We start from the raw sequence: 120,932 nt of genomic DNA on the forward strand, positions 1-120,932 counted from the left end.
AGTTGTAGCTGTATTGCAAAGTACACTATCATTTCAGTCTTCATGGTTCTTTATATACAGCTGTATATTCTTTCTTATCCTCTTCCAGGGTGATCTTTAAATAAAAAAAACCTAGTTGTGAAGCAAAGGAAGTGGTGGTGACATCATTTCAGATTAATGAGTGGTTATAATTTTTTAAGTCTCAGCATGATCCAAAACATTTCTTATAGGCAAGGAGGTTGGAAAGAGCTTGTAGGCTGACTTAATTTACTCCCTCTAAGCAAAGTCAAAGGGAGCTGATATCCTTTGGCTTGCAACCTGCAGTAGCAACTTAGAATGAGGATCTACCCAGGATGCTTGTTTTCTTTGTTGTCTTGTTTACTTAAATTAATGTGTTTAATCTGTTTTGGAAATTTCTATAAGCCCTTTTAGGTCAAAAAACACCATAGAAATGCCCTGATAACATTCAAGAAGGCCAAGCAGGAAGAAAAGTAAACCAAACCAAAGTAATGTGGTTCTTGTTGAAGAATTTGCAGCATTGGGAACTGTTATCAGAAGTAATGTTGGTCCTTCTTTTACAGTAAAAAAGAGTATTTAAAAACCAAGACGTTTTTACTGTAGCATATGCTGTTTTGTAAAATAGATTTTTATTGTTAGCACATATTACAAAAAAGAAAGAAAAAACACTACAGAATAAACACGACCTTATAAGATTACATTCTTATTACTGTTATTGCAGTACAAGTTTTTGTAGACCAGAGTCCAGTTCTTCAGATACAAGACAGGAGGAAGGGAGCAGCTGGCTTCTTAAGGCTGCAGCTTTAAGCAACAAAAGAAGAAAAGATAGCAAACACTTAAAGCCAGTAGTAATGCTTCTTCGTAAGACAGTATCTTTGATATACGGATCTGCATTAATAGTTTGCTATGAACATTTTATAAGAAGCTATAAGGCCTATTAAACTGTTATCTGCAAATAAGAACTATTCAATTTACTTGTGAGTAAACATACAAAGGATTAGAAATGCACAACTGACAGCCTAGCTGCCTTAGCTCCTCCTTCCTCCACTGTCAGTGTCACCTAATAAATCCCAAAACCTTTCTATTATGCATATCATCTCTGTGTTATTTCCTGAGTCAAACAGGTTTTCCAGGATAAACAGTGACATATACGGCTTCCAGAAATCAAAGTAGCAACAACTTCCAAACTAAAACTTCCAAGATCTAATGAGCCCCTTCCTCAGATTTGAAAGATACTTGGCACCCCTGGAAATCTACGCCCTGAAGTGTTGAGAGAGTGGAGGTTGGGGGTGGGAGTGGGGGGGGGGGGGGATGCAGGATGATTGATTTTTTTTGCTTCCAGAGTTGCTATCTTGTAATGTTAATGTTTTTATTTGATGTGGAGTTTTATTCTGTAACCGGCCACAAGACATTTTAAGAGAAAGATAGGTAATAAATCCATCAAATAAATAATAATAGGAAATTTCAGTGGTTGCTATAGCTTTCCCAGTCTTTCCGAATCAATTTGTCTCCCTTAGAAAATGGTCTATTCTACAGCAATGGTCCCCAACCTTTTTATCACAACGATTGACGATTTTACTGAGGCCTGGGGAGGGTAGTCTTTTGCCAAGGGACATTGCCGCCACCTGAGCCCCTGCTGCTCCCGCCTGCACCCCTGATATCTGCTCTGCATTTAGAAGCCTTCCCACCTCCTTTCTCTAGTAAACTGATGCATTGAAACATAGGGAGAGATATTTTGGCATAATTCTTCTCTGACAAAGACTTGAGGTATAATTAGGATTGCCAGTCTCCAGGTGGTGGCTGGAGATCCCCTGGGATTATAGCTGATCTCCATGGGATGGAGATCTTTCACCTGGAGGAAATGGCCACTTTGAAAGGTCAGCTCTATGACTTTATACCCCATTGAAATCCTTTCCCTCGCCATGCCCTACCCTCCTCAGGCTGCACTATCAAAATTTCCAGATATTTCTCAACCCAGAGCTCGCAACCCTACATTATGCCCTACCAAGATCCTTCCCCTCCCTAAAATAGCCTGGTAGTTCCAAACCCCAAATTGACTACCAATCATGTGTTCTGCCCCTGGACCTGTTTGCACTGCTATAGTCTGTTACCTCTGTTATAGTTATTAAAGTTTATATTATTGTTATAGTTTACATATTATGGAAAAACTAAGTTCCATGTATTGTTTCTTACATTCTGTGTAAACTGCCCTGAACCTCAGGTGACGTAAAGGTATCCACTGTGCAAGCACTGGGTCATGTCTGACCCTTGGGGTGACGCCCTCCAGCGTTTTCATGGCAGACTCAATACGGGGTGGTTTGCCAGTGCCTTCCCCAGTCATTACCGTTTACCCCCCAGCAAGCTGGGTACTCATTTTACTGACCTCGGAAGGATGGAAGGCTGAGTCAACCTTGAGCCGGCTGCTGGGATCGAACTCCCAGCCTCATGGGCAGAGCTTTCAGACTGCATGTCTGCTGCCTTACCACTCTGCGCCACAAGAGGCTCTCCTCAGGGGAGAGTGGTATATAAATACAATTAATAAAATAAATTAAATTAAATAAATACTGGGAGCAACTGGCTGTTTACATGAGCTTCTAGTATTGGGTGCTATTATTGAATGCTTGAAACTAATTTGGTAGCTTGAGTTTGTTTGTTTCACATTCCAGATATTTGTACTGTTCTTCTTAATAAACAACTATTTCTGTTTGCATTGTCTCCAGATCTCAGCATGCCTTTGAAACTTACAGTGATGCTCCACTACTGTCAAAGGTTTCTTGCTGGGCATTGTGGGCCACAGTCTGGAGCACACAGCATCTTTAATTTTGTGTGGAATCTAAGCCAGAAGTTCTTTTAGCTGAAGTGATAGGCTACGGAGGAAAGTTTTCTTCCTTATGCTTCAGCTATTTTAGTGTGGAGTTGGAAGTCAACTGGAAAGTGAGTCACACTGACACATATTTCTAATTATACATTTCTACCCATAGTGCCATTTTAATCCACTTCTTTTCCCAGCTACTTTTCTCTCAATACATTCTGAAAGAAATCTTATGTTCTCCACCCCTGTGAATGGCAATTTCCCACCCTCACCCCCAGTTTATAATGTGTGAGCATTCTCACTGGAGGAATAGGGATAAAAGCAGAAAGCTTTGCCTAGGTTTGCTAGCTCCTGGTTGGGAAATACCTGGAGATTTTGGGGTCGAGACCAAGGAGGATGGAATTTGTATAATGTCACAGTCTACCTTCAAAGCAGCCATATTCTCCAGAAGTGGAATAAATTATTTTAATAAATAAAAAGCTGCTCTATGTAGTCAGTTGTAATTTCTGGAGATCTCCACACCTTGGAGACTTGCAACCCTTCTGGAGAGGAGGCTCACTTTCTAATGAAAGTTTTTATAACTTCAGGCTTGCAAATGCGCGATTTTATCTATTTCCCCCACCCTCAGAATCGGTTCCACCATTTAGTTTACCACATGTTGGAAGGCCGCAATTTGCCAGTTTCTTAATGCCCCAAAAGGGTTTCCTGTGCTACCTGTTAAGCGGAGAGCTATGGCAGTCCGCCACACCTCTAGGGGCCGATGCAGAAAGCTCCCTTCATTAGAAGCACGCGAACTCGACGTCATGCTAAACTCCGCATCCGGGTCCCCCCTACGTGCGCGCGCGCCTTCCTAACGACGACTTCCCTCTTTCCCGGGAACTGCTCGCCGAAGAGCGTCTGTCTAGTGGAGTGGGCGTGGCCAGAGCCGAGTAGGGGAGACGTACAGAAACTTTATTCGAACACCCTCGCGCATGTACACATTCCCTTTCCATTCGCGCATATACACCCGCGCGCTCAGCCACGCCCCCTTCTTCCTGGCCCGTCGCGTTTCCTCTGCTTCCCCTCCTAACAACTCGCGGGCAAGCGGGCGAGCTCCGTGAGATCAACAAGCAGCAGCCCAGGCGGCGCGCTCCAAAAGGCGCGCGTCTGGGCGCGTGCGTGCGCTGCAGTGGGCCAGTCGAGCCGCTACCGGCGCGAGGCGGCGGCGGCTCCGGGCGCGCTCCCTGGCTTTCCTCCCCTCGTCCTCCACCGCCCCACTTGGTCTGGGGATCGATTCCCGGGTCGGGTAAAATGGAGGGTCTGACGCTGAGCGAGGCGGAGCAGCGTTATTACTGCGACCTCTTCTCCTACTGCGACACCGAGAGCACTAAGAAAGTGGCGTCCAACGGGCGGGTGCTCGAGCTCTTCCGCGCCGCACAGCTTCCCAGCGAGGTGGTCATGCAGGTAGCCCGCCTATTCCTCCCGTCGCCCCTTTCCGTTTCTCCTCCCTTTGCCCTCCTGTGAGGGCATGACACGGGGCGAGACCAGCTCCCCTCCCCTGACAGGCCAGCGTCTGCCCACCCGCGGACCCACAAGTTCGTGTGTGTGTGAGGGGAGAGCTGCTCGCCTCTCAAAGCAAGGCGCGGTGGCCTAGCAGTTACAGTCAGAGGGCCGAGCGGGGCTGGTTGGTTTGGTCTCTTCAAAAGGTGGGTGTTAACTTAGAAGCCGCTTTAGCCGAGTGTAAGTTCCCTGTTGCTTTGGCACTTGGACACACACAGTGTTTCCTTCTTTCAAAAGCCCATCACTTGATATACAACATTAAACCTGGATTTTGTGGTCTACCTTTTTCAATAATAACTTGTTAAAAGAACAACATGACTAAGTAGATGATAACTTACTTTTGTCCCAGAAGTGTAGAGGTAGTTTCGGCACCGGAAAGGAAACATTTTAAAACCTTGTCAGGAAACATTGCCCAGACCATTGCTCGAATTAAGCATGGATATTTCTCCCAACTTTTGTCATTATGTTCCAGTTACAAATGTATTGCAAACAGTTTGACTACTGTTATTACAATTGTTTTGGGTAAAAGATTAAAGCAGGCTTTCTCAATTAGGGTTTCATAAGACATTGGGGTTTCTTGATAGCCCTAGAAAGGTTTCCTGAATGGGTGGGAGTTAATTAATATATTTTTTTTAATTTGTTAATCATTTATTGGGTGTTTTGACCATATATGGTCATGTCGACCCATTTCCCCCTCCCAAAATTGCCAGTGATGGGCCTGGAGGGTGTTGGAAGTGGAGGGGCTCCGCTGGGGTTCCCAACCATATTATGCATGATCCCACCGTGTCTGTGGTTTTTCTGAAGAATGCTTCAGGGGTTTCTCAGTGGTAAAAAAATTGAGAAAGGCTGGATTAGAGACTGACTCCTCAATTTGTGAGAAGTTACCTGAAGTGGAGCAGTTGATTAGTAAAAGTTAAGGATTCTGTGATCCTTAAATCCTTGTCAGAGATCTTCTAGGTAATATAATTGTGAATGGGTCATTGTCATCTTCTAGTCCCGCTATGGCTGAATTAATAGGTATTTGTTTAATTTTTATTTATAAAATGTATGTTCTTCTTTTCTGTCCTTGCATGAGCTGCCAGTGTGACCGACAAAACATGAATTTTTAAGGTGAAGGTTTCTCTTTCTATGTCAGTAGTTAGCTTTAGTGGTAGTTTTGTGTCCTGCTGCACAAGAACCCTGAGGAACTGCAGTTCCTTGATTTCTGCAAGTGTGCAGACATGAATGTGGAACTTGGTCACAGTGCTGATATTGGATCTCATACAGAAGCAGCATATTCCATAAAGGTTGTGACTTCATGTAGTTCTATATAAATTTGTAACATTCATTTTCACATATTTTGTAAAAGTTACAATAAAGTTAAGGGATCTAGTATGCAGTGGTAGTGTTCACATGAACAGAATAGCAACCTCAAATAGATGAGTAAGGGTGGGAAGTCACCAACTATATTACATATTGGTCTTCAAGGTACCACTGGACTGAAACTTAGTTCTGCTGCTTCTGCTTCAGACCAATACAACTACCCCAGCCTTTCTCATTTTTTTAAAGTTGAGAAACCCCTGAAACATTCTTCAGACTTTGTGCCACTTCTGGAGTTCCTCAATCATGCAGAATATGGTTGGGAAGCATAGCTGTCTACGTGCCCATCAGGGGCCCTTTCCATCCCCTCCTGACCCATCTGTTGGCCATATTGGGAAGGATATGTCATTGGCATGGCCCTATATGATCATATCACCCAATAACACTTTAACAAATTTAGAAAATGTACAAACTATAATAAACTCCCACCTATTCGGGATGCCTTTCAGGATTTTCAAGAACCCCCAGGGTTTCATGAAACCCAGGATTACCCACTTGATTGTATTACATTTTTTTAGTGTATGGTAGGTTGTTGTTTAAATTACAAGTACAGAGGAACAGCACTGTACTAGTGTAATATGGAATGGCCTTGAAGCTTGACGTAACCGGCTTCATCTAAAACAGTGGTCCCCAACCTTTTTATCACTGGGGACTGGTCAGTGCTTGACAATTTTACTGAGACCCGGGGGTGGAGGGGGTAGTTTTTTGCCAAGGGACGTCGCCACCGCCGCTTGAGCCCCTGCTCCGCTTGCTTTCTCGACAGCACCCCTGACTTCCTGCTGCCTGCTGGGAGGCACTGCTAGGAGCAGCTGCACAGTGCCATGCCGAGGGGGAACCCCAGCCATGGCTGCCACAGGAGAGCACCAAAGGTGAGCCAGTGGCAGAGTGGCAGGGTAGCCCCTGAGGCAGCAGCCAGGGAGGAGGACAAGGAGGAGCCGTGGCCCGGTATTGACTGATCCACGGACTGGTCCTGGTCCCCGGACCAGGGGTTGGGGACCACTGATCTAAAAGATAAACTCTCTGGCACTTTAGACCAGTGGTCCCCAACCACCGGCCGCGGCCCGGCCCCAGCACCAGGCCGCGGCTCCCTCCACCCCCCCGCAGTGAGAAACTTCCCAGGCTACAAGCAAATTGGCGGCCAAAGCAGCCGATTAGCTTGCGGCCCGACAAGCTTCTTTTTGCCGGGGGGGGGGGAGTGCGACCGCCAGCGCAAGCACGCATGCGCGGCAGGTCCGAACATGCCTGTTTGCGCCATGTGCAGCAGTTCCGTGCATGCGTGGAAGTGCCACGCATGCGTGTTTGCGGCCGCGCATGGTGCAGGTGTGCATGCATGGACCCGCCATGCATGCATGTTTGCGCATGAGCTGCTGCACATGCGTGGTGCCCGATCGTGTTCCTCCTCCGCAGCCTAAAGAAGGTCCGCAGCCTAAAGAAGGTTGTGGACTACTGCCTTAGACTGTCTGTGAAAAAGATCTTCTACAAAGCAGACCAGCCTTCAGTTGCAATAGTATAAGACTTAAAATATTTAAGCATAAAATTGGTCCATAGTGTGATTGGAAATTTTAAAGCAGAGACTGGATAACCATCTGATGGAGAGGCTAATTCTGTGAAGGTTGGAAGGGGGTGGTAGGTTACAGTGGATGAGTGATAGGGTTGTGAGTGTCTTACATAGTGCTGGGGGTTGGACTAGATGACCCAGGACGTCCCTTCCAACTCTATTAGTCTATGTTTCTAATCTGAGTGGCTGTGTGTTGTGTTCAATAGAAGTAATTAATTGGGTGGGCAGGAAGAGTTGTGTGAGTGCTTGTCTCTTGTGGCCCTTTCTTGAATGCCCAGGGAAATGCCGATCAGTACTTTTGGGTCAGGAGGTGAATTTCCCAGGCCAGACTGGATAGGGATTCTGGTTTTATTGTGGGAGGGGTATCATCTGGGCATAAAATTGGGGTCATTGTAGGTGGGCAGGTAGTTGTGAGTTTCCTGCATTGTGCAGAACTTTGGACAAGATGACCCTGGGGGCCCCGTCCAACTCTATGATTCTTTGATTCTAGTTGAAAGCAAAAATAGCATTTAAATGACTTCAGTTATGAAAACAAATAGTTTTTTCTTGCCATCAGTTTTTTAAAACTTTGCTTTCTCAGTATTTGGGGTAGTAATCGTCTAAAATGTTAATAGAATTTCAGACAGTTCTTTTTCCCCAAAGCAATTTTAGCCAGCAACCAAGAACTAGGCCCATTCCGCACGAGGACCAATGTTGCCAATTGGTTTCACAAAGCAATAACGGTATTTTAACTAGTGGAATCTCGGCATTCCGCATACCTTCATTTGTAGTGGAATCCAGTAGCGTTTCATTCGTTCCCCACAGGTTTCCGATCTCCCAGGAATCGCTAGAAAGGAAGCGATTTTTTCTGTGCTTGTTCCTGCCCCTGTCCGTCAATCAAAAGAACAGCCAACGGGCGGTTGTTATCATGCTCCCGAAAAGCCCCTTTCCCTTTAAGTACAGTTAAAAACACACACACGTTTCAACTAATATGCCTTGATTCTTCCTAACATAGAGACCCTTCTAGCCGGTGTGTGAGCTGGCGAGTCATCGTTACCACGCTCCCCCAAGTGGAAAAAAAAATCCCCCCCCCCCCGCACGGGCGTGATTTTTGGCCAAAAATAAAGGGAACTGGCAAATGGGGCTGTGTTGTGCTTGGGGACTTAGGGGAGCTTTAAAGCACTTCTGTGGAGGGACTGTAGCCGGAGAAGCCTCACTTGGTGAATGAAGCCTCGCTGGTTTGTTGCTTTCCCCGCTCGCTCCAAGGGGAAAAAATGGTGATCGCTTCGCCGGAAGTTTGGAGGAGAGAGCCAGGGGGAGGGACTTTGTTGAAACTGCTACAATGAGAACGCACAGGTCTTTTTCGCAAGTGTTGCAGGTTGTTGGCAGGAGTCTAGCGATTCACTACAACTAAGCGATTTTCGCGCTAGTGTTGCAAGAGTGTTGCAGATTTCTCACGACGTCATGCGGAACATAGTTTTAGTGGCGAAAACAAAATGCAAGACTAGTGCTATATTAAAGTCGTGGACCCTAGTCAATTCCACTTGAATGTGGTGTTGGATAACTGTAAACCTGCTCATCAAAAGAATTTCAGTCTGGTTTATCTTTTTTTTTTAAGTACTATAAAATAGAAAACTTGAACATTTTTCATTAGCAGCTCCTTGGTGGCTGTGGAAAGAAAGTGTGGCAGAAAGAGTTCCAAGATAAGATTTCCTATAAGATTTCTTTCTAGTTCTAATGGTTGTCTGTAGCTTATGGTCTTAAGCACCATGCTTCCTTTTCTGTATGTGTATTCATAGCTCTCTCTCTCTCTCTGTAAGCTGATATAACCCTGTAATGTATGTCTTAAAGCTACCTTTTTATTATGTCGGATGGATGAAACCCAGAATCTAGTGTGGTACGCTGTCTACTATCCTTTCTCCAACTGTAACAAATTTTGCAAAATAAGACCTCAGATGCTCAGAATTCAAAACAGTAACTTGTTGGAGTACTCAAGAGATCTTTGGCTTTGAGCCTGCAGTTGATCAGCCATGCTTCAGAAAAAAATGCATAACTAAGCTAAAATAAGTAGTTGTATGTTTCGTTCACTTCAGACTTTTCTGCCAAAGGAGTTGGTCTTTTTATACCTCCTGCACATGCCTGTGATTCTGGGCTGGTTTACAAAGCGTCTAACCACATTATTTATTTATTTGTTATATATCTATACTGCCCTCCCTTATGGCTCAGGGTGGTTTACAATAAATGTTTGTAGCTTGCAAGTTATAGCTTGCAGCTCATAGTACATAGAACACAGAACACAATAACAGTTGAATTTGTAACACTTTGAACATAATTTTAATATTGTAAATATTAAAGTATCTATTTACTGTATAAATAACACAATATATAATATATATTAACAATATATAAATAACAAAATATATAGAAGTTTAGCAGTGCCAAGATCTGCTATAAGATACAATGCATGTAGTAATACTTATGCACACACATCTGATTTTCTTTAGATTTTCAACCTGCCCTCTCTACCAGAGGCAGACTCATTGTGAGGATGGGTGTCTTTGAGTAAGAAATGCATATTGCAACATGTCAGAAATAGCTGGTGCCATTTAGATGCAGCTGTGCTAGCCATATCTATAGCTAGATAAATAAGTGTAGTTATAGAAATAGCACCAAATCTAGGGTTATAGAAAAATAGCCCCAAATCTAGTGTTCATTTCTCTAGATAAGAGCCTCTTGTGGCGCAGGGTGGTAAGGCAGCCGACATGCTGTCTGAAGCTCTGACCATGAGGCTGGGAGTTCGACCCCAGCAGCCGACTCAAGGTTGACTCAGCCTTCCATCCTTCCAAGGTCGGTAAAATGAGTACCCAGCTTGCTGGGGGGTAAACGGTAATGACTGGGGAAGGCACTGGCAAACCACCCGTATTGAGTCTGCCATGAAAACGCTAGAGGGTGTCACCTGAAGGGTCAGACATGACTCGGTGCTTGCACAGGGGATACCTTTACCTTTACCTTACTGTATAAAAGCCACTGGATTATTTAATTTATAAAAGCCTGGATTATTTAATTTATACACAGTGCTCTGTGTGTGTGTATGTATACATGCACACATATATATTCTCTCTCTCTCTCTCTCTCTCTCTCTCTCTCTCTCTGTATATATATATATATATATATATATATATATATATATATATATATATATATATATATGTATGTATGTATATATATATATATATATATATATATATATATATATATATATATATATATATATATATATATATATATATATATATATATATACAATTTGATGCTTTTTCATAGTGGTTCAACAAAAAAAGGTAAATGTGAAATAGGCTTTAGACATTGTAAGACATATGAGGAATGTCATGGTGAGCCATATATGAGAAGTCTCAGGATGCAAAGTAGCTGTTCTCTTCTGTCCACTTTATATTTTGTCTCAGAAAGATGGACTGTAAATTAAGTGGAGACAATTGTAGATTTCATGAGAGGTTTGTGTTCAGGGCATTCACACAAACACACATACACGGGATTCTCCTTTTGAGTATAATTTTGAACCAACTTTGGTAGGGTCCCTGGGAGTAGATAGATTTGTTCTGTGGACCATCTCTTGATTGCTAGTTGTTTTAGCCTAGAACCCAAGCATCCCTTTTGATCTGCATGTTATGTTAAAGGCCATAAGCCACCAGAGTTGTAATGGGGGAGGGCAATGACTTACAAATGAACCAGAAATGAAAGAGCAAAAAAATTGTAAGGAAAAACATGTAGATTTGATAGTATTAAGAATTTTTAAAAAAACAATAAAATTAAGGAGAAATTACAATACAGTATGGGATTCTTTCCCACCATACATTGTAAGGGGAGTAGTACAAATGTAGAATGATTAAATATAAAAATGTGCATGATTCTCACACTTCATGATTACTGTTGGCAATGAGGAAAATTTTCATATACACTCCTGTGCAGAAGTACATGTAGAATACAATAAGTGGAGTGCTTAAATCTTATATTGTGTTATTTTGGTTTGTCTTAATAAAATGTAGATATCTTTTTAAAATATATGGCTTGATAATGAATTAAAAGTTCCTTTTTGTCATACTTTTTACAAGAAAACTACTAACAGTGGGATCAAGTACTACATTGTCTTTGAAACACTAGACTTTGCATTTAGAACTGCTGATTTTCTATCTTGTACAGAAAGGCATTAATACGCTGTTTATATAGAGGAGCAGAGAAACTCTGCAGTAATGGAAGAAAATTTTGCAGCTGTTTTTATTGCAAAAAATATCAGTGGTGTTGTAAAGTTGTTGATTTTAGTGAAGGAGCTTGAGTTAATACCAGTCTCCATGCAAAAATGTAAATATTTTTGTTTTCATCAGATCATGGAACTTTGTGGTGCGACAAGACTTGGATACTTTGGAAGGAGCCAGTTCTACATTGCTCTGAAACTTGTTGCAGTAGCTCAGTCTGGGCTTCCACTGCGAATGGAAAGTTTAAACACAGGTAAGTTTTGGAATTGTACTGAAACATAGTTTCTGTGTTATTCCAATATGACTGTTTAGTAATTTTGTCCAATACATTCCATCTGTTTTTGTATCTAACAACTTTTCCTCAATACTTCTCTTATAAGGAGAACCTGTGAGGAAAAAAGCTTTTCATAATGCAATGGATTCTAAAATAATAGAAGCTGTCCTAGGCCTGCTTCTAGTTTGTTACTTACTAACTTCATTTATAACCCTGCCGCATTCCCCAATGGGGTCCCAAAGCAACTTAACATCATTCTCCCCCATAACTCTTACATGGCACTGATATAGAAAATATTATTATTACTAATTTTAATTACATTACAGCAGTCTTTAAATATGATTTTCACTACCAGTTTGGTGTAGTGGTTAGGAGTGTGGACTTCTGGCCTGCCGGGTTCGATTCTGCCTTCCCCCACATGCAGCCAGCTGGGTGACCTTGGGCTCGCCACGGCACTGATAAAACTCTTCTGACCGAGCAGTGATATCAGGGCTCTCTCAGCCTCACCCACCCCACAGGGTGTCTGTTGTGGGGACAGGAATGGGAAGGTGACTGTAAGCCACTTTGAGCCTACTTCGGGTAGGGAAAAGTGGCAAATAAGAACCAACTCTTCTTCTTCTACCATAATATAAAAGTTTATTTGCCTTAACATCAACTCTGAATAAAATCATATTTCATGAATTTATCTAAGTATTTTGTAATTTTATACATATAATATTTTTTTATCATTATTTTAACAGTCAAGGACCTTCCCCTGCCCAGATTTGTCATGTCAAAGAATGAACAGGAACTGAGGCATTCGTCCTTGTATTCTTCAGATGCTGATAATTCCTCCTCCTATTCAGGTGCAATTCCTCCTCCTCCCCCAGGCAGAGTACAAGTGAAAAAAGGCTCTGTGAGCCATGATGTAGTCCAACAACGTCCATCAACAGATCAACAGGTAAGCTCTAGAGGTTTTTGTGTTATATTGTTCTGTATGGTAAAATACAAAGACATAAACTGAAAGCTGGGCAGTGTCTCTTGCTTTATAGCATTCCAGAAATTTATGCTGAACAGAGCAAAGTCATTGGATATTACCTTGGCCTTTAAAATAATTACATTAATTTACTTCTTGTTGAACATCCCTGATGACCACAGTGGGGTAGTTACTGACCTGGAGCCAGACATCCTGGAATGTGAAGTCAAATGGGCCTTAGGAAGTCTGAACAACAATGAAGCTAGTGGTGGTGACAGCATTCCAGTTGAACTATTCAAAATCTTAAAGGACGATGCAGTAAAAGTGCTACACTCAATATGCCAGCAAATTTGGAAAACTCAACAATGGCCACAGGATTGGAAAAGGTCAGTTTACATTCCAATCCCAAAGAAGGGCAATGCCAAAGAATGTTCAAACTACCGCACCATTGCACTCATTTCTCATGCTAGCAAAGTTATGCTCAAAATCCTACAAGCTAGGCTCCAGCAATATGTGGACCGAGAACTTCCAGAAGTACAGGCAGGATTTCGAAGTGGCAGAGGAACTAGAGATCAAATTGCCAACATACGCTGGATCATGGAGAAAGCTAGGGAGTACCAGAAGAACGTCTACTTCTGCTTCATTGACTATGCTAAAGCCTTTGATTGTGTGGAGCACAACAAATTGTGGCAAGTTCTTAAAGAGATGGGAATACCAGAGCATCTTATTTGTCTCTTGAGAAATTTATATGCAGGTCAAGAAGCAACAGTGAGAACTGAACATGGAATCACTGACTGGTTCAAAATTGAGAAAGGAGTTCGGCAAGGCTGTATACTGTCGCCTTGCCTATTTAACTTGTATGCAGAGCACATCATGAGAAATGCGGGATTAGAGGAGTCACAAATAGGGATCAAGATTGCAGGGAGAAATAACAACCTCAGATATGCAGATGATACCACTCTAATGGCAGAAAGTGAAGAGGAACTAAAGAGGCTGTTGATGCGGGTGAAGGAGGAGAGTGCAAAAGTTGGCTTGAAACTCAACATCAAGAAAACAAAGATCATGGCATCCGGCCCTCTCAATTCCTGGCAAATAGATGGGGAAGAAATGGAGATAGTGACAGATTTTATTTTCCTGGGCTCCAAGATCACTGCAGATGGGGACTGCAGCAAAGAAATTAAAAGACGCTTGCTCCTGGGGAGGAAAGCTATGGCAAATCTAGACAGCATCCTAAAAAGCAGAGACATCACCTTGCCAACAAAAGTGCGTTTAGTCAAGGCTATGGTCTTCCCAGTTGCAATGTATGGCTGCGAAAGTTGGACCATAAGGAAGGCCGAGCGTCAAAGAATTGAGGCTTTTGAACTCTGGTGCTGGAGAAGACTCTTGCGAATCACTTGGACTGCAAGGCGAACAAACCGGTCAGTCCTAGAGGAGATCAGCCCTGACTGCTCTTTAGAAGGCCAGATCCTGAAGATGAAACTCAAATACTTTGGCCACCTCATGAGAAGGAAGGACTCCCTGGAGAAGAGCCTAATGCTGGGAGCGATCGAGGGCAAAAGAAGAAGGGGACGACAGAGATTGAGGTGGTTGGATGGAGTCACTGAAGCAGTAGGTGCAAACTTAAATGGACTCCAGGGAATGGTAGAGGACAGGAAGGCCTGGAGGATCATTGTCCATGGGGTCGTGATGGGTCGGACACGACTTCGCACATAACAACAACAACTTCTTGTTGATTATTATTCTAGGCTTAAAGTTGTAATTGCTTTAGTATTTCTGATATACTTAATCTTCCTGTTTTTTTTAAGTTGGCCTGGGTCATTGCGCAATTGTGAAAGTTGAAAATATGTATTGTTTTTTGTTGTTGTTGCAGGAAATGTACTTTTAGTACATTTCTTTCAGACAATTGCAGCTAGATTGCCAACAAACTTCCTCGCAACATCTTGCTTAGTATTTTAGAGCTTCATCTATTTTTCTTAATGTGATGTACTGTATATTTGAAGAATTGAAGTATTTCTTATGTCGGGCAAATAAAGAATTGTGTTCTTTGCATATGTGTTTAGCTTTTTGTATTAAAATATGACAGTTTGAAAGGTTTGTTTGGGAAGCAGAGAAAAATGGAATAATTGCAGATGCTTTTGGCTTTGAGTATGTGACAATCTAGCATAATTTTCCTATTGCTGCTGTGGCTCGTAGAACAGCACTGTGGCAATGGGGACTTGTACACAGCAGGTTTCTTTACACCATTTTACCGATATATATGTATCAGGTTCTCAGAATTCTCAGTTTTTTAATAAGAAAAAACCCTCTCGCTTCTTTTGTTGCAAAAATATTTCTGCAACAGATACTTTTAAATGAAAGCTTGAGAATTCAGAGAATCTGCTATACAGATGACTGTTGTTTCGGTAGGGCTGGGAAAATCTGTACACGTCATCCAGGCTTTGCTGCAATCTTTCCCAAAATTTTGAAACAGAGCAGGTTCATGAAAGATCAGATGGAAGCTGGAAAAATTCTGGAAGTGCAGGAATACACCACAGTGCTGTGGGGATGCAGGGGACCCCCCTCCCCACTTCTTATAGGTTGCATGTCTGTGACACAGGAAGTAGCTTTTGAGCAGTGATGTAGTTGGGAGGCAGTGGTCAGGCTCCCAGATGTGAGAGGCAAAAATTTACAAAACCTTATAAAATTGATCTCCTTAGCTGCCATCAATGTGATGGCTGCAGATACATTACTTTCAGGAACTTTACCAAACCTCAGGGCCAAGGTGCTTCTTCAGCTCTGCTACTGTCCTTTATATTGGAATAGAATTGAGAGCTAATCTGGAGTTTTTCTTTCCTCTTACGATGAGCCCATTCCATCACACATACCGGTGTTGAATGTATTGAAATTGCGCTGAATAAACTTGAATCAGGGAAGAACCACTACTTCTCTAACTCCTTCATTGTAAAATCAGAGTCCAGTGGCACCTTTAAGACCAGCAAAGACTTATTCAAGGCGTGAGCTTCTGAGTGCAAGCACTCTTCCTCAGACTTCATTGTGTGACTTGCTGCTCTTTAAGTTCTGCTGTTAATGCAACTGGGTCTTTTTACCTTTGCAATCTTTCCCCAGTTTAGCCTCAGTCAGCTATTCAGATGCTTATTGTGTAGTTCTGTGTGAAGAGTATTACTGTTACTCTCAGCAGAGAACATATCCAGGTGCCCGGAGATGGTTATGAGATAGTTAAACTGAAGCTCAGCCCAGATTGGACTGATGTACTGCTGGTCAGTGAGGAAGTTGCTTGAGGATTGAGGAGTCCTCCTGTCCTGCAGCAAAGGATTGGACTTCTCTGTAATAATGTTGGGTTGATACTGCTGGATACTGTCTAGTCCTGGAGACCCAGATTTTCTGTGTGGCCCGTTGTGCATTTTATCAGCATTGACTGATACACCGGCTATGATAGTTCCTTAGAAACATGAACTGGCGATAGTGATCCATGCTGTTGTAACATTCAGATTAGAATACTATAACATGCTTTATTTTCTACCTTTGAAAATGTTCGGGAGAATTCAGTTTGTCCAAAATACAGTAGCCAGACTACTCTCAGGGGCAGGATATCATGCCCATGGGTGCCTATTTGTTTCTGGGCACAATTCAAAACCAAAGCAAGGTTGGGCCCATCCAAATTTTCTTCTAAACTGGTCTTCCGACAGCCCAGGTACCTGCCTGGCAAGTCTCTTACAGAAACAATAGTCTCTAGCCACAGCTAGTAAGATTCCTAATAACTCCGCTAACTCATCATGCACCTGGGCTTTGAGGATCGTCATGCACTCTTACTCTGGTACTCTGTTGTCTTCATAGGTCTGCTTGAAGAGGTTGTAATAAGAGATAACATCCTGGCCAGCTTGAAAGGAAGGAAACTTTCAATGTTCACAGCTCTTGACCTGCTCTTTCAGCTTTTAAGTTCACAATAAAGCCATACTTTTTATCTGATGATCCATGAAAGTTACAAGCATAGCCTGCCATTCTCTAGACTATTGCTATTTAGCTGACATTCCTGGCTTCTCTTGCCTCTGCCTGGCTACCTTTTCCATCTTCTTTTCTCCTCTTTCCATGTTACTGCACAGCTGTTGAGCTCTGAGCCAAGCTGAGCTGGCCCCCGAACTTGGCACTCTACCAGCCATCCACTGGCTCTCTTGAGTTTGTAAAACTGGAGAAGCTGCTCTGGATTCACAGAGGTCAAATCCTGCTAGTCCCTCTGTGCTGTCATCCTTAGCCTTGGGCCCAAGGGACGTATCTGAAAACCTAGGCTTCCCAGTTACTGCTGATTGAAATCCCCAGTGAAGTCTCTCCTCACTCTTCAAGGTGTTTTTCATCATTGAAACACCTATCCCTTTTAGGATACTAGCCTGTATATCTGAATCTTGGCCTACCTCCACTTCAGTCTCATGGCCAGTTGCTGTTGTGGTAGTTAGAAACTCTGCTTCTGCTCTCTTTCCCTGTTTGTCTTTGACTACCCAAAATAACAAACCATATTACCAGACCTCAAAGAATGTATCACAAGTATTTTATTTATGTATTTATTTATTTATTTACTTGTTTATTTTTATGTTTCTACATTGCTGCTCTCCAAAAGTCTTGTGGCAGCTTGCAACAATAATAAAATACAGTAAAACTCATAAACACCCCATTAACAATTACAAATTAATTACTATTAATCAGATGGTGATTTAAATCCTAAGAGCCCTGACCCTCACTCCTCTCCGTTCAGTCCAAGGGTCAGTTCTCTTGTGCTAGGAGCGAGGCCAGATCTAATCAGCATTGGGGGGAGGGGGAGGTTACTTGTAAATTTACTTACGAGCAAGAGACCTCAGTCCCCTTAAGCTGTTTAGTCAAGGCTATGGTCTTCCCATGTCACTAATGAACTCACCCTACAGGAATGTAGTTCCCAGTCCCAACCCTTGGAACCCCAAGCAAGCTCTTCATAAGCACTTTACTATGAGTTCCAAGGTGATTCCTGTTCACATGGTATTATTATTATTATTTTTTTATGATAATTTTATTGTTTATTATTATATAAAGCATTTACAGAGAAGTTGTAAAGAAAAGCGACCAGTTGATATGGTTTGCCATCTCTTTTAACATAGATATTTAGTTCTCATCACATATTATTCCTAGTCTAAAAGTTTTTACCATTTTTCTTAGCCAAGTGATTGTTAATACATATGAGATCTATTATAGGAATACATTCTGTTATTATCTTAAATGATATTAGGTCAGTCTCCTTCATAAGTTGGCCCTAACCCAAGGATTACTACTGTTGTCTTGTTAATGCCTATAAAATATGGTTTGTCATCCTCTTTTGGCATACATATTAACATACATATTCAATTCCCATCGCATATTAATCCTGATCTAGGAGTTATTACCATCTTTTTTAACAAAGTAGTTGTTGATACATAGGAAGGTATAATCTATTATAAGGATATATTCTATTATTGTCTTAAGTGATATAAAGTCAGTTCCCTTCATATATTAGACCTGTCCTAAAGGTTGCTACTGCTTTTTTTTTTTTCTCACAAGAAGCCAGGAGAGTACTCCATTGTTCAGCTCATCTTTCAGGTGGTCGCAGAAAATGAAATTGTATTTTTTTCCATAGTAGAGTGTTTCTGATTGTCCTTCTGTCAGGGCCAGAGAAATCTCTTGCTTGATTCTTGCTTGTAATCGCCTTTGAGGGGGCTCTGAATCCTTTGTCAATCTGGATCTCTTCCTCTGGTCGCACAGAAATATCTCCTGATAGCTTCCTAGTTGCTGTCGCTTTTGAATAGACTCTTTTTATTTTGCTGATCCAAGTCATTTCCTGCTCTGAATAGACTTCCAGGTTTTTGGTACTTTCCTTCCATGAATCTGTTTTCCCAGGTTCTTTAAAGATACTTTGGGTTTTTACATCTCTGGCACTCTCTCCCTCCAGTTGATTAACTTCCAGACATTGAAGTTTCACTTGATTTACTGTTAGCTGAGCTGCGTCATCAGCTGGTCTCTCCGGATCTTGGGCTCCATCCAAAAGCTCCCCCTTAGTCCCACGAATTTCCTTTTCCAGCTTATTGACTGCTTTCAGTATCTCTGAGTTTCCTTTGCATAACAAATGGAAAAGCTGTGCCTTTGTTAATTCTTCCATAGTTCTAGGCAGTCACAAACTATAAACAGAAAGTCTCGTGAGGTCTCGCGGGAGCACGAGCGATCCCAAATTATCAGTTTGTCGATCTCCGTATCAAGTCAAATTCTCCCACTGAACGTTCACCCATAAATCTTCAAAGCACTCTCTTTGTTTGGTTAATGGGTGTAATTAGCTGGGAGTCTCTCACTCGGGGAAAGAAGGAATTCGCTTGTAAATTGGTTGAGGGGGGGGAGGGAAGAGCTTGTGAGAGGAGAGAGAGAAAAGCCAGAAAGCTTTCAATTCTTACTGTTGTAGGTTCCAGCTTCTGTCAGCTTCTGCTCCTATCGATCTGGTAAATGATGGTCTGGGAAGAATGTGAGGTCGGCTGGTCGTTTCAAGCTTGTAAAGTTGTTTGCGACAAAGACGCCATCGTGACCTTGAGCTCAAGCCGCTATTAATCCAGGGAGGTCTTGCTTCTCCCTACGGATCTGTAGGACCCTCAGGTCACCGTTCCCGGTTCCTGGGGCGACCGGTGAGCAGATTTGCGTATCTGTTCAGGTCAGCCAGGTGCATAAGCCCCTGACCCTCGGCATGGCTTAAGAGCTGAACTGAAGTCCAGCTTTCTTTATGGCGCCATCTTGAGGTCTCCAAGGCCCAGGGTTTCTTCATTATTATTATTATTATTATTATTTAGATTTATAGCTCGCCACTCCCCTAAGGCTCGTGGCGGGTAACAGCATATAAAACCCCCTAATACATAAAAACCATCCTAATACATAATGCTTCAACCAACCCAACACGGCGACATTACTCGAGGAGGAGACCAGGGATAGCCTGAAAGACTGCAGAAGAGGGGGATCCGATCACACCAAGTGGCGCCGGCCTCAGCCATAAGCCTGGTGGAAGAGCTCCATTTTGCAGGCCCTGCGGAAAGCTGGTAAATCCTGCAGAGCCCGCAGCTCTTCCAGGAACTCATTCTACCAGGTAGGGGCCAGGGCCAGACGCGCCTCCTGGGGGCCGGGATTCACCAACAAGTTAGTCCCCACGGAGCATAAGGCCCTGCGGGGGGCATAGGGCGTCAGATGGTCCCTCAAGTATGTGGGTCCCAGACCGCAGAGGGCCTTAAACCTTGAACCTGATCCGGCTAGCAACTGGTAACCAGTGCAGCTGCCTCAGCACCGGCTGGATGTGCATCCTCCAAGATGTTCCTGTAAGGACCCTAGCGTCTGCATTTTGCACCAGCTGCAATTTCCAGATCAAGCTCAAGGGTAGGCCCGCGTAGAGAGAGTTACAGAAATCTATTCTGGAGGTGACCGTCACATGGATCACTGTGACCAGGTGGTCAGGAGACAGGTAGGGTGCTAGTAGCCGGGCCTGGCGAAGATGGAAGAAAGCCTTCTTGACCTGGGCCTCCAATGTTAACGAGGCATCCAAGGTCACACCCAAATTCCTGGCTTGGGACGTGATGGTGAGTTGCGTCCCGGCCAAGGTAGTCGAGCTTCCTGATCTGCTCCCTTCCCCCCAAACCACAGGACCTCTGTCTTGGCAAGGTTGAGTTTCAGGCAGCTCTGCTTGAACCATCCAGCCACGGCTTACAAACATCTGGCAAATGGATCCAGGGAGGAATCCGGGCGGCCGTCCATCAGGAGATATAGCTGGGTGTCATCAGCGTACTGATTGGCAGCCCAAGCCATAGCCCCGGACCAGCTGGGCCAAAGGGCGTATAAAGATGTTAAAAAGCATGGGGGAAAGCACCGGGCCCTGCGGAACTCCACAAGGGAGCCCAAATGGGCTCGATAACTCACCCCCCAACGCCACCCTCTGGGTCCGGTCCACAGTAACTGGACAAGATGTAAATAAAGATGTTTTGCTTTCTTTAAGGTTTAGAAATTCCCATGCATTTTCTCTTAGGTTCAAGAGCAGCAAAATCAAACTGTCTTACTAAATAACAGAATACCTGTAGTGCAGTTGGTATATATTCTGTGATAATAACATTTTTAGCTTCTAGAGTAAATTCAGGCTTGAAAGGTTTTAATGTTTTTAGTTTTTTAATTTGTAAGCCACCTTGGGTAGGTTCTTGGAGACGTGGCATAAAAATGTTCTAAATAGATGGTGACAGATTCTACTGGGGGACGTTAGCTCTTTGCTTCTAAGCATTATTTTAGTTTACAATTAAGTAATTTGTATTGTCCATGGGGTCGCAATGGGTTGGACTTTGCACCTAACAACAACAACAACAATAACAATTTATAGTGCAATCATTGAAATGAGTTTAATCTTGTATAAAACTGCATGAGTTTACATTATTAATTTGCTGTTAATATGGATCTTTTCTTCGATTAACATAGAGACCATATAAAGATATGGTCTATGTTGAAAGCCAAGAACTGTCTAAAATATTGCATTTGTCATGTTTTGGATGTGGTGAGGCAAGGGTACATGAAACTCTCATATTTGTTGAAAAGAATGTCTACCTGTGAAGAGCTGATAAGCTTGTATGTTCCACAAATGAAAATGTGTAGAATAATTCCTCTGACAAAAAGTATATGCTCATGCTATACCTCTTGATTTAATACAAATGGATGAAAAATTCTGATCTTTGCATGTTATTGCAATTACTTCATTGTTAGCAGAATTATACATGTTCAAACAAAAGTTTACATTCTAAGTACAATAAATCTTAATATTATATTTGTTATGGTAGATATTGTATGGTTATTTTTTTAAAGTTCATTTGTTTTTTTAGGAGTCTACATCTCCAGTTGTTTCACCACAGCAATCCCCACCAGCATCTCCACATTCATGGAGGAAGCACAGCCGCCATCCTAGTGGAGGGAATAATGAGCGACCTCTTCCTGGACCGGGTCCTTTTTGGGCTCCATTTAGTGAAGCACAATCATCAGGTATAAATAAATGTATTTATACTTCCAACTGTTGTCTTAAAAGTGTAGACTTATAACAAGGAGAGAGAAAATGAAGACCAGGGATTATGAAGACGAAGGATTTGGTCTTGGTGAAGACCAGAGATTTGGTGGTTGAATGGGCTGCTGCGGCCATCTCCTGGCTTTCTTGGTAGAAACTTCGGCTCTCAATCCATACCAGTCTGGTTTTCGTCCTGGCCACGGGGTGGAGTCAGTGTTGGTCGCCCTATTGGATGATCTCCGGAGCCAGCTGGATTGAGGCAGTTCAGCCATACTTGTTTTGTTAAACCTGTCGGCCGCATTTGATGTGGTTGACCATGAGTTGTTGGTCCACCGCCTTGCTGGTGGCACAGCCTTGCGCTGGATACGCTCCTTTCTCCAAGACTGGACACAGAGGGTGGCAGTGGAAGATGAGTTATCGCACTCCTGCTCACTCCCATGCGGAGTTTCACAGGACGCGGTTCTCTCCCCCACTCTTTTTAACATCTTTATGCACCCTTTGGCCCAGCAGGTCTGGAATTATGGACTGGGTTGTCATCAGTATGCTGATGATACCCAGCTCTAGCTCCTTATGGACGGTTGCCCTGATCTCCCCCCCGCCCCCGGAATCATTTGCCAGATGTTTGGAAGCTGTGACTGGGTGGCTTGAGCAGAGCTGCCTGAAGCTCAACCCCTCCAAGACAGAGGTCCTATGGCTGGGAAGGAAGGGGCCAGATCAGGCAGCATGTTTGCCCCTCCTGGTGGGGACACAACTGTCTATTGCATCACAAGCCAGGAATTTGGGGGTGACCTTGGATCCCTCGCTAACTATTGAGGCAGAGGTCAAAAAGGTAGCTAGCCAGGCATTTTTCATCTTCGCCAGGCATGACTACTAGCACCTATTTTCCCCCTGAACACCTAGCTATGGTGATCCATGCAATGGTCACCTCCATAATTGATTTCTATAACTCGCTCTATGCGAGCCTGCCTTTGAACCTCACCCAGAAAATACAGCTGGTGGAAAATGTGGCTGCTAGGGTCCTCACTGGAACGTCTTGGAGGGCCCATATCCAGCCTGTGCTGAGGCAGCAGCATTTGTTGCCAGTTGTAGCCCAGATCAGATTCAAGGTCTTGGTGTTGACCTTTAAAGCCCTTTGTGGCCTGGGACTCACATATCTGAGGGGCGGTCTTTCACCCTATTTCCCTTGCAGGGCTCTGCACTCAGCTGGTACCAGTCTGCTGGTTATTCCTGGCCCCAAGGATGCTCGCTACAGGCCTTTTTGGTCTTGGCCCCTACCTGGTGGAATGAGTTCCAGGAGGAGCTGCAGGCCCTCAGAGAGCTTTTGGCTTTCCGTAGGGCCTATAAAATGAAGCTTGGGGCCAGTGCTAGAGCAGATTGTATGGGTCCCCCTTGACATTGACACCAGAGATCTTGATGCAGTTTGGCCTCCCCCTATGCTGTCCTCATAAGGTTCTTCCATAGGAAGATTTTGCCATCTGTTGTGGCTCTGCAATATTGTTAATTGAGGATTTTAATGGGTATTTTATTGGGTTTTTATTGTTTGGATTGTTTGTTGTGACCCGCCATAAGCCGGTTTCAGATAGCAGCAGGCTATAAATCCAATTATAAATAAACAAACAAATAAATAAATAAATACTGCTAGGTATGGTAATGAATTTACATACTTTTACCAAGTGAAGTACAGTCATAATCCATAACACCTTCACCTTCATCCTATCAGTGCAAAGTCAATTTCAGGTATTCCGGTTCTTTCCTCACATTTCTCTTGGCCCAGACTGGTGCCCCATTTGTTTGCTGCATTGACCTTTGTTTTTGGGATCTTTGGTAAAGTCCTTGATTACTGATGGTGATTCCCTTCCATAGAATTTTTCCCTCTGGCACCATATTGCTCTGACTTTTCATTCTTTTTCTTAATTCTGTGTGGCCAGTACGAAGTCGTGTCCGACCCATCGCGACCCCATGGACAATGATCCTCCAGGCCTTTCTGTCCTCTACCATTCCCCGGAGTCCATTTAAGTTTGCACCTACTGCTTCCGTGACTCCATCCAGCCCCCTCATTCTCTGTCGTCCCCTTCTTCTTTTGCCCTCAGTCGCTCCCAGCATTAGGCTCTTCTCCAGGGAGTCCTTCCTCCTCATGAGGTGGCCAAAGTATTTGAGTTTCATCTTCAGGATCTGGCCTGCTAAGGAGCAGTCAAGGCTGATCTCCTCTAGGACTGACCGATTTGTTTGCCTTGCAGTCCAAGGGACTCACAAGAGTCTTCTCCAGCGCCGGAGTTCAAAAGCCTCAATTCTTTGACGCTCGGCCTTCCTTATGGTCCAACTTTCGCATCCATACATTGCAACTGGGAATATCATAGCCTTGACTAGACACACCTTTGTTGGCAGGGTGATGTCTCTGCTTTTTAGGATGCTGTCTAGATTTGCCATAGCTTTCCTCCCCAGGAGCAAGCGTCTTTTAATTTATTTGCTGCAGTCCCCATCTGCAGTGATCTTGGAGCCCAGGAAAATAAAATATGTCACTACCTCCATTTCTTCCCCATCTATTTGCCAGGAATTGAGAGAGCCGGATGCCATGATCTTTGTTTTCTTTGTTGAGTTTCAAGCCAACTTTTGCACTCTCCTCCTTCACCCGCATCAACCGGCTCTTTAGTTCCTCTTCACTTTCTGCCATTAGAGTGGTATCATCTGCATATCTGAGGTTGTTGATATTTCTCCCTGCAATCTTGATCCCAATTTGTGACTCATCTAACCCCGCCTTTCTCATAGAGTTTTCATGATGAAGATGGCCAGTACCTTAACCTGTTGTAAAACTGAATCATCCGTCTTCTTGGTCATGTTTGCATTTGACAAAGTCCAGACTTCATTTTCATTGTTTAGGGAGGCTCTGAAATGACATAGGGTGATGAGGGCTATTTACTTGAAAATCATGCTCTTGAAGGCTCGTTGAAAAAAAGGAAAATCTTGAGCTTCATATAGGTTATTGCATGCTAACACTTTTAAGTTGGTACTGATTTTCGTCATGTTCAGTAACTTCTATTGCATTCAATGTGAACACAATTTAGCTTTTCAGAGGCTAAACAATGAGAGAAAAGTATGAAAAATATGGTAAAACATGGCTGTAACCTTCCCAACATTTTAAAGAAACAAAACATTATTGGGGGGGGGGGGTTCACTTGGTTTCAGGAGTTCAGTTCAGGAATGCGCTGAACCAGAATTTTCCAGTTCATGCTCAAACACCAGTCTGCATCCATTGATAGTGGTGGTCACTGAAAGTTCAGTTTTGTGTGATGTTGGTCTTTTTTCCCACTTCTGTTGGGGGCTCTAAAAGCTTTTCAAGGCCCTTTCCCACTGGTGTTCATCTGGTCTCTGCTTATAAGTTCTGTTGAGTTTCTTGCTGTCTTGCTGTCTGTGGTGCAAACTTCCTTCCGTTCAAGTGGTGATACTGATTAGAATGGAGCCAGTGACTTCTGCGTTGTAGTCCTGTGGAACCAGTTTGAGATAGGACCCGACTGCCAGGCAACGTACAAATATAAAAATTTCACTTTAAAAGCAAGTTTAAGTGTAGTTAATGTGATTGTCATTGTATTATTCTGAGCTCTCTAGAACAGTGGTCTCCAACCTTTTTATCACCGGGGACCACTCAACGCTTGACAATTTTACTGAGGCCCGGTGGGGGGGGGGTAGTTTACTCCTCTACTCTCAACCACTGCCCTAATGCTCTCTGATCGCTATGGTAATGTTTAAACATCCCTTCAAAGTAAGATACAGACATGCCACAACAATGAACATACGGAACATTTTATTTTCATGGAAATTTTAACTCATGACAATGACAAATCAATGGGAATCCTGAGCTTGTTTCTCTGCAACGAGATAGTCCCATCTGGGAGTGATGGGAGACAATGACACCCAAAGTGTGTTGTAAAGGGCTGGGGGGGATGAAGTAAAGGGGGCCGGGTGGGGGAGGCGTCCTTTGCGGCCCACCTCCAGTTAACCGACCGACCACATGTGGTCCGCAGCCCACAGGTTGGGGATCGCTACTCTAGAAGAACAAGACTTTGGTGGTATGTACATGGATGTTTAAAAGGAAGCCATCTGACATATAGTGAACATTGGATAGGAGTGGGCTTGGAAGATCAACAAAAAATGAAGAACAAAACAGTGTAGCTAAAGTTTGAGAATCACTGTCCTAAGGACTGCTGTGGTAATATTTATTTTCTCCAGTTTTATCCTCAGGGTGGCATACAGGGTTTCTCCTTTCATCCATTTTGTTCTCACCAATAGTATTTTTGACACCTAACCACTGGTGGTGATGTGATTGCCATCAAGTCACAACCAATGTATGACAACTGCATAGAGTTTTCAAGGCAAGAGATGAACAGAGCTGGTTTGCCATGGCGGGCCTCTGCATAGCAATCCTGGACTTCCTTAATAGTCTCCCATCCACATGCTAACAAAACCTGATGGAATCAGGCTGAACTTGGCCATCCAGGTCAGGGTATGCTAACTGCAGTGCAGGACATTATCTGGTAATATGGAGTCAAGGCCCTCTTGCTGATTGGCATCAAGCCTAATGACATTCATTCAGAGTCCTCTTAAGGCCTAGCAGGAAATAGGAGCTCCTAATGAAGCAAGTGTTAAACAGGACAATGTGTGTTCTACATTTTTAAGAGTAAAATTCTGTACTTAATTAAACTCTGTTTGAAGAAGAGCTATGCAGCCTTTAGAAATTGTACACTGATTTGTGTGATTTGTCTTATTATCCATTATTCTACAGTTTTTGATCTTAAGTGATATATTTTGACTTGGCCATTTGGGACCATGGTAATCCCGTCCTGCAAGTGCTAATGTTTAGATTTATTCACTTAACTATTTGAGATTTCAGCAGCTATTGTTCATGTTATTAAAATCTATCCTTGCAGTTTTTAGAGGAAGAAACCTACATCATTTGAAAAGGATAACTTACTGTTTGAAAGCTGAGGATTCTGCATGTAATACTACATTTCAAAGGTTTCTGTGTGCTCTTGTGGATTCATATGGGTTCACAACACTGGAATCAGGCATCTGGATTAGCAGAGTAGTAGAAATCTGATCTCCATCCTTCTCTGGTTCCTGCTTGGGACTCTTAACTTCCCTGCTTAATTTCTATCCTCTTCCTTCTCCATTCTTCCCCCTTCAGCTGTTGCTGTGTTTCTGTCTCTGCATGGTTCCAGTACTACCTATACCCCTCCTTGCCACCAGAATGAACCTTAGAGAGGCCATGTAGAGCTCATACTTGGTCTTGACAGAGTACAGATCTTATTAGCCTTTGATTGTGCATGTTGTAGGATATAAAAACACTTACCTAAATCTCTGCTTAACTCAGAAAATGTTCTCATAGCTTCTAGTTTCAGTGGTCAGCAACTAGGCTTCACTAGGACCCATTATGCACGGGGGTTTTAGCGCACATTCGGGGTGGAATGGCGGCGACTAAAATCACGGATAACGCACGGAGCCGGCTGCAACCGGCTGCAGCTTCGGTGCATGCCGCCGAAAAAGCCACGTCAGTGAAACGCGGAAGAAAGCGCAGCTTCCGGGTGAGCGGGGCGCAACCAGAAGCGGCGCCCGGATCGGCGCGTGCATAATCGGTTACTCTGGGTTTTGCCGCCGTCGCGCCCCGCCCCGTGTATAACCGGTATGCGTCGCGTCTTCCCCCTCCGCGTTTTCCATGTGACCCGAAATCGCCGTTTCGGCGGCCGTGCATAATGGGCCTAGGAGGCACAAAGAAGTATTAAAGAAAATCCATAGCTTGCTTACTTTCCCATTGAAAGACAGTGTCGTGTAGTAGTTAAAGAGCAATGGACTCTATTCTGGAGAACCAGGTTTGATTTTCCAGTCCTCCACATGCAACCAGCTGAGTGATCTTGGGCTCATCACAGTTCTCTTAGAGCTGTTCTTGCAGAGCAGTTCTCTCAGAGTTCTCTCAGCCCCACCTAGCTCACAGGGTATCTATTGTGCAGAGAGGAAGGGAAAGATGTTTATAAAACACTTTTGGGACTCATTCAAGTAGTGAAAAGTAGGGTATAAAGCAGCTCTTTTTCATTTTAGTTTTATGTTGTGTTTGTTTGGTATAGTGGTTAGGAGTACAGATGTCTAATCTAGTGAGCTGGGTTTGATTCCTTGCTCCTCCACATGGAACCAGCTGTTCTGACCAAGTAGTAATATCAGGGCTTTCTCAGCCTCACCTCCCTCACAGGGAGAGGAAAGGGAAAGGGGATTGTAAGCTGCTTCAAGACTCCTCCTGGTAGAGAACCAACTCTGCTTCTTCTTAAACAGTTTGATACAATCACATCCTCCTGACAGGATAGCCCGTCTTCCCTCAGTAGGCCCTCAAAGTCTGCTGAGTTTTGAACAACAGTCATAATTAAGGGGGCAAAATGGATGGGAGGAAAGGATAGGGAAGCAACAGGAAGGAAGAGGGATGTGAGGCTGGTAGCAGGTCACATAGGTCTACTGTACCTTCCTGCCTCTTAAGTACAGTTTAAACAGAGGTTGTTCTGTATTATAAAAATCTAGAGATTCATAAGGAAGTACAGGAAGAGAACAATTTGGAAAACGCTCAAGGATTTTTAAAGTTTGCAAGGATGTGAGCAGGCTAATTTCCCCTTCCCCCACCCTCTTTCATAGACACTTAGCTTTTCTCAGCATTCTTTGATCCAGGAACAAACTCAGTCCCCATTAGTCTGATCTTTTTCAAAAGAGGTCTTTTTTCCCTATTGGTTTCTGTAACCGTAACCGTAGTTACTAAACTATTTCACCTGTAACATAAACATTAAAAACCTGAATTACTGGGCTTCCTGGCAGATGTGCCACAAGTTCAAAGTACTGGGTAGTGCCACTGTAATGTTGTGAAAATAGCTTGCCACTCCATTGCTTTGGTATAGTTTGCTCAGCCTATTAGAAAGAAGACGATGGACACAGAGGTAAACCACACTGGAGGGCCTTGTCAGATCCGTGGGCCTTACTATCCAAAACTGCAGCATTTTCAGTAGTTAGATGTTCATAGCATTTTTGCTGTAACCTAGTGGGATTTTTCATGTTTTCACTTGGAATATGCTTCATTCTATTTCAAATGTTTTGAGTGGGAATACTACTTGGGGATATACAAGTCTAAAGATGCTGTGAATCCTTAAGACCAGTTTAATTTTTTGTTGTTTTTGATCCTGACCGAGAAAAGTCTTTATGTTGCAATTGCATGTCCCTAGATCAGTGGTAGTCAAACTGCGGCCCTCCAGATGTCCATGGACCACAATTCCCATGAGCCCCTGCCAGCGAATGCTGGCAGGGGCTCATGGGAATTGTAGTCCATGGACATCTGGAGGGCCGTAGTTTGACTACCCTTGCCCTAGATGGTTTACTTCTTTGTGGTCTCTGTGCATCCCATTAGTGGGTTTTGTGCATGCACAGAACACAGTCTCAGAAATTTTTAGAGTTACAAATTAAGTACTTGGGATGGGAGGATGTTGTGATAGACCATGCATGCTTAAGGTTGAGTTGTGCCTTTCTTGCTTGTGGAACTGCTTTAACATTGTGTGAGTTTTTGCTTGATTGAGGTCCCCTGGCCTTTTTCCATTACTCTTCTCTATTGCTTAGTTAAAAATTACCTCCATTAAAAACTCCAGTGATTTGGGGAGAAACCTCCACTAGTGGATGGTCATGAGCTTGCTATACCTTGGAGAAGCTTGTAATACTTAGACTTCTAGACATTGTCTCAAATTCACCAAAGAGGCAAGGCAATCTTGCCTCCATTTTCTGCTTGGGGACCAAGTACTGTTGCCTGCCAGGTCAGTGCCCAATCCCAACTTGATGTTACACTTACCGTCCAAATTGAAGGGCCCCTTCAATCAGCTGACATCTCAGTGCCAATTTCATGTACCCCTGCAACAGCACCTTCTCCAGTACAAGGCACTTCCATGCTGAGGTCATGTCTTTGCACCTGGAGAGGAAGAAAATAAGCCAGTGCTCTGTCTATTCCTTTGGCTGCTGTTGTCCCCTCTTATGTTACCCACATTGAATCTCACAGATCAGCCTCTGGATATCCTTCTGGAACCTGAACATATTATATAAGACATCCAAGGCAAGGTTTCTCTTCCATCAGAAGGTTTGCTCTTCTACTGTTCTTTCTTTGAGAGTCAGCTGGATGATTCATCAGAAGATACTAAGGCAGCCAGGTATCCCCAGGAAGATGCTATCACTCAGTACACTACCCGTTACTGGATCTTCCCATCCAGGGCACAGCCTTGGAATTCTTATTGCCAAGGCCCTTCAGCTAACTGAGCATGTTTGAACCATCACTATTGGGCTGACATTCAGCATTACTCGGCTAGATGGGTCGGCAGTTAATAAAGTACTGCTGTCCTCCCTACCACTCATCTAGTTATCAGCCTCCATAGTGATAGGGTCCTGAGTCATGATCAAGATTGATAGTGCCCAAAAACCCATACTAATGCTGCTATGTGTTACAAACCTGGAATGTTCTTCCCAGGGGCACAAAATGAGCGAAGACATTTATTTGCAAAAAGGACTAAAGCTGTTTATTAAATTCCACAGAGAGCACAACAGTCACTTAATGATAGCTAGGCATTGTTAAGAATGAGTTGCTGAGAGAAACCTATGGTTCATATAGACAAGCAGTGCTCCTCTGATCAACCATAACCCTCTGGAGAGGACCAAGGCATAGACTATCACTTTTGGAGGAGTATGTGAATGAAGCGTCTGCTTCACCCTCGGGGATTGACCTTTCTGACCATGGTATCCTCAGAAGTTGGTCTTTTTTTAATGTAACCATTTCTATGCCTGGAGACTGGCCATGAATTCAAGGTAGAAAAATAGCTTTCCACCATACCTGACCCCCTCCTTGGGAGTTTTGGACTCTGATTTTCACACCCCAATAGTTCTTCCCCCCAGTCGAGTCCTGGAACTGTCCGAGAATTCCTGGGAGAAACTCTTACAACCCACAAACTTTTTGGAAGATGGAAAACCTTTATAAACTTCAGACTGGTGACTGTGTCTTCCTTTCTGTGCATCTGCCTATTTATTGATGGTGAAAGCTGCATTGGGAAAGACTCGTTCCCCATCCACAAATGCAGGCAAGTGGCTGGATGATTTCAGCTGTTATGTATATATCTGGTGCCATGGTTTTTAAGATAACCAATGATTAGACAGGCATCTCGTGATAATAGTTCTTCGCCTTCCTTAGAACACCTTCCTGAATCACTTTTCATGTTGAGGCCCTAAGGATGACTAAGCCACAAATGTGCGTGGTTAAGCATGTTGCAGAGACAAATGCAAAGCAAATGGCTACAGCTATTACAGATTGCAACCATGCCTGGTTGTACTGTTCAAACACCTGATGCTAGGGCAAGAATTAGAAGATCTTCCTTCTGATTATTGGTTTTAGTACTAACATGGATTATAGCATAATTAGAGAACTCTTTTCCTTTGTCCAAGTACTAAAACTCAAGGTTATCCTATGAAATTATTTGGCAAATAGATTCAGTATAGACAAAAATAAGTGCTTTGTTACTTGTGGAATTCACATTGTCTTTCAACAATAATTGGTTGACCATTGAGAGACAGCATGCTTGAATAGATGGATAGATTCAAATGAGTAGCCGTGTTGGTCTGAAGTAGCACAATCAGAGTCCAGTAGCACCTTTAAGACCAACAAAGATTTATTAAAGGCATGAGCTTTCAAGTGCAAACACTCTTCCTCAGACGGTGAACTGACCATCATGACAGTCGTGATGGTTCATAGTCTGAGGAAGAGTGGCCTTAAAGGTGAAACTGGATTCTGATTTTATTGAATAGATGGAGTAATAGTCATATCCACCAGGGCTCTTTATGTCTTTATGGTACCCTAAACTGTATCCCAGACCTCTACATTGCTGCCAAATCCATGGGCCATATTTCTCCATTATCCAGGCAGCAATCTTCAAAATACTGGAACTCTCCCTTGAAGAATGTTCAGTAATTCAGGCCATTCTTACAAGTAGGAAAGATTTATTTATTTATTTTATTTAAAACATTTAAAACATTTGTTAGCTGCCTATCTTCCTTGCAGCACTCAGGCAGCTTACAACATATATAAAACATAAAATACATTAAAACATTAAAACCTAGATTTAAAATCGCAATTCAGGACTAAGGATAAACTTAACCAAATAAAGTCCTAAATAAAACCATCTGGTTCCAAGTTGGGGCACAGGTACTCCTTTCCATCTGCAAATCACAGTAATCTACCCACAAGAAATAGTTCTCTAGCCACTCCCCCAGGAGGTTCCTCTCCACCTTCTCTCTCCAGTGTGGCAGCACACCTACAAGCTAAGGAAGACATCAGGTTGGAACAGTGGGCACTCATAATAGATTAGGGCATGCTGTAGAGTTAAGTTTTCTTCCGTATTCAAGTTTTCTTCCATATTAAGTTTTCTTCCATATTCAATCTTCTGATCCTCCTCCCATCCTGTCAAGACCTCCTCCTGGTAGAGAACCAACTCTGCTTCTTCTTAAACAGTTTGATACAATCACATCCTCCTGACAGGATAGCCCGTCTTCCCTCAGTAGGCCCTCAAAGTCTGCTGAGTTTTGAACAACAGTCATAATTAAGGGGGCAAAATGGATGGGAGGAAAGGATAGGGAAGCAACAGGAAGGAAGAGGGATGTGAGGCTGGTAGCAGGTCACATAGGTCTACTGTACCTTCCTGCCTCTTAAGTACAGTTTAAACAGAGGTTGTTCTGTATTATAAAAATCTAGAGATTCATAAGGAAGTACAGGAAGAGAACAATTTGGAAAACGCTCAAGGATTTTTAAAGTTTGCAAGGATGTGAGCAGGCTAATTTCCCCTTCCCCCACCCTCTTTCATAGACACTTAGCTTTTCTCAGCATTCTTTGATCCAGGAACAAACTCAGTCCCCATTAGTCTGATCTTTTTCAAAAGAGGTCTTTTTTCCCTATTGGTTTCTGTAACCGTAACCGTAGTTACTAAACTATTTCACCTGTAACATAAACATTAAAAACCTGAATTACTGGGCTTCCTGGCAGATGTGCCACAAGTTCAAAGTACTGGGTAGTGCCACTGTAATGTTGTGAAAATAGCTTGCCACTCCATTGCTTTGGTATAGTTTGCTCAGCCTATTAGAAAGAAGACGATGGACACAGAGGTAAACCACACTGGAGGGCCTTGTCAGATCCGTGGGCCTTACTATCCAAAACTGCAGCATTTTCAGTAGTTAGATGTTCATAGCATTTTTGCTGTAACCTAGTGGGATTTTTCATGTTTTCACTTGGAATATGCTTCATTCTATTTCAAATGTTTTGAGTGGGAATACTACTTGGGGATATACAAGTCTAAAGATGCTGTGAATCCTTAAGACCAGTTTAATTTTTTGTTGTTTTTGATCCTGACCGAGAAAAGTCTTTATGTTGCAATTGCATGTCCCTAGATCAGTGGTAGTCAAACTGCGGCCCTCCAGATGTCCATGGACCACAATTCCCATGAGCCCCTGCCAGCGAATGCTGGCAGGGGCTCATGGGAATTGTAGTCCATGGACATCTGGAGGGCCGTAGTTTGACTACCCTTGCCCTAGATGGTTTACTTCTTTGTGGTCTCTGTGCATCCCATTAGTGGGTTTTGTGCATGCACAGAACACAGTCTCAGAAATTTTTAGAGTTACAAATTAAGTACTTGGGATGGGAGGATGTTGTGATAGACCATGCATGCTTAAGGTTGAGTTGTGCCTTTCTTGCTTGTGGAACTGCTTTAACATTGTGTGAGTTTTTGCTTGATTGAGGTCCCCTGGCCTTTTTCCATTACTCTTCTCTATTGCTTAGTTAAAAATTACCTCCATTAAAAACTCCAGTGATTTGGGGAGAAACCTCCACTAGTGGATGGTCATGAGCTTGCTATACCTTGGAGAAGCTTGTAATACTTAGACTTCTAGACATTGTCTCAAATTCACCAAAGAGGCAAGGCAATCTTGCCTCCATTTTCTGCTTGGGGACCAAGTACTGTTGCCTGCCAGGTCAGTGCCCAATCCCAACTTGATGTTACACTTACCGTCCAAATTGAAGGGCCCCTTCAATCAGCTGACATCTCAGTGCCAATTTCATGTACCCCTGCAACAGCACCTTCTCCAGTACAAGGCACTTCCATGCTGAGGTCATGTCTTTGCACCTGGAGAGGAAGAAAATAAGCCAGTGCTCTGTCTATTCCTTTGGCTGCTGTTGTCCCCTCTTATGTTACCCACATTGAATCTCACAGATCAGCCTCTGGATATCCTTCTGGAACCTGAACATATTATATAAGACATCCAAGGCAAGGTTTCTCTTCCATCAGAAGGTTTGCTCTTCTACTGTTCTTTCTTTGAGAGTCAGCTGGATGATTCATCAGAAGATACTAAGGCAGCCAGGTATCCCCAGGAAGATGCTATCACTCAGTACACTACCCGTTACTGGATCTTCCCATCCAGGGCACAGCCTTGGAATTCTTATTGCCAAGGCCCTTCAGCTAACTGAGCATGTTTGAACCATCACTATTGGGCTGACATTCAGCATTACTCGGCTAGATGGGTCGGCAGTTAATAAAGTACTGCTGTCCTCCCTACCACTCATCTAGTTATCAGCCTCCATAGTGATAGGGTCCTGAGTCATGATCAAGATTGATAGTGCCCAAAAACCCATACTAATGCTGCTATGTGTTACAAACCTGGAATGTTCTTCCCAGGGGCACAAAATGAGCGAAGACATTTATTTGCAAAAAGGACTAAAGCTGTTTATTAAATTCCACAGAGAGCACAACAGTCACTTAATGATAGCTAGGCATTGTTAAGAATGAGTTGCTGAGAGAAACCTATGGTTCATATAGACAAGCAGTGCTCCTCTGATCAACCATAACCCTCTGGAGAGGACCAAGGCATAGACTATCACTTTTGGAGGAGTATGTGAATGAAGCGTCTGCTTCACCCTCGGGGATTGACCTTTCTGACCATGGTATCCTCAGAAGTTGGTCTTTTTTTAATGTAACCATTTCTATGCCTGGAGACTGGCCATGAATTCAAGGTAGAAAAATAGCTTTCCACCATACCTGACCCCCTCCTTGGGAGTTTTGGACTCTGATTTTCACACCCCAATAGTTCTTCCCCCCAGTCGAGTCCTGGAACTGTCCGAGAATTCCTGGGAGAAACTCTTACAACCCACAAACTTTTTGGAAGATGGAAAACCTTTATAAACTTCAGACTGGTGACTGTGTCTTCCTTTCTGTGCATCTGCCTATTTATTGATGGTGAAAGCTGCATTGGGAAAGACTCGTTCCCCATCCACAAATGCAGGCAAGTGGCTGGATGATTTCAGCTGTTATGTATATATCTGGTGCCATGGTTTTTAAGATAACCAATGATTAGACAGGCATCTCGTGATAATAGTTCTTCGCCTTCCTTAGAACACCTTCCTGAATCACTTTTCATGTTGAGGCCCTAAGGATGACTAAGCCACAAATGTGCGTGGTTAAGCATGTTGCAGAGACAAATGCAAAGCAAATGGCTACAGCTATTACAGATTGCAACCATGCCTGGTTGTACTGTTCAAACACCTGATGCTAGGGCAAGAATTAGAAGATCTTCCTTCTGATTATTGGTTTTAGTACTAACATGGATTATAGCATAATTAGAGAACTCTTTTCCTTTGTCCAAGTACTAAAACTCAAGGTTATCCTATGAAATTATTTGGCAAATAGATTCAGTATAGACAAAAATAAGTGCTTTGTTACTTGTGGAATTCACATTGTCTTTCAACAATAATTGGTTGACCATTGAGAGACAGCATGCTTGAATAGATGGATAGATTCAAATGAGTAGCCGTGTTGGTCTGAAGTAGCACAATCAGAGTCCAGTAGCACCTTTAAGACCAACAAAGATTTATTAAAGGCATGAGCTTTCAAGTGCAAACACTCTTCCTCAGACGGTGAACTGACCATCATGACAGTCGTGATGGTTCATAGTCTGAGGAAGAGTGGCCTTAAAGGTGAAACTGGATTCTGATTTTATTGAATAGATGGAGTAATAGTCATATCCACCAGGGCTCTTTATGTCTTTATGGTACCCTAAACTGTATCCCAGACCTCTACATTGCTGCCAAATCCATGGGCCATATTTCTCCATTATCCAGGCAGCAATCTTCAAAATACTGGAACTCTCCCTTGAAGAATGTTCAGTAATTCAGGCCATTCTTACAAGTAGGAAAGATTTATTTATTTATTTTATTTAAAACATTTAAAACATTTGTTAGCTGCCTATCTTCCTTGCAGCACTCAGGCAGCTTACAACATATATAAAACATAAAATACATTAAAACATTAAAACCTAGATTTAAAATCGCAATTCAGGACTAAGGATAAACTTAACCAAATAAAGTCCTAAATAAAACCATCTGGTTCCAAGTTGGGGCACAGGTACTCCTTTCCATCTGCAAATCACAGTAATCTACCCACAAGAAATAGTTCTCTAGCCACTCCCCCAGGAGGTTCCTCTCCACCTTCTCTCTCCAGTGTGGCAGCACACCTACAAGCTAAGGAAGACATCAGGTTGGAACAGTGGGCACTCATAATAGATTAGGGCATGCTGTAGAGTTAAGTTTTCTTCCGTATTCAAGTTTTCTTCCATATTAAGTTTTCTTCCATATTCAATCTTCTGATCCTCCTCCCATCCTGTCAAGACCTTTTACCAGATCACAGAGAGGCAGAGACTTTTTACTGTATCCCAAACAGACGGAGGACTTGACCTGTCACAGACTTCAGTAGTGTCAATTATTTCATTACACCACTAACTACCATTCTGCCTCTATTCTCTTGGGAAGAATAGTTTGCATCCATACACTTCAAAAGTGTGTGTTAAATGACCCTGTGAATTGATTAATGGTGACCTTGTAAATTAATTTCCTTCCAAACATCCTGTCAGTAACAACCTTGCTCTGGTCTTGCAGACTGGGGCTCTGGCTCCCTTTATCAAGTCAATCCTTTTCATGCTGAGCCTTCCTCTTTTCCTGATGCCTTTAACTTTTCATAGCTTTTATTTTCTTTCCCAGTGAGTCATTTTAGCATCCAGGGAGTGTTCAGGCTTGGTTTTATCTAGCATCCACTTATTTGTCTTATTAGTGGTCCACATTTTCCATAAAACTCTCCTCTGGAGAGTTGTAAATGAATCGACTTTCTTGCAGTCCGCTTTGTTCATTGTCCAACTTTCACACCTATTCATAGTAATAGAAAATATTATGACATAATTAACTTGATCATGTTTGCAAGTGACACATTCTTACACTTAAGGATTTTTTCTAGTTCTTTCATAGCTACTCTTCCAACTCTGTCTCCTTCTGATTTCTTGATTGCAGTTTCCCTTTTGGTTGACAATGGAGCCAAGGACCAGAAAATATTGAACAATTTCAATTTCTTCATTGTCAACCTTAAAGTTGGGTAATTCCCCAGTAGTCATTGTTTTTTGTCTTCTTGATGCTGTGATTTGCTTCATTCTGCTTTGACCTGCAGCACTATTTATTTTGTTTCAAGTCTTCATTATTTTCTGCCAGTTATCTGCATATTTCAAATTGTTAATGTTCCTTCCACCAGTTTTCACTGCACCTTCATCTAAATCTAATCTTGTTTTCCTTATGATATGTTCTTTATATAGATTGAAGAGGCAGGGGGATAAGATCCATCCTTGTCTGATATTTTTGCCAATGAGAAACCATTCTATTTCTCCATGTTATGTCCTAACAGTAGCCTCATGTCTATAGTACAAAACAGTCAGATGCTCTGGCACATCCATTAAAAAAAACAAACTAACATTAACTTTTAATGATCCATGCAGTCAAAAGCTGTGCTCTAATCTGTTACACTACCTCATTTTCTTCTGAAATTCTCATATACTCCAGTAAACCAGTGTAATTTTTCAATATTATTTGTGAAGCCTCTTCCTTTCCAAATCCAGCTAGAACATCTGGCATTTCTCATTACATATATTGTAACATATATCTTTGTTGTGAGATTTTGAGCATAACTTTACTCACATGAGAAATTAGTGCAGTGGTCTTATATTTGCTGCAATCATTATCTTTTTTCAGAATTGAAATATGAATTAGGTGTTTCCATTCCAGGGCCATTGTTTTCTTTATGTGTTGGCATATTGTTAAGATTTTGATGGATTCCATTTCTGTGGCTGAGAATAGCTCTCAGTATCCCATCTACTCCTGGTAGTTTGCTTCTCTAAGTTGCTATTAGTGCATCTTTCATTCCATTTTCTAAGTTCATCAAAAGATTATTCTTGGAAGGAAACTGTCGACTTTTCATCTCCTGTCAGTGTATTTGTTCCCACCTTTTCTTTATTTTGTCCTGTTCAGTTGATGTATTTCCAATTTAATCCTGTAGCTTACCTAACAGTTATTTAAATTTTCCTTTGGTTTCTTGGATCCCATGGAACATATCTCTTATTCTTCCTTTTTATTGTTATCTTCTGTTTCTTTTCTCTAGTTATTGTAATAGTTCTCTTTGTCTTTACATGCAAGTCACTGGAACTTCTGGCTTATGATTCTGTTTCTCTCACTTCTGTCAGTCAGTCATAGAGGCTTTTCATTTATTTTGGTTACAGAAATAGTCTTTGATAATATCTCTGGTTTCTACCCATGGTTCCTCAGTTTCATGTCCAAAATTATAAATCTGTTCTTTGTGGTCTTTAAACTCTTCAGGATAGTTGCTTAGATTGTATTTGGGAGCTATTAATGTGTTTTTCTTTAGATTTATTCTAATTTGCACTATTAACAATTCACAGTCTGTACCACAGTCAGCTCCTGGTCTTGTTTTGGAACTTCTCAATTTTCTGTTTCCTGTTATACTATTTGATGATTTCTCTATTGGCTGTCTGGTGATGTCCAATATACAGTTTTCTGCTGGGCTGCCTGAAATGCATGTTTGCAAGGAACAAATCATTCATTTGTCAAGAATACCTACTTCTGTCAGAAACAGTCAGGTTCTTGTTTCTCCAGTTTCTGTCAGCCCTTTTTTTCCAAGGGTCATCGCCTAGTCTAGTGCATAGCCTCGGGTACAGCTTGCTTGAGAATAACTGCTTTCCTGTACATTGATGACTGGCTGATTGCATCAGCCTTGGCTCACAGAAATTCTCAAGATGGCCAGGGGTATTTACATTTGCCTTTTGACTGATTCTGTCACAGCAGTGTCATAGGGGTCTACACCCAGATTTGTTAGACTTGGTAGCCTGAAGGATCCAGACATGGAAACCTTACTATACATTTTAGTGAATGTCCTTCTGGATCCCAGAAATCCTTTTACCGGAACTCCAGTGACTACAAACGGAAGAGAATCTACATGTTCGTAATTCAGCACAAAGGTGAATCCTTGCTGTACTCTACTAAGGATACCTGTTTCACCTACAATTCTATGGGCTGGTGCAGTTACGTTTTTACTGTTCCTCTCAGTGAATCTGTTCTTAGGGAGCTGATGTAACTCACACACACACAGCCACCTGTGCGTCAGTGGGATCTCCATTTCATCTTTACTCAACTCATGTCAAAACATGTCAACTCATGTCAAAACTGCTTCAATCTCTAGTGACATGCAATCTCAGTCTGCTCTAGTTTGAAACCTCTGTGCTCATAGTTGTTTGCTCTTCTAAAAGAGCCTCCGAAATGGGTGTCCTTGGGGCCAGCCCACCCTTTTTCCTGTTTCATTGAGATAAAGTTACTCCATGTCCAGATATAAAGGTATCCCTTGTGCAAGCACCAGGTCATGTCTGACCCTTGGGGTGACGTCCTCTAGCGTTTTCATGGCAGACTCAATATGGGATGGTTTGCCAGTCCAGATATAAATTTCTGGTTTCAGATTTTTGTGTAAATGTAATCCTTGTTGACTCAGTTTTCTAATCCCACTGATGATGCACAGAGACCACTCCATTCACCTGCTGTCACGTGAGCTTCAGCATTATATGTTAAATACACATCTTTCATGTCCCATGCTTTTCTAGTCTTATGCAGCCTATGTATTTGGACCTTACATACTATTGAACTGTGTTATGACATGGCATTACAACTTCAGTAGGAGCAATCTCAGTCAAATTTGTGGCAGTATCCCAGGCATTTGTTAAAATAATTTTGCTCTTTGACTTCTATTGAATGGCTACATGAGTGCAACCCCCTGTGTTTGTAGTGTTATGCGCTCAACACAACTGTGTGGAGATGCTTCCTTTGGACAGGCTGTTCTTTAGTTCATTTTTCCATTAACAGTACTTGTACCCATTTCCAGGTAGGCCAGCTTAAACCCATCAGTGTGATGCACAGAGACCATGAAGAAGTAAACACAAGCTGCTTACCTGTTGTACTTTGAGTGGCTATCTGTGCATTTACACAATCTGTCCTCCTTCCCCACTGCAGGCATTCTGGTTAACAGCAGTGTCCTCAAAAGTTTGGAAGGAACTTAGTGGGAAAGGTGCAACTCCTCCTCAAGCATATGCAGTCTAGTCAATCTCTGTTGGGGAGGGGGGGAGGAGTGTTTCATGCCTAGTTGTAGAACTTTCCAAGATTGTGTTCTGCCAAGGCATAAAACCCATTAGTGAGAATGCATAGATGGCCACCTGAAGTATTGCTACAGGTAAGCATCCTGTCTTTTCAAGTCATACTTTCCTTGAAGAGATTGTGTGGCAATCTTGATACTGGACTGCTTTCTGATTTCAGGCTCCTGTAATACTGGTGATCCAATGTGGTCTGGCCATTCTCCGCCACCCCATCAAGAAAACTGGGTCAGTTTTGCAGATAACACCCCAACCAGTACTATTTTACCCATGCATCCTGCTTCTGTCCAGGTGTGACATTTTATTGGTATTGTTTTGATTTGCTTCATTGCAGCTGCCAGTCATTTTTGTTATCACCAAACACTCATGCTATGAATGTGAATATGCTAAATTCAGACTCCAATCCATTTTCTTAATTTAAAGATATGATTTCTTTTAGTGAGATTCAAGATGAAGGACATTTACTTTCAGCTTTTCATTTTGCTTAGATTTTTTAAAATTATTATTTGCATAACTTTGTGTTGCATACATGAATGTTGTCATTTCTGTCCCTTAAATGTTCAGGTTATATTTTTCATTTCTTTACCTAACTACATCTTTCAGAAATTTTTAAAAACTGCTTCAGTAAACAGCTGTCTTTCCCTGTTTATAGACAAATAGTATAGAAAGTGTAGGGCATCTGGTAAATTAGATAATGCTGAAGAACAATATTTTATTACAGGACCAGACAACTGTACGAACTGTAGCATCAGCTACAACAGCTAATGAAATTCGTAGGCAATCGAGTAGTTATGATGATCCCTGGAAAATCACTGATGAACAAAGGCAGTATTATGTGAATCAATTTAAAACCATTCAACCTGATCTAAATGGATATATTCCAGGTGAGTTGTTTCAACAGACAAGTTAACAAAATTGCAACAGGTATTCATTTCAATTTTCTGCTTGTGAAGACAGTACTATGATGATCTTTTTGAACTAAGTTTTACTCCCATTTGCTGCTACCTCTGTAGAAATGCAACATTGTTTAAGTATTTTGCAGTGTATTTAAAGATGCATATGAATATATTTTAGGAAGCTCCTTTTAAACTCTACTTTTAATATTTCAGGGTCTGCGGCTAAAGAATTTTTTACAAAATCAAAGCTCCCTATTCTTGAGCTGTCACACATCTGGTAAGTGTGAAGTATGTCTAAATAATCCCTTCTTAAGAATTACAGTTCTTTAACATAAATTAAAATGTTCAGCAGGTAGATACAGATTACAAATTACATATACAGTTACTTATAGGCTTAGTCTTGGATCCAAACAGTTTTTCAGCCAGTGAAAAAAGGATGGGATCCCCCTTGAACATCCATGCATCATGGATCTGGATTTACAATGAGGGCTATGACAATGAAGGGAATTAGGCAAGATTGCATGAAAAAGCTGGCTGGATCCAACTTTTAATTCTGTTTCCATTTAGGTCAAGCAATAAACTTCTATTGGACCTTATTTTGAGCAAAAACTGTGTAGAAAGCTAGATCCAGAAGAAGTATTTAGCACTATCATGGTTTAAAATTTCATGAAGTAGGAAGATTTGCATAATGGAAGGATTAATTTTAGTCATCCATGCTACAGAGATACGTAGGATAAAGCCCAACAACTCTCTATTCCTCTATCCTACAGAGGAGGACAATGACAAAAAGGAATATGAGGCAGGAAGGAATAATCAAGCCAGAGAGGGCAAGCTTCGAAACTCAACCCTTCTAAGACTGAGGTCCAGTGGCTGGGTAGGAAGAGACAAAGCAAGAAAGCATGCCTACCCAACCTGGACGGAGTGCAACTGTCAGTAGCTCACTCTGCCAGAAGCCTGGGTATGACCCTTGGAGGCACAGGTCATGAGAGTAGTGCGAAAGGCTTTCTACCACCTACTTGGCCCCAGAACACCTAGCCACAGTAATCCATGCGATGGTCACCTCTAGACTAGACTTCTGCAGCTCACTCTACACAGGCCTGCCCTTAACCTTGATCCAGAAACTGCAACTGGTCCTAAATGCTGCAGCCAGGATACTCACAAATACACCTTGGAAGTCCCACATCCGACCTGTATTTCAACAACTCCTCTGGCTCCTGGTTGAGTTCCAGATCAGGCTAAAGGTTTTGGTAATCACCTTCAACGCTGTACACAGTCTCGGCCCAGTGTCTCTGAGAGACCAGCTGTCTGCCTATACCCCCCAAAGAGCCCTACACTCTGCCACCACCAACTGGCTGGTGATCCCTGGCTCCAAAGAAGCACGCTGGACCTCAACCAGGGCCAGAACCTTCTTGGTCCTGGCCCCCACCTGGTGGAACGAGCTCTGCAAAGAGATCAGGGCCATTCCTGAACTACCATAATTCCAAAGGGCCTGTAAAAGGGAGCTCCTCCACCAGGCATTTGGTTGAGGCCAGCCCACTCAACAACATCTGTTGTTCCCCCAAACACCCTCCTCCATGATCTGAGCCATGCTGACCTCCTACAGGTTCATGTTAAAAATTGAGAATTATGAATTTTAAAGTGTTTTCTTATAATCAAGTTTAATTTTTGGAACCCCTGTTATGTTACTGTTATTATATTTCAATGTATACTCATGACGTTTTATGTAAACCACCTTGAGCCTTATGGGAGGGCAGTATAGAAATTCAATAAATAATAAAATATTAAAGAAGATGTCTGTCACAGGCTGCCCAAGCTCCCATGACTTGAAGAAGGAATTTAGCTAAAAGAAGTATTTGCTAGTCTAGAATCCATTAAAAGTTTAGTAACTGAAGTATCTAGGGGAAGATCCATTTCTCTCTAGCCCTTATACTACATTTAAATAGAACATACACCTGTGATCCCTAAACCACAACCTCATTATGTCTCTGACAGTGGTATGGCATTCAAAGACCATTGGCAGTAGCATAATTGTTCACCTGCCACCTCTGTGGAGGAATAGTATTGACTAAATTCTACTGAAACTGGAAAGCATATAAAATAGTAAATACACATCTTGGTTCTCTTAAGTTAAAAGGAACTAGGTCATGTTTTGAAGGCAGAATGAATGAACAGCAGCTTCTAACAGCAAATTGGCAAACCTTATTTATTTATAGTTATGCAGATGACACCCAACTCTTCTTCTTGATGGATGGCCACCCAGACTCACCCCCAGAATCTTTAGCCAGATGTCTGGAAGCGGCGACAGAATGACTCAAGCAGTTTTGTCTGAAATGCAACCCTTCAAAGATGGAGGTCCTATGGCTAGGCAGGAAAGTCCCAAGTGAGGAAGCATAATTACCCAACCTGGACAGAGTACAGCTGTCAATGGCTCAGGAACCTAGGTATGGTCCTAGATGCCTCCCTCGCTGTGGAGCCACAGATCACAAGAGTAGCATGACTGGTGTTTTACTATCTGTGCCAAGCTACTATTATCTTACTTGGCCACGGAATACTTAGCCACAGTGATCCATGTGACAGTCATCTCTAGGCTAAATTTCTGCAACTCGCTCTATGCAGGCCTACCTTTATCCCTGATCCGGAAGCTACAACTGGTTCGGATTGCAGTGGCCAGTGTCCTCACAAGTTGAGCTGAACAATAAAAATAATGTAAAACTTGTTAATTATTTATTATAGTGCACAATTAAAAACAGAATAAAAACTTCTTAAAAACTGTACCGAACTAACAGCACATTGAATCAATGCCACCTTTTGGACCCCCAGAACCCTTCCTCCCATACAGATATGTACTTAAACTACATCGAAACCAATCCTGCATTGACTAATCTATGGAGTCACAATTAATATATTAATGTTTCAATTATTAGTTATGTCATTATTGAATGTTATTGTTATTATTGTCGCTATTTCCTATATTTTACCTGTCCTATAGCTTCCATGTACTTTGTAAATGGCCCTGAGTCTCATTTATAAATGTCATAAATAAATACATTTTAATGAGGACTCCTGCGGCAGACCAGTTGTAATCTCTGGATTAGGGTCAAGGGCAGGTCTGCATAGAATAATTTACAGTAGCCTAGTCTTGAGGTGACTATCATGTGGATCACTGTGGACAGATGTTCTGGAACCAGATAGTGTCTCTCACATTAAATATTACATTTGGGATATTTCTGTGCTGCCTGCTTGAGGTATCTTACAATTAAGAAATAATGTTAAAAAGTCATTAAAAACAAGCCATTAGACACAAATAGCATAAAATATTAATAAAAACTATCCATAAAACAGAAGTAAACCATGGAAAAGCTGCTAAGATAAAACCTCTCATTAAATGTCAGGGTTAAAAGATGTGTTTGGCTTGACGCCTAGAAGAAGTATCAGGTAAGGATAGAGAGAGGAGAGCATTCCAAAGATAAGGTGCCACCACAGAAAATGCCCCATCTCTAGTTACTGCCTACCTCACCCCTGAAAGTTGGGCTCAGAGACGAGGGCTTGAGAGACTGTTAAAGTATTCCTTAATTAAATAACTAATATATCAGATACCCAGAGTTTACCCTCCTTTGCTAGTTTGTGTTGTGCAGAGAGATTTTTTTTTTTTTTTTTTGCATTTATATACTGCCCTCCCTTGTGGCTAAGGGCAATTCACAGAGAACATAATATGAGTGACAAAGTACAGAATAGGTTTGGTAGCTGTATCAACAATCTTAACATAATCAACAATCATAACATGTTCAGGTAACATTTAAGCTGCAATCCCATAGAGTGAGCTTATCTGGATGGGAGGGGGTTCAGGGGGGCCCGATAGATGTTATCGCTGACCTCAATCAAATGCCTGGCAGAAGAGCTCTGTTTTGTAGACTCTGTGGAACTGTGATAGCTCGAATAGGGCTCAGACCTCTTCTGGGACTTCGTTCCGCTAGGTGGGTCCAGGTTAGACAATGACCTGGCCCTGGTTGAGGCCAAATATGTTTTCTTGGGACCAGGGATCACCAGCCAGTTGGAATTTGTTGAGCATAGCACTCTTTGGGGACGTAGGCAGAGAGACGGTCTCTCATGTACGCTGGACCCAAATCACATATTACCAAGACCTTAAGCCTGATCTGGGAACTGGTAACCATTGCAGCTGTTGGAGTATTGGCCAAATGTTGGTTCTCCAAGGTGTTCTCGTGAGGATCCTGTCCGCTGCATTCTGGACCAGTTGTAGTTTTCAGATGAGAGATAAGAGCAAGTTGCAGAAATCCAGTGTAGAGGTGACTATCACATATGAAACACTGTGCTCTAGGGCCAAGTAGGGCACTAGTAGTTTGTCTTGGCACAGGTGGGGGAATGCCAGCCATGCTTCTTTTGTGATCTGTTCCTCCATAGAGAGGGAGGCATCAAGGATCATACCCAGATTTCTGGTGGAGTGAGCCACTGACAGCTGCACCCTGTCCAGGTTGGGCAATTGTACTTTCTCACATGGACCCTTCCTGCCCAGCCTTAGGACCTCTGTCTTTGAAGGGTTGAGCTTCAGATTACTCTGTTTGAGCCTTCCCATCACTGCATCCAGACATCTGGCTAAACTTTCTGGGGGTGAATCCAGGCAGCCATCCATCAGGAGGAATAGCTGGGTCTCATCTGCATATTGATGGCACCCAAGCCCGAACCTTCACACCAGCTGGGCAAGAGGGTGCATAAAGATATTAAATAAGATTGGAGAGAGGACCTCTCCTTCTGGAACTCCACAAGTCGTTTGATTGTCTCTCCAGTTGCTACCCTCTGCCCATGACCCCGGAGGAAGGAGATCAGCCATTGGAAGGCTGTCCCCATCTCCCAGCATCGATGGTTGACTAGGCCAAATGCCGCCACAAGATCTAGTAATATGAGAAGTGCTGACCCACTCCAGTCCAGCTGGTGGCAGACGTCCATCAGGGCAACTAGCACTGTTTCCATCCCAGGACCAGAACAGAAATCTGACTGGGATGGATCTAGGATGGAAGCTTAGTCCAGGAATGCTGATATTTGGTTCACAGCAGCTCTACTTTCCGTTTACCTTCCGAAAGTGACACATTCCATCAGAAAATTCATCATGTGGGGAACTGCTTGCTTGTTTTGCCTTTCAGCTTTTACTGGTATGAATGTATGTTTAGAACCAGGGTACCAGACTATGCAACAGTAGTGCCTTAACATTTTCATAGTAAAACCTGGTTTGCCTAGAAATTTTCAAAATATTCAACATATTCAAAGGATATAATAAAGTAAACATTATTTTTCCAAAGTTCAGAAATAATGTTTTTCCCCCCCTTAGGGAATTATCAGATTTTGACAAAGATGGTGCATTAACACTGGATGAGTTCTGTGCTGCTTTTCATCTAGTAGTTGCAAGAAAGAATGGCTATGATTTGCCTGAAAAACTGCCTGAAAGTTTAATGCCTAAACTGATTGATTTGGAGGACTCAGCAGGTATTTTCTTCCAAAAATGTTTGTTCCTCTTTGCAAACATTGCTAGTAGCAAGATGTTAACGTATACTTAACGAACTGAAATATTAGTACTACTTGCTCGTTTATTAGAAGAGTCACTTCTACGTCTGTATTTTTTTTTAAACAGGAATGCCTCCGTTTTCATGGACAAACCTATTAGTTAACATTACTGTAGGCTTGACCTGATGGCAAGTACAGGTATAGGGCCCACGTGAAGAGAATTCCCAAAGGGTTCAACTTTTTCCTGTCCTCCTTTTCCACTCCCTCCACCCAACCCCTACAGCATAAGGGCCTTTGCTGCCCATTTGCACTTCAGTATCCTCATCCATTCCTGCTCTGGAGTGAATAGCATGTCCAGTAAGGGTCAAGTTGTTCTCCAATGGCTATTTGTATGGACTGCATGGAAAGGGGGCAAGGAATTCTATATGTGTGCATTCTACAGCTCTATGCTTATGCATGGACTAAATTGATTACTGGAAATCTGCTGTTACATGAAGACTTTTCAAAGCATTCAAAAACTTGATGTACTCATGAGTTCAAGTAAAGGGTGGACATCTCTTGGTAGTTTAGTGTGTTGTCATTTTCTGCTGGTTACAAAGTCAATATAGTGAGAAGACTCAGGTGGGGGAGTGCAAGTAAATATGTGGATTCAATGCCTTTAAGATAGCAGTTCTCTTTTATATCCAAGAACACGTCTGCTATTCTACAATACTATAAATGAGCTGATTTGAGTGGCGTTATGTGAAATGTTGTGCCTCACAAAAAGACATATTAAAAGTTTATTGTGAGATTTGCATAATAAGCAGGTGCCAAAAGACTGTTCTGGAAGACAGGACAGAAGAGAGAACTGTTTTCCCTCCCACACAAGAAGTGCTCTGCAGCTGCATGCAGACGCACCTCTTTGGATCCCTGCCAACTCCATCACCTTGTTCATGAGTTGTGGCTGGGTAGCCATCAAGTGAAACTAAAAGAGGAAGCATCTGGGTTTTTTACAGTCCCCAGTATTTTCCATGTTTAGCAATACTGATTTTTTTCAACGTCTTTGAAACATGAAATTGCAATAATGCAAACTGCTAGAAAAATGTTTGGCAACAGTACAGTGATATTATCTTCCTTTTATCATGTAATTACAAAACAACTACACAATATTGTGTCTTAAAAAACAAAACAAAAAAACTTCCATAATGGTTAAATGAGGTTCATCTCACACAGGACTAATGGCGAGTAAATTACATCTATAATGAAAAGTGGTAAGACAATTCCGACAACATTGTGTTTTGCCTTTCTAGTGGTTCCTGTTTCAGAAGTGGGAGATCAGTCTGGTGAGGTAGGTTATGCAAGTTCACCAGCAGAAGCTCCTCCAAGCAAATCGCCATCTATGCCATCGTTAAATCAGACCTGGCCAGAACTAAATCAAAGCAGTGAGGTTAGCAATCACTTTTCACTTCCTCATTTTAAGATATAATGTGTGGTGTACTGTGGTCTACGTCTGTGGACTTGGTCTCATTTAGAGATGCCCTGCAGCAAATAATGCCTATAGCCTCATTCCTAGGCTATAACATTTAAGACAATGTTTTGACATAGTCAGCAAATGCTCTGTCATGTTTCTTTCCTAAATAATTATTGAGATGTCTTTGCTTTGACAAAATGGCTTGTTTTTATCAGTCAAGGAACAATTACCATGTTTTCCATTGTATTTAGCAGCTGGCCTGTTGCTAGATGTCCAGTAGTATGATTTTTAGATGTGACTTGACAGATGCAAATGAAAATCAGAAAGGCATTGCCTGTGCCTATTCATTCCAGAAGTTTACTTGGACTTAACTGTGTCTCTCCCTACCTCCCTCTGTGTGTGTTTGTGCGTGCGAGAGAGAAAGAGATGCTGTTAAGGTCCAAAAGATCCTATGATTAACAGCCTTGCAAACTGAGGGCCATGGTTTTCTTGTTTGAGTCAATCCAACTCATGTATATTACTTAACAGTAGGCTATCCCTTTTGGTTTGCTTGCCCCAGAAAATATATAGAAGTTTAGCAGTGCCAAGATCTGCTATAAGATACAATGCATGTAGTAATACTTATGCACACACATCTGATTTTCTTTAGATTTTCAACCTGCCCTCTCTACCAGAGGCAGACTCATTGTGAGGATGGGTGTCTTTGAGTAAGAAATGCATATTGCAACATGTCAGAAATAGCTGGTGCCATTTAGATGCAGCTGTGCTAGCCATATCTATAGCTAGATAAGTAAGTGTAGTTATAGGAATAGCCCCAAATCTAGGGCTATAGAAAAATAGCCCCAAATCTAGTGTTCATTTCTCTAGATAAGAGCCTCTTGTGGCGCAGGGTGGTAAGGCAGCCGACATGCTGTCTGAAGCTCTGACCATGAGGCTGGGAGTTCAATCCCAGCAGCCGGCTCAAGGTTGACTCAGCCTTCCATCCTTCCGAGGTCGGTAAAATGAGTACCCAGCTTGCTGGGGGGTAAACAGTAATGACTGGGGAAGGCACTGGCAAGCCACCCCCTATTGAGTCTGCCATGAAAACGCTAGAGGGCGTCACCCCAAGGGTCAGACATGACTCGGTGCTTGCACAGGGGATGCCTTTACCTTTACCTTTTAAGATGTGACATCAGTTTGGCCTGTTGGGCTTGCAAGTACTGCTGTCACATTGGCACTGGAACTGGGATCGTGCAGCTTGGTGTAGTGGTTAGAAGTGCAGACTTCTAATCTGGCGAGCCTTTACCTTTACCTTTTCTCTAGATATGTACAGTTTGCTGCAAGAAATGGTAATGGACATCTTGGATGACATTTAAATTTTAGACAAATTCAGTGGCTGATAACCCTAATGAATTCGATTCAGCATGTTGCATTGCAGGAAGGGAACCTAATTCCACTCACAGCTGTTTTCCTGCTTGAAATCACTTCCAAAGCTGTTTTTAGCTGCACTTTATGGTGAAAAAGCAGGTATCTGTATTAGATCTGTCTTTCTGCCTTGCAACCATTAAATAGCGGCTGAGGTGAGGGGCCCATTTTGTTTAGGAAAACAAAATGTATTGACTGTATTGACTGCATTAGCTCAGTAGTATTCTTTCTTCAAATGGCACCCCCACCCAATATTCCATGCTGCTTTCAGTGTTCTTCTCAGTTCCACAAAAAGTTTAATGTGTGGGCAGCTATTGAAGGAACACAAGTCTATAAAACTTGTTCCATAGTTCTTAGGATCCTGACCATTAATCAAATGAGCCTTTTCTAAATCTCTAAAATGTCTTTCTGTATTTGTCTTTCTACTTCCTTCTCTCTATCTGTAAATACTTACTGTCGGGTTGCAAGTACCTGTTTGTATAGCTGTTACCAGCAAAAAATTATTGTGAATTATTCCTGTCTTTTGTGTGAACTCCCAACCAGGGGGGATTAGCTGTTCATGTAGAGAAGACCTACATGTTAGGGGTCACTTGCACCATTTCCAAGCTAGTCACAAAGAAGCAATTTACAAATGGCTGGGAGAGCATAGAGGGGAGAGGCTGTGGCTCAGTGGCAGAGCCTCTGCTTTGCCTGCAGAAAGACCCAGGTTCAATCCCTAGCTTTGCCAGTTAAGGGGCAGGTAGTGGGTGATTTGAAAGACCTCCACCAGAGACTCTAGAGAGCTGCTGCCAGTCTGAGTAGACTGTACTGGCTTTGATGGGCCAATGGTTTGATTCAATATAAGGCAGTTTCATGTATGTTCATGTGAAAGGCATCTCAGAGTTGACTCTAAAAGTTACTTACTATTCCACTAACTGAGAAATATTAACATTCCTTGTCTGAGAAGTAATCTAACTTTCAAAAATTATACCAGATTCTTACTTGCTTTGATGCTTGAATATTGCTGTTGCGTCTGAATTTTGTTTTGTTTTCTGAGCATGAGAAACTCATTTTGCAGTTATGACAAAGCATGTCCTGTATCTTGTTGAAATGATCGCGAAAGCAGAATTTCCTGTTGATTTACAGAGTTTGTACTTCTGATCTGTTACCTCGATTCAATTATAAATTAAATATTCTACACCCGTACAAAATGGGATCCAACTAGTAACATTCAGATGTTGCACTGGCATTTAATTTTATCCCATTTGTAGCTTTTGTAATCCAAAATATTTGTTAATTATACTTTATAATAATGAAAACCTCACTTTTTAAATAATGTATCGAGATGCACATTTCCCCCCAAATGCCAGAAAAATAAGGAAACGTGTTTATTTACACTGATGATAGCAGCAGAATTTTTAAAAGCTGTCTTTCTGTTAGCTTTATTCTACTCGTAAACTTGAACTATCATTCACATATAGAAACTCTTTAAATTTTCTTCTGCTGGTTTCTTAGACCATTTAGTTCTTGAGGCAATTTAATATATCTGGCTGCGCTGGAAAATTGCAAAACCCTTAAGCTTTCATTACAAAAGGAGCTTTGACTCCTGGAGGCTTATTTCTTGTTGGTCTCTAAGGTGATACTAGACTTGAACCTACTTTAAGATTTCAGTATGCTTTAAAAATACATATTGTCAATTTTCAGAAAACATCTGCCAGTGCAACCCCTGAACTCTGCTAAATCTTCTCCAGGAAAAAAAACAACAACAACTTTTATTCCATCTCTTGTTCTGACTTGTCTCTCCTCTGTCTATTCAGCAGTGGGAGACATTTAGTGAACGCTCCTCAAGCTCACAAACTCTGACCCAATTTGATTCTAACATTGCACCAGCTGATCCTGTAAGTCAATCACTTAGCTTGCTTGTTTGAAATTAATTTTATTAACTCTGATTTTTCTTTTGTTAATTGTGTTTTGCCTGTTAATGCATGATCCTACTATGCTTGGTGGGGAGTGGTAGCAAGCTGGATAATTCTTACCCGCTTTTAAGTTGACAGAAATGTTGTCAGTGGGCAAAAAATAAAAGGAGCTTTGAATATTTATGAATTCAATTTTGATATGGCATTCATTTCAGTACTTTCAATATAACACAGTGTATTATGATTCTCATATATTGCTTATATTGCTTTAAGAATAAATATTTTTAACAATCATTGTTAACTGCCTGGGGCCAAAAAAACCCATAAATGAAACCATAAAGCCTCTTTGTGTATGCCAGGGATATCTGGGTTTCCCCCCTCCAGCCCTCTTTCCGTTGCATCCCACTGACACAGAAACATTGCTCTTTCCCTCTGCGTGTAACATCACATGGAAATAAGTGCCTGTGTACTTGTGGTGGCATAAGTGCCTGCAGCCCTTAATCTGAAAGTGGTGGCATTAGGAGGGATCATGTAAGCAAAGGGATGGATGGCTTACATGTGATAGCTTGTCTTAAGAGTCAATAGTTTTATCATATTTATATATCTTCCATTTCCTTCTAGAGAAGAATTTCTCAAACTTTTTTATTTCAGGCATGCTTACAAACTTTCTTTTTTTCTCTAACTCACTAGCAGTCCTCACTTTGTCATGTTACCACACTGAATCGTTGCATACAGCTTTATGTATGGAGAGCCATTGTGGTATAGTAGTTAAGAGCAGTGGACTCTGATCTGGATAACCAGGTTTGATTCCCTTCCACATGCAGTTTGTGCTGGGTGACCTTGGGCCAGTCACAGTTGTCCATGGACTCTCTCAGCCCCACCTTCTTCACAAAGTGCCTGTTGTACAGAGAGGAAAGGAAGGGGATTGTAAGCTGCTTTGAGATGCCTTATGGTAGAGGAAAGCAGAGTATAAAACCCTACTCTTCTTTATCATGTATCTACTAGGTCACTACTAGATGTGATAAGCTAGGAACTCATATTAAAACATAAGACAAAAACTAGAAGAAGTCTTCTCCTTTGTAAACCAGCTAGCTGGGAAAGGAGATGTTGTGGCCAAAAGAAAGGTACGGGTGACTGAAGACGACCTGTGGTACAAAGGTACTGTTAAAATCATTTAGAAAGTGTAATACTTAAGCTTACCTTATGAGTGTTCTTGTAAATGAATAGCTGTTGGCTCACTGACAATGCCACATTCACTGTAGGGTTGAAGATTCTTCCACTATGTAGAGAGGTGACTATGAAGTATGATAATATAACTTCACAGCACTCCCGTTTGCCAATACAACCCAGTACACCCAAATCTCCTCCTGGCGACTCTGTATATGGTAGCAAGGAGGTAAAGAAAGAGGTTTCCTTGCATGGTAGAAGTACCACACAGTCAAAAAGAAAATGATGAGTAAACCTCACCTTAGAGTAATGCTATTCTTCTCTGTTTTAGGATACTGCTATTGTTCACCCTGTTCCAATTCGAATGACTCCAAGCAAAATTCACATGCAGGAAATGGAGCTTAAAAGAACGGGTAATGGTGAGTTTAGTTGATAGGAATTATTACTGTGCAAGGGTCTTGTGGCACCTTAAATACATTTTATTCCAGCATAAATTTTTGTTGATTAGAACTAATTCTGTAGATATATTCAGTGGGTACTCACTATGATATCACTTCGAGTCTAGGGTCCCCAAACATTTTGGACATGTAGGCACTATTAGAAATCTGACACAGCATGGTGGGTGCAACCACAAAATGGATGAGGCAGGAGATGGAACCAAGCTAGTGTGTGGCTGCCACATTTCACCTTCAGTCACATTATTCATATCCTTGAACTGTGGAGACAGCTGCTGCCAAAGCAACATTTATAGAAATCTGCACAGCCAGTCAAATCTTCAGTGGTCAGTCAGAAACCTTGCGAGGCAAACTTCCCTTAAAAAAAAACACTTGGTAGGTACCAGCAAAAGGTGTTCTTGGGCGCCATTGTGCCCATATCAAAAAAGTGAACAGTATTTATTTATTTTATTTCTATACCCGCCCTCCCATAAGGCTCAGGGCGGTTTACATAAAACATTGGAGTATACATTGTATCCATAATAACAGTAATAATAACAGTAACAATGACAGTAAGAACCAGTATTGAGTAACATTAACATGACGATTAATAGCACAATAGAACTTGTTGAACAGAATCCATAGGGGGTCAGTTGGGTTCAGGAAGTGGAAGGATGTCTGGAGGTCCAGCTGAATGGCATTAAGTCTGTCAGCCTCAACTGAATGGCAGAGGATCTTTCTTTTTACAAGGCCTGCGGAATTGTGGGAGGTCAGGCAGCGCCTGATCTCTTCAGGAAGCTCGTTCCACCAAGTGGGGTCAAGACAAAGAAAGCTCTGGCCCTGGTTGAGGTCCGATGCGCTTCTTTGAGGCCAGGGATCACCAACCAGTTGGCGGTGGCAGAGCGTAGGGCTCTTTGTGGGGGGGTATAGGCAGAGAGATGGTCTCTCAGATATACTGGGCTGAGACTGCGTGTGGCCTTGAATGTGATTACCAGAACCTTAAGCCTGATGTAGAATTCATCTGGGAGCTAACAAAGTTGTTGAAGGGCAGGCAGGATGCGGGACCTCCACAGTGTATTTGTGAGGATCCTGGCTGTGGCATTCTGGACCAGTTTGCAATTTCCTGGTCAAGGTTAAGGGAAGGCCTGCATAGAGCAAGTTACAGAAGTCCACTTTAGATGTGACCATTGTATGGATCACTGTGGCTAGATGTTCTTGGGCCAAGTAGGGTGCTAGTAGCTTGGCCTGGTGCAGATGGTAGAAGGCCTGCCATGCTACTCTTGTGACCTGTGCCTCCATGGAATGGAAGGCATCAAAAATCACACCCAGGTTCCTGGCAGAGTGAGCTACTGATAGTTGCACTCCATCCAGGTTGGGTAGGCGTGCTTCCTCGCTTGGACTCTTCCTGCCCAGCAACAGGCCCTCCATCTTTGAAAGGTTGAGCTTGAGCCACCTTCTAGGCATCTGGCTAAGGATTCAGGGGGAGAATCAGGGCTGTCATCCATCAGGAGGAAGATCTGGATGTCATCTGTATATTGGTAACAACCCAGCCCAAACGTCCGCATCAGCTGAGCAAGAGGGTGCATGAAGATGTTAGAGAACTTCTTCCTGTGGGACTCCACATGTGAGCTGATAGCATTTAGATACTCTCTCTCCTATAGATACCCTCTGTTCACAACCCTGGAGAAAGGAGATCAGCCATTTGAGGGCTGTCCCCCAGATCCCAGCATCAGCAAGGCAGTCCGCTAAGAGCTCATGGCTGACTGTGTCAAATGCTAGTAATACCAACAGCATTCAGCTGCCTCAGTCTAGCTGGCGGCAAAGGACGTCCATCAGGGTGACTAGCGCTGTTTCTACCCCATGGCCAGGAATTGGAATTGGTCAAGGGCTGAAGATTCCTCCAGGAATGTTGATATTTGATCCGCAGCAGCCCTTTCAACCAGCTTACCCAGAAGTGTGAGACGGGGCAGTAGTTGTTGGGCTCCTGCAGGTCCATGGTTTTTTCAGCAACAGGCACACCACTGCCTCTTTTAATCCCTCTAGGAATTCTCCCATTGAGAGGGGGAGGTTATTTCCCAGAAGGAGCCCCTATTCTTATGTTGGTTGTTTTTAGGAGCAATGACAGGCAGGGCAAGTGGTTGCCCTCATTGCTGTTAGCATCCTGTCCCCTTCAGCTAATGAGAGTCATCTGAAGTAACTCAGTGTTCTCTCTAGAGATGGCCAAGGGGACTCTAGTTCACTTTCTGAGTCTAAGCTTTGGGGGGAGGTCGCTGCGGAGAGTGAGATTTTGTCTGCGAAATGACTCTTGAATGCCTCACAGCTAATGCCTAATTGGCTATTGTTTTGGTGCCCTTCATCAAGGGCAGTAAGAGATCAAATTATTATCCTAAATAATTGTGCTGGGCGTGAGTGCACAGATGCAATAACAGTCAAGTAAAAGTTGCATTTTACTGACTTCACCGCCATCTCACAGGTTTTCATCTGCATTCTTTAAGACATTTTCGATTCTTCATCATGAGTTTTCTCCAAACTCGCTCTAGTCATCTCAGTTCCCGTTCAAAGGGCCATGAAATCCATGAAGTACAGGATAAAGGTTATGCAAAATTAATATCTAATAAAGAAAAATACAAAGGCTAATATAGTTAGCATCTGTAATGACTGAAGGAGTTGCAAATTTTACTTAAATTCTTACAAATCCCTGTTCAACCCAAGGAGAGAAGTAGGGTGCATGCAGGTTTCTTCCCATTCCCAGGAATAGTTGCATCTGCCTCCATTGTATTGCATAGATTCAGTTGAAAAAGATTTTCTTGGTTTACTTCCAAAATCAGAGATGTGGTGAGGCAGGTCTGACAGGAGTGTCAATCTTGCACAGCCTTTTGGGAGCTGTCTCACTGCCACTAAGGTGGGACAGACTCTCCCAGCCTCTGGTTATTTTTGTCTATGAAGCATGCTTCTCTTGCACCTGTGTTGTTATTACCTGGCTGGGCTTGAAGATTGGCTGTAGAGGTGTGGGTTCTGCAGTGCAAGTTGAGAAAGTAATCTGTTGACACAGCAAAACTTTCCCACAGTGGGCCACAGCAGTGCAGTTTGAGATAGCAACCATGAGAGCTAGAAACCTGTGAAACCAAGATTTCTCAGTGCAAGATAGTACCGAGGGCTACACGAGTCAAATTCTGTTTGGTTAAAAAAAACCAAAATTTTTCATCATATTTGAACTGAATTAAAGTATCAAATTTCCATCACTAACTAAGACAATCAGAAAAGAAGTAGGAAGGTGTGCTTATTTATTTATTTGATACTTATATTTCTATACCACCCTCCCTTGAGACTCAGGGTGCTTTACATAAAACGTAGCGATATTACAGTGTAAATTTGTAATATAACATCAGAACAACAATAACAATGGATACCAGGACTTGAAGGCAACAGGATTTACAACATTTCATAATAACAGCATTAGCCACATCAACTTCTAACCCTGATCCCTTATGTGGTCAATTTGAATTCAGATTGTGGGGAGGGGTTTCTGGGGGGCCCAGTGGATGCTGTTGTTTCAGTCGGCCTCAATCAGATTCCTGGCAGAGGAGCTCCCTTTTGCAGTCCCTGCAGAACTGTGGGAGTTCAGGCAGGGCCCTGATCTCTTCAGTGAGTTTATTCCACCAGGTGGGGGCCAGGACAGAGAAAGCTCTGGCCCTAGTTGAGGTCCGACATATTCCCATGCTCAAAATGTATTTCCGTCTTTTTTAGATCACACAAATCCCACAAGTCCTTTACTGGTGAAATCACCTGATCTTGCAGAAGAAAATAAAATCAGTTCATCTGTAAAATTTGTAGGGGGAAATACAGTTGGTAAGGACTCATCTTGATTTTTCTACTAATTCAGTGATAATTGAAAATAATGGTTGTTTTACCTTTCAACTTATCAGAGCCTGAAAATTTCCAAAGCAGTTGTTTATAATGTTAGATGCCATGTGTGTGGCTTTATCCATTATATATATGTACAAGATTTGAGAAGTTAGTACTTGCAGCAGCTTCTCAATAATGAATATCCAATAGGAAAAAATGCTTTCTACTATTTCAGACATTACACATCAGTTCTCACAGATTAATGTTTATGCTGGGGGAAAATGTGTGAAGTAGCCCTCCAAGCATATTCAAGATCACCGCAATCTGCCTTGCTTGTCCATTCTTGGACTTAATTATAACCCCAGGCTACATTCACTCCAGTGTCTTCTATCCATGTAGCTGAACTTATACCAAGAACTTATACCATGAAGCTGGCTTATACCAAGTCAAATCAGGGTTTATCAAGGTCAGTATAGTGTGTAGTGATTGGATGTGGCTCTCCAGGATCATATGCACAGGTCTAGCACACTGCCTGCTACATTATATTTTTAACAAGATATGCCAGGGATTGAACTTGGGACCTTCTGTGTCTAAATCAGTTGCTTTATCACTAAGCCATGGCCCTTCCTGAGGGTTACTTACGCTAAATAATTACTGAAGCATATCACACAAGAGAGATCCATCCCATTGGGAGTGCATCTCACGCACAGTATGCTAAATTGACTTTTAGAAAAGCCATGCACGTAGCAATCTTTGCATAGAACTGTGGGAGTAGGGATGGAGGAGACAACAGCCAGGTCCCCTGTCAGCCTGGTGAAAGCAGTTAACATGTATGTTTGACTTATCCAATAGTGATCGAGTTCATAGTAAGAAAGTGACTGCATAGAGATTGTTTTGTTAATAAGGTTGATCAGCTGTGTCAGTTATGTCCAGTATACTTTTATGGTTTGAATTTGTAAGTTTTATCTTGGAGGAATAATCCAAGTCTGTTGAATTGTGAAGTGTTGTGGCTAATTTTTTTTCCCCCTGTTGGCAGATGGTTACAGCAGCTCAGATTCCTTTACTTCAGATCCAGAACATATTGGAAGCACTGTAACTAGGCAACGGTAATTCATTGATAAATATTAACGATGTTGAAATAGTATGCTGTGACCCCACTGCACAGACAGTACCACCCATCACCACCTCTGTCACACAGGTTTAGGGATACCAGGTACGTCAGGCAGTCACAGTTTGCCACCTGTCTTGTTTCTTTTTAGTATACAGAGAGCCCTTGACCTTTGTACACCCCCAGTCCCCTCTCTCATTCAGCATTTCTTATCATTTGAACTTTTGAATTCTAACTCTAAGCATTCTTCCTAGCATCTTTCTTACAAGTTACCTTTCCATTAGCCCATGTCAGTCTACTGTTCTGCCCCCTCCTGGCTTATGCTGTTCTCTCTTCTCCCCAGCTGTAACACTGTCTTCAACTACCTCAACAGCTCTAACTGCCAGCTCTCCTCCCAATTTTCCATTAGCTCACATTGGTCACTCTTAGAGAGAGGCAGAACTGGATCTGTCCATCACATGTGCCCTTTCCTCAACATCCACCTAACACAGAACATGCATTGGAGCTCTTCAAACATTATATGACTTTCTCTCAAATTTGACTCTTGAATAAACTAGTCTGATAGTATTTATTATTTATCAGTTTAAGTTTATAAAATGCTGCTTCTACAGAGAACAGCTTAAAGCAGCTCATATCTTCACATATACTCTGAGATTAATTCAAGGGAATGTATCGTTTTCGAAAGAGACTGTTGCTAGCAGTCTGGTTGTTAAATGCAATGTATGAAATGGGTTCAATTGGTTGAGCCACAGTTTTTTAGATTTCTTTTTTTTCAAGATGTACATGCAGAGATAGGAAAGAGGGATGATCACATGCAAAAGGAGACCAAGTTCTATTATCACCAGTTATTGTGTCCTAAGTATTTTTGAAGGTCCGTGTTTTTTGATTTTCACTATACTTACAGTGTGGGGTTGACACAGTAACTGCTACACTGATTGACCAGTGTTGCATTTCATAGGATTGGAGATCAGGCAAGATGTTGAAATGATTTTGCAAGTTCCATTTAAGTAATTTGGCCATTGGGTTCCAAGAGAAGCTAATTGGAAAGAGCAGGTCCAGTGACAGGCAAATCTCAATTATGATAAATTGATTTCATAAAAATGTTAATATCATGACTTTTCTTGTGGCTCAAATCACAGTTTTAAATATACAGAAGAAATAAAACCCAGACCCCTCCACAATTAAAATGGCCTTGCAGCATCTTCTGAAAACTGCTGGAGATGATAACGTCCACATTCATACTTCTTGAGGGATCCCGTACTGCAGAGTGGGAGCTACAATAGAAAAGACATTACACTTTGTTGTTGCCAGGTGGGGTGCATTAAGTGAGTGGTAGCCCGAGGATCATAGTTGCTGGAAGTATTGGAAGAGGTGGTCCTTCAGATATGCAGATCCTAGACCTTGAAGAGCTTTCAAGGTCATAGCCAGCATTAATGGACATGTTTTCCCCCTAGTTCTGAGAATTATACTCACTAAGTTTAAGTGTTTTTGGCAACCTGTACAACACTTAGCAACATTGTTCAATGTTCATAGAATAAAATTTCCTTTTGTCCAGATGGACAATATGAAGCATTTGGGTGTGAACAAGGGTGGCTCTTAAGGATTTTTTGTTTCTAATTCTATTTTGTGGGTAAGCCCTAGCCATATGTACTAGAAAACTTGTATCTGAAATCAAAATACTGCCTCTTTGACAGCTTGTTAATGGAAACATGTCGGAATAAGACCCTGCAGCAGTCTGAACAAAGAGAGCAGCTACTTTCATGGCATCATAGCTTGGCAGGTCACATAATTCAACACAGTGTGTTTTAAATTATCTTTAGCTTTGGCAGTAAGAACCTATTGCTATAAGAGGATCTTGTAGGAGTGGTGAGTTTGCAACTGGATTTTTATAGTGCCCCCATTGCTTTTCAGGTCACATTCAGGGACATCTCCAGATAATTCTGCTCCACCTCCTCCACCACCAAGGCCTCATCCCTCACACTCACGATCATCATCTTTAGATATGAACAGGACCTTTACGATTACTTCAGGTACCTATTTTTAAACACTCGTGTTGTGATATGCAGTAGCAATGAAGTCTGTTTTACTTATGTGTATTGTGAAATACTTGGTTTTCCATCTTTTGTAAAACTTAACTGCTAATCCCAGAGCACTTTGGAACTAGTCGTAACCTCTGAAAGCTTATGCCAAAATAAATATGAACTTCATTTTCCCCACAGAATGGCTCCAAACATGGCTTCTTTTATGGAACACGTTAGAAAGTGCTTAACTTATAAACCTTATAATAACTTTTTCTGTTTTCAGATTCTAGACTGTAGTTCAGAGGAAGTTGAGTGCAGTGCTTTTTAAGGAACTGTGCTAAAAGGAATTTGTAGCTGAATCAGTCTTATTTACTTGAAGTATGATTCAGTGGAATATACTTCCAAGACCTGTAGCCTTAGGAATTTGATTCCCTTTCCCTCCAGCTTGACTGAACAGTGTGCATGTAATATTACAGTAAAATATACTAATGCAAATAGGTATCATTGTCTGATGATAAATTCCTTGTTTTGGAAATAATAGAAATGCTACCAAAATTTTCTGTTTATTTATTTGTTGGCTTTATTTCCTGCTGCTATTGGCAAGCTGTCTCATGGCAGGTTACATAAATAGAGATAAAACTCAACTTAAATTAGGATTAAAAATAAAAATGCTAGGTGAACATTGCTGTAGAGCAGGGGTCTCCAACCTTTTGGCCCATGGGGGCCACATTAGCTGGCCCAGTGCCTAAAGAGGGCCACATTTTAAACCAAAATGTAACAAAATTATTAACCTCCTTATTTAGAGGAAAAATAAACATTCAAAGGTACATGAAGAAATGTTAACTTTAGTGCGATCCATTTTGGAACAATATTTTACTATGGAATCCTTTTATTTAGCTACCCATCCTTACCTAGTCAATGTGATTTTTGTGGCTGTTTTCAGGGGTGGCCCAACTGTGGCTCTCTGGATATCTATGGACTACAGTGACCATGAGCCCCTGCCAATTGACCATGCTGGCAAGTAATTGTTGTCCAGGGACATCTGGAAAGCCACAGTTGGCCCCCTCTGACTATACTTGGTGGCTAATAGCCACTGATGGACCACTGCTCCATAAGTTTATCCAGTCCCCTCTTCAAGCTGTCTAGGTTTGTAGCTGCCACCACTTCTTGTGTCAGTGAATTCCATGTGTTAATTCCTCTTTGGGTGAAAAAGTACATCCTTTACTGCTCAATAATTTCATTGCCAATGAATTCTTGTACTGTGAGAAAGGTAGAAAAGTACTTCTTTCTCTACCTTTATTCCATGTATAATTTCTTGAGTCTCTATCGTGTCACCCCCCTCAAACATATCTCCAAGCTAAAGAGCCCTAAACTCTTTAACCTTTCTTTATAGAGAAGGTGTTCCATCCCTTTAATCATTTTAGTTGCCCTTTTCTTCATCTTTTCCAAAGATAAGGGCTTAATTATGTCTCACCAGCTCAGAAACGTTGGTATGACATATCTTTGGGATAGATATGAGCTCAGTAATACAGACGAAAAGAAATAGGTGTCTGAAGATTTATGTTAACACAATTGATTGAAAATTTTCCTGAAACCTGTGGCAATTTGCAATTTATGTTGAAGGAAAATTACATCACTATAGAGAGATGAGTTGAAGAATAAAAGATTCTGGCAACCAACCATTTGATACTACAATTTATTATGCTGATTTTTATTTATTTATATACCATATTTGCTGGTGTATAAGACGACTTTTCCCCCCTGAAAAACATGCCTCCAAGTGGGGGGGGGTCATCCTATACACTGGGTGCACTTCAGTTGGGATAGACATAGCTGCCCATAGTGGCCTCCCGATGCTCGCCTGGTGCCCATAGTGTAAGGTGACCAGAATTAAGGGATGCCGAGGCGGCAGCGGCGCCCCCCCCCCTGCCCCCAACTGGGCTCACCAACTCTGCTGCTGTCTTGTGAACTCCTCCCGGCTCGGAACTTGCTGGACCCGCCAAACTTGTGCCTGCGTGCATGCCCCACCTTGCCATGGCACCGACGGGCCCTCCCTCCCACATAAGACTCTGGAGGGGAGGGGGAGAGAGAGATCCCGAAGGGCCAGCCGGGCGAGCGGCGAAGAAGTGGAGTAGGAGGAGGATGCTGGGGGGGGAGGTGCCAGCCTCTGCTCCCCCTCCCTTTCTCTTTCGCAATTTCTGGTGTTTTGAAGCCGCCCCCATTCAGGAAGAGAGCAAACGCGGCCAGCCCGGTGCTGGGGCCTGAAAGCTTGGCGCGCAGGGAGCGCTACTCCTTGCTCTGCCCTCCGCTAGCTTGTTCGCTCCCTCTTTGTTTGCAGTTAAATAAGCAGAGGAAGCTGTTTCAGTTCAATGCGCCGCCGTGCACAAAAGCAGCCTCAACTTGAGAGAGAGAGAGAGAGAGAGAAAGTTACCCCTCTCCTCTTGCCTTTTTTGGGAGAAGAGAGGTAATCACTAATCCGAGCATACTTTCTCGCTTTCTTTTCTTTTTTTATGGCTCTCTCTCTTTCTCTCCCCCCCCTTCTGATGCTCTTTTACGCTTTATTTGGTGTGTGGGAGGTATGCAGAAGAGGGGGTAGTCTTATACGTCGAGTATATAACAAACTCTATATTTTGAGTGGAAATGTTGGGAGGTCGTCTTATACGCCCAGTTGTCTTTATACTCCGGCAAATACGGTATATCCATTGTGGCAGACCTAATGCAGAAAATAAAACTAGCAATCTCAAAATTGGCCATCAGCTTCAAAATGATCATGGGAGTTCTAAGGCTAAAAATGAAAGGAATTGCAATATCCTGACCTGGGCTATATCTCCAGACATTTAATGCGTACAATTTGCAATGTAAACTAAGCTTGTATAGTTATTAAAGTGTCAGACTATCTGGGAAAGCCAGGTTTGAATCCTCACTCGTGCCATGGAAGCTTGCTTGGTGACCTTGGGCCACTCACACACTCTCAGAACAGGGTTGTTCTGAGAATAAAACAGAGGAGAGGAGAACAAGGTAAGCTGCTTTGGGTATCTCCTTGGTTAGGAATACAGGTTATAAAAAAATTCTAACATCTGTTCTTTTGTTACCATTGAGGCAAACTAAGCATTTTATATCATGCATATTGGGTGGGGGGACACATCCTTTTACTACTTTGATCTGTTATGTGGAAATATTAATATCCAGTTCTTTTCATACTATTAACAAAGGTTTGCTCCTATTCTACTATTAAATACATTTTAAGATGGCTTCAGGGACCCATTAATTTTGTCCTTCCCAGACCCGTCCTGTCCCCTGCCCTCACGGGCAGCCCTGGCAGGGAGTTGTGCTGTGGAACCAGCTGGCCTTGTGTCCCTTTAAACCTGTGACTGTATGAAAATATAATGGAGAGATACTTCCAGATCATATGATAAGAAAGTTTGAATCCAGATGGCTGTTAAAAAAATATCTACAAGAGTAGCTGTCAGTTTTCAGCAAACTAACAAGCTGCCATTTGAATTAAATATTTCAGCCCCCAAGCCTTACCCTTACTGGCGCACCGCACATACAAGGCCAGCACTTTCTCAAAGCATGTGCAGTAAGCCACTTATGCCCCTTTCTTCAGGCCTCTTGCATTCCCAAAACAGTCTCTTATTGACTACAGTAGAACACTATATAAAAATGTTTTATTGTATGTGTGTGGCATTAAAGGTCTTGGAGGGTAGCTGATTCTGTAGGGGCCAAACTCAATTTACTCTTACTCCCACTCTTGATTGGAACACACACTGCATCATGGATAAGAAACACTTCTTTTTTGGTAGCTGAGAAATAGGAATAGGGCCTAGAAAAACTTTCAGTGCTGCTCATAGAAAATAATCTATGTGAGATATTTCATTGCTTGTATGAGGACCACCACTGATATTGTCTATGACATCTGTCCATCTCTTTGCCAAAATCTTTTTTCTTGGAACATAAAGTGAAATTCAGTCCAGGGCTGAATCTGCACGGAGCTTTTATTCCAATCCCAGGTTGATGCAATCCCTGCCACCTACACTGAATGTGATTTCCATTTTGATTTTGGGCGATTTAAATTTCCACTCTGCAACAAGCATGATTTATCCAGAGTGACCCTACCATTCCCCCGCAATATCCTGGAGTGGATAAACCTCGATATTTCAAAAATCGGCATGAGTAAGCGTGCAGCTGTCTGCTTTCCCCGAAATAACTTGCTGCCGAGCCTCAATGCTGTAGAAAAACCCTGATTGGCTAGGGTGTCAGTTCAAAGGCTTCCTCCTTCCCAGGTTGCTAGGCTTCCCCTAACTTCTCTTGGCAGAAGCTCCTGAAGTCCTAACTTCTCTCAGCAGAGATTTGCCTCTTGGATTTATTCCCCCTCCTCTGCTGTCTCCAGTCCTCCCCCCCCCCTTCAAGAAAAGAAAGAGAGAGACTCCTGCTGTGCTTGGCTTCCCCCCCCTTCTGAGCTTCCCTAATCATGTGCAGAACACTTTTCTGTTTCAATGGGGAAGAACAGAGGAAGACCCGAGTTCAAATTGATCTGAATTCATCAGAATCCACAACAGAACAAACAAAGTAAGTGCAGAATCAACCCAGGTTTACCAAGTATTTGCATTCAAACAGTACCTTCTTGTCATTCAACCAGTTAGGACTGAACTATTAATTCACATCAGCCAATCAGTGCTTCTCTGGCTAGTGGTCTGAGGTAATGTGGAAGCTATATACTTAGGCATAGAGGCTCTATGAGCTTTTCACCCTTTGCAGAGGGGTAAAGCACATTCTGTCTCTTCCCTTGAACTGGAGAGTAATTCCCTGCACACGTAAAAAGTAAAAACCATATATTTTCACTCTAACCATATGAGCATGCAGTATGTATTTTATAGGACAGAAACCTATGCATTTCATATGTCCTCTCAGAGAGACTTATCTAATGGATAATATGGTTGGTGCACTTGGAAGTCCAATTTCTTGTAAAAATCTCATTAGCTTTTCTCATAAATCTTATTATCTTACAGGTCAACAGCAAGCTGGAGTGATTGCCTATCCCCCTGCAGTGCCTCCAAGACCTCAACCCTCACAGGTAATATAGTGATGATCTTCTAAGGTGCAATCAGTTCATAAGTTTAGTAGTATTCTTTCTGTGTCTCACATATGAGCATTTTCACTGTACTTTGAAATGACCCAGCATGGTGTAGTAGTTAGACTGTGGGGTGATGATCAGGAAGACAAAAGGTCAGATCACCACTCTACCTTTGATGTCATCTCACCATACCTTCAGAGAACTCAGTGAGGTATACTTTTATTCTTGACAAGGGTTAAACTGAGAGATGAGCAGTCCAAGGTACTATCCAGAGAGCTTCATGGCAAAAGAGGTATGGTGTACCCTAATCCAAGTCCAACGGATTATCCATGAAATTGTGCCAATCATTTGCCTGAATTCGGCCTGTGTTGCCCTCAGATGGAATTATTTGCTGGGAAACAGTTGAATCAAAGACCATACTTGGCCTTTTTGTAATAGGAATAGGATATAGAAATGGGATTTCCCCCCTAGATTCCTGGACTAGAACAAGGTTGGATCCACACCCCTCTATGATACGATAATAGTGGTTGATTCTCCTAGAAGCAAGTCTTAGGCCTGGTCAGCATATGCAGCAGAATTAGGTAGCAAACTGCTGAAGTAGTAGAACAGGCTGTACTGTTTGGGGATTCACCAGTGACTTGCATTTATAATATCCAGTAAGTGTGAAAGCAATACATGCAAAACATTTCTCTGATATCCTGTTTTTTAATTTGCAAGGAGTGAATATTAAAAATGTATATTTTTTCTACCTGCTGTTTGTTTATTTATTTATTATATTTATATATATACTGCACTCCCTGGAGGCTCAGGGCGGTTTGCATAAAACGCAGAAATGATACAACAATCCATAACATATAAATAACCATAACATTAATACTACTAACTGATAATTGTAACAGTTGTTACAGTTGTTACAGTGTTGTCTACAGGTTGGCAATAGGAAATTTCCATTTTCTTCATGCATTTGCTTAATTTTGGTGTTCTTTAAATACTTGATTTGGGAAATACTTGCAGTCACAGATCAGATGCTGTCAAACACTCAAATAAAGTAAATGAGAGGGAAAAAGCTGTGCAGTAAGAAAAGAATCCTCATGATTTCATTCACCAGACAAATGAACTCGGCACCCATCCATCCTGAACTCTGAACCTTCTATAGCTAAGCCTTTTAGCATGAAATCCTCTGTGTAAGCTCTGGAGCAGGGGGGAGTCTGCACTGTTACTGGGGACTTAACTTCAATTGATGTTCTTCAAGTGGTCATCTGTGCAGTCACACAGCTGTCCCTCCTTTCCTGTACCAGGCACCTTTTTAACTTGTGGTATTCTTTTTGAAAGAAAAGAGAAGAAAATGAGGACTGTTGTTCCCTAGGTATGAACAGTGAGCATAGAACCAAGATCGGGGGGGGGGGGGGATTTTGCACAAGCAAGGCTGGCGCTGGAAGAGAGTTCAGTCTGTGTGCAGGCACAGAGCCTGTTGATGTGTCTGCACGTATTACCACCCAAAGAACATCTGTTACAACTAAAAAAGTGTGTATTTAACATCCAAAAGATTTTTAGAAGAACTGAATTACTTCTTTATTATTTAATTGTTTTTGCTTTAGGCTGCAGGTCATGTTCATCGACCATCTGATTCTGAAGGTCTAATAGCGCATACCAGTACCTCACCTCAACAAATACCAGAACAGCCAAACTTTGCAGATTTCAGCCAGTTTGAGGTTTTTGCTGCATCAGGTGTGAATGAAGAAGAGAATGAAGAACCTGAGAAAAATGCAGATGTGTTACAAGTCAGTATAAGCACTGATATATAGTTATTGAATTTGTTTTGCCCTTGCCTCTTAAGTACTGACTTGTTTTGTTAGCCCAATAGTTGCTATTGATATCCCCATTGATCTTCGGTTTTCACTGGTCTGCCAAAGTACTCCACTCTCTCCTATATAGCCACTAAAAAAAGAACATGGATTGAGTTAGTGATATTGTAATCGACACAGGCCAGGGTCTAGAGAGTCACTTCAAGTAGACCAAAGGGTTTGGATGTGCATATTGGGATAGTGGATATCTTTAAAATGCATAGTGGATATCTTTAAAATTTCTGTGATATATAGATTGCATCTGGAAATTCTGTGGTCAAAGTATCCATTTGGAAGTGCAACTTTCATCTATATAATTTTTTTGTTTCACTGTATATACTTGCATATAAGCAGAGTTTTTAAAAGTCCTTTTTTAAAGCTGAAAAAGTCCCCCCTCGGCTTATATGTGGGTATTAAAAGAAACAGCTTCCAGACAAGACTGGAGGGTGGGGATGGGAGACAAGTATACTTACCTGAAGAAGCAGAGGCAGGAACAGCAGAGACGCAGCCAGCCTGGGAGGGAAAGAGCAGTCTCCACCTCTCCCCCCCCCCCCCGCCTTAACGAGGCTAGCACAAGCTGCAGGAAGCTCTGCAGGAAGTTCTGAAGCCTTTGCCTCAGAGGGAGAACAGAGAGCAGAATGAAGAAACGCCCCTAGAGGAAGGAATAAAGGCAAGAGGGGTCAGAGGGAAAGAGGAGGGAAGAGGGGTGGGAAGAAAAGGGGGGGGGGAAATCCTGCCCAAAACAGGGGGGAGGGGAGGAAAGGAGAAAAAGCCACTATCCAAACACCACCCTCAGCTTATATGTGAGTTGGTAAGTTTTTCCAGCATTTTGTGATGTGATTGGGTGCCTTGGCTTACATGTGGGTCAGCTTATACGCGAGGGTATACGGTAAGTAGTGCTGAGCCACCTTTGCAGACTTTGGTTTCTTTCCAGGTACAATTTGAAGTGCTGGTTTTGACCTAAGTTCTAAGAAAACTGGGCAAAAAATCTGAAAATGTGTCTTTTCCTGTTTGTATATGTCTGAGGATTGTCAACTGCAGCCCAATTCTGAGTGTCATTATCTTCGTAAGGTAAATGGAATGGTGCCAATGAAAGAGCAGTGGAACTTCAGTTAGGGAGCATATATATGCTCACTACGTTTGTCCTTAAGGTTTCAGATGAAAACTCTGCTCTCAGCTTTGTAGAACTGTGAAATGTTTGGGATTTTACCTGCTGATTTGGACTCATTTGTTCTGTATTTTAGTCTTGTATTGCTTTAATATTGTATGAAGGCAGGAATTAGAAAGATTTTTTTAATGTCGTAGTTACAAGAACATAAGAGCCCTTCTGGATCAGACCAGTGCTCCGTCTAGTCCAGTATCCTGTCTCACACAGTGGCCAACCAGTTTCTCTGGAGGGCCAACAACGGCTCAGAGGCTGAGGCCTTCTCCTGATGTTGCCTTCTGGCACTGGGATTCAGAGGGTTAGTGCCTCTGAACTTGGAGGTTTCCCCAGTCACCATGGCTGGTGGTCAGCAATTAGATCTATTCTCCATGAATCTATCTAATTCCCTTTTACAGCTTTCTATTCCTGTGGCTACTACTATATCCTCTAGCAGCGAATTCCCCATTTTTATCACTATCTGTGTAAAAAAGTGTTTCCTTTTGTCTGTCGTTAATCTATTGCCTGTCAGCTTCATTTGATGCCCTTGAATCTGGGAGAGGGAGGGAAATTCTTTATCAGCTCTCTCCACTCCATGCATGTTCAGCCTGGATAAGAGGAGGCTGAGAAGGGACATGATTGCTGTATTTAAGTATCTTAAAGTCTTGAAGTATTTGAAAGGTTGACACTTAAAAAAATGGCAGGGAAAGGTTCCTGTTGGCAGTAGAAGATGGGACTTGTGGTAATTGGTTTAAACCTCATGTAGAACAGTACCAACTAGATATTGCGCGGGGGGAGGGCGTTCACAATCAGAATAGCAGTGGTGTAGTTAGCTGCCTAAGGAGGTGGTGAGCTCCCACTCACTAGAAGTCTTCAAGCAGCCTAATACACGATGCTTTAGGCTGATCCTGCATTGCACAAGATGGCCTGTCTGGCCCCTTCCAACTCTATGATTCTGTTATTAACAAAATGATTGTTCTTTCATTTCTGCATTATTTTTCTTTTCAGGCAGAAAAACCCTCTGATTCTGCAGGAACTATTAGAGTTTCCAAGACTGATGGAAGATTAGAGGACAAGGCAGCTTCAAGTACCCCTGCAAATGCGGTATGCAAGTTAAGAATACTGTAACAATGTAAACACATTTATTGTGCCATCAGTCAGTGTTCATTTCATCATAAGATGCATGTTCTACTCATTGGGTAGAAGTGTTTATATCTGCACAAAGATATAAACAGTTGCAGTGTTGATGCATACTACAAAGATTATTGAGATCAGATATGGATGATTATGGGGAAGCTTTACTTACTATGCTTTTAGAACAATATAACTTAGAAGATGTTGTTCCATTTTGTCGCAGTCATAGAATCATAGAGTTGGAAGAGTCCCTGCTGACTCTTACAGTAGGCTTTATAGCATTATTATAAGCAGCATGTGTCAATGCTACATTTATTTTTCTAGAGCAAAGGCACCACACCTCTAGCTCCACCTCCAAAACCTATACGCCGAAGGCCAAAATCAGAGGATGAGCTGAGATCTGAATCTGAGGAGCATACACAGAAAACAGGTGTCATAGCTGCTGTTCTTGCTTCACAGCCATCTATTCCTAGGTAACCTGAGATGTGTATAAGTACCCCTAATGGATATATTTGTTAAGTAAAATGTCTCAGTATTATAGAAAGTAGTCTATAATACTTGAATAATTGTACTACTAAATAAAGATAACAGACAAGATGGAATTCTAACCACAAGTACAATGGCTTTTTACTGAACTTCAGTAAAACATAACTTCTTAAAGATTAGAATTTCATTTCAATTTTTTAAAAATTGCGCTGCATCAAATATGATTACTATATATACAACTTATTCTATCACACTTTGCTTGCTTGTTACAAGACTGGCTGCATGCCTTCGATGTATCTATGGGTTCACTACTTAAACACTGTTAACAGAGAATGGGCATTTTGAAATTATCAGCAGAAACCTAAAGAGGATTATTCCTCTTTGGATTTGGATCTCTTTCACAAGGTTACATTCTAGTTGTTAGAATCATAGTTGGAAGGGCCCTCCTGGGTCATCTAGTCCAACTCCCTGCATTATGCAGGGCACTCATGACTCTATCACTCATCTGCTGTAACCTGCCACCCCCTTGAACCTTCACAGAATCAGCCTCTTCATCAGATCGCTATCCTGCCTCTGTTTAAAAAATTCCAAAGATGGAGAACCTTCCATCTCCCGAGGAAGCCTGTTCCACTGAGAAACCACTCTAATTGTTGTTACTTCCAAACTAGTCACATGCCCTCTTCCTGTTTCTCCACAGAGAAGCATATGAAAAAAACATGAAAAAAACAATGAACTCTGAAAAATTTGCAGGGTAAATAGATATGTATATATTTCATGTAATTGAGTTCCAACCCTTAACTTTTATCTGCATTGAACCTGGATTGTTTTGGCAAACACAGCTGTATGTAAGTTTGTACTTGTCAATACAGAAAGTCATTTATGACAGTGTAATTCAGTACAGTGTACTTGTACTAGAATATGCTACGTGACACAAATGTGACAGTATTAAAACTGTACAATTAAGGGTACATAGTAGGGCTCTTACTTTTCAAAACAGCTTTGGAACATAATAAATTTGCCAAGGCAGTTTGGGATGCCATTCAGAAAGCTTGTTTGCAGATCATAGTGATCTATAGTCAGTGACAAAAGGGGATGCCAAACATACAAAATCCAGTTGACTTAGAAAATACCGGTTTATCCATCAGTACCGGTTTATCCATGTAGCACGTGCTACGAGCCCCGCGGTTCAAGGGGCCCCACCCTTGCCTTGCTGGCAAAGCCCCTGACTTGAGTGACAGAGAGCTTGCCAGAGGCAAGGAGCCTCATTGCCTGGATTGTCAAGCTGCAGAGGAGGCTGCAGCAAGTGGGGAGGCGGAGTCAGCTGGCCAGGTCTGGGGCAGTTTTGGGATTCCATCCCGTTTAACACTTTCAAGTTCATTGCAATGTTGCAGGAGATGGGCTTTGCTTGCAGTCTTCCTTTTGCAAAAAGTCCCCCCCCCCCCGCCCTTTAGGTGCTCCCTTTTCACCTCAGCCCCTCAGGAGAGCCTGGTTTCAGCTAAGATCCCAGAAGAATCCCAAAGTTTCACTTTTGTAAAGGGAGGGGGAGGGAATAAATCTACATACTTATAGGAACTGCAGAACACAACATCGTATTGCAACTCAATGCCAACTAACACAGAAATGGAAAGCTAAGGAAAAAGAAGAAATTCATGGGGTGGAGTTTCCCTGCACTCCTAATCAGGTTTCAATTATTTTTTTGCTATCCATTTTACTACATTCACACACAGAGGCACAAAATGCAACCAGAGAAAAGGGAAGGGAATGCTCTGGTGGCGGCTTGTGCTGCATTTGATGGCCTCCACCGCAGGCTGCCAAGTGACAAGGCAACCCACCCCAAAGAAACTGACTTCCCTGCAAGAAAACCCTTGAATGGAATGCCAGAACTTCTGTCCCCCCCCCCCCCCCCAATAGCTACTGAAGGGTAGGGACATCAGCTGAGGCAGGAGGGCACCCTCTGAACTGCAGTGAGTAGCTGGCACATGTCAAAGGATCCCTGGGAGAGACATTAATACTCTGGAAATGGAGTTACGTCCTTCAAAGAGGATGACATGAGTATATTAAAATTTTAAAAATAGGTTGTTTTTTAGACTAAGGAAGTTTAGAGTTCAGGATAATACTACTAAATGTTTTCAGCAAAGTGAAGAATTCCAAACCATCTCTGGGAAGGGTGCCCTGCTGTTACTCGTTCCGCACAAAGAACAGCTCCAGTTGTGCTCCTCTAGGGCCCTGCTGGCTCCTGTGCTATGAGCCCCGCAAATACTTAAAGCATGCCTGAGCTAAGTAACATAATAACTGCTATAGTTTCAGAATACTTACTTGAGTCATTTGGAAATAAATTCCTCTACTTCTGAAAACTGTTTTGTGATATATCCCCTCAGATCGGTAGGAAAGGACAAGAAGGCAATTCAGGCATCAATCAGACGCAATAAGGAGACAAATACTGTTTTAGCCAGACTGAATAGCGAATTGCAGCAACAATTAAAGGTAAGTAATACTTAGGAAAGATTTAAGGGAACAAGGGACTACTTGGAGACCTTACAAACATGCTAAACCTTGATGCTAAACCGGTGGGGATAAGATTAATTATCTTTGAAGGCTGAAAACACGAGTGGTTTCCAAATTAGAAAATCTAGATTTGAACATGGGTTGCATTTTTGGTCTCTGTCAGCTTTCTGATGTTCATTCTGCTGTTTCTTTCATGCAGTATAGCCAAGCTTTTGCATTGGTTTATGATGCACAAGGGCCTGCATCCAGCTATTTTAGATTTCTCCTTTCCCATACATGCATGACATAGCAAAGATATTTGTTTTTACTTTTGCCCATGTGTTGCATGTAAAAGATCTAGACTGACTAGAAACTATGCATGATTAATGCCTATAATTGTATCATTTAAATATTCTAGTGTTCTTTCACTCTAGAGTATAAAATCCAAATCTGTTCTTTCCAGGATGTTCTTGAAGAGAGAATTTCACTGGAGGTTCAACTGGAACAGCTTCGACCTTTCTCTCACTTATAAGCCAATTGCCATTAACTGTGAACTAATTAACTTTGAAAGGGGAAATTGGGTAAAAGGCCTAATTAAAGACCTACATGTTCCGCTCAGTGCACTCTTAACATTCTGTGATTGTTTTGTCCTCTGTCCACAGTTGTATTTAAGTAACTTTTATAATTTTAATACAAAGAATTGGAATCAATGTTTCATTGAATGTTATATATATTGGCACTGCCATCCCTCCCATTTCTTGGGAACACACAGTCTAAGTTGGAACCAGGTTTCTACGATTTCAGTGGCCTAAATTCCAAACTAGAATTCATTACCTGGTGGATTTTTTTGTATATCACATGAAAAAATATATTGCAGGTATCCAAATGGATGCCTTTGTTACCAGTTACCTTAAACAAATGCAAAAGGCACATTTTATCATAAATATGTGCTCTGTATCTTCCTTGGACTGTGAAAATGAGATTTACCTGCTGTGGTCATTGGTCAGTTTCTCATCACCATTTTATTGCAACATTGCTAGTTAACTATAATTTGAAACAGCCAGCCATTTTGGATAAACCCAGTCCCTTCAAGTGCCACACACTTCATACTACTTTGCCATGCCAAATAGATTTGGTTCTTCTTTTATATTTAGGTATCTTGTACACTATGGCCACAGCGTTACAGTGGTTGTAATTCATGACCCTGATTTTGCAGCATGCACATGTACGACCCTTTTGTGAAAGGACTGGGTGTTCCTCAGTCAGGCATATTTCCAGGACACCTGTAGTTGCATGATTTGCACATTGCCTTTTTTATTAACTGGCACATTCACCAGACTCTCTTGTAAAAGAATCCATGGGCAAGAATGTGTCAGCATTTCGACTTTTCTTTTCCTTCCCCTCGAGATACGTGGTTTAAGAGGTTTGGGCTACACTTTCTCCTCATGTCTCCAAGCCTTACTCTTCTGACTTATAGACAAGTTGCATTATTAACAGAAAGTTCCCTGACTGTATCCTGCTCTTCAGGTTGATGTACTGTATTAGGATATGTTGTATATTGTATAATACACACCTTTTGATCTCATATGTAAATTTGCATTAATGCTGACTAACAGCAGATATACTATTTAATGGATTATTCTGGCTGTGGGATCATAGATGTTAAATTGCATGAATGTATCTCAGCAGAATCAGAACTAGCAATTGTGTGATTTTTACACCAATAAAAACAGCACAATATTTTAACTTGGTGAATCCTTTCTTACTTTGGCTTAACGTAACAGGAATAAACTGTCTCCTGTTGTTCGGTCAATAAAGTTATTCTGTTATGTATTTGGTGGCAAGAGAACAGCTGCTTAAGAAAGACCTTGGTCGCCCTCTGTGTCCTGACTTTCAGTACTGAATTGATGGTCTTCGTATATCCTGGGGAACAGACCAGCAGCAATATCTGGATGCAAACTGTGCTCTTTATTAGGTAAAGATAATAAACATGTAGTGTTTTACAAAGAGACCAAAGTTATATAATGCATATACTTGACTGGAAAAGTAAAAACGGTAAATTATATGATTAAGAATTACTGGGTTTGGCAAGTGCATGAGTTGATACATATTTCTACACATTGAGTGAAAGGAAAGGCATATTAGTCACAGTTAAAAAGAATACTATTGGTACAGAAATTCCATTCTGCTCATGTTATGTACGAGAAATTTGTATTCTACTGTGAATTTCTGTACGACTGATTAGAACCCAAACAGAGAATAGATGTCTACACCAACAGATCCTAGATAGAGAACCTGAGACAATGTTGTCAACCTGCTCTTATGAAGCAATAAAATGTCAGCAGTTAAATTTAAAAAGAGTCAATTTGGTGTAGTGGTTAGGAGTGCGGACTTCTAATCTGGCATGCCAGGTTCAATTCTGTCCTCCCCCACATGGAGCCAGCTGGGTGACCTTGGTCTGGCCACAGCACTGATAAAGCTGTTCTGACCGAGCAGTGATATCAGGGCTGTCTCAGCCTCACCCACCTCACAGGGTGTCTGTTGTGGGGAGAGGAAAGGGAAGGCGACTGTAAACCGCTTTGAGCCTCCTTCGGGTAGAGAAAAGTGGCATAGAAGAACCACTTTTTCTACTACTGTGTACATGACAGGAATGCAGAGTAAATCAAGCAGAATGTGCTTGCTTTGGACAGCCATAACACACAACACATACGCACATGCAATGTGTGCTAGGGTAAGGCAGGAAAGTGCAACTGCTATGCCTGTTTTCAGAAGACTGGAAGGCACCATTGATTATCCTTACTGCCTCTTGCTTAGTTCTGCTGGCATAGTGAAGATTTTCTCCGGTACCATCAGTGTTAGGGGTGCGGCCATCTTTACAGCAGTGATTCAAGGGTTGATGTCAGCCTAGTATTTTAAAAGACCACTTCCTTGTTCTGTATTCAGAAGAAGAAGAAATAGCCTTTTTGAAAGGAAGTTTGTTTTTCCAAGGGCAATGCTTTTAATACTGTAAATTAAGAGTGTGTAGAAAATTTACTTTTTCATGTCATCTAACAGCTGTTAAAAGTGGACGAGCAAAATTTAATAAAAAATAGACTCATGTTCTGTGTCTAAGTTAGTGAGCATGGAATAATGTTGCCAGGAATTGTAAATCTTACAAGATGTCTCCATTATCTTCAATGCTACAGACAATTGCTCTTTGGAGTGCAGAAAGCCATGGGAACTTGTCAGCTTCCTCTGTAGAACAAATCAATTGATGCCTTGGCCCTTGTAGAAGAAAAGCATTCTTTATATCTGTTAAATAAAAATAGTTGATTTTTTTCAGGACAGCTTACTGCAGTTATGCATGTAGATGCTCAAGGACAGTAATAGGCTGACTCCTCAAGATGTCCCTCTAGTTAAGCTGGAAGTCTGTGATTACAAGAAGCTTCTGGGTTTTCCTATACTGAAGGTATTCTCTAAACTAACAGTCCTGAATGTGTACCCATGGGTGCCATGGAAATTGCCAGTGTGTTCCCTGACATCCACTTGCTTCTCCCTAAAGTTAAGGGTGAGCATTGGCTTGGAGTAGATGATTCAAAAAAGCAAAAGAGGCACAATCTCTGTGCAGGGAGCACTGATTTGGAATGGCATTTTCCACCACAGGAGAATTGCTTGGCTTAGAATCTAACATGATAGGATCAGACCCAGGACCCTGGCAGCCATATTATGGCACCTGCTATCTGCTCTGAAATGTGTGCAAACTTTTATTAAGATTGTGGACCTTTCTTACTTAGACATACCTAATACCTAAACACTGTAGCTTCTACAATGACTCAGCTCTTTCATCCTAGTACTAATGGTCCTTCATCCTAGTCTTATCTCACTGGTGTATATTTCTTCAGTATTATTCTCCTGTGCAATGCCTAGTATCCTTAGTGCTATGCAAGTTACAGAACAAATTTAACTGAGAAAATTAAAACCCTAACAGACTGGTTTTACATGCTTATATCCGTTAAGGGCAGTGGAAAACTTACATTTGGACTCTGGTATATCTTCAACGAAGAGTTGATGAAGTGCCACCATTGCCAAGAATTGGTGAGTCATCTTTGAGCTCCATTCAAAAGGCTTGTAAGAGATGCTGCGTTGAGAGATGACAAGTATATCGTTGAAAAGGAAAAGGCTAAGATCATAGATGTGTTCATAGAGCCTGTAAAATGAAAGCATATAAACTGTCTTCCAAACTATTTAAATACAATCGTATTAATTCAAGATTTCTGAGAAACTAACCCAGATATTCTGCAGTTGAGATCTTATGGGGGTGCTTTTTTAAACAGTGAAAATAATATAGACACATGTACAGTAAAAAACCCAGAAGTGTCAGAATAATAGGTTGCATCAAGATCCTGCGATTTAACATACTCTCCAATCAGTGCAGCTGTGCTGACAGCAGTTTTGCCCTTTGGTCTATCAAGAATAGTATGGCTTTGGCTTTCTTGGATCTTCAACATCACCTACTGCTAGGTCATTTTTAGGGGAGATATTTTGCATTGAATTCAAGGCCTTCTGCATGCAAGAAAAATGCTTCATTACGAAGCCATAGTTGTACAGCCCCAAGAATAACCTATCAAACTGGCAAAAGGGACTTCAAGGATAGGAATACACATGCCCTTCTTTAAAGGTAAAGGTATCCCCTGTGCAAGCACCGAGTCATGTCTGACCCTTGGGGTGATGCCCTCTAGCGTTTTCATGGCAGACTCAATACGGGGTGGTTTGCCAGTGCCTTCCCCAGTCATGACCGTTTACCCCCCAGCAAGCTGGGTACTCATTTTACCGACCTCGGAAGGATGGAAGGCTGAGTCAACCTTGAGCCGGCTGCTGGGATTGAACTCCCAGCCTTATGGGCAAAGCTTTCAGATAACTGCCTTACCACTCTGCGCCACAAGATGCCCTTCTTTAGTACGTAGGATACTTGGCAATTTTTTTTTTAGTGTAAAATAAATGACTTGGAAGCTAAGGTCATTTTATTTGTTTTTTTGTGTTATGTTTTGTTATCTGATCTTTGTATTTGAACTTTTGATCTTAATTGCCACAAGCTAGCTGAATGGGAATGGCAGCCTATGAATCAAAATAAACAATAAATACAAATTATAAAATTAATCTGAACAACTATCAAGAACACCACCAGCTTACCTGAATGGAGCACTGACTTTCTCAGAACAGCAGCGTAGCTGGGCTACATCTTGTATCCTAATTAGATACCTGTTGGCTTTCAATAACTGCTGCAAATTAAAAATATGTAAATTATGAAAAGCAAATCTAACACTTGTAGTTGAGATCATGCTATCAACCATACAGTTCTAAGGTGCCATGTTTAAAAATCAACAGGAAGCATATATGCTGGCATGAAGGTTCATTTTTCCCTTTCAGATAATACAACCATAATTTTTTTTGCTCATAGTGTATTTCCTTATGAGAGACAACAGCACACATTCCAAGACCCATTCTATAGAACTGCCTTTAAACAAACTGCTCTTAGAAGGGCTGTCATTATGAATCACAGTAATGTGTTTAGTATTGTAAAACATAATATATTTTAAACATTTATGTTTATTTATTATTTGGATTTGTTTCTGGCTGCTATCAGAAACCATCTTGCAGCGGGTTACAGTAAGAAAAGAAACCACACAAAAAGTAAAACAGTATAAAAACCTACAATAACTGGCAGCAAGCTTAAAACACTGGCCGCCCACACCTCATGGGTCTGGATGCCTGCTGTGTGGATGCAGCTAAATATGGAGGGGTCCCTAGATCTTCCTTGCTCTGGCCTCGACCAAAGACCTGGTGAAAGAGCTCCATCTTGCAGGCCTTGCAGAACCCAGAAACTTCCTGCAGGACCCTCAGGTCCTCTGGGAGCTTATTCCACCAGCTAACAGAGCCAGGACTGAAAAGGCTCTGGCCCTGGCCAAGGCCAGGCAAACCTCCCTTGGGCCAGGAACCACCAACAAGTTAGTACCCACAGAACACAAGGTCCTACAGGGAGCATAAGGTGATAGGCAGCCCCTCAGGTAGGTGGGTCCCAGACCACAAAGGGCCTTGAAAGTTAAAACCAAAACCTTGAACCTGATCTGGGCCACAAATGAAAACCAATGCAACTGCCTCAGCACTAGCTGGATATGGGCCCTCTAAAGTGTTCCAGTGAGGATCCTAGCGGCTGCATTTTGGACCAGATGCAATTTCTGAGTCAAGGACAAGTGAAGGCCTGCATAGAGCTAGTTACAGAAGTGAATCCTGGAGGTGACTCTTGCAGCTAGGTGTTCCAAGGACAGGTAGGATTCTAGTAGCCTTGCCTTGCAACGATGGAAAAATGCTGGGCGGGCTACTTTATGACCTGTGCCTCCATTGAACGGGAGACGTCGAGGATCATGCTCAAATTCCTGGCAAAGGACGAGATATTAAGCTGCATCCAGGCCAGGCTGGGCAGGCGCACTTCCTGATCTGCTCTCTTCCTCCCCAGCCACAGGACTTCCATCTTGGAGGGGTTGAGTCTCAGGTGACTCTATTCGAACCATCCAGCTAGGGCTTCCAAACATCTGGCAAATGTTTCCAGGGGGTAGTCCGGGTGGGTGTCCCTTAGGAGACAGAGCTGAGGGTCATCTGCATACTAATAACATCCCAGCCCAAAAAGGGTGAGCCAAAGGGTGCATGAAGATGTTGAAGAGTGTGGGTGAGAGAACTGCCCCCTGTGGAAGCTCACATGGGAGTTGAAAGGGGCATGATAACTCTTCACCTGCTGCAACCCTCTCTGTCCAGGTCTATTTATTAATTTTTTTATAATTTGAATTATATATTTTTTTATTTTTAGGCCACAACTCCCAAGATCTCTGACGAGATGATGCTGGAGGTCGTGGGACTCATAAGGATAAAAAACATGCAACCTGAGGACCAATGGTGAAGAGTAAAAGCCAAAGCAAATTGCTTCCACCTCACGTGTACCAACAGAAGCTCCACTGCTGGAAGAGAAAGACAGTGATGGTTGCCTGGTCCTCCTACTGGTCATTATAGTCCCCTAGGCTGCCGGTTTCCCCCCCCACACACACACACACACAAAGGTTTCAAGAGGCTGTTCTACCCAATTATGTTTTTACACACAAAACAACCATTGTCATCTCAGCATCAACGGTACAACAGCTGCATCTGTTTGTGTACTTCTCATGATACCACCTTGTGCCATATTATTTCATCTTTATCATATACCTGCATACATTTCCCCTGCAATGCATTCTTACCTACAAAAGGTGGGTACTTACAGGACATCCTTGGATGAGTCTCTGCACAGTTAACATCTGATCATCCCTGCCCATATTCTGCTTTAGCTACAGATTCAAAACAACGAACATAAGAGTGCAAGCTTCTCAGGATTGGAAAAGCATATCTTTATCCACAGACCATTCAAGGAAATAACCATTCAGTCCTACAAGAACATTTTCTTGGGAGTAAGCAAGAGTCTGAGTAGGGTTGCTTAAGACTGTTCTTCATTGAGCAATCAAAACATAGGTAGAAATCTGTATTGGTGGTGATACCTCTTTGAACCAAATGCGGAGGGTGTTCCGGTTCTGCTGATTCACGTAGTAACCTCAGGGTTCACGTGGGGAGTGGCACAATTTGTTTGAAAATACTTCATAAAATTCTGACTCCATGTAAAAGCTAATTTTTTGTTTTTCTCTGCAGTTATAAAGTTTGATACTGAGCAAAGAGTTTTAGGTTGTGAACAGGTTTAGCTATGTGACTTCCCATGCGAAAATTGAGGTGCTAGAATTTCAGCAACTGAACATGCACATTTTCTTGAAAATGGACGTTTTCCAGTTGACTAAAGTGTGTCCCTGAAAGTTCAGCACTGAAATCCATATAATTTTGAATAATAACATGTACACTTTGATAAAATAAACAATGACTACATAGAATTACAACTTTTTCCAATTCAACTTGTGTTGGATCCTGCAACTACTTTCCACTAAGTCGTCTTCTAACAAAAAAATTCCTGTAAAAGGAGGAAGAATTTTCTTTATCAGAGTAAGACTTTCCATACCAGAAAATGCCGTTCAATTTTAAACAAAGGCTCTGCAGAAAGGAGTCATAGGATCCAGCCCACTGTTTCCAGTATGGGAAACTTAGTGGTCCATGCAACACCATCATATTGAAAGGAACAAATTACAGACCTGATTTATGTAATCTTTGTAACGATGCAGATGCTTAATTGCAGAAGTCAAGTCTTCATGGTCAGTGTGTTCTTTTGGAGTGTGAAGCCTCAGAGCATACAGGAGCACAATGTACTCTTCAAACCTCTTAGATGGGTGCAGCAGAAGTTCCTGTAGGCTACATCATCACTCACACATAAATCATACATTAAGTACAAATGTGGTGGATTCATATTCTATGTACTCTAGCATTTCTTCTTATATATGGATTTGGAAATTCTACTTGGATTCCTTTTTGTCCAGTGTGAAGGTGGCTCTCTGGCGCTAGGCACTTCTTGGACTCTTGAGCAACACTGATCTTTCAGAAGTACATAATACCAGAGGAGTACCACTGGATTAGCACAAGCAGAAACACGGTATAACAAGCCCAGAGTTTTTAAGTGGGTTAGCCAGATCAGTCTTTGTTTAGATTAATATGAAAGGACTGTTTTAATATGCTTTGACAAGCAAAACAGGGATTCAGAAAGCCCTAATTTTAGACAAGTCAAACAACGTCTTGGCCAGTTACCCAACAGAGGATCCCAAAGCTGTTACATTGAGCACTATGTTCTTGAAACTGGGCAGAACATTTCAAGTTTCTTCACAAGGAAGAAGCACAGCATTGCTTTGTTGTCAACTACTACAATATTCTGAACAATGCTCAGTGTTAGAGCTCAGCATAGAACTTGAGAACTGTCTACACAAGCCTACTTCTTTAACTGTTGATCTAACCATGCTGGGTATTGTTGCAATGTGTGTTAGAGAAAGAGGTAGTCATGTTCTTTTCCCAGAAAAAGATGGGTGGGTGGGGGAAGCCCAAACGGATAAATGTGTTCTATATCACAGAAAAATTATGGATAGTTCAGGCTAAACTGCAGGAGTTGGAATTGGTTTTGGTGGCTGAAGAAAGGGACAACATTATTTCCTTGATCTCTGTGCTAAGCTACTTTTCACAGGAAATTGTCGACTCCTTCTTGTCTGCATTTATGTAGCTTCTGAAAATGAGCTGTAGTTACCCAGATCCCTCTTGCCTTGGTGCTAGCACTACAACTGTCCATTACAAAATGCAGGATTTCTGCCTGCCAGCATCAGTGTGCATCTGGCAGTATTCCCCCTTGAGCCTCGTCTGGTGCCAGTATTGCTTTCATTCAGGCCCCAGGCCAAAGTGTTTCTGCTCACCCAGACTTTTAATTGAGGGGCTGATTTTTATCACGGTTTTATCCTGGAAACTTATCTTAAGTCATACACATGCTTGGCTAGCTTCTCAGAGACCTACAGCTTGAGGCTTAAAATGCATGCTGCATAAAGGGTGGCTGGAGAGGGAAACTTTATGCCAGACACCTTAGTCTGTTTTCCATGTTTTGACAGTATACTTTTTTTCCTTTGTATGCTACCTCCTCATTCCAGTTATTACAGTCTTATCGTGCCTCTTCAAGAAAGCGCGGAATAGCGGAATTGTCTCCCTGCACTGCAAAAGAAAGACATTTGGCAGTCAGCATTATAGCATTGCGTTTGGGAAATGTTCGTCTTTTCATCACTTTAAGCTGTTTTTCATCCAAGGAGCCAAGATCTTACCACATTTCAGCTTCTCTAATAAGAGTAGATTGTCTCAGTCTCTAAGAACCCTTATTAATTTAGTGTCCTCTCGTACACAGCACAAAGTGCTCTTTGCAGGAAAGTTTACAAATGCTAAGAGGCATAAGTGATATTTAAAAAAAAATTTAAGTGCATTATTATATCAACACTGATATTCTGTTCTTCTCCAGCACCATGTTTCTAGTCTGTGTCTGCAACAGGTTTCCAAAAATACTGGAATGTTTTCATGGAAAAAATCCTACAACTAGCAAGTGTATTTCTACAAAAGGAAACTGAACTGTGAGTAGGTCTTAAATTTTTTAGCACAGTGAACTTCAAATGACATAGTGAGCCATTATGAGATAATCATATTTATTTCCTATAACTACCACAAAAATGTTGTAGGGAAGTGAATTAAGAAGATCTAATTTTGTAACCTGAATTTATTGGTAAGGGAAACAAAACAGTTAATTAGCAATAGAGAATCTCTGCAGTGAAAATGAAGGGTGGGGCATATTTGTAAAGCCAGCCTAGCAATAGAACCTGTGCTTTGTGCCCAGTAGAACCAGGGCAATGGTGGCAGTACCAAACCTTTACAGGGCTAAGGTCAAATATAAGACTCTGTGAAGTAGAAATGGGGGGGGGGGATTTCTGCAAGGATAGAAGAATCAGTGCAATCAATGTACTAACAGCAGAACCCAGTGCCCCATTGTGGCAATAGGAGTGCAACATGGAATCACCATCCCAGCAAGGTGGAGGGAGGTTGCAAGGGCAGCAAAACAAGTGCAATGCTGCCTAGGGCCCATTATGCACGGCTGCTGAAACGGCGACTTCGTGTCACATGGAAAACGCAGAGGGGGAAGAAGTGAAGCAAACCGCTTATGCACAGGACGGAACCCAACAGCGGCAAAACCCAGAGTAACTGATTATGCACAGGGCGACCCCGGCGCCGCTTCTGGTTGCGCTCCGGTCACCCGGAAGCTGCGCTTTCTTCCGCGTTTCGCTAACGCGGCTTTTTCAGCGGCATGCACCAAATCTGTGGCCGGTTGCAGCCGGCTCCGTGCGTTATCGGTGATTTTAGTCACCGCCATTCCACTCCGAATGTGCACTATCCCCCCGTGCATAATGGGCCAAAAAGAAGAAGAGTTGGTTCTTGTATGCTGCTTTCTCTACCTGAAGGAGTCTCAAAGCGGCTTATAGTCGCCTTCCCTTTCCTCTCCCCCCAATAAACACCCTGTGAGGTGGGTGAGGCTGAGAGAGCTCTGATATTGCTGCTTGGTCAGAATAGCCTTATCAGTGCTACTAGAAATAAAGCCCATTTTATGTCTGAATAAAATGGGCGCTAGGAGCCTGTCTTCTCTCGGCGCCAGGAGCGGCCTCACCGCGGCGAGGCCGTTCCCGGGGCCGAGAGAAGTCCGAGAGAACACTGTTCTGTTGCCCTGGGAGCGGCGAAGGCGGCGAGAGGAGGCCGCCCCCCCACCCTCCCGAAAGCCGGGAGAACGGCGGCGGTGGGCGGGCAAGGCTTCTGCCAGCCCTGGGTACTCCTTCACTGCTGCGAAGGAGCGGCCGGGCCCGGCAGAAGCCGGGAGAGAACGGCGGTTCGCACTTACCTGAGGTGCGTGCTGCCAGTGGCATGTATGAGAAGTCCGGGGCGGGCCAAGTGGCCAATGGGGAGGCAGCTTCGCGGCTTCTGATTGGCCCTTTCCGAATTTTTATCCTGGACTGGTCCCGCCGTAACTCCTCCCACAGAGCCCTTACTCTTTTATTTATTCAGCGGCGCGCCGCGCCACGTCGCAGGACAGGGTTTAAAGATGGCAAGCACAAGGTCACCCAGCTAGTTGCATGTAGGGGAGCGCAGATTCAAACCCGGCTCGCCAGATTAGAAGTCTGCACTTCTAACCACTACACCAAGCTGCATGATCCCAGTTCCAGTGCCAATGTGACAGCAGTACTTGCAAGCCCAACAGGCCAAACTGATGTCACATCTTAAAAGGTAAAGGTAAAGGCATCCCCTGTGCAAGCACCGAGTCATGTCTGACCCTTGGGGTGACGTCCTCTAGCGTTTTCATGGCAGACTCAATAGGGGGTGGCTTGCCAGTGCCTTCCCCAGTCATTACCGTTTACCCCCCAGCAAGCTGGGTACTCATTTTACCGACCTCGGAAGGATGGAAGGTTGAGTCAACCTTGAGCCAGCTGCTGGGATTGAACTCCCAGCCTCATGGGCAGAGCTTTCAGACTGCATGTCTGCTGCCTTACCACTCTGCACCACAAGAGGCTCTCACAAGATGTCACATCTTAGAATCCCACAAGTGTCTTTGTGTGTGTTTTTTTGTTTTGTTTGAGAAGCAACAGCTGTACAAGCTGTGCAGGTACTTTTGCTAGCCCACCTGACCCAAAACCAGATTAATACACAGAAGCTCAGTCAAGTTTTGTTTTCTTCCCAAATAGCACTGAGTTCTGCAACACACGGACTGCACTGATTCTATGAAGCTTGCAGAAATCCCCCCCCCGCCCCAGTTTCTACTTCAGAGATTCTCAGATTTGACCTTGGGTTTTGCCACTGCCCCCATGGCCCTGGTTCTGCTGAGCACGAAGCACAGGTTCTGCTGCTGGGCACTAGTAGGTCTGCACTGGGCTCAATTTCTGGGTCTAGGGTGGTACTGGCAAATTGGCACTACTAAGGGACACTAGTACTTTGATTGCACTGATTCTACTGACCTTGCAGAAACCGCCCCTCTCCCCCGTTTCTACTTCAGAGATTCTTAGATTTGACCTTAGACCTGCTGAGTTTTGGCATTGCCATCATGGTTCTGCTGGGCACAAAGCACAGGTTCTGCTACTCGGCTGGCCTTGCAAAAAGTCTCCCAACCTTCACTTTCACTGCAGAGCCTCCCTGGAACATTCTGATGGGCTTGTAAAGCTTCCTAGCTATTTTTTTGCCATTGGAAACAATGGAGGATGGGGGTACTTTCTTTGGGTGCCCATAAAAATGGACAATCCATTTGAAACATGGAGGTTATTTTGAGGAGATGCTCCAGCAGCTACACCAGGGGTAGTCAAACTGCAGCCCTCCAGATGTCCATGGACTACAATTCCCAGGAGCCCCTGCCAGCATTCGCTTGACTACCCCTGAGCTACACTGTAAATTTTGTGCTTGTACTTCAACCCCTCCTCCCAGACTACTGAATAGACTCAGGCTAGATTTGCTGTTGACCATAGGATATAATGGAGCCAAAAATATTTAGTATTCCTGATTACTGCTGGATCCAAATACAAATACCAGTATTGATTTTCTGAAATATCGGCAAATACTATATTTTTTGGTCCAATATACCTGAACCCAAAAAATACATCCCCCCCTTGTACATGCCTACGTGAGTTCTGTACAGGTAAGAGTTCCAGACAGTCTCATAGTTAACATACCTGGTCAATTGTTTTCAGAATTACTGCATAATTGTTGTAGAAGTTTGTGTATGTTTGAAACTGTTGACCAAATTTGATAAATATGTCTCCTAAGTTTTGGGCTGGGCACCATTCCTTAAGTCTTAATGTTAGTTCTTCCAAAAATAACCTGCATTTGAAATGGAATAAGGATGTTTCTCAGCACTTGGCTCCAGGCAAATTTCAACAGATGATAGTAGTCATTCAGCATATTTAAGAACGTTGTCTTTCCACCCGAGAGACATAAGCACGAAAGTAGTGCTCATGAACACGGTGCCTATAGAGGCCATGCTGCTTCCCTGTGTATTTTCTCGCCTCCACTTGCTTGTTCCCCAAAGCAAAAGGCCAGCACTGCCTTTTCTTCCCAGCACTGCAAAAGGCCTCAGGAGACATAATCTTTCAGACTAAAAAACATATGCATTTGGAAATAGCTGCCCAATCACAGGATGACTCTTGCAAACTCCCACAATTCTGCAATGCTGTTGTTTCCTTTATGAAAATACTCAGTCTTTGCTTAAACTTTGAGTTTGCGTTTTTGGGGGAAATTATAATATTTGCCTCCCTTTGACCATCTCTGCACTGGCAGTTTCACAACGGGCTGTAGGCTGGAGTTTGAGTTGGGGCAGGTTGCCCCACCTCTTCCTGCTCCTACTTGGGAGAGCATTTGGCCCAGTACACTTTGTCTGCTTCAGATTTGTGTTCCCGCACGAGAACCAGAGCAGCAAAGTTCCCAGTGCAGCCAGCAAGTCAGCAGTACCCCAAGTCCATCTGCAGTAAGTCTGCCCCCCTCTTACTGCTCATAGTGTTGTTAGATGCGAAGTCGTGTCCGACCCCATGGACAATGATCCTCCAGGCCTTCCTGTCCTCTACCATTCCTCAGAGTCCATTTAAGTTCGTACCGACTGCTTCAGTGACTCCATCCAGCCACCTCATTCTCTGTCGTCCCCTTCTTCTTTTGCCCTCAATCGCTCCCAGCATTAGGCTCTTCTCCAGGGAATCCTTCCTTCTCATCAGGTGGTCAAAGTATTTGAATTTCATCTTACTGCTCATAGTATACTATAAAGCTGGGGTGTAAAACCCTCTTGGCCTTTGACTTCTTGGCCCATAGTTTACAGATGGTACTTGTGGATGAACCTGCAATTTATTCCTAACCCACTCAAATCATATTGTTGCTTAGAGCAGCTGTCAGTGTAAACTGCTTTTGGGTCCCTTGAAGAAGAAATCCTTACCACTTAGTGGCTCAAATATTTGTGTCTGTAATGTATTGCGGCTGGTGTCCGGGTTCTCTTTCCGGTGTCTGGACTCTGTTTCCAGACATGCACTCCAGCCCAATCAGGGCCCGCCCCCAATAGGCAGCTGCTAGAGCCCTCCCCCCTACCACCCCCTTACAAAGCCCATTTTTACAATGGGCTTTGAAGCTAGTACTTAAATAAGTGTTGCAACTGACCCTCTCTCTCAGAATCACCTGCTACTCTTTTGTTGACACAACAGCATCATTCATTTCAGCCAAGGCATTGTGCATTCAAGACTGCCTCCCATTGAAAATGATGGATTTACAGTTTTGTGCAGACAGAGCGCACTTGGGGCTTCTATCTGGAGCAAACCTTTTTCCTGGTAATGAAGTTTTCCATTTTACATAGATATGAGGTTAGCCCAAATGGAATTATATGCATCACAAAGTTCCAGTAAATTCTTGAAGGTTTTCAAAGGAGGGATGTCAACCCTCAGATGGGACCTGGAGATCCTCTAGAACAGCGGTCCCCAGCCTTTTGAAGGTTGAGGACCAGCTCCAGGGGTGGGGAAGAGCTGGCGGCCCAGGCACCGCGCATGTGCGTTAGCGCCCCCTGGTGGTGAAAACGCTCATGCACGGAGCTGCCGTGCATGCGTGTTTTCACCACCAGGGGGTGCTAACACGCATGCGCGGGTGTTTGTGTCCGCTGGCGTGCCGGTGGCCGCACCTGCCTCTTCCCCCCCCCCTTGCAGAAAGAAGCTAGCAGGGCCATGAGCGAAGCGGTCACTTCTCTCGCGGCCTGGTGAGCTTCTCGCTGCCTGTTACCAAGGCCTTCGCGGCCCGGTACCAGACCACAGACCAGTGGTTGATGACCCCCGCTCTAGAAGTACATCTCATGTCCAGACTATAGAAATCACTTCCCCAGAAGAAAAGGGCTGCTTTTGGGGGTAGACTCTTTGGCATTGTACCCCACTGAGGTCCTTGTCCTCCTCAGCCTCCATCCTCAAATCTTCATCCCCCAGTGGTGGCCAGGGGAGACATCACAGCCCTAGTTCATAAAGTACACAACATAATACACAATATAGCCTTTCTTATAGTTTTGTGGTTGCTCTATTGCCGGTTGTTTTGTCCTTCTTATGTGAAAAGTAGAATTTTCAAGGGTCAAACTAGATGTTATATTATACACACAACCAAAATAAAACCTCTAAAAACTTTTCAATCCCACCCTATCCAGTAAAATTTTTTCTTTGGGAAGAGGCAGCAGCTTTTAATTAATTGATTTTAAACCCTAAAATAAAATTCTCTTTTGGTTTAAATGTTTGTATGATATGCTTAATTTATCTATGTTTTAATTATATTCAAATCTGAGGTGATCTGGGCCAAGCCACTAGAGAATGGCAGAATACAAGTTTAAATATAAATAAATAGATGGGATACACGTATATACTCTGCACACGATGGAAGCTGCAATTATACCCATTTTATTTATTTATTTATTTATTTATTTATTTATTTATTTATTTATTTATTTATTTATTTATTTATTTATTTATTTATTTATCATACTTCTATACCGCCCTCCCCGGAGGCTCAGGGCGGTTTACATTTCTCAATGAACATTCCCTCCCACACCTGTTTTTCTCTCAAACACCCATTCCTACCACCCCACTAAGAGAGACAGATATATATATTTAAAAAGTGTTGTCAAAGTGCTATGTTTTGGTTGTGTATTGCTTTTTGATTCTTAATATCCAGTTTAGCTAGAAATTATTTATATAGATACACAAACTGCTCTTTCCCTTAATTGTCAGACACATTTAACTGGAAGTTTCAGTGAACCCAATTAAAAGCATGTAGGTTTGTAGCCTTAGTGAATTTATATACTCAGGTATTTCAGAACCATCTCTAAAAAATACCTGTTGACTTGCAAGATGTCCAAAATATCAGAGAAGATTATCTGAACATTGGCATGGCTTAGAATCGGTCGATTTGATGCTAATGCTGCTTTCAGTGGCTTATTGTAAACATCTCTTATAATTTCCAGTACACGGACATAATTCTTCTCACTCGTCATGAGTTCTCTGGCAAATCTCTCTCGCTTCTCTGGTGTGTTCTCCTGAAGTTTCCCATTCTGAAAGTCAAACCATTTGAGAAACAGTCAACATTTCTGTTTTAATGGCTTTTGCATCAGCCACCTGAGATATTAATGGTTATGTGATGGCACTTGGAATATTATTTGAAAGGGATACCAAATTATTTTCATTCTTCCTTCTGCTTATGTACTGAAGCAAAATGTCATTGTTAGCGGAACAGAGTCACAGGATCCAGCTATATATACACAGTTAATCTGATAATTGACAACTGCTACACATTTAATCTGACAACACACCTAATCTGGAGCTGTTACTGAAAACAATTTTATTATGGAGATACAGGAACGTAACACATTTAATATAGCAAGAGGTTCAATAGGTTTGAGTTTTCATCTTGGCTGTTAGTTTCCATTATATGTTACTCATACAATTAGAAAACAGTTTGAGCCCAGTGGCACCTTTAAAGGCCAACAAAAATTTATTCTGAGTATTTTTTTTTGGTTTCAAGGTGCCACTGAGCTCAAACTTTGTTCTGCTGCTTCCGAGCAACACGGCTACCCACCTGAATCAACTCATCAGCGGATCTGCTTTAGATTCAGCGTATCAATGTCTGGATTCAGCGTATCAATGTCAGTATTGCCTACTGTCCAGAATCTGACATCAGTTCTACCCGATCCTTTTAACTGGAGATATTGAGGGTTAAACCTGCAGCATTCTGCATGCTCAGCAGATGCTGGACTACTAATGGCTTTTGCATCAGCCACCATAGCCTTTCTCCACTTATGGAGCAGAGAGGTAAAGTTAAACATGGACCTGGGTAACTGAAGTATTTGATTAAACTTACCTAAAAATTATACGACATAACGAAATGAGAAAATGTCAGATTACAGGGGTAGCATTGGTTAGTAAATTGCTGAGGGTACCTTAACTGATACTCCAATGCTTGCTTCTGGATTATATTCTGTCAAAAAAACTTGACTTCTGAGCTCCTTGTTTTTACTATGCTTCTTTAGCAAAAACTGTGATAAAAATTCCAAAGGGTTTTCCTAAGGAAACATAAAGGTAATTATAAAAAATAAAAATGTACCATTCCTTTTCCAAGGGAAGACATTTCTCGTCCAATAAGAGATTTGCAGTAGACTGCAATGAGACTAGTTCCCTAATTACAGTTGCAGCTGAACAAGACCCAGTCCCATGGAAACAGAGACTACACAAGAACAGTACTTTGATGGTCTGGTTTAATTTACAATTTATAAATACTGTAATGACCCAGAAATATGAGGCTGCTAGATATTATTCTGTATGAAGAATTATTCTGCACAAAAGTCTCAGTATTGGTATCAAAGTTTAAAATAGAGTCCTCTTATGGCTTGCCCCTTTACGTAACCTCACATGTTTGTCCTGGCGGCTGCAGAAACATGGAGCATTAGCACGGAAGAGTTCAGGGAAATCCATGTTGGGAGGGCTTTTGAATGTAATGCCCCTTAAAGCCACCATCAATCTGAAGTGCTTCAACTGGCCTCCTTATGCTCTAGGAGCAATAAAAATGTCCTTTCAAGTAAAGAAGTTCACACAAGAAGCTTTTTTAGTGGTTGCCCTGCAAAAATGGTCCCCTTGATCTATGGGGGGTTGCGGGTTGCTGATGTGAATTATTATTGTATCAGAAAACTCCATCGCTGATACTTTTTGCAGCATTATACAAACAAAAGGCTGCACTTTGACACCTTTGCATATTCCATTTCTAAGCAACATCACTAGAAAATGTCACACTTGTTTGCTTCCCAAAAGTTCAGTTTATATTTGGAGATATTCCCCTACTTGCCATATCTTATCCCTACACAGACATGAGGGTATGCTGGCTAATCACTGTCTAAGGGCCTGGGCATTAGGGATGTTTCAATGACAAAATTCCCACGTGTCTTAAGATCTTTTAGATTGATTCTGTTGTATCTAGTCATGATTGTTCAAATTGCTTTCTAGTCACTTTTCATATTGGAATGAAAACACAAAACTTATGAAATAGAATGAACACAGTACAACAGTCCCCAGTGGGGGATGTGAAATAATTTTTTTAATAACGCCACTACAGGTCAGAGAGTGTAGCAATTCCATTTAAAAACATAATAAACTCAACTTACGTAGTTTCCCCTTGAGAGTTCAACTAGTCCATCAGACAAAGCCTTAACTATTGCTTGGTTGTCTTGAACTTCAGACCAGCTCATGACATCAAATACAATCTGACCTGCACATATGGTGAATATTACATTAGTCATACAACAAAGAAGGGATTCAAGGGATGATGATCAATATTCCTGCTTTCTGAAAGCTATGTCCTATTATGTGTAATCTACAACAGCGGTCCGCAAGCTTTCGCCCGCTGCGGACCGCTGCTCCGGAGTCCGGGGAGAGGGCGGCCCGGGGGCCTGCGCACGCGTGGCAGCCCCAGCGCAAGTGTGGACTGCCGCGCATGTACATTTGCGCCCCGCAGGGGCGCAAACTCGGGTGCGCGGCAGTCCTCGCAAGCGTGTTTGCGCCACCGCCATGCCGGCGGCCGCAGCTCCCCCTCCCGGCCCCTCCGGGCCGCCAGCAAATCGGCCGCTAAAGCTGCACTTTAAAGCGGCCGATTAGCTTGCGGCTCGGCAAGCTTCTCTTCCCTCCCCCCAAAGCGAGAAGCTTGCCGGGCCGCGAGCTAATCGGCCACTTTGGCGGCCGATTTGCTCGCAGCCTGGCGAGCTTCTCGCTTCGGGGGGGGAGAAGGAGCCGCGGCCTGGCGCCAAGGCCTTCACGGCCCGGCATTGGGCCGTGGGCCGCGGGTTGGGGACCACTGATCTACAACAAACATGCAAATGACTGTAAGGCCATCACATTCTCCCCCACCACTATTCATCAGTTCCAAAGCTATCAGCTACCTCCTCAAAAGTATTATTTTAATAGACCTGTGCCTGACCATTGGACCTAATGAGTAAAATGTAACTGAATGATGGCAAATTTGATTATCTATTTTTATTAAACGAATTAGGTCCTAAGTCACTGCTGAAGAGCTTAAAGGAGCCCCATCTCTTTCTAAGGGGTTAATGAATCTTCTTTATGGACCTAAATGATTTGAGGAATACAGTCACACAACAAGTAGCCTGATTATTTAGCCACCAGACTTACCAATAATCTTGCCAGACATTTTCTTCTGCAAATCATACAAGTATGGTCTCAGCTGTTTCCTGACAGTCTTCAGTGTATCTTCTAAAAATTCTGTCAGTCTCAGCCACCTTTGCAACTTTGCTTCAGTAAAGTACAGAGACGGTGGAGGGTTGTTCGTCTCATTTCCCAGCCATTCACCGAGGACTTAAAATGACATAGCAGAGGTATTTTCTCTTGAATTACTTTGCCAATAGTTCCAGATACTTCTTGTCACTAGCAAATGTAAGATCAACTAAACCATCAATAGTATCATAAGAAATTTGTGTTCGATACTGTAAACTGCAAAACTCAGTTCAAAAATAACTGTATAACTACAACAGCATAACAAATGCCTGATGAATTTATCAGACTGTTTAAATAACAGCTAGTTGTGTCAATTTATGAAGTAAAAAAGAACGAGAATATCTACATAGAAAAGTGTTGGTTGTTTGCTTCTGCCTTTTCTGTTTAAAACTTTTTCAGGATTCTCAAGCTTTGTTCTACACTAGTGACATTGCAGGGAGGCCATATATAAACTGATAAATAAATAAAATATACTCAGTTGTCTTAAAAAGGACTAGTCCTACATATCAAGTGGTGTTGTTACTTGCACAAGGAGCCATGACAAGATGGTATAATAGGCTCATCTAGATGAGTTTAGTTCAAGGATTTAATCTGGAACAAGTATACACACCTCTGCCCAACTGACCACTGCTCCCCTCACCAACAAAGTCACCTAGATTTCCTTCTTGTAAAATGTAGTATCTCCCTCCCCACATTAGAGAGAGGATTACAGAAATATCCAAAGAATGCATGGGACATCTTAGATCACTCATCCATTTAGCTCAGTACTTGCTATTTGGATTCACAGCAGCTTTCCTCATTTTAAACAAAAGAGTTTCCCGGTCTTACAACTATCAGAGTGTTTCCTGTTTCCCAAGGCCAACATTGTTCTGGGTAAAGACATTATGGTAAGCAAGCTTACAGACTGCTGCAGTGGTTATAGTAAGGGTCATTCCTCACCCAGAAAATATAGTGAAAAGCTTACCCTTTGCTAACGCCACTTTTTGGCTTTTTACACAACGTCGCCATCCAGCGTCCCAGCAGCAAACCATTTTAAAGCACTAGTTGGGGAATCCACAAAAGTGGATTCCCTCAGCCATGTAGTGTGAGTGAGAGGAGAGCAACCAGCAAACACATGCTAAGGAAAGGTGTGGTGGCAAGGTAGCACTATCTTCAGCTCCAACGCCCACCCTCACACCTGCCTCCCTCTCCCTTCTCCCGGGGACGGGGCTTATTATTTTTTTTAAAGCAAACTGCCTGGAGTAATGAATATGCGTTAGGTCGTCCAGGCAGAGCAAAAAAAAAAAAAGTCCCCACCAGTTAACACAACCCCCCCCAAGAAATCGGGAACATGCTTACTTTTTTAAAGCTTCAAGGCTCATAATTCCAAAAGGGGTAGCAGTAAAATAAGCACTATGCATCTATGATTAGATAGACAGGAATAGCAACAGAGAAGTTTTACTTTAAAAATATTAGCTTGCATAATGGGCACTTTAGAACATGGAGAAAGGTGGCTTGATTGACAGGCAGAGGAGAGTCATGTGTATAGCGCATACCTCTCCCACCATTTCAAGCAGGTGTGCGGAGTGCCAAGAAGCGCAAGAAGGTAGCAGAGGAAACGAGAACCAGGAGGTGAAGAATGGCCACTGCGCTGGCGTAATGCTATTTTTTTTTGTGCGGAATGGCCGTAAGTTATATTAAGTGAGAGGATCCAAATATAGCTGATTTTTAATATGTCTCGAAATCAGCCACTTCACATGAACTCTTGAAATAGTTATTAAAACAATTCTAAACTTTTGGGAAACCATTACACTGTTCTTCCACTTACTGTGCTGATATGATCCAGTTGCTATGCCTGTAGGAGTTCTGAAGAATGCTCTAGTTAGACAAGACAGCTGGGAAAGAAGCTCCATTCCTGCTTCTGGACAAATTAAAGACTGTACTTTACAATGTAATAATTAGACAGTAAGGCAATGGCCACATCAACATACATTTAGTTAAAAATCTGGGGAAACTTTTTGCACACTTCTCAATCAGTAATCCCTAGTAAGTTTGATCTTGCACTGCATATTTGAAGGAAGAAGGTCCATGGGTATGATTTGCTAATTGTTCACTGTCCTCTCATTCTCCAGCAGCAATGCAGCTGACATTCATGAAATGGTGAGGGCATTTTGGCCCAATCGTAATGAAAACATTAAAACTCCTTGGAGAAATCTATCACTGTGTAGACAATAAAGGCACAGGACTATAAAAGCTCTAAGTGAGGGCATATTATAAGAAAGGGGAGGGGTTTGGAAAAGACAATGTCTGGTATACAAAGAAGAGAAGAAGCTATTGAGGTCCCTACTCTTAGGACAATTTCCTCCTCCTCCCTGGAAATTCCGCACTTAGACTACCCACTCTCTCAGCTATGGGTACAGGTAAGGATCTACCTCTGTTTCTTCTCCTTCCTTTCAAGAATGCTCTAAATTCAATCTTTATCTACTCTTAATCAGATCATGCTTCATTGCTGTGTTAATTACTCTGACGAAGGAGAGACAGAATCTATCCAGTGGCTTAATTAAGCATAAGAAGATAAAAAGTCTCTTATGTTATTTATTTAGGCTTTGACTCTGCCAGAGATTCTGTCTCTCCTTCGTCACTATTTTGGAATCGTCCATTTTTTTCATGCAGCACTTTGTGTTAATTACTCTGCCAACAGAGAGGGAAGGGAGAAACAGGGAAGCTGATCTGAGAATGTCTATGTTGGTGATGATTTTTTGAAAGCAGAACATACTTAGAGTCCTGCGGTCCCTTTAAGACCAACCAAGTTGGTCTTCCATGACATTGTATCTGAGGAAGTGTGCATGCACACGAAAGCTCATATATCTTGAATAAAACTTTGTTGGCTTTAAGGGTGCCACTGGACTGTAAGTTTGTTCTGCTGCGTCAGACCAACATAGCTACCAACTTGAATCAATTTTTAGAAAGAATAAAGATATCAGTCGTGCTCCTGATTCTGGGAACTTAAGAGCCTGTTCTGACCGTAGGGCTGCATTCAGACTTCACATGGTTAAGTAAAAACTGCACAACCAAACCTTTTTGCCTGACATATGCCTCGCTTTTCTCCCTCCCCTTCTCACGCAGAGAATTATGGTGGAAAAGGATCTCTGTGACATAAGAATGTAGGAACAAGTTAACCAGATTTAGTTTTCTCTCCCACTAAGCAGGGGGTTGGACTTGAACGGGATGGCTCAGAAGCTGAGCAGGGTCAGCCCTGTTTAGTATTTGGATGAAAAACCACCATGGAAGTCTAGAGTTAATGTTTAAAGGCAGGCAATGACAAAACACCCATGAATGTCTCTTGCCTTAAGCACCCCACAGGGAACAACATACATGGCTTTATTTTTTAATTTATTTTAGTTTATAAACCACCCTCTCCTTGATGGCAGAGTCCCCCACCAAGCAGGATCCTGTCTTGTTATTAAGCCATATGTCTGCCATCCTATGTTGCTGGTAGCCCAAGTTACCTTTAAACCACTATTCTCTGCAAGAGAAGAGAGGGAGAAAGGAGCACAAAGTGCACATCAGCCTGGCAACAAGTCTGGTGTGCGCATGTTGTTATTTAGCTGTACTTAAGTGCAACATCTCATCGCAGTCTAATTGTACCAAAACCTAAGGCTTTACTAAGGAATGAGTAGCTATAGTGGAGGAATATCAAAAGCATGTACTGGTACAATGAAAACATCATGCATTAGCAAGATATTTGTCTTTTGACACCGGTAAATAGGACAAAACATCTGAAGGCAAAGATCAGAGGAGAGGACACGCAGTAATGGGTTTAAACTTCAAGTACAACGATATAGGCTAGATATCAGGAAAAAGTTTTTCACAGTCAGAGTAGTTCAGCAGTGGAATAGGCTGCCTAGGGAGGTGGTGAGCTCCCCCTCACTGGAAGTCTTCAAGCAAAGGTTGGATACACACTTTTCTTGGATGCTTTAGGATGCTCTGGGCTAATCCTGCGTTGAGCAGGGGGTTGGACTAGATGGCCTGTATGGCCCCTTCCAACTCTATGATTCTATGATTCTATGATTCTATGATCTTTCTTAGCCCAGAAGGCCTGAGGTTACTAGAGGCTCAAAGAGCTCTTGGCTTTGCTGGAAAAGATACCAAGAAAGTGGTAACAGTATAATATAGAGATTGCATCAACCTCTTTTAGCAAAGCAGAGATCTTCACAGTAAACTTGTTTCAAGGCCCAATCAGATCAGTGGGTAGGACCTATTTAGACAAAACAGCAATGACTAGTCATGGCAGCAAATGTTAAAATGTAACAGACCTGATGCTGCAAGAGGAAGAAAAATATCTACATAGCCGCCTTCTTGTTGAGAGACAACACAGCCTCCTAACTTCTTCCAGAATTCTCTCACCTCAGGATTAAGAAGATCCTTCGTGCTGATTCGACAACCTAAAAAAAAAATGTCAGCTAGGAGAGACAACATTTTAAGGTTGTTTTTTATTCCCTCAAGTACCTCCATAGTGGGAACATGCCTTCTTCCAACTAAAAAAGAAACATTAAGGAGAAGTGAGGGTCAGTGAGTCCCAGGCAAGAAGCCTTAGGGAGAAAATAGACATTGTATCAAAAGTGTTGTTGTTTCCAATTAAAAGAAGCCGCAAGAGGCTTGCGTTTATGGGGAGGAACAGCAGGGGAGGGGCTGCTTGAACTCCACTCTGCTTGTTTTCAGCTTAAAATCACCCAGCTCTTCTAATTTAATTGACATGCTTTATAGCTCACCTTGCCTTTTGGAACTGTCCATAGAGATAGTGACAGATTTTATTTTCCTGGGCTCCAAGATCACTGCAGATGGGGACTGCAGCAAAGAAATTAAAAGACGCTTGCTCCTGGGGAGGAAAGCTATGGCAAATCTAGACAGCATCCTAAAAAGCAGAGACATCACCCTGCCAGTAAAAGCGCGTTTAGTCAAGGTGATGGTCTTCCCAGTTGCAATGTATGGCTGCGAAAGTTGGACCATAAGGAAGGACGAGCGTCAAAGAATTGAGGCTTTTGAACTCTGGTGCTGGAGAAGACTCCTGCGAGTCCCTTGGACTGCAAGGCAAACAAACTGGTCAGTCCTAGAGGAGATCAGCCCTGACTGCTCCTTAGAAGGCCAGATCCTGAAGATGAAACGCAAATACTTTGGCTACCTCATGAGAAGGAAGGACTCCCTGGAGAAGAGCCTAATGCTGGGATTGATCGAGGCCAAAAGAAGAAGGGGACGACAGAGAATGAGGTGGCTGGATGGAGTCACTGTAGCAGTCAGTGCGAGCTTAAATGGACTCCGGGGAATGGTAGAGGACAGGAAGGCCTGGAGGATCATTGTCCATGGGGTTGCGATGGGTAAGACATGACTTCACACCTAACAATAACAAATAGCTCACCTTCCTCATAGGAATTCAAGACAGATTACACAGAATGAATCAATACAATCAGCCAAATGGGACATTCACTAATCAGTGAAATAGGATTTGGGTTGCAGAACTAAACAGATGTCTAAGAAACAGAGTTGAAGCAAGGCATGAGTGATAAATGATGCAAAACCACACTGAAGGCTCCAAACCACAGTAAACCACACACAGTAGCACAGACCATAGTCCCCAATAATTTTGCAAGTAACTTTGTGACACCAGCAAAGAGGCAGCCTTTCAGCCTGGGATGAGGAAGCAGTTGGGTGGAGGAAGAGACAGCGGAAGAACAAATGGGTGTCAAAGGAGAAAGTTAAACAAAGCTACCTCCTTCTTTCCCACCTCTACTCACCTTCACACCCCACATAACAGCTATAATTTTTTTAAAAAAGCAATTATGAGATTATTGCATCTCCCATCTGTGTAATGTTTAATTTAGCCCTTAGGTTGTTCAGATGGAGCCCCACATGACCCTGAAGAATAAGAACAATTCAAGTATTGTGGGGATGAAAAAGTTGGAACATACTTGAGGGTTCTAGGAAAACAAAACACAGGCTTGATGGTTTTCGTCTGGATGTGGAAGCTCAGGTTTAACAAAAGCATGCCAATATGCTCTAAGCTTCTTAGATTATGACAAATGAAAGGATCCAGTCTTAGCAACAATAGGCTGGGATCCAGCCAAATCTTTTGAAAGTATTTTCACATATGGAGTGTGACTTTTTCACCCTTTCCCTTCTATCTCAGCCCAAAATGCTGAAGTGGGACAATTGAGGCAAGAATTGGGGTTTCTGTGGGATTTCTGCCCACAGAAACATTCATCTGGTCTTAAGTCATAGTGATAAATATGTGGATATCTTTCAGCAACCAGTTGGAAATTCCAGTCTTCTTTCTTCTGCAGGAAACTGCCACTGTTAAAATGTAACATGTTTAAATGGAAAAGAGATCAATTAGAAAGGCAGGTGGGTTCTAATATATTATTATCCCACCTTTTGTCTCAGGAATGTACATGGAGACCCCCACCCAGCCCTTTTTTTACCTTTACAGAATTGACATTTGCTAGCTGATAGGTCCCCAGAAATAATGGAACTGGTGGCCAAATTCTTGGCTACCGTGATACAAAGGGATAATCGGCTAGGCAAGAAACAGTTCTAGAACAGGGGCAACTACAGTTGGTGGAAATTGCTGATTGCTGGGCATTCTGGAGGAATCTACTGCTGGTTGCTGCTTATTCTATTTCATTTATTTGTTTTATTTAGACTATATAATTATCATCAATTAACTATGAATTATCCCTATTTTATGATGTTTTTATATGCCATTAAAGGGTTTTTTTTAATTTTGAATTTGACCTTTACAACAATATTACAATGTATGTAATATCAATGAAAAGCAACTGTCCTCCAATGGCATATCTAGAGTATAGTGACCAGGGCACATGACCTGGGCACCACATGATAGGAGGGTTTCTCTCCTGCCTGCCCAGGGCTCTCAAGCTGCTCATGGGTGCAGTTGCAGAAGGTACCTCACTGGCCTCACCTCCTGCTACATCCCAGGCCAGGGTGAGCCACTCTCATCATGAATAACCTCCTTCCCACCAAACTGGCCAGCCAAAGCAGCAGCAAACCAAAACAGCCAGCCATGTCAACAGAAGAGGAGCCCTGCAGACTCCCTACCTATGTGCCTCCACTGCCTATGCCTCCTGCCTGCCCCACCAATGAATACCAGAGGCTCCAGCCTGCTCTGCACACCACCATTGCTGCCTCCACCTCCTGCCTACCCCACTGATAAATGGGGGGCGGCTCTGGTACCACTGGCAACCAGGTGAGTTTGGCCAGATGTATCACATGTCTGGGTGTCATCAGGCAATGTTGAACATGGGAAGGGGGGGTTGGCTGGTTGGGTTGCCAAGTCCCGCCCCCCAGCCACCAGCAAGGGATGGGGAGTTGCCAACTTCAGGTCAGGGGACTCACCTGGAGTTTGGCATCCCAATCCACTCCCACATCACCAAGGTCCACCCACTCACCTGCCCCGGGCACCAAATAGGCTAGATATACCACTGCTGCCCCCTGTGTTAGTAATTCTGTGAACTTCACAACCAAGAGAGGACCTGCCTGTCCCTTATCCTTAGCTGACCAATGTGCTACATAGAGTCTGTTGGTCCATTGCGCAAGCAAGAGCAGCATCTTAAAGACAAAAGCTTGATACAGGAATCAAAATTGCGATTCACATTCATCTTTGTGAAATGTGTGCTGTTGAATGGTAATAGAGAACTATTACTTTAAAGTGTCTTGCTATCGGAACCCTACCTTGAAGTAAATTAATCCCTCTGGAATCTCCATCACTAACAATCCCAATACTCTTTGCTGTTTGGCCATCCAACTCTTTTTCTACATAATAAAAGAGGTTTTCCAATGTTGTGCCACAATGTTCATATACTACAGGAATTACTCCAGGTTTAATGCTGGCCACAATCAACTGAAATAAAGTACAGTACAGAGAAGCAACAATGAATGGAAAATAAGAGACCAAATTCTTGCAATGCAATATATCATAATTTTACAATGAATATAATTTACATTAGAAAGTTGAAATTTTTCATAGAATCATAGAGTTGGAAGGGGCCATACAGGCCATCTAGTCCAACCCCCTGCTCAACGCAGGATCAACCCAAAGCATCCTAAAGCATCCAAGAAAAGTGTGTATCGAACCTTTGCTTGAAGACTGCCAGTGAGGGGGAGCTCACCACCTCCTTAGGCAGCCTATTCCACTGCTGAACTACTCTGACTGTGCAATTTTTTTTCCTGATATTTAGCCTATATCGTTGTACTTGTAGTTTAAACCAGTGGTCCCCAACCTGCGGGCCGCGGCCCGGTGCCGGGCCGCAAAGGCCATGGCACCGGGCCGCGGCTCCCTCTCCCCGCCCCGCCCCCGCAGTAAAAAACTTCCCAGGCCGCAAGCTTGCGGCCCGGGAAGCTTCTTACTGCGGGAGGCGGGGAGAGGGAATCAGGGCCGGGCCGCACCTGTGCGGGCCACGCCCGCTCGGCCCGATCCGCGGGCGCGGCCCGTGGGCGCGGCCCGATCCGTGGGCGCGGCCCGGGCGCGGCTCGCGGGCGTGGCTCGCGGGCGCGGCTCGGGTGCGGCCCGATCCGCGGGCGCGGCGTGGGCGCGGCCCGCGGGCGCGGCCCGATCCGTGGGCGCGGCGTGGGCGCGGCCCGATCCGCGGGCGTGGCCCGCACGGGCGCGGTCCGCGGGGGCGCGGCCCGATGCCCTGCCGGTCCCCAGCCTCGGAAAGGTTGGGGACCACTGGTTTAAACCCATTACTGCACGTCCTTTCCTCTGCAGCCAATGGAAACAGCATCCTGCCCTCCTCCAAGTGACAACCTTTCAAATACTTAAAGAGGGATATCATGTCCCCCCTCAACCTCCTTTTCTCCAGGTTGAACATTCCCAAGTCCCTCAACCTATCTTCATAGAGCTTGGTCCCTTGGCCCCAGATCATCTTTGTCGCTCTCCTCTGTACCCTTTCAATTTTATCTACGTCCTTCTTGAAGTGAGGCCTCCAGAACTGCACACAGTACTCCAGGTGTGGTCTGACCAGTGCCGTATACAATGGGACTATGACATCTTGTGATTTTGATGTGATGCCCCTGTTGATACAGCCCAAAATGGCATTTGCCTTTTTTCCCGCTGCATCACACTGCCTGCTCATGTTTAGTTTACAACCCACAAGTACCCCAAGGTCTCGTTCACACACAGTGTTACCTAGAAGTGTGTAGGCATGCTTTTCATTTTTCTGACCCAGATGCAGAATTTTAATAATTTTAACAGATTATTACAAATTCTCTTAAGGAAATGTTTAAGAATCTCCAGCAGCCCATTGTTTTGGGATGAAAATACTAACAGCTAACAATGTGCATCATCACACATCAGTCAGTACATTCAAGTTTCTAACATACACAGGTAACGTATCTGACTTCTGCACACTGCTTTTCTCAGTTCAGGAAATTCACATGGAGCAAAAAAATAATGTAATTTGTTTTTTATCTATTGCAAGCACAATCTAAAAAATTGCTGCAGAATTGTACTGGGTCATGGCCAGAATTCACCCACATTTTGTTATTGTGAGTGCCCCACTCCCATGGTACCATGGGTCTAACCCTGGAAAGGAGATCAAACTTTCAGGATATAGGTTTGTGTACATATTTCTTGTTTTCAGCAATATAAATTCTTCATCCTACTGCCATCCCTTAATGATCATACTCATATGTAAAAGGGGGAAATGTGTCCTTTATTCCACTTTAGATCTCTTGGCGATGGAATGAGAACACGTCTGTCTCAATCACGTGTTCAGTCTGAACACTGAAATCCTATTGCTCTTCATACATTTTAGAAAACATTATAGATATTGGCTTGGAGTCAAACTCCCTTTTCTGTTTGTGGAAGACACTTCTGCTTTCAGAAGGAGGCCTCATTTTAAGTGAATGTTTTCTCTCAGGGCAGTACCCTGCTTTGCCTGTATATTGTTCCATGGGATCCCACCGAGCTCCCCTCTTTGGGCATGATTGTGATCCATTCCATTGCCTTGCCACAACAGGCAACAAAGATGTATGTGGCTCATAAGATGAAGTTATATGATAGGTTCCTTGTTCCTCCTCTTTTCTCTCCCACAGTTCTTCAGCCTACTAATCAGGAAGTGCTAGCACTGGGAAAGCAAGGGAAGGGGGAAGGCCTGAAAAGTGAGAACTTCTCCTGCTCAATGTTTTGTATTATTGCCATGCCCCCATTTTATCTTTTATGGATTTCATCCAATAGTTCCCTTCTATTAAGTAAACAATATTCCACTGTAGCAAGTAGTCCTTCCAGAGGATTCCTTCCTGAGTGGATCCAATCCTTAATACTTACTCACTGGTAAGTTCAGAGTCCAGTAGCACCTTTAAGACCTTAAAGGTGCTACTTCAGACCAACATGGCTACCCACTTGAATCATTAGTAAGTTGTTCTGTTATTCAATTTCCTAATTAATTAATTTCTCTCTTTCCCACAAAGAGAAAAAGTCAAGACCTCATACAATGGTCATACCTCATAAGCTGTAACTTGGGAAGATATCAAGACCAGGTGGGGCTGAGGAAGATGTGCTATATTGTCACACCTTTGGGAAACAGTCTGATGATGTCTGTGAGGTGAGGCTGGATAACAGTCACTCCCAGCGGCATTCTTTCTATAAGAACATGAAAAATTGAAGGTTGCTATAGCAATCATTTCCAGTTGGACTTACCTATGATGACAACTTGACAATCATGTAGATGAATTACTGCAATAGTAGGCTGACAGCACAATATTATTGTGTGGATGCAGCTTGAAGCAGGTTCTTCTACGTTACTGGCCAAAGTATTGTGCTTGTTAATACAGAACTGTCACCTGGAGATGCCAGGATCTTTTGTAGGCAAAATATACTGTTTATGATTGAGGGGACTTTGGAATATCAAATCTATAGAGTACTCTAAATGTGACACCAGAGATCTCAGAACACAGCACTGGATTCCTTTGGAGTCTCCTAACTATTGCAAAATGAATTTGGAGCAAAAGGATGACCTTGCTTCTCAGCTTCCACTCAAAAACCATAGTATAAATGCAAGCATTTTAATACCCCTTCCTTTGTACTTGAGTCCATTACAAATTTTGCTGGGCTTCTTCCTATCAGTCACCCAGACTTGAAGCCTTAGCCTGTGCCTGCATGCTGCTTTCTGACCCTCATAGCAATTTTTTATTTGTGTGGGGGGGGGGTCTTTAGACAGAGAACCTCATCAATTACGCATTCCCCCAATTCCTAATCTTCCACATCTTCATATATGATGAGGAGGCTTCAAATAGATAAACTGCTTTTTATGGGGTTTGAAATACCTCATCTTGCTTACCTTTTTGGCAAAGATTTTAAGGAGGCTAATATACAATGCTGCTCAGTAGCCAGACTGAAATTTGGTACAGATTTGACTTCTTTGGAAATTTGTTCTGAAAGTACGTAGTTTGAGGACAAGCTTTTCTGAAATAATTTAATAAATATATTTAGAAACATTGTCCAGAAGCCAATAGGAGAAAAATGGAAAATTAGGCCGAAGTCCCAGGCTCGCGGGATGCATTGAAGATCTATTTGGGAGAGGGGGAAGAGAAGGATGAAGGGGACACCATTTTTAGAAATAAATTGTGATTATACATCCTGCCCTTCCAACCTTGCCTCCTACTGACTTTTCAACCAGCAAGGAAACATGGGAACAAATGACTGGGATGAAAGATGAGTAATGCAACCTCATCTAATGATGAGTTAGCAGCCTCAAGGCAGAGCATGGAGTTCTCCTGGAATTAAAGAGATCCCTGGAGGCAACTCTATGGTATACCATGACATCTGGGAGAAATGGAAGTCCTAGAGTAACATCATATACCAGGAGATCTCTCTCCACTCTCCCTAGGCAAAATTAAGCATGCGTATTAACATGCTAAACAATGCAAGGATTACATAGTAGGATGATGCCTACAACAACAGATAGCACATACCACATGCAAAAGGACAGTCCACGGTTATGTGAAGCCCAGAGTTCTCTATCCTTTCCCATGGACATCCCCTTTCTCATCTAACCCTGCTTCCATTTTAACTGACACTCCACTGTCTGCCCCTAAATTCCACGTAACTGGAATATTCAGGTGTTGACAAGAGGATATTTCATAATCTGCTTTATTCTAAGAGACTTAATTTACATGTCATACTAATTGCAAGGTTTGAAACATGGTTCAAGAGGATGTGTAAATCTGAGTGTACAGGAGAAACCTTCAGAAAACTCATTTCTGAAAAGACATGCACGTACAAAACAAGAAAACGGCACAAATGTAGCCACTCTTCCTTGAGTGCAATAAACCCAAAGTCTTCCTCTCCCTCTTTTGATTTACAGAAACTAATAACATGTTGCGGAGTTTAGAAGTGACTCTGCTTAGAGGGCTGGTGACCTGTGCTGATACAGACAGGAGGCTGAGGAGTGTCCGCTGGCAGCATTTGAACACATTTTCCCTCATGCCTTTGTACAAATCCCAAATTGCTTCCTACAGCTGCTATTTTCCCAAACTGGCAGCCTCCTATGGCTGCACTCCAACTTAAAAAAGAAAACATTTATTCTCAGAACTCCCAAATATATTTGGATTGTGGTGGTGCTCATTTTTACATTGAACTTCACTGTCCTTTTGCAATCCATTCTCCTAGCTGGAGGGTACATCTGATTTCAGCTGCCCGACTACACCTAGTCAACCCTATTAAAGAGTTAACCTTTCTACACATGGCCCCCTTCTTTCTCCTCAGACAAAGCTGGACAAGCAAAGCTATATTTTTATATTGTTAGGATATATGTTTTTGTATTTTATATTTTTTTGAATTTATATAGCATTTTATACACAATTGTTATGGAATTATTAAATTGTACATTTTTACGCATTGTAAGCTGCCCTAAGACTTGAAGAAATGGTGTACTAAAAGTCTGAAAATAAATGAATAAAACTTTTAGAACTGCTGCAAGGATCCAGGTTGAAATCACTGATCAGCCGTAAAGCAGATAGATTAAAAAATCTACTGTCTGCCTATCTAAATTTAACCAGACTACTGAACCCAGATGAGCATTTATTGAAACTATTGCCTGAGTTTATAGAAGACTAGAAATTAAGCCTGCTGTCCTGTGAATACAGTGGGCGCTAGCTGTTGTAGGGTGGGGTACTGGGCGGCTGTCAGTGTGGGCGTGCAGCAGCCGGTGCGTTTGGGGACCGGCGCGCATTTTCCAAGCCCATAGTGAGGGGGGGCAGGCTGGCTGGCCATGGGCACCGGTCCGTGGGTTGCAGCTGAGTGGCGCGGCCAGGCCAGCGGGTGCGGACGCGCAAGCGGGATGATGGTGGCCAGAAGGAGGCGAGGCCTCTGAGGGCAGGGCACGGCAGTGGAGGCGCAGCGGGTCGGCGCCATTGGCGGCCGTGGCCTGCAGTCATGGCCAGCGGCACGGGCAGGGCTTGGGGGCGACGTGGGCCATAGCGAGATGGCGCGTGGGACTGCGCAGTCATGTGGGCGGTTGGCCCTGGCCACGTGGGCTCGGCGGTGGCAGCAAACCGAGGGAGCAGCCTGCAAAGCGTCCGAGTGGCCACCCAGTAAGTGCCGGCGGGGAGAACGCTTCAGAGGCGGGCAAAGGGATGTGCAGGGCCGGGGTGGGAAGGGCGGTGGCGTCTGGAGAGGCGGGTGGGGAGGCACATGGGAGGTAGTAGGCAGGTCACTGGGCGGGCAAGGGGTGCCACTGGGCAGAGGGAAAGCAGGTTTCCCTTAGTCCAGCATCGTGGGGCATCCCTCCTCCCCGGCAGCCATCCCGGGGCTCGGGCTAAGTCGGGGCGCGACTTACCGTCTGGCAGCAACAGCGGCAAGGATGGCAGCTTGGGAGGACGGGAGAGTCTGCGGGTTGCTGTTCAGGAGATGGGCCAAGTAGCCAATGGGGAGGCGCGCTTTGCACACCTCCCCATTGGCCACTTGGCCCTGGAATGCCACTCGGAGGAGCTCCTGATTCGCTCCTCTGAGTTTTTATCCCGGACAGCGCCCTCCCACTCTCCTCCCACTTAACCCTTACCCTTTTATTTTATACCCCGGAGCGGTTACAGATGATGTGGATCCCCTTGTAAAGCCATGGAACAGTTGACGCACTGGAAAGACAGCACAAGTTCAGATGTATGCCTCACATGTTCTAGTGCTAAATTCAGTTACTAAAAATTGGTTCTTGGGCTAAGACCATACCCAAAGTTGAACTTCTACAATTATTTACTTAGAATGTGGAAAATTAATACCTTCATTAGTAACAATGCTTCTGGCGATCCAACTTGAATAATTTGAGACAAGTATGGTCGAAATCCTGATTTGAAAAATCTGGAATTCTGGGTTCCGCTCAGCCAAGGTCGACGCATTTTCAACAACTCCTCTGAAAAATATGCACTGTCTTAAAAATAACTTTTAATTAAATTGATTTCAAATAGTATGAATCTGTTCTCTCCCTAGTTTCTAGTTTAGTCTCAATAAAAACACTTCTTCTGTTTAAATAAAATAAATAAACATTTTGTTTACAACCTCATCCTGTTAACTTGGGGTGGTTGACAACATTCTTAAAAAACTTACTTCATAAAATAATCAATCAAACAATAATCCTCATTAAAACCACCTCCTAATGTTGTTTCCCAATGGAGCTTGTCAGGGTTTGAAGGAGTCTGTTACTAGATGTTTCAGGTGGGATGGCCCTCATCTCATGGTGTTATTGCTGCAACCATAGGCCTGATGGAACAGCTCAATTTGCAGGCCCTTTCCTATCCCGGTTATGCTGTTCCCTGGGAAGAGGAAAGTGAAGGGAAAGGGATGTTTTCTGGGCCATATGAGGGCTCAGCACAATCTCCATTGTGTTATGGTTTCATGTGTGCATTAGGAGAAAAGAGGGAGGAACAGGGTTGGAGGCAACAGTAGCGAAGGGAGCAAGATTGATTTAATGGGGGGGGGAAACATTCTCACTCACTCCTGCACTTCTTCGAGCTGTTATTGCACCCCAAGGGTGGGTATCACATCCTCATGTAGATCCAGCCTCCCTCCCTTCTGTCTGTAGCCACCTAAAGCCCTTTCCCCCTCCAATGTTCTGGACATATTCCTAACACAAAAAACTAGCAACTGGATGGTATCACATAAAGTAGCAACTCCTCACTAGCAGAGCTAGCCAAATATTTGAGAATCACTGCAATTGTCAAACCAGTGAAAGAAATGTGAAAAAATATTCTTGAAACACTATTTAAAATGAAGGAAATTGTGCAGCTCCCAATTATCATATTAAGGCTTATTACAGAAGACATTTTTTGGGATGTGCTCAGTAGGTGAGGAAACATGATCCCATTGCCAATAAATATTTACAACTGTCATATTTTTCTCACCAAATAATTAAATACAAATCTTCGTTTGTGGCTTGTTTTGTTTTGTTTTGTTTGTTTTTTTCCAGGAAAAGAGATTTTAGATGTTTGGGGCTTCTTAGGTCACAGTTTCATCTGACTTACTCTTGTGTAATGCCAGTCTCTCTTGAATAACTTTCCGTAGCCATTTTTCATACATTCTGTCTCTTTGCTCTTCTTTGTCCATCTGAGGTCCATTGTGAGCCTCATAAACTTCAGTGGCTTCCTTAGGGACGAAGCCATCCAGATGGATTGCACAGGCAATATAATGCTGTTTCCAAGCACTGTATTCATTTTTTCCTGGACTGTAGGGAAGGAACCATCCAAACCGAACACATTTTGGCATCCAAAGATAATCCTTTAGTGAAGAAAGTAAATATTTTAAACCATACTTTCTTTTTAACCATGAAGGATAACAAAATAAGATTTTACTTTTTATGATGCCTTATGAATAGACCATCCTTCCGAGGTCGGTAAAATGAGTACCCAGCTTGCTGGGGGGTAAACGGTAATGACTGGGGAAGGCACTGGCAAACCACCCCGTATTGAGTCTGCCATGAAAACGCTAGAGGGCGTCACCCCAAGGGTCAGACATGACTCGGTGCTTGCACAGGGGATACCTTTACCTTTATGAATTGACCTGGTTCAGGCGTACTAGTAACGTGAGGAACTGGTTTTGGTTGAAGGATTGGGCCATGGGCTTATACATAAATGGCTATTACTCTCCTGAGCCAGATTTCAAAGTAACAGATTATCAATTCAAATAAAAATTATGTTGGGTAACCTCCCACATTTGTCTACTGTTCTATGTTGTTGTTGTTTCACTTCATTATTGTTAATCTAAGTTATCTGTATTGTTCCTGTTCTGTTCTATATGAACTGCCCTGAGCCTTCGGAGAGGGCAGTATTAATAAACAAACAAACAAATAATTTAGAGAACCTTGGTAAAAGCAGGGTTTTCTGACCAAGTCTAGTAGTACAGCCAGATTCATTTCAACCCACAATACTAATAGTCAGATGTAATACCTAGGTATTGTAATGCCTAGGCAGTGTGGGAGTGGGGGGATAGTTATTTGTTGGAAAAGTGAAAGATGGGGGAGGATGTGCAAACCAGGCCACAGGACATTAATCATGATACAGTCTGTGGATTGTGCTACTCAACAAAGGCCATCATTCTAAAGCAGAACAAGTTGTACAGCCATGTTGGTCTCTGCAAAATGTAAAAACAAGAATAAAATCATATAATACTGTTTTATAGGACCAACCAAATCAACACTGGAATTTTGTGTCAATTTTGTTGGTCATAATAAAAGGTATTACATGTAGGTTTTTTTCTTGTTTCACCTTCTGAAAAGCTCTGAAGAAATATCTTGCATGGGTCCATATCCACTCACAGAACACAGTAATCCCTTTTCTTGAAACACCAGTACTCATCTTAAATGTTAACTGACTCTTAAGGTCCCCAAAGGCAGTTTCTTCTGAGCTAACTCCCTCTCACTAGAAGATCTATCCCATTTATTTGCCCCAAATGTACTTTTCCCAGTTCTGTGTTAAACTGCTTTCAATCAAGGCTGAATTCTGAATGAATTCTTCTCCTCAGCATTCCACTCTAAATTCTTTCTCTCTCAACTGATGCTAACCAATCAGATCTCTTGGAATAGTTCTCTGGCTCTGTGAAGAATGAACCCTTCACAGTCCTTTAGCTCTTTAGCAGATTTGATGACCAATGCCAGCCCAAACACTAATCAGAGTGAGGAAGCAGGTACCACATTTAAAACATAGGAAATTATTGTTTATAAATAATATTTATGATATGGGTGGAAAGACAGGCATGTGGGGATGCTATGCTTCTAGCGCTACAGTAACATGAATTACAATGCATCTGTTTGCAGTCATGGCAACTTTGTCTATTCTTCAGCAGGTTTCTTAAGGTTGCTTATAACCTACGGGTTTCATTAAAAGTATGGCTTGAAGGTACAGCAATTTTCTGTTCTTGTACTAGTTGAACAATTCTTGCATCTAGTGAAGATTGTATTCATCCTGAGATTACCTGTTCTGTCAAAAACTTCCAGTGCCAGCTTACTTGGGCTCCTGCACATAGATCCTTAGGGCTCAGAAAGGAGAATATGTACAAAGATATGAAACGTGGCAGCAAGTTTGTAAAGTCCACTTTGATCACTGGAGTATTTTCAACAAACCATTTCCGCACAAACCTGAGAAAACAGACAAGAGACTGAAGTTATCACAAGTGGACAGAGAAACCATTGTGGAGTTCTGTTTGTTGGTTGGTTACTTCTCTCCCTTCAAAAATGGTGATGGGCTTCCAAAGAATTGTCATGAGGAGGTCCACAAGGATTCCTATGAGTGTGGCAATGCATCAAAGCAGTCAGCTAGAAACACTCATTTATTATGCACAGATTCTCTTTCTTCAAAAGCTCAAAACAACTACATACCAACAGCTATATAGTTCACTAGCCTGGTCAGCTTTGTATTATTCACATAGGGCCAATTCTGCACATCATGTTTGAAAAGATATTTGAACCATGAATAATGATCCAGAGAGACAGTGGTTTGGATGCCAAGAATCCATTCTTCGGGTGGAAGTTAATTCCTCTCATTAAATTATGCCTCCCCAAATGCTTCTCCTCAGGGAGTGGAAACTCCCAGCAAAAGAAGATGGAAGATCCTATAATAGTGCAGATAATATTGAGAGCTCAACTTCCTGATCAGTTCCTGAAGGCACTTGTTAGTTTGGTTTTTTCATTGCATTTTATAATATGTAGTTTTATTTTTCACAAACCACCTTGTGTGTCTATTCAGGGCAGAACAGTACTGACGTAAAGAAAATATATAAAAGCAAAAAAAATATATAAAAGCATGGTTACTTGAAAGCAGCTTTTATTGAAATAAATAGGATATACATACTTCCAGCAATGGAAGGAACTATTTATTTCTCCTACTGAAACTCTGTAGTGGTTAGTATACCTGACTCTTCTCTTAAGGAAAGTGGATTCTCTGAGAAATGTTGCAGAAGAGGATGGATAAATTCTCTTCATCTTGGAAGGCCAAGATTTCATTCTCCCGATTGGCCTATGTTGCTGCATCTTTAAGGATGCAATCCTAGGCACTCACCGGATTAAAACATCAAGAGGTTCCATACATGGGATTGGTCTAATTTTGTAGCTCCTGAAAGATCTGTTTCTTTAAGCCAGAGTCCACTAGTTTAATTTCATTTGCACCATTGTGCAAATACCTGTCGGGTCACAGAATTAATTGTTGAATTGGCAAACCATATTCTCAGAAAGTTAACAATGGAAGGCTTTGTGCAAACAGCCAGATTTGAACTACACATCTGTTTCTTCTTTAGTGTGTATTAGGTTACACCTCCAGCTGGGAGCCTTCCAAGTCTCACATCTCTCCTGGCTAAAGCTTTTCGTCTTTAGTAGCTTGTGATAAGCAGAGAAGGAACAAGAGCCATTTTTTTTCCTGGCATGTTGGCAATGCAATGATAGGGGAAACTTCATATCTCCATTTAACAGAGGCAAAGAAAATCTATCAGGGCAAAAACGAATTAGAATCATCCTCTCAGCAGTAGCCATTTCACCTTCAGTATCAGATTTCATTGGACTGTGAGAGAGAAATCTGCATTGATGTAAATGTTGTTTTATATCATGCAGTCCTATCTTGACTGGTGAGCTGACTGTGGATGTACACTGACTCCTTTTCAGACAAATGTACAACCTTCCTCAGAGAACCAAGTTCAGGAGTCCTTCCTTTGCCTAGATAAGCCAACCACACAGAACAGAGTTTTAAATGGCTGCTTGTTTTGCATTTGTGGAGCAATTCCCCACTTCTCTGCCACAACATCAGCTGAGTTAGGAAAAAAATTTTTTTAAGTGTAAAATAAGCATAGAGCCAGATAAACATGCACGGCATCTTTACTTAAGAGAAACTGGCTCTGTGAAGCATGTGGGAATCCTGTCAGACATGTGCCAGAAGAGGAATTAATAGAAGCAGAAGCAGAATTCACCTTGCAGAAAATCCCACAGTAGGTCCTGGGGGCAGGCATGTCTGTACAGACCGTAAAATAGTAGGCGGGAGGGATTAACTCTTGTTACCACAGAAACAAATTCATTAATTTTATCAAACTTCACTTCCCCGCATGGCTTTGGTAAATAGGCCTTAATTAAACAATCATTTCACAAAGAGTACATTAACATTATCACCTATGTACCTGGCTCTGCATGGGCTGGTATTTAGTTTCCTATAATCAGCAGCTGATTATGGTGCTGAACTCCATAGGTGGAAGCATTGGCATAGACAAAGAATTAATGTGCTGGAAGGGAGTCCTCATGTAGCCTATTTTTACCTTTTCACTAAAATCATACATGTGGGAAAATAACTTGTGACTCATTCACTTACTTCAGCTGTGACGCACCGCATTTCAAGAGTATCCAGTGCAAAAACTGCTTGCGCTGCTTGTCAGTCCACATGTCAAACCAGTGGCTTATAAGCCTGACTCTTTCCTGAAAGAGCTAAATCAAAGTACACATTGGTCTCAAAGCACAGCTCAGCAACACATAGGACTACAGGCTAATACACCACCAACACTGGCTTTCTGTGAAGTACCAGCATTCTGTAGTATCAGAGGCATTTCATAATTTTAGAGTACTCTTTCCAATGAAATCCCTTCAACTGACAAGCCAGTCTGTCTGAGCTACCATCTAAAATGGCCTTGCTGATGGCTTATTTTGTACACTTGTGCACTGTGCCTTAGAATTCAAAACAGTGAAAGCTGTTTTAAAATAAAATGGTTGTCAGATTTTTACATTGGTCCCTATGCAACTTTTGTGCCAACTGTGTGATTTTTCTCTGATGCAAGGAACCATGTATTAGCACAGAAAGCTTCTTCACAAGTCAGTGCTAGAGGAAATTATTGCCGTTGGAAAAAAGCATCTGTAGAATCCAGTCCTCAGTTTCTAACTAATTATATATTTCATCTATTTTCTTTTTCAAAGGCTGCTATCCTGAACATACTAACGAGAAAATAACTAGGATTAAACAGAAGGTGGTGCTGGTGGGGAACTTTTGCAAGGTATATAAAGGCCCTTGATCTAAAATAACACATAATCCCATTTAAATACTGTGATATGTGTTGCAGTAAAGGTAATTCAGTGTGCTTAGAGGTGGAACATTATGTTTCTGTTTGAACTGGGACTGATTTTGTGTGTGTGCCATCTCCCTACTGAATGCCTTTCATTTGAGTCCACTGGGAATTCCTCTAACTCGTCCTCTGTGGGCTTCTCCTATGAGAGGTCATGTTGGATAAATCCAGAATTCCCTAAACTGATCATGCTTGCATTCAGCCAATGTTAAATAACCTGGCTGGTTGTTTTAGGTAAAAGTATTCTTTAGATTAGGCTTCTATTTCTATCCCTTCTATAATAAACAACCTCAATAAATGTAAGTTTTATCCTTTGTGAGTTTATTTGCTGTGCCTTGCTGCCACAATTCCTCAGGCTGTGGGACTTTGCTACAGAAATTGATAAACACCCCAACAATCATGGCTAGGGTACTCAACAGGCTAGATGGGAAATATTCTGTCACTCTAATAGAATTCTAATGAGTGGAAATGGGAAGTTGAAAACTTATATCATGGAGGTAAAAAACTCTCATTAATTATTTTAGTTACATTATTTATAGTCCACCTTTCTCCCTCAGGCTCGTGAGTTACACAGTATAAGACAAATGCAACCAACAGGATGGGCATCCCATAAATAATGCAGTAGGGTTAAAACTGCAGAAATCTGAAAAAGAACTGAAATAAACCTGAAACAAAATACAAAATACAAACAAAATTACACAGTGAGATCATACTTAACAGAAACAGACAGAATATGGTGGTATAGTCAGCAGCTCCTATACTTTTACCAAAGCCTCTTTCATTAAGCCTCTATTAAGGAGACATGTGACACCCCTTCTCCACTCACACAGAATACCTACCACGCTCTACATGTCTCTCTCTCAGACTCGGGGTTACAAGCAGGTCAGGCTGTCATACATCACTACCCTTGTGAATGCACTTCTCTATTTGGAAACAATAAAAACGATCTCTGAAAGATAGTCTTTTGTCTCTTTTAAGATCTCTAGAGAGCCATAATCATTTCATACTTCAGATCCTCTCTCTCTCACACAGAAACATCTTTAATAACATTTCACTGCATTATTGAACTTGGGGTCCCATTCACATGCTGACACATTTATTCATAATCTAAAATGTATGTAGACTGAGATCGTCACCTGTGTGTGTTGGAGAGTGTATTTGTGATTCTTTCCCTAAGGAACACAGCTCACAGGATTAAACATACAAGCAGAAAACTTTTATTGGTGGTTTGAACATAACACTACAGTAAGTAAGGTAGATGTTACAGAGCTTGTTACAGAGCTTATTTTCTATTGATGTTTTGAACCATTTCCCTTGCACAGCATTTGTTAGCTTTAAGCTACTCTTCACCACAGCTTCACTCTTTACCCCCTCAACCCCTACTTGCCAATCTCCCGACTCCTATTTTTCAACTGTCCCTCATTAATATTCCATTAACTCTCATTGGTCATTCTTAGGGAGAGGCAGAACTTAACCTGTTTTCAGCCCTTATTATGGAACTTTGCAGTCATCAACAGAATGCCTAAAGATAATTAAATTGTCTTCCCTTGGTTCCTGGATGTGGTCATTTTTAGGACAGATTTGTGTCCAACTACTGCAGTGCTTTTGTAGGGAGGTTCCAGTTCAAAAGAGCCCAGCTTAAATTTAATCCACGACCCTCAGATTGCAAGATCAGTGCAAGGTTGTTAATGGTAGGACATTTTAATTCATAGGGTCAACATAACTTAGAAGTGTCTTAACAGGACTTAACACACAAACATTTAATCAGCAAATTTTATTTTCTTCCTACTTTGGAGGTTCTGAATCTCAAGGATCTGTATCTCATGGACATTACAAAGGATTTTCTGAGCTACTCTGAAAGCATTATCACAGAGTAATTGCTGCTGCAGATGGGTCATACCATACTTTTTTATGTAATCCCCTCTTGATGCTGTCTGTACGTGTAGCCACCATCACTTCATATAAATTGCCATAACAGTTAGAAAGCAGTGGACAACAATAGGTAAGAAACCACAAGGAAGACAATAGGACAATGGGCGGATACCAAGCTACAACAAGCACTCGGTTACTATGCACTTTAAGACATGAATAATTAACAGGTGGAATTCACTGTCACAGGAAGTGATGGTAGCTACACATACAGACAACATCAAGAGGGGATTATATAATGCATGCAGGTTCTCATTGACCTGCATATCCATTCCATTTCCAGGTCTTTTGCTCCCATTGTTTTAAATTTTTATTCCCTGTTCCAAGATCGTTTACGCACTGGGAACTTCACTGCCCCAGCTCCCATACAAGAGCACAAATCGGGGGTGGATGAGTCCCACTGGGCCATATGCTTCCCCGGGTGGGTGCAGGAAGAGGTGTGCCACAACTAAAACTCCAGCCTGCAGCCCAGCATGAAACCTCCAGTGTGTAAATGGGCCAAGTGAGGATAAAACCATGTGTTTGACAAAGTGAACTGTAGTCCATGAAACCTTTTTCTGCAATAAATCTGTGAGCCTGTTGTGGCATAAACAACAAAAAGACTTGTGACACCATTAGAGTTGAATGTAACTGTCCCCTTAGAAAGAACAACAATATTTTATTGTGCACAAAACCTCTTGAAAGTTTACTCAACTTTTCAATGTTTCTGGCACTGGAGGACTGTTCCTCCTGTTGCTTTATGAAGGAAATGGTTTCTCAAGATCTCTCCTAATTGTGTAATATTTCTTCCTTCTGTAGACAAAAGGGAGTAAATAGTGCATCCTCTGGCATTTATCTTTCACACCCCCATGCAAACCTATCTTCTCTGTTGTTCTTCAGGCAGGAAAATCCCATTTTATGGTTCTCATTGTCTTTCTAGCAGCAACCCATCTCTCTTTCCTTAAACTGTCAGAGGAACACTACACTGGAAATTAAACACAATCTTCTCTGAATGGGAACCTACATTTCAAGAATTTCTGAATCCCAGATTTAAAAAAAATCAAGTGCTATTCATGCATTAAAAGTTCCACTGGTCCTGGAGAGATTACCATGATGTAATCTGTACACCACATGCCATCTCTAGGTGTCGTAATGAGACCAGGCATTTTTTAAAACCTACATTTAACAGAAAGAACAGATGACTTACAAGGATTTTGTGCTGTGGCTGACTATGACCTGGTAATCCCACTGTATAACATTATTCTCCTATCCCGTCCATTGGAGAGGAAGAACTCATTTAGTAGATGGGATTGCGAACAACCCAGTTAACATGACATAGCTGTTCATGTGGCATCCAAATTGCATAACCTGTATTTTGGGTGTGGATTTGAGCATTTCCTTCTTTTTTCTGTCAATCATTTGTGGACTGTGAGAATGGTACCCCATATAAATTATCATAACATTTAGAAAGCAGTGGACAACAATAGGTAAGAAACCACAGGGAAGACAATAGGACAATGGGCGGATACCAACTTTAAGACATGAATAATTAACATGGCATTCACTGCCACAGGAAGTGATGGTGGCTACACATACAGACAACATCAAGAGGGGATTACATAAAAAATATGGAATGAAGGTCCATCAGTGGCTATTAGCCATAAGGTATAGATGGAGCACTATGTCTGGGGCAGTGAGATATAAGACATTATGCACATAGGCAAATACACAAATGAACAACAAAAGAAGAATCCAGTGGTACCTTACAAGACTTGCAGAAGCTTTTATAAGCTAGCATTCACTCTGGTACTGTGTTGAAGATTCCAGATGTGTGTTAAAATTTCTCCTAGAATTAGAGTGATGACAGAAGCATGCACAAATATGCCATGCCAGTAATGCTTATCCCATTTTGAAGTGCATCAGTTTGAAGCTGTCAGTATTCTGGTGCATTCTTTGTACAACAATTCCTGCTGATAACAATATAGAATCCTGCTATAGACAAGTTGCCCTGAACTGGATAGCTCAGGCTAGCCTGATCTCTTCAGATCTTGGAAGCTAAATGGTTTGTTCTTGGATGGGAGACCTCCCCCCAGGAAGTCTAGAGTTGTAAAGCAAAAGTCAGGACAAACATTATCAATAAATTACTGTCTGATGAATCCCTCAAAATCACTAAACCTGTATCTAAATTTTGTTCAATAGTATGCAGAGTTCGTGGAGCTGGTAGGGTCCGCCCATCATGTTCTATCTGGGATGCATTGTATAATTTCCTCTGTTATATGTCTGGTGCAGTTGCTACACAGAGGCAGGCAATGGCAAACCACCTCTGAATGTCTCTTCCTTAAAAAAAACCCTTGGGGACACCAGAACTCAGCTGTGCCTTGATGGGGAGCATGCACTCACACGCACACACATAAACTCACACACACACATACAAAGCAGAAAAGCTTCCCAGCTATGGAAATGCAATGTAAGTATTTAAATGTCATTTCTGATCTGAGTGTATATCCTATTCCCTTTGTTCTTACCACAGACTAAGAATATAATGATTTTACATAAATATTGAAATGATTCAAAAGAAAAACAAGGTACTAAAGAACTTCTACAACTGCAGTTCCTACAATTGTGTCAACTGAAGACTGGAGAAACTTGCATAATTGGAACAAGTGGAAAAGCAATGTAGTCAAAGCAACAGTTAACCAAATATCTTGTGTGCACTGGAAATGAACACAATTTTATTTGATGTAGCATTGGTTCAGTGGATTTTATTGCATTGTCCCTTGGATGAATGCAATGGAACAGTTCGAAATTATAGGTTCTTATCCATCCCTACAAAAACTGGAATTACTTCTGGCATTAACACTTCACATGGTTCCAGTTGGGGTAATGACAATTGCTCCCAGCAGTGGTCCCCAACCTTTCTGAGGCTGGGGACCGGCAGGGCATCGGGCCGCGAATGCGCCCGCACGGGCCACGAATGCGCGGCCCGGCCCTGATTCCCTTTCCCCGCCCTCCCGCAGTAAGAAGCTTCCCGGGCCGCAAGCTTGCGGCCTGGGAAGTTTTTTACTGCGGGGGGGGGGGCGGGGAGAGGCAGCCGCGGCCCGGCGCCATGGCCTTTGCGGCCCGGCACCGGGCTGCAGCCCGCAGGTTGGGGACCACTGGCTCACAGGATGCGTGACAATGGTTTCCAGTTGCCCTGTTCTCTAAAGATTTCAAGGATTTGTGCTGTTCAGATGCCACTACTACCCTCCTCCCCCACAAACGCTAACCAGTATTTCATGCTTAAAATGATCATGATTACCATCATATCCATGGTTCCTCTATGTATTTGTGAAACAGCCTGGGGGGTGGGACGTGTCCGGCTGTCCAAGTTGGAATAGGGCCCTGATTGGCCCTGTCCCTACTCCCTCCCTCCCTCCCTCCCCAGATGCTAGCCATGTTCCTTTCAGATGTTCCAGAGACAGAGAGAGACACACAGAGCCCTGCCAGACTGAACACGAGTCCTCATTCCTTCCTATCGCTCCTGCTGCAAGGGAGGCAGAGAAAGACACAGAGAGCGCTGCCTCAAGCTGCTGACAGAGACACAGAGAGAGCTGCCCCAAATTGCACACAAGCCCTCCTTCCCTCCTACAAACCAGCCCTAATTACCTGCTCTACCAAGATAGCAGGGAGAGGGCGAGAGAGACAGAGAGAGAGAGAGAGATCTGCACCTCCCGGTGTCCCCTGGGTCCTCGTGCCCATTGCATTCCTGCTTGCAATGGGCTTTCTGGCTAGTTCAAATATATTTTGAAATATGTTGTACACTAAAACTGATATGCCTTGCCATATCACTAGGCTACTTTTATTCTTAGATGTTCTACATAAGATGCCAGGTCAATGTTTGCTACACAATGCAAACAACTACAGAACAAGTTGCCCTTTGGTCAGCCCTGACCTGCAGTTGCCAAATAGGGCAGGTATCCCCCTAAAAGTCTGGCATTTTCTAGGGCTAATAAAAACAGAAGTTAGGCATGAGTGGAGCTGGAAGACAGAATTCTTGTCACAACAGATTTTTAAGATACCATCTGACTCAGATGCACAATTACCCCACTCACTTGTATACCCCACTCACAAGTATACTGACAAGAAGGATTAATTTAATCTGGAAACATTTAAGTATGACCTGTGTAAATTATGAAAGAATTAATGTATATTAATTTTCAAGGGGAAAGCCATATACAGTGGGGACGTAGTTACAGTACTACAATATGCTGCGGTATCAGAATCACACAGAGCTGGAAGAGAGCCCTCCAAGTCCAGCCTCCCACATTTTCAGGGCTTAAAAACACACACACTCCTGACAAGTGCTCATCCAAAGTCCTTTTGAAAACTTCCAACAAAAGAGATTCCACCATCCTGAGACAGCCATTTCCATCTATGAACAGCCCTCACCAACAGAAAATGCTTTCTAATATTTAAGTGGAGCCTTCTTTCCTGTAATTTGAACCCATTGCTCTGTGCAAACACAGCAGTTTGAACCAAGTGGTTGACTCCAGGCATTTGATTTTACCTGCTCATTAAGAGATCGGTTTTCAATAGGTGTCCAAGAGCTGAATCGCGTATGCAACATTTCTGTTGTCTGGTTTGGGCTGGGATTCATTGTCCCGAGGCTGTCCAAATGCCACTGTTGGACACTGTGCGGTGCAGACACCATGTTTACTGAAGTCATGATAGAAATAGAGGCAGTTCCCTTAAATAGCAGTTATGCTCCACACTTCACACTGACTGACAGCTGTTTAAGGCCTGCTAGAAACAGAAAAGAAGTGTGTTGCCTTCTCAAAGAGAATACATTTTGCTTTCAGAATTTGATTTGGCTCTGTGCACAGAAATAATCACTCTGAAAAATGAAGAGTTATTGGACTCCTTCTGTCTACAACCCACAGAAACTTAGATTGTTCTTGCTGCTTTCCCATATTTCATCTTCTTTTAAAGGGGGGGGGGTTGCAAATAGAATTATCCATAATCTGTTCAGCTTCTTCCCAGCATGACGAAGTGAACCGCAAAGATGCAACAAAAAAGGAACTTCGTACTACTTAAAATGGAGGGGACAGATATAAAAAAGAACTGATTGTTTATAAATTTTTTAAAAATATGGGTCATCTCTATGGCGAGTGAATTTTACCACTATGAGGACGTTTGTTCAAATCGTCATCTTATAGTGAATGAGTCTCTGCTTCTCTCCCTTCTTCATTTGAACTTGCTACCTGGGCATTGAGCCTCTTTGATTGTGCAAATATCTGTTAAACAATGGGGACAATCAGTATCACTTTAACCAGGCAGCAAGATGAGAATTATGGTAGAGAGATGTGCTAAATTAATTTTACAGAAATTAAATCTGTAAGCTATGATTCTCTGCTGTATCTGTGCATACCATTCCAATCACATCTTCTATGCTAGGAAGCTTTTCTCATCACCCCTCTCACATTGCTATGTTATAAATTAATACTTATGGGCTAGGGTTGTTACAGTGAAACTCCGTGAAATATGCACTGAATTCTGATTCCTTTTCTTACCAGATCCTGCTGTGTGGGATCCATTGGTCTAAGGGAAGATTAGAGACCATACACTTTATTTAAACCCAGAGTTACAAACAAAAAATTATATTTATTTCCCACCCCCCACCCCCCCACACACACTAGAACAAAAAAGCAAATGATAAGAATGTTGATTACTTTACCTCAAGGTAGAACTGCAGCCCCTACAGACATCTTCTGAGAGTCAGAATTGCTACTGGATTGGCTGAAGGTCAGTACATCGCAGCATCTCCATAGGAACCAAATGCAAAACAAATGCTCTCTGGGCTCACCGCCAATTCAGGGGAAAGAATCTTTTGTCACTCTGTGACTTTAGAATGTGTATTTCACTCTACACATCCTTTTAGAGCCAGTTTGATGTAGTGGTTAAGAGTTTTGGCCTCTTATCTGGAGAACCAGGTTCAATTCCCCACTTCACATATAGCTAGTTGGGTGACCTTGAGCAAGTTACAGTTCTCCCAGACTTCCCTCTGTCTCACCTGCTTCATAGGGTGTCTCTTGAGGGGAGAGGAAGACCACTTCAGGTAGTAAAAACCAGAGCATAAAAAACCAACTCTTCTTCTTAACTATATCTTTATTTCTGGCAAAGTGTTTTAAGAGAAATCAGACATAGGCAGATGAAGATTTTCATAATGAAATCAATAAATGTACAATCAGGGAATCCTTGCTGTTGCCTTCATGGATTTGAACACAAGTGCAAAAAGATTTTTTTTAAAGTAAGTCAGTTGTAAGATTACATTAAAAAAAACAGATGCAGAAAGGATTTAAAAAAAAGAAGCT

At 42.4% G+C, this 120,932-nt stretch overlaps 2 protein-coding genes and 1 long non-coding RNA gene across 13 annotated transcripts; 2 read left to right on the plus strand and 1 right to left on the minus strand.

Moving 5' to 3' along the window:
• The first annotated feature begins 3,720 nt into the window (after positions 1-3,720).
• On the plus strand, positions 3,721-74,043 carry REPS1 (RALBP1 associated Eps domain containing 1). Of its 5 annotated transcripts, none has more exons than XM_077351352.1 (20): positions 3,721-4,252; positions 11,645-11,768; positions 12,530-12,729; positions 21,621-21,777; positions 40,563-40,690; positions 41,121-41,283; positions 41,509-41,572; positions 46,637-46,791; positions 48,099-48,235; positions 51,460-51,540; positions 53,057-53,144; positions 56,907-57,008; positions 58,042-58,111; positions 60,025-60,143; positions 65,144-65,208; positions 66,807-66,989; positions 69,202-69,297; positions 69,652-69,800; positions 72,192-72,297; positions 72,761-74,043. In XM_077351352.1, exons 1-20 carry the CDS (start codon positions 4,100-4,102, stop codon positions 72,827-72,829), a joined length of 2,409 nt encoding a protein of 802 aa, XP_077207467.1. In that variant the 5' UTR covers positions 3,721-4,099; the 3' UTR covers positions 72,830-74,043. The 5 variants fall into 5 exon arrangements, with proteins under 5 accessions (XP_077207467.1, XP_077207475.1, XP_077207495.1 ...); XM_077351360.1 differs by having other exon boundaries at positions 40,563-40,627; XM_077351380.1 differs by having other exon boundaries at positions 12,635-12,729.
• Positions 25,769-40,556, plus strand: LOC143844378 (uncharacterized). Its single transcript, XR_013233961.1, has 3 exons — positions 25,769-29,032; positions 29,157-33,269; positions 33,394-40,556. It is a non-coding gene; the product is annotated as an uncharacterized LOC143844378 (long non-coding RNA).
• Positions 67,012-120,577, minus strand: ECT2L (epithelial cell transforming 2 like). Of its 7 annotated transcripts, none has more exons than XM_077351320.1 (24): positions 120,296-120,577; positions 120,132-120,159; positions 119,129-119,364; positions 111,933-112,045; positions 109,561-109,723; positions 107,616-107,868; positions 106,377-106,507; positions 103,442-103,566; positions 102,606-102,744; positions 99,834-100,002; positions 96,404-96,532; positions 93,916-94,008; positions 92,007-92,189; positions 90,989-91,092; positions 89,774-89,896; positions 88,674-88,888; positions 85,509-85,656; positions 81,905-81,978; positions 80,493-80,649; positions 79,584-79,649; positions 77,467-77,555; positions 76,311-76,414; positions 75,453-75,588; positions 67,012-67,146 (listed from the first exon to the last, which is right to left on the minus strand). In XM_077351320.1, exons 3-24 carry the CDS (start codon positions 119,285-119,287, stop codon positions 67,041-67,043), a joined length of 2,979 nt encoding a protein of 992 aa, XP_077207435.1. In that variant the 5' UTR covers positions 119,288-119,364; positions 120,132-120,159; positions 120,296-120,577; the 3' UTR covers positions 67,012-67,040. The 7 variants fall into 7 exon arrangements, with proteins under 7 accessions (XP_077207435.1, XP_077207427.1, XP_077207399.1 ...); XM_077351312.1 differs by having other exon boundaries at positions 67,013-67,146; positions 76,311-76,483; positions 77,467-77,552; XM_077351284.1 differs by having other exon boundaries at positions 67,015-67,146; positions 76,311-76,483.
• Positions 120,578-120,932: the final 355 nt, after the last annotated feature.

The sequence above is a fragment of the Paroedura picta genome, chromosome 1 (genome assembly GCF_049243985.1).
Source record: "Paroedura picta isolate Pp20150507F chromosome 1, Ppicta_v3.0, whole genome shotgun sequence".
Classification (NCBI taxonomy): Eukaryota; Metazoa; Chordata; class Lepidosauria; order Squamata; family Gekkonidae; genus Paroedura; species Paroedura picta.

What these genes read in the sequence shown, in the direction of transcription:
- REPS1 (XM_077351352.1), top strand. Translation starts at nt 4,100, where the DNA reads ATGGAGGGTCTGACGCTGAGCGAGGCGGAGCAGCGTTATTACTGCGAC. An exon ending in AATGGAAAGTTTAAACACAG is followed by an intron (nt 11,769 to 12,529) that starts GTAAGTTTTGGA and finishes TTATTTTAACAG; the next exon opens with TCAAGGACCTTCCCCTGCCC. An exon ending in AACTAAATCAAAGCAGTGAG is followed by an intron (nt 48,236 to 51,459) that starts GTTAGCAATCAC and finishes CTGTCTATTCAG; the next exon opens with CAGTGGGAGACATTTAGTGA.
- ECT2L (XM_077351293.1), bottom strand. Translation starts at nt 119,287, where the DNA reads ATGACTTCAGTAAACATGGTGTCTGCACCGCACAGTGTCCAACAGTGG. An exon ending in GAGACTGGCATTACACAAGA is followed by an intron (nt 106,508 to 107,615) that starts GTAAGTCAGATG and finishes CATATTTTTCAG; the next exon opens with AGGAGTTGTTGAAAATGCGT. An exon ending in GAAGATAATGGAGACATCTT is followed by an intron (nt 67,147 to 75,452) that starts GTAAGATTTACA and finishes TTCTTTTTTTAG; the next exon opens with TGGCTATATAGGAGAGAGTG.